This window comes from Neolamprologus brichardi, chromosome 4 (genome assembly GCF_056152115.1).
Source record: "Neolamprologus brichardi isolate AB-2024 chromosome 4, ASM5615211v1, whole genome shotgun sequence".
Taxonomy (NCBI): domain Eukaryota; kingdom Metazoa; phylum Chordata; class Actinopteri; order Cichliformes; family Cichlidae; genus Neolamprologus; species Neolamprologus brichardi.
Genome location: NC_142107.1, coordinates 8976411 through 9091039, shown reverse-complemented (window position 1 = coordinate 9091039; position 114629 = coordinate 8976411). Strand labels below are relative to the sequence as shown.

Sequence of the window (114629 nt, the reverse complement as noted above, 5' to 3'; positions counted from 1 at the left end):
TAAGGAAGAGCAAAACAATTCTATGACCTGAAAAGAATGATTGAGTCACGAGGAACAAAGACCAGTTCACTTTGGTATATTTTGTGCTTATCCAGTCTTTTCAGACTCGACTGAGGGTCACTCTAACCTGTTACCCATACAACCAAAAGAAGGCAAATTAACTTCAAAGTTTCCTTCCTTTATTTATATAACTATATTCACCCAGACTTTCACAGCCTACTGTTCCCCTGTCAGTAAATTTTTCCAAGAAAACACTAATATTAGCACAGATTTAAAACCCTGTCACTAAAGAGAATAAACAAAAATTACAAACCTAGAAGTTGATCCTGTTTTCCTGGACTTTTTCAGTGGAAGAACCATTTCAATACTCATCCAAGTGAACTCTTCACTCTCAGTTGACTGCAGGTTTCCCCAACCTTTTAAACAGTACATTTGCATAATAGGTGAAACTAACAATGTCTAACAATGGGCAGTTTCATGATTGTACCATTGATTGACCATGAGTATCATTCAGAGAGTTGGGGAATGGACGCAATCACAGCATTGTAAGTTGGAGATAGAGGTACACTTAAGGGGCCTAGATATCTTTCCCCTTTCATGTAAATGAACTGTGTTACTCTCCGTCCCTCTGTTCCTCCCTCTCCAGGACGTCCACATCCTCCTCATTAAAGAAATGGCAACTGGCCTGTTAGTGTACATAGACTGGGGAAGTATAAATATATATCTGGATCTCTTCTACAGCATGTTTTCGGTTCTGTCTTCCTTCTCTCACCCCAACCGGTCGCAGCAGACAGACGCCCCTCCCTGAGCCTGGATCTGATGGAGGTTTCTTCCTGTTAAAAGGGAGGGGTTTTTTTTCCACCAGTCGCCAGTTCTTGCCAATAGGGGTCATATGATTTTTGGGGTTTCTCTGTATGTATTATTGTAAGGTCTGCCTTAAAATAAAAAGCACCTTGAGGTGACTGCTCTTGTGATTTGGTGCTATATAAATACAATTTTTAAAAAAATGATTTTTGAAGGGGCTATATATGTGAAATAAAGATATGTTTATGATTCTGCATTTTATATTATATTATATTTTATTATATTATATTATATTATATTATATTATATTCAACCGTTTCCTTCTTAGTCACTTAAAGTATGTTTATAAAACTGTTTATTGTTATTTATTTATTTTTACAATTTCTGCTTCCCTCTTGGCCAGATCTTTCTTTTTTAAAAAAAGACATTTTTTATGTCAATGACACTTTTTACCCCGATAAATAAAGGATATGTAAAAGTCTCTGCTAAAAACTGCAAGCAGCCTCTACCTTGTGCAGCAAAGAAGCGCCAGACCATCACACTACCACCACCATGTTTGACTTCCAAAAGATGAATCTTTTTTCTCGTCAGAATATTACTTTATATATAAAATTTTAATTTAATATTTTTTTATTTAATATATTTCTTGGGCGAATGATACGAACCTTTGTGTTCTTTTTGCTCTCCCATGGACGCTATTTTTCACAGTCTTTTTATTATTGTTGAATCATGAACTTTAACATTGACTGAGGTGAGTGAGGCCTGCAGTTCTTTAAATGTTGTTCTGATTTCTTTTATGACTTTTATGCTCTTCTCCATTTGTCGATAATGGCTCTTTTGACTTTGTAACCCTTTCTAGACTGATAGATGTCAGTGACTTTATTTCTCAGCTATTTCTTTAGGCTGTGTTATTATATGTGGTGCTGTTTGAGAGCTTTTAGCCTACTTCACTTTATCAGACAGTTTCTCTTCCTTATGGTGATTTCATGATTCAACAAGTCTGGCAGTAATCAGGCCTGGGTTTGTTTAGTGAAACTGAACTAAGCTCTCACTTTGTCGTACAGGATCAGGTAGGATTGGACAACTTTCTTACCTTAATAAAATAAATAATCACTGTTGTCTTTAACCAGGTTACTTTAGCCTAATATCAACATTTATTTTACCATCTGAAACATTTAACAAATATGGAAAGAAAACAAAAACCAAGAAATGAGGAAGAGGCAAATACTTCTTCACAGCACTGTTTGCCTGAACTGATTTTAAAAAGAATATCAAAACATTTCTAAAGTAAATATTTGGTGTTTCTCTTTTAAAAAGACTTAAGAAAACAGCTTGTAGATGATCAAAACTGGTTCTTTGAGTTCTGCCTTTCCTGTTCTTTGTTTCACTTTAGTTAAACAATGGCTGATGAGCGTGCTGTTCCCAGCTCTGGTAAATATTATTCTGTTCATAAAACCTGTATATAGAAATGGAATATAAGACTGTTTTGATTTATTTGTTAACATAACAAGGAAGCACATTTTTAATCAGACTGGCCGTGTCTTTGCATACAGGGAAGTGACTCTCAGTGTCACATGTCTGATTGTGCTTAAATTCCACAGTGTTCAGTAGAGTACTCAGTGCTTAACAGAGATATCATTTACAGGTTATTCTGTATGTATAAAACATCATATTATTTCACACCTCTGTCATCTTGGCTTTTAAACTGATGGACAAGCTAAGCAAACATACCACTGCTATCTACTCACATTGTTTTTACAGTTTTATTTACTAGTACTTGCAGTTACACAAACGTGTCCATAAATTCTGTATGAAGACACTTTTCTAGTTTTACAGTTTGTAAACAATGCTGCATCTGTGTTGCAGGGCACAAGGTTGTAAACCTTGAGAAACTTGCCTATCCCAACTTGGACAAACATTTTGTTTTTCTTAACCATGAAAATAATTCTGTGATCATCCACTTTAAGCTGTCGTCCGTCATCTTTTGGACCTTTTGTGGTCAGTGAGTTGGCCAGTGCATTTCTTCTTTTTAAGAATAGATTATAGATTTGGACACTCCTAGAGTTTCTCTCTGATATTTTTAGTTTGTTTTTCAGCCTAATGATAGCTTTCTTGACTTGCACAAACATCTCTTTGAAGCTCATATTGACAGTTCTTGTTAAAATCTACCAAATACAACTTCATCATTTGGAATCAACTCCAGATTATTCATCTGCTTAATTTGTTGTGAAACGACAAGGGAATGAGCGTCACCCAGCAATGAAACTACTTATTTGTCAGTGTTTGCAATCCCCAAACAGGGATTCAACAAATTTTGAACCCCTGTTCAACAAATTACACACCTAACTGCAACCAGGACTAAAAGAAGAGAATAGCAGTTCAAAGTACATGCCACACCTTATTTTGTGAAGTTTCAAGATTATATAGTTGTCACTTCAGTCATTGCTGGAAGCAGAAATAGCTTTGTTTAAAACAATGGCTGATAAGCATGCGGTTTCTAGCCTCGGTGAGTCTTATCTCGTTATTGCAGAATATAGGTTTTATTTTTGTTACTTGTTGATTATTTGTTGATCGACTCTTTACTAACCAGCTGTGTTAAATAAAGTACGACTGTTTAGAGTGTGTCATCTCTCAGTGTGATCACACACAACAAATCTATGTCAGCAAAGCTGCTGAGATGTAACTATAGTAGTTGTGCCTAAACCTCTTATTATAGTTTGGCTTTGAATTTAAGAATAAAACAGCAAATTCAAATAGACAGGATGAAATGTTGTACCGATCCATATCACACTGAGCTGTCTGATGGAAACATGATCTGATGACTGTTTATGTGACACTTCCTGCTTGTGTTTAAGGGCACGACTCTCCAGAGTTGAGGATCGTGCTGATAGGTGGCAGAGAATTAACAGGAGAGCCCAGTAATAAGAGTCTGAGCGGTAACATCATACTGGGTCAAAATGTTTTTGACACCAGCAGAAGAACTGCCCAGAGTGTGGCGGGGCAGCAGGAGGTTCATGGCAGACGGGTCACTGTGGTGGATACTCCAGGCTGGTGGTGGCACTATCCACTAGAAAACACCCCAAAGCTGGATCAGATAGAAATCCAGAACAGCGTCCATCTGTGTCCCCCAGGACCTCACGCCTTTCTTCTGGTCTTTCATCATAGCTTTTTTATGCCCCAGATCTTCATATCATCTTTAAAAGAGCACCTTAAACTTTTCCACAAGGATGTGTTGAATCACACCATCGTACTGTTCACTGCTGAAGATCCATGGGAAAAAAAAAATATCAACTTCAAAATCAGTATGTGGTCAGAAATGCAGTGGATTCTTGAGCAATGTGGAAACAGAAAACATGTCCTCTGTATGAGTAACAGGGAGGACAGCAGTCAAGTTGAAAAGCTTTTTGAGAAAATCGAGGCAATGGTTGCTGCAAACGAAGGCCGACACTATCCCATTGATCGTGCTCATGGAAACACTCTGAGGGAGGAAATAAAAGCAATAAGTGACAGAGCATCAACGAGGTTCAATGAGGTGCAGACACACAGAAGGAAACTCAGAGCACTAATTGAAGGTGAGTCAAAGGTCCTGAAAAAAAAAATCACAATGAAGTTGAATTAAAGACTAATAAATCTCTAAAGTAAATTGCAGAAGAAAATGAGACATATTTCTCACTTCATTCACACACACATACAAGATATTTCATGTACCACCACATGAGACAAGGCAATGGATACCAGTTTCTAGTTACAGTTACATTTAGATATTCATTAGAGATATTTGCCTTCTGAATGTAGGGACTCATGGTCTGTCGCTACTTTGTAACTTAAAAACAGAAGTAATCCCTATAGAGATAAGGTCCGATCCATAGGTTCCAGTTTCAGTTCCATTGAAACTTCCATGGCAGGTTGCCCATGTCTACTTGGGTCTTTTGAACTTGGAGAAAACATCTGACTTTGTTGCTCTCACTAGTTCTTGGCCTCCTTCCTTCTGCTTAGCATACAGTGCTGGATTTTGGGTGAAATCCGCCATGCATAGTAAGGAGCTTCCAAGTCTTGTTGTCAGTAGTTTTTATCTTTTTATTTGGCCAGCTTATTATTCTGGATTATCGTATTCTTCCCATTCAGCTGACTCCTCAGGACTAGCCTTACTCTCACTAGGTATTTGGTGGTTGCAGCTTTCATGATTCCTATTTATCTTTGGAATTCCTGGGCACTTGTAGCTATCCTTAAGGTCTGTAATGCTGCTCTGACTATTTTTTTGGACTATTTTTCTTCTCTTTGTTACCATCTGACAAGACTTCTCCAGTCCAAATGACATTCCGATGTCACTGATGTAGATCGTAGTGGTATGGATCAGTATATCTATGTCTCATTCACTCTTGGCATACAGCTTGATGTCATCCACGTAGAGGAGGTGGCTAATGATTGCTCCATTCGGTATGTGTAGCAAGTCTTGTCAGCTATTTAACTGAGAGGATTCAGGACTATGACGAATGGGGACAGAGCATCTCCTTGGCACATCCCGCACTTGATGGAAACTTGTGCAGTTGGCTTGAAGTTGGCCTCTAGTGTTGTTCCCCACATCCCCATTGAATTTCTGATGAAGGCTCTGAGGGTCCTTTTAATCTTGGACAATTCTAGGCATTCCAAGATCCATGTATACGGCAATGTGTCATGGTCCTCGGTCGGTGACCCAGTGTTTTGAGTTTTTGTACTTTTATTTTGATATTATCACATTTTATGGCAGTTGTGTTTTGGGTTGCAGTTTTGTACTTCTAGCTCTCCTGTTCTCCTTGGTTTGAGATTTCTAGTGCTTATGTCACAAGTGTAGAAGGGAACCCCTTCAATAATAGGAAGAGCAGCAGGGGGTGATCACGGAAACAGAAAACGTATTACCCGGTTAAAATAGTCAAAAGATAAATACACTTTATTTACAACACTAAAAATACCCTGATTAGGGGAGAGAACAAAATAAAAACATAAACCTCAGCATAATAAAAATATGATGATGCTCAGTCCCTGAGCTAAGTCCCAAAGTTCCTGATCAGGCTCCGCCAGACTTCCTGGCTGTGAAGAATCTGCCGATTCCACCAGTGGGAGCCTGGCCGACCACGTCCTCAGTCGCCTCCTCGCTGCTCCACTCGAGGTTCCGCTAGGCACAGGAGAGCAGCGGCAGTCACTTTTCTTATCCTTATCCTTAATTTCCCGGGGTATTATATAAATCTTAATAGTCGGTACTTGTCCAGGGAGGGCAGAGCTCCAAACTCCGCCCGCCGCTGCTCCCTGCCTTAAGCGTTCACTTAAGAGAGGAAGAGGCTGCCATCCACTGACTGAAGGCCCGCTCTCCTTCTACTGCAGCCGCACCTTGCCGCTCCGTGGCTCACGCTACCTTTGGCGGTGTCCTCCCACACAACCACTTCTTGTGGCTGCGCCGCCGCTGTATTCCATGGTTTTCCTGCTGCCCTGCGTCCAGTCACACACGTCCCCTTCTCTGACCTGCCAGATCCTCTTATTGGCCGCTGCCAACAAGGGAGGCCCGATTGATTCCTGCCCCCTATGACCTCCAGGTGTATCTAATTGGGGAAGCAAGGGGGCGGAGTCTCTCCGGGAGCATTCCCAATAAATAGAATAAAAGCATGCAACACTAAAATACACTCAACATTATTATACATGTTTCGTGTAGGTTTAGTTCTGTCCTTGTGTTTGTCCTCTTGTTCCCCAGTCAGTCGCGTCTCTGTACTCGGCGTTCCCTCTGTTCAGTGTCTAGTCTGTGTCTCTGTGTCTGTCGTGTGCTTCCTGCTTTCTTGTAGTGAAATCAGGCGGTTCACAAGTTGATTAGTCTGGTCTTACAGTCAAGCCCGGTAGTTGGATGGGACCTGTCCTTTCTGGGGATCCTTGGGCATCAGGACTGTCTGGCTTTTAGTTAGCCATTCTAGATATGATTCATTTATTAGCAGCCAGTTCATTTGTGCTGCCAGATGCTCGTGGAGTGTAGTTAGCTTCTTTAACCAGTAGGCACGAATCATGTCAGGGCCTGGCACTGTCCAACTCTTTATACTGGAGACCCTTTCTTGGGTGTCTCCTACTGTGATGGTTACCCAATCCTGTTCAAGAAGGTTGCTGTGGTCTGCTCTTAGCTCCACTAGCCACTGAGCATAGCTGTTATGTGTTGTGTCCTTCTCCAAGATTTTCTTCTAGTATTGCTCTTCAGCCTCGGTGGAGCTGCTGTTCCAATATTGTTCCCCTGCTACTGAGAGTACAACTTGGATGGTTCAGTGGAGTACAACTGGTTTATATCCCTCTGGTATACCTCTTCAAGTCACTAGCCAGGACTATGAGTAATTGCTTGGCAGGTTCCAAGGCCTTAGGCATGAAGTCAGGTACTTCTTAGACATCCCTTTCTTCATAACTCCTTTCTGCAGCTCTGATAGTTGGCCTTCCCTTCCTGCTGCCTTGATCTTGGCGCCTAGTCCCACTGCTTCTTTGTTGCTGGTCAAGTTTTATCCAAACATCCTAGTGATATCACTGCTGCCATGGTGTAGATCAGCTGGTTGGTTTTGGTGATGGTATATATATATATATATATATATATATATATATATATATATATATATATATATTTATTAGGGGTACAACAATACACAAAATTCACGGTTCGGTTTGATACTTTGGTGTCACGGTTCGATATTTTTTCGATACAAAAAAAATGTTCATGCCTTTTTAATTTGTCATTTATTAAAATTATAAATATATATTTTAACTCAAAAGTACAGTTTTTAAATTTAATGTTGCTGAAACAACAAAGTAATAAAAAATCTAAACAAATCTATCTGATCGAGAAATCACTCATCTTTGGAAAAGAGAGTTTATTACAGAGAAATGCCTCTTTCCAAAATAAAAGCTATACTATACGCTTCTTCTGGGCTATATTCTCAGCAGCATATTAAACATATCAGGTCCCCATAAGGAGAATCATGTGCTAACGGCTGTCTAAATGACTCGGGTAACGTGTGTAGCATGCCTGCTTGTTGTTTTTGTCTGCTTCCACTTGTCTTTGCACTAGGATGATGTCAGAGTAAATGTGCAGTCATATTTGTTGTGTTCCCACTAGTGCTGTCAGCGTTAATCTCGTTGAAATGGCGTTAACGCCACAACACGGCAAATCTCTGTTAACGAGCTACCGCGGATCGCCCCGTGCGTGGGGCTGGACGGTGTCAACACGTTAACGAGCTAACTGCGCTAACGCAGTAGTTCCCACCAATGTAATTGAACATTGCGTGGCACATCTGACATACTGTTTTACTTTTGTCCATGACGCGCTTACCTTCAGGGTCATACGTCACATGAAAACCAAAATAGTTCCAAACGCCAGATCTGAATTAGGGTGGGGGAGGTTCAATTTGCCATGTTGCAAGGAGAGCTTAATTTCTGTCTTGCTAGCTTGCCCTGCGCTCAGTGAATCTGCGTTCGACTACTCCGCCTAGGCTGCACTGTCGAGCGCAGATCCACTGAGCGCTCGACACAGACAGCATCGTCAGAAGAAAAGTTGATAAAATAAATTTTGTATTGTTGGATACATATGCGTACCGAACCGAAAGCACTGTATCGAACAGTTCAATATCAATACGAGTATTGTTGCACCCCTAATATATATATATATCATAATTTGAATGCATGAAACTATATGCCTGATTCTTGATTAGTTTTGCTTCTGCAGGTGGTAAAACCCCACCAGCACATTTAAGACTAGTGATGGTTGGTGCTCAGTGGTCAGCCAAGAGCTCGGCTGGAAACACCATTCTGAGGAAAAAGGCTTTTGCTGTTCATCACAGAAGAACAACGATGTCCTGTGAAATTAATCACGGCATTCTGGGAGAAAGGACACTCGCAGTGGTGGATTCTCCTGGCTGGTTCTACAACCACACCCTTCAGGACACCTCTGAGACAGATAAACATGAAATAGAGAACAGTGTGTACATGTGCACTCCAGGACCCCACGCAGTGCTCCTCGTGGTAGGCCTGGCATCTGCATTTAATACATCCTATCATAGAGCAGTCCAGGAGCACATGAGGCTGTTTAGGGATGATGTCTGGAAGCACACCATTGTTCTGTTCACTAGAGGTGATTGGCTGGGACTGAAGACTGTGGAAGAACGTATAGAGAGTGAGGAAGGTCTGCAGTGGCTGATGAAGCAGTGTGGGAACAGGTACCACGTCCTGGACAACATGAAGGATGATGATGAGATGCAGGTACAAGATCTCCTGGAGAAGATTGAAGAGATGTGGGCAGGAAATGAAGACTCACATTATAAAGTTGACCCAGATCGTGAAGCACAGCTGGAGGCCAGAAAAGAGGCTGAAGGAAAATTAGCTAGATGGATCAGAAAGACCACTAAAAGACAATCAAGAATACTGGGAAAGTTATTTGAAGGTAATCAAGAAATCATCAAATAATTATGGCATTATTTTAGTCACTCTTTCAGTTTAAACTTTACTTTTTTACAGGAGAGAGACTGACAATCACTGACCTGAGGATTGTACTGCTTGGCAGAGAGGAATCTGGGAAGAGTATGGCAGGAAACAAAATCTTTTTCAAAACGATATTTGAGAGAAGTTTGTTGAAAAAGGTAGCCCAATATGCTGCCTGAATTGAAATGTGATATAGAAAGGATACAATTTAATTTAATTTATCAGATCTGTAACAATTGTTAAATTAAAAAAAATTGTGCAGGAATTCCAGGACCAGAGAAGAACAGAAAAGTGTGTAAAGCATGAAGGATATTTTGGTGGAATAAATGTTGCAGTCATTGAGACTCCAGGCTGGCCTGCAGACACGACGGCTCCTGTCTGGCTAAAAGAAGAAGTTCTCCGCAGCGTCTCCATGTGCGCTCCAGGCCCTCATGTTTTTCTCTTGGTTGTTCCCATTTCCAAAGCATTCACAGAGGAAGACCACAAAGCACTGGTTGAGCTTTTGATGCCCTTTGGAGAGAGAGTGTGGAGACATTGCATGGTGTTGTTCACCTGGGGAGACTGGCTGAATGACAGACTCATTGAGGAGCACATTGCAGGAGAGGGGAAAAGCCTCCAGTGGCTGGTGGAAAAGTGTGGATACAGATACCATGTCCTCAACTGCCATGGTTTGGGTTATCATTTTCCTGTCAAACTGCTCTTCCAAAAAATAATTGATTTGATCACACGGAACAAGGGACAATGCTTCACTGCTGAAAGCAAACAAGGGAAAAAACAGCCTGTGCTGACAGAAGAAGAGTGGAACAAGAGGGAGCAAGAGCTGATAGACCGAATGTTGACAGCTGTCGTAAATGAACCAGAAGAGCCAACACAACCATTTGTGAAGCGAGGAGCCAGCTTGGATGGAGTTTTCATTCCAAGCAGTGAGTTGATATTAATTAGAGAAAACTCTGAATTTGTTTTGTATTTTTACTTGTGGGTATGATATCAAATAGCATTCAATTTCTGTTTCAGTGAGTGGAGACGCTCCCTCCGAGTTTGGGAACATGTCAGAACTTTGGAATCAAAGGGCACGTGCCAAAGTGTCTGAATGGCTGAAGACCAGAGCTGGAAATTCTGACGTCACCTCTGGGATTGGCAGCATGAGCGCCTCAGCCAGTCATGTGGATGAAAGTCCTCTGCCTGATGAAAATGATTAACCAGCAAGTTCCCACAACGGACAAGATAGTTATTCATTAGAAGAAAAACTCTATAAAAACTCAAATGCAGGAACTTGCTAAGCAAACTAAAAAAACGGGATTGAAACAGAGGTACTAAGAGTAGATCCTGATTTTTTAAAAATGGGTTATTTTTTTTTATGTAATAAGCTATGCAACCTTGAGTTGGTTTTAATATAGTTAGCAGATTCTCGTTGTCACAACGGTTGATGCCACCCTAGCCCAAACCTTAGATTTGCCCCTGGTTCTACATTAAATGGTTCAGCGTTAAGAATTCAATAAAGATTTTATGTTTGACTGTTTTCTGTATTTTGCTTGTGATAAAAAACAACAACTTTGAAATGTAGACTGTAAGACATTTCAGAGGATTTTGACACTAAGTTATAGTAATTCAGATTTACTGCATGCTCATTTTCACCTTTATTGTAAGTTATTGTAATAATTTTGCAACCCGTACTTTCACTCTAAGAAAAGTAATTACAGCAAAATGCTGCAGTGTAAAAAACTTAGTTCCATCTGTTAATGCCCTGATTTAATTTCCATATATTTTACTGCATAAAATTATGTTTAAATAATCATTAGAATTACACATTTTGATAAACATATTTTAAAGATGCAACTAATACAATGTATATATATATATAAAAAAAACTACAAATTTACGGTGTCATTGATATGTTAGAAATCGACAAGCCATCAAAGAAATCTTCCGTGTTCCACAGCTCCACTCACAGTTACTTGAATACATGACAAAACATTTGTCCCAGTGTTGATTCAAACTCCATAAGATCCCCGAGACATATATAGCCCAAGTCTCTCAGATACTAGAAACTTGGAGTACAAGCACAGCTGATATTAGATCACATTTCATAGAAGTGCACCATAAGAATCACAGCTGATTTTAAAAAATCTGAAATGGTTGCTGAGTTTATTACGATAATTGCATTTCAAGTGTTTCATGATTTGGCTCAAACTTTACTCAGAAAACAGACTTGAAAGGTCGACTGCAGTTTTATATTTTTTAAGCAAGAGTCATCTTACTGGGAAGATGTGAGTAACTTGGGACGGAGGTGGAAAATACCTAAACCATGTTTACTGTAGTGCTGGACCAAAGTAGTTCATTTCTGCTATATTGCACCTGTATCCCACCACAATTAAAGATCGGTTACTTGTCCTTTTTATATTTTTTGTTCATAATACAAAATCTATTTTAAAAACATAAGTTATTGGGCTTTGGATAGGCTGTTAAATCGCTCAAGCACAACTATTTAAAAAAATAAATTAAAAAGTCTCTTTTACATCCTGCATATGAGCTTTGATTATGTTTTCTATGATAATAAATCAGCTACCACCAAATCAACAATAAAATTGCGAATGATCCTTCCCGGCCTCCGTCGTGTCTCCAACCGGCGCTATCCTTGCCGTCACTTTCTTGACTTCCCATCCCACTCCTGCGTAGCTCTGATCCCGGCTTTCTGCTTCTCTCTCCTCTTCGGTCTTTTCTGGATACCATGTCGGAGTACAACGCGGTACCTCCGCCCGTCCCCGGGGCTCCTCTGCCCGGACAGGCGGCTGTGGGGAACGGAGCGGGGGGCGCCAAGAAGGATGCGTTTGCGGACGCGGTGCAGCGGGCCCGGCAGGTGAGGCAGGGATGAGACAGACAGCTAAGAAGCTAGCATGTATGAAGGCGGACACACCTGAGACCAGGTTCATATTTTACATTCAAACACTTCATGGTGAATGTGTCTACAGTCAGGCACACCTCTACCGCTTCATCCATCACATGTCAGCGTTAGCTTTAACTGTCACTGAGGCCGGACAGTTTCAGCGTCCCACCAAATATCCAGTGTGACAACACTGAAAACCTTCAGAGAACATTATTACCTTCACTTCACTGCCAGCTTCTTCCTCTGCGCTGAGCTACATTATGAATGTTAGTAGTTTATATAAAGGTGTTTCAGGATAATTCAGGTGTGTGCTGCAGCCTCAAGGCCAAAGAACAGAAAACACATCAGTATCCATCACATAGCTCATTAAAATAAATGGTGGATCTGATCCATAAAATAAACTACAGTCTTGCCAGAGGCATTCCCAGGATTTCCGTGGGTGGGGTGGGTTAACCTCAAGGAGGAAGCTCGGGGGGAAATCAGAAAAATGTGTAAAAATCATTAAAAAGCAGTAATACTGTAGATCTGCTGTACTACAGCGAACTATCTGGCAAATCTTCTGCTTGTGTTTCAGATCGCAGCTAAGATCGGGGGCGACGCTGGTCCTCCTGTGAACAACAGCACTGCTCCAGATAGTTTTCCCTTCACTGCGCAGAAACGACAGCTAGAGGACACAAATACTGGTGACTGCACCTTTATTTCGCTCGCTTTGTGATTATTTCAGTTCCAGGGAGTCTCTTATGTACATTAATTTCGTTTCCTCCTCTGACAGATGAGCCAGAGATCAAGAAGCTGGCTGCTCAGAGTGACTTGGAGTCAGCCAAAGCGCTGTGTGAGTTCATTTTACTGTTGGATGCATTGTTATTTGTGACCTACAGTCAACAGTGGGTGTCTGCGTCCTCCACATTAGTCCGTTGGTAATCCTAAACCTCTCCCCTGCCTTGTTTTCTCACTCAGCTATTGGTGCACAGCTAGCTGCTCTTGCACAGCAAAGGTGAGATCTCATACCTCTCAGGTGACTGTGTATTAATCTGACTTTGCTATTGTCTGATTTATTGCTTTTTTTCCCCACCTTTGTATCCCTCCTGTACTCATGGCATCAGACCCACCTCCACCACAGAGGAGTACAGTGTTCCAGACAGTATGGTGGGACTCAGTGAGTGTAGCCCAGCTTTATTTTAACACGTACTGTATACCACACTTTTCTTTTTAAACCCCACCTTCTCTCTTCAGTTATTGGCCGTGGAGGTGAACAGATCAATAAGATTCAGCAAGAGTCGGGTTGCAAGGTTCAGATAGCTCCAGGTACTGGTTGCACTCGTCGTCTACAGATACTCATCCTGGGCGTGAATGTCAGTGTAATTTGGGGTTTTCTTTTTTCAGGGTGAAATGATTGTACAGCATGCATCTTTAATTACTTTATAAAACAAGAATTTAGTATAAAAGTTTGGGTTTATTTTGGATTTTCTCTAATCCACATAGGGTCACTCACTTAATGCTGTTCTTCACTGAAAGGCATTTAGTGAAGATCTAAGAAGGAGAATTGTAGATTTACACAAGGTGGGTGAGTCTCTTGGAGCCATTTCTAAACAACTGCAGATATCACAATTCAAACAAAAAAATATCTGAAGTAAAGTTTTTCAGATATGTCACCACTTTGCCAAGATCTGAAGAAGACCCCAGCGGTCACCCTCAGTTTAAAAGCAACTGGTTAAGATGTTTAGGAACAACCCAGGAACCACCAAGACTCGAGCCTGCCATAAAAGACTGCTGGAACACCAGTGTCACTGTCAACAGTGAAACAAGCTTTACATCATCATGAACTGAGGCTACGTCCACACTAATGCGTTTTCATTTGAAAATGCATCGTTTTCTCTCTGTTTTTGGCCTCCTGTCCACACTGAGACGGCGTGTTCCCCAAGGAAAAACGCAGCGTTTTCAAAACGCTTGCGAAAACGCATACATTTGAAAACAGAGCTGTCCCGTCGTAGTGTGGACACTCAAAAACGCAGACTTTCTAAAACGACGTTTTCAAATCTATCCGGGCTAGTGTGGACGTAGTCTGACAGTGTGCCGACTAAGAAAGAAGTCCCTGCTCCAAAGTGGACACCTTCAGGCTTTACTCAAATTTCCACACATGGACAAGCTGAATGCCTTCTGGAGAAAAGCTTTATGGTCACACTTCCCACAAGAGGCCTCTCCTTTACTACTTTGGAGGAGTAAAGGAACCTAAGAACACTGTATCTAACGCTGTAATGTCAAGCATGGTGGTGGTAGTATCATGCTTTGAGACTGTTTAGCTGCCAGTGGTACTGGTACATTGCACAAAGAAGTTGGAATAATGAGGAAGGAGGACTATCTCCAAATTCTTCAACTTCACCTCAAATCAACAGCTAGATAAGTGAAACTCCAATATAGTTGGGTGTCTCAGGGCCATGATCCTAAACACAAATCAAAACTGGATTTGGAATAGATAAAAGCAGGCTGACACTTTTGGAATGGTCTTCCCAAAGCCCTGATCTCAACCCTATTGTATGCTTAATGCTTTAAGATTAAAATCTGAGTCTGTGCTAGAAAACCAACAAGTTTAAATGAACTCTTATAAATTCTGCCAGGAAGCGTGGTCAGATATCCATCCATCCATCCATCCATCTTCATCCGCTTTATCCGGGGCCGGGTCGCGAGGGCAGCAGCCTAAGCAAAGAGGCCCAGACCTCCCTCTCCCCAGCCACCTCCTCCAGCTCATCCGGGGGGACACCAAGGCGTTCCCAGGCCAGCCGAGAGATATAATCTCTCCAGCGTGTCCTGGGTCTGCCCCGGGGCCTCCTCCCGGTGGGACATGCCTGGAACACCTCACCCAGGAGGCGCCCAGGGGGCATCCTTGTCAGATGCCCAAACCACCTCAGCTGGCTCCTTTCGATGTGGAGCAGCAGCGGCTCTACTCTGAGCCCCTCCCGGATGGCCGAACTTCTCACCCTATCTCTAAGGGAGAGGCCAGCCACCCTTCGGAGGAAGCTCATTTCCGCCGCTTGTATCCGCGATCTCGTCCTTTCGGTCACTACCCACAGCTCGTGGCCATAGGTGAGGGTAGGGACGTAGATCGACCGGTAAATTGAGAGCTTCGCTTTTACACTCAGCTCCCTCTTCACCACGACGGACCGGTGCAGCGTCTGCATTACTGCAGCTGCAGCCCCAATCCGTCTGTCGATCTCCGGCTCCCTTCTCCCATCACTTGCGAACAAGACCCCGAGATACTTGAACTCCTCCACTTGGGGCAGGACCTCATCCCCGACCCGGAGTGGGCACTCCACCCTTTTCCGGCTGAGAACCATGGCCTCAGATTTGGAGGTGCTGATCCTCATTCCCGCTGCTTCACACTTGGCTGCGAACCGCTCCAGTGCGAGCTGGAGGCCCTCACCCGATGAAGCCAACAGAACCACATCATCCGCAAAGATCAGAGATGAGATCCTGAGGCCACCAAAGCGAAAGCCCTCCGCCACTTGGCTGCGCCTAGAAATCCTGTCCATAAAAATTATGAACAGAACCGGTGACAAAGGGCAGCCCTGGCGGAGTCCATCACCCACTGGGAACGAGTCCGACTTATTGCCGGCAATGCGAACCAAGCTCTTGCAACGGTTGTATAGGGATCGAATGGCCCGTAGCAATGGGCCAGACACCCCATACTCCCGCAACACCTCCCACAGGACACCCCGAGGGACACGGTCGAATGCCTTCTCCAAGTCCACAAAACACATGTAGACTGGTTGGGCAAACTCCCATGCACCCTCAAGTATCCTCGAGAGGATGAAGAGCTGGTCCAGTGTTCCGCGACCAGGACGAAAACCGCATTGTTCCTCCTGCATCAGAGGTTCGACTAGCGGACGAACTCTCCTTTCCAGCACCCTGGCATAGACTTTCCCGGGGAGGCTGAGGAGTGTGATCCCCCTGTAGTTGGAACACACCCTCCGGTCCCCCTTCTTAAAGATGGGGACCACAACCCCGGTCTGCCAATCCACGGGTACTGCCCCTGATCTCCACGCAACATTGTAGAGGCGTGTCAACCAGGACAGCCCTACAACGTCCAGAGCCTTCAGGAACTCGGGGCGGACCTCATCAACACCAGGGGCTCTGCCACCAAGGAGTTGTTTAACTGCCTCAGTGACCTCGCCCCCGGAAATTGGCGGGTCATTCCCCTCATCCCCAGACTCTGCTTCCTCCTCGGAAGACGCGTCAGTGGGATTAAGGAGGTCCTCGAAGTATTCCTTCCACCGCCTGACAATTTTCTCAGTCGACGTCAGCAGCGCTCCGCCAGCACTATACACAGTGCAGGTAGAGCACCGCTTTCCCCTCCTGAGACGCCTGACGGTTTGCCAGAACCTCTTCGAGGCAGTCCGAAAGTCTTTTTCCATGGCCTCTCCGAACTCCTCCCACACCCGAGTTTTTGCTTCAGCCACTGCCCGAGCCGCATTCCGCTTGGCCTGTCGATACCTGTCGGCTGCCTCCGGAGTCCCACAGGCTAACCAAGCCCGATAGGACTCCTTCTTCAGCCTGGTGGCTCCCTTCACCTCTGGTGTCCACCATTTGGTTCGGGGATTACCACCACGGCAGGCACCAACCACCTTGCGGCCGCAGCTCAATGCAGCAGCTTCGGCAATGGAGGCGCTGAACATGGTCCATTCGGACTCGATGTCCCCCGCCTCCCTCGGAATGCTGTTGAAGCTCTGCCGGAGGTGTGCGTTGAAGATCTCGCGGACTGGGGCCTCTGCTAGTCGTTCCCAGCACACCCTCACTACGCGTTTAGGTGCACCAGGTCTGTCCAGCGTCCTCCCCCGCCACCTGATCCAACTCACCACCAGGTGGTGATCAGTTGACAGCTCAGCCCCTCTCTTTACCCGAGTGTCCAGAACATATGGTCGCAGGTCTGGTGATACGATTACAAAATCGATCATCGACCTACGGCCTAGAGCGTCCTGGTGCCACGTGCACTTATGGACACTCTTATGTTCGAACAAGGTGTTCATTATGGCCAAACTGTGATTAGCACAGAAGTCCAATAACAAAGCACCGCTCGGGTTCAGATCAGGGAGGCCGTTCCTCCCAATCACGCCCCTCCAGGTCTCGCTGTCGTTACCCACGTGAGCATTGAAGTCTCCCAGCAGGACAACAGAGTCTCCAGGTGGAGCACCTTCCAGCACCCCCCCCAGGGACTCTAAGAAGGCTGGGTACTCTGAACTGCCACTCGGCGCATAAGCGCAGATGACAGTCAGGACCCGTTCCCCGACCCTAAGGCGCAGGGAACAAACCCTCTCGTCCACCGGGAAAAATCCCAACGTACCGGCAGCAAGCCGAGGGGATATTAGAATACCCACCCCAGCCCGCCGCCTCTCACCAGGGGCAACTCCAGACTGAGACAGAGTCCAGCCCCTCTCCAGGAGACTGGTTCCAGAGCCCAAGCCATGCGTAGAGGTGAGCCCGACTATATCTAGCCGGTACCTCTCAACCTCACGCACTAACTCAGGCTCCTTCCCCACCAGAGAGGTGACATTCAATGTCCCTATTGCCAGTCTTGGCAGCTGGGGGTCAGTCCGCCAGGGCGGACTGACAGATATCCAGCTGTAATTTTGCCAGAAGTTTTTTGATGACTACCAAAAGCATCCGGTTAAGGTACAACTCACTAACAGACATTTAACTTTAATTAGTATTTATATACTAAAATATAGAAACTATTTTTTAAGTCATTAAAGGTGTATGCTGTACAGTCACTAACCACCCCGGATAAAGAACAGTTCAAAGAAATGATTAAAAGCCTGAAATTACCATGACATTCATGCCCAGGATGAGTGTGTGTAAACTACTTCTGATTATTTTTTTTTTATGCTCAGTTTGTTAAATATGTACATTTTCTGTTTGTCCAGACAGTGGAGGTCTTCCAGAGAGAAACGTCTCCCTCACAGGGACACAAGACTCCATACAGTGAGTTTTAGACGTCATACAAATACACTCATTGCAGTTTTATGTGGAAGCGTTTTAACGGTCTGGTGCTTAACTCTATAAACACTAGAGTGATGTGTTTCTTAAATGAAGTAACCAATCAGCTCCTCCCTTGGTTAGGAAAGCCAAGAGGCTGCTAAATGAGATAGTCTCCCGAGGAAGAGGTACTCCCCCTCTTTCTTCTTATCATGACTCCAGCAACGGGCAGAACGGCGCAGTTCATGAGATGATGATCCCAGCCGGCAAGGCCGGCCTAGTCATCGGCAAGGGAGGAGAGACCATCAAACAGCTACAGGTAAATTTCATGTTTTTGGCTTCAGCATTTGTAGAAGTCAGCATGACCCAACCAGAGTTGATTAGGCCATATCTGAACCTTTTTCTTAAAGTCAGTATTTTCACATTAAAATAGCAGCAAAGGTCTGAGTTAATTTAATCCTCCAGGAGTGTGAGGTTTTTAATTGGGTTTGTCTTACACTGGATCAGGGCAAGATCTTGAGCTTCCCTGCAGACTGAAAGCAGTCAGCCTGATGCTTTATAGCAGCAATCCATGCACCATGCAAGGGTGGGACTAAACAGCTCACAACATTCATTTTAAAGCCATTAATGTTTCTAATTTATAATAGATAGTATAATTCATATACATTAAGCTCACTGTATATAAAATAGCCAAATTAGCCTGTTAGTGTGCCAGTAAAAGCCTAAGTGGAGGCAACTCCAGTGTAGGTAAACACTTTCAAGTGCGTATGGCTGATAATTATGTCTCATTATGTGTTATTCGATGCAGGAGCGTGCAGGGGTCAAGATGATCCTAATCCAGGATGCCTCTCAGGGACCCAACGTTGACAAGCCTCTGCGCATTATTGGAGATCCATACAAAGTCCAGGTATAACTTTAAAGTCCTGTTATTGTGTCAAAGCAAATGTGGCATAGTGCTGAGCTTCCTGATCCTTAATGGTTTTTCAGCAAGCCCAGGAGATGGTGCAGGAGATTCTGAGGGACAGAGACCAAGGCGGCTACAGCGAAAGAAGCGAATTCAGCTCCCGAATGGGAGGCGGCATGGATGTAAGTTTGTGTGTCGGAGCAAGACTGGAAGTGACTGCAGACGGTTTTTAAAAACTTTTTTTTTAACCAAATCACAAACAGAGGAAGCAATAAATGTGTTTTTTGTTTTGTGTTCGTGTCATGTTAGATCCCAGTACCACGACACTCGGTGGGTGTGGTCATTGGACGCAATGGAGAGATGATCAAGAAAATTCAGAATGATGCCGGAGTCAGGATACAGTTCAAACAAGGTGGGACGCTCTGACGACGGCGTTATGGCTTCATTTATCTTTCGCATTTGCTGATGTTCTGCTTTCCTCTGTTTTGGTCTCATTTAGCTGCCACCACAGGTTTTAACTCTGCTAGATTTTACATGATTTAGTAAAATCAATATAAATGTTATTAGTACAAGAACAGATGCTGGCAGCTGACACTGCCATCCATCAGAGAGTCTTTAGGTGGCACAAATCCCCTGGAAGTACAAGCCCTAAAACACATAATTACCAGGTTTCTCCATTGCAGTGATATTTTTTGAGGGGGTAAAAGTTTGCCTACAAATGAAGCGTCACAAACTCGCTGTCTAGCCTGACAGCCTGTGCATTTGTACTTTGCCCCTTTGTATCAGGTGAATCTTTTACTCAGGCAGTGTGATTGCCTTTTGCGTAAGCTGTTGTGTAGAGCTGGTAAAATTGGCTCCTTTTCTTCTTCTATTGATTTGACTTGTATGTTGAAAAGAAAATCAGATAAAGAAGGATCCCTGCATAGATCCACTGTTACAAGAACAATGGTCACATCAGAACGTCACCTGGCATGACCCTTTAGCGTGTTTCACAAAGTCTTTTTTTGTTTGTTTTTGTTTTTTACCACTTTGCACTTTTTTTTTGAGATCCTAATTTACAGACAGCTGTTAATTCTCACTTTGACCGGTGCTGGAAGCTGACCTGATTGATTTTATTTAGTGTTAATCCCAAACGCTTAATGCACTTTTAAATCCGTTCCAGATGACGGGACCGGTCCAGATAAGATCGCACACATCAGTGGTCCGCCTGAACGCTGCGAGCACGCGGCTCAGATCATCAACGACCTGCTGCAGAGCATCCGGGTCAGAGAGGAGGGACAGGGGGTACGGATCAGCTGTCACACTCTAATCATCATAAATCAATAGATGAAGGCCTCACATCATAACGTCCATAAATATTTGGATAAATTAAGTGCTTAGCCTTGTTTTTTTGTTTCGTTTTTTTTGTTTTGTTTTTAACATAGTCAGATGAGGCAAAATCACCAGAGGCTGTGACGTACTGGGTATATGTGAAGTAATGTGGCATAATTGTCCACAGGGTCCCCCAGGTCCTCCAGGAATGCCTTCAGGCAATAGGGGGCGAGGTGGGGGACAAGGCGGTTGGGGTCCCCCCGGAGGGGAAATGACCTTCTCTATTCCCGCCCAAAAGTGTGGGCTTGTGATTGGCAGAGGAGGAGAGAACGTCAAGTCCATCAACCAGCAGACGGGGGCATTCGTGGAAATCTCTCGACAGCCACCTCCCAACGGAGACCCCAACTTTAAGCTTTTTATCATTCGTGGGTCCCCGCAGCAGATCGACCACGCCAAGCAGCTCATTGAGGAGAAGATCGAGGTGCTTGTCATTCTAGATTATCATTATTCTTAATTATTATTTCTTAAGTTACCGATCAAGAAGAACACTCGTCATGTGTCATCATGTGATGTGTTTCAGGGTCCACTGTGTCCTGTGGGCCCGGGGACAGCTGGGCCAGGTCCTGCTGGGCCAATGGTTCCTTACAACCCAAACCCCTACAACCCCGGACCGCCTGGGGCTCCTGGACCTCCACAGTGAGTGGCTGCAGCTTTAAAGCAGATTTCAGAGAACTGACGATGACCCTGAGATGTTTTTTTTTTTAAATAAGAAACCGCATCTTCTTTCCTCAGTGGTGGTCCTCCAGGTCCTCCCCAGTACAGCTCGCAGGGCTGGAGCAACACCTACCAGCAGTGGCAGCCCCAACCACCACATGACCCCAGTGAGTCACTGCTGGCTTCACCACCTCTGCTGATTTTAAGTCTTTACTGCTCAGCCCTCGCACTTATTTCTCACTATACTTGTTTTTTTTTTAATCTGAGAAGGTCAACAGGAGTTCTGATGGAAATGTTGTGATGAGATGCGGTGTCTTTATCTGTAGCAGCTCTGGCTCTAACCCTGTCTCTGTTTCCTCCCCCTGGTCTCCAAGCCCGGTCTCCAGGCCAGTAGCAGGGGCTCACCCTCACCCTATGAGGACCTCACCCCCTCCACCCTGCGTCTTTTCTAGGCAAGGCAGCAGCCAATGACCCCAATGCAGCCTGGGCGGCCTACTACGCTCAGTACTACCAGCAGCCATCGGGGGCTGCGCCAGCCCCGTACCCCGCAAACCAGGCTGGAGGTGCCCAAGCTGCAGGTGACCAGACCCAGGCTGCACAGACACCGGGGGGCCAGCCGGACTACACCAAGGCCTGGGAGGAGTACTACAAGAAGATGGGTACGAGTATGTTGCATATGTTAGGTAGTAATTTATGTAATTTTGTTGTTGTTATTTAATTTTTCATGTCTGTTTCTGTTTCTTAGCCCAGGCAGGCAGCTCTATACCCGGTACAGCAGCTGCAGCTCCAGGAGCAGCAGCAGGAGGAGGAGGAGGTTCAACATCCACAACAGGAGGCCAGCAGGACTACAGCGCAGCTTGGGCGGAGTACTACAGGCAGCAGGCTGCGTACTACGGACAAACAGGACAGCAGCCCTCCGGCCAGCCGGCCAATCCCCAGCAGGGACAGGTTGGTGCAGCGGCCTCGTCGAGGTCTTGTTTCTGTGTGTGTTAATCTACCTCCTCACGTCTCACATCTCACCTCCAAACGTCTGTATTTTAGATGCAGTGAGAGTTCGTGGCAGAAGACGGGATAAAGAAGAGGGCTCTGAAGGCCAGGATCGATCCCTTTATTCATATATATTGTATCCGTTGCAACTACAAGTGAAACGCTTCCCCACATGTGAACATCTGGATCCTTTTTTTGATAATAATGTGAACTGAACCCGATGCTCCTGTGCTTCGCTGCTGACGGGAGGGAAAAGACTGATTAAATGCGATCATTTCACAGAGCTACTCAGAGCTGCCTGAGCGTAGATTTAAATACTCACGGGAGCCCCGGAGTGCTTATTCCATTAACAGAGTTTTCAGCACATCTCAGTCATCCCGTAGCCCCATTTTAAAGTACTCACCTTCATATCCCAGTGTTGTATTAACTGACTTGCATAGAGCTTTTAGGACTATAATCATGTTGTGTGTGTGTGTGTGTGTGTGTGTGTGTGTGTGTGTGTGTGTGTGTGTGTGTGTGTGTGTGTGTGTGTGTGTGTGTGTGTGTGTGTGTGTGTGTGTGTGTGTGTGTGTGTGTGTGTGTGTGTGTGTGTGAGACACAGGAGGAGACATGCCTCATTTGATTTTCTCATATTGGTTTTTTCCTTCCTCTGCAGAGGCTTGCAGGGTGTTTCAACACGTGTATATCTGGGTGACTGTGCGCAGGTTAGATTTATGCAGTCAGATTGTGAAAAGAAGCCCCGAGCTGCAAGGTTCAGAAGCACGAATGTGAATAATGTATTAATTGCCTCTGTTCATTTTAAATCGCACCGCTCAACACCTTTTTGCCTCTTGAAACGTCCAATCTTGTGAACTGTTTGTTCCACCTGACCGCTTTAGTTTTGGGTTAGAAAAAAAGGCCGGCTTACTGTGGACTAAAAGCTAAACTGGAAAGATGGGGCTGGGTGGGGGATAGCTTTTCAGATTTGGCCAGCTTTCTGTGATTAAATCATCGTTATTTCTTATCATTTGGAAAGTTCAGAAGGGCTTTCAGCACACCTCAGAATGGTGGCATATGGAGACTTTAAAGTGTAGTTATATTCTTGTGTAGATTGCACTGCTGAGTTCTCCTACAGCAATTTATCCCTCAGTTCATTGCCGTTTGTGCAGACTCCAGGTTGCATGTTGTCTTCCTTTATTTTGTAAAGCTTTTTTACAAACGCTGCCTTTTTTTTCCTTAATTGTCCTTCCACGGTCATTGTTTGTGTGCAAAAGTTTGAACTTTAGTCTTCCAAGTGTGTCCTGCTTTAACATATATTGTATATACACAAACTGTATATTCAGCAATATAAAGCTGCTGGTTTTCACTTCCAGAGACGTATCAGGTATGATTCTTGTATTCTGAATGGCAGCTGCGAGTCTTGCCTTTGGGTTGATATTGTGTTGAGATTGTTATAAACAGACGACCACCAGCAGCACTGATCTGAAATAAATATATCAGCTACTTTGAAATCTTGAATATCGTGTCTGTGTCGCTTTTGGACCAAATGCACTCATTAGGTACACCTGTTTAACTTCTTCTTAACACATATCTAATCAGCCAATTGCATGCCAGCAACCCAACATCTAGATGTGGCCAAAAATACCTGCTGAAGTTCAAAATGAGCATCAGAACAGAGAAGAAAGGTGATTCAAGTGACTATGAACTTTGATCTGTTCAGCTTGTCCCCACACAGACATCTCTAGAGAATGAGAACATTTCTTGAGCATTACAATGAGTTCACTATACTTAAATAGCCTCCACAGTCACCAGATCTTAGTGCATTAGAACATCTTTGGGATGTGGTGAAACGGAGGATTTCATTCATGGATGTACAGCTGACAAATTTTCAGCAACTGTGTGATGCTATTATGTCAGTATGGACCAACATCTGCGAGGAATGTTTATAGCACCAGTACTAGCAAGGTGTAACTAATGAAGTGGCTGCAGAGTATATAATACATGCCCTGCTGTTGCCAGCCATAAAAGAGCACTTGAGGGAAAACACCACTGGGGGTCACTGTTAGCTTACCTGACGTGATACGTAAAGGAGGGTCTCTTGACATAAATTACATGTTTGTGTGTCTCTGAGCCTCATTAGGTGTGGCCACTCATGGTACTTTGACACTTTATGACACTTTGCAGTCATTTACTTGCGCTTTTCTGCTTTTATCTGAATATTGCTCAGCTATTTATTGCAAAACTTTCAAATCCTGTGTGTACCATGGGACCTCGCACATGCAGAAACACTGCACCAATAACATCTTTCTCTGCTCTGTACCTCTGATTCTTCCACCTCTGCTGTTCTCAGTGAACACGCTCGGGTTACCAGCTGTCAAAAGTTGCCAGCACAATTGATCCGTTTCTGCTCTGCTTAAAGCAGGCTGACTTTTGAGTTTCAGGTATTCTGCGTTTCCTGTTCCAGTATCTTATTTATACAGCAGCAGAAGTGGTAACAGACGAGTGTGTTCATGTGAGCGTGGCCCAGGAAGTCACGGTCTTGTTTTTTTTTCAGCCAAGGGTGTCAAATTGAATAAGAATGTGACTGTTTTTCAGACAGTAACCCCGCCCTTACACTGGTAATGACTACAGAGATGATAAAATCAGACTCAGAAACCCATGAGAGATATCCGGTGTAATTTTAAAAATTCTTTAATTTATATCTTTAAAATTAAAAACATCTGAATTGCATTCTACCACCTCCAAAGGCACAGTCATACTTAGAGCAGACCAAAATTCAAAAAACACTGCCACTGAACATCTTTTTTTTTCCCATTTTGTTTTGTACATAAGAAACAACGCACTATAAAAATGACGAACATTTTTTTTCCTTTTTTAGTGGGTAAACAATGGCCATTCTGCACGCTGTAGATCATTAAAAGACTGGAGTGATATGTACTCAGCTGTGGTAGCGCTAGACTTCGTATAAAGGATGATGTGCTGGTTTGAGGCTGGCAATGCCTGTGAAAAAACACGCACTGCTATTTATAGACAGTATTGACAGAAATGAAAAAGGAATATGACAACTGATCTCCATGAACAGTGTTTTAGAAGCAAAACAAAGCCATCGGGCGTGAGAGTGAGAAAAAAAAACACAGTGAGACGAGGGGAATGAGATGAGCGGTGGTGGAGGACTGAGCAGATCTCTCACCTCGGTCGATTTCTCTGAATCTCACCGAGGGGTGAGAGACATTTGCATGAAATCTGACGCCTCCATCTCACCGTTTAAAAAAAAAAAAAAAACACCTCGAAGAAAGTGAGGGGGGAAAAAACAAACAAAAAAACTTTTTAGACAATAAAGTCAACATGTGCAAAGAGGCAGGGCCTTACTTAGCCTGTGAGTGGAAAAGTCATCAGATATGAAAGAGGATCGATAACCGAACGTACAATCACAAATCAATAATGCACACGAGGGTCGCTTACAATGTGTGACAACACAGCACCGTACACTGCACAAGAGGTTCACTTAGTGACAACGAAATTCAAAATAGTGGATAAATATACAGTAGAATATAAGTATTTCACCGTTCTTACTCAGGCACAGTTCTTAAAAAAACAAAAGACAGAAAGAAAAATCAGCGAGGATCAAAGCAAACCGGTTTGGCACCCAGAAACACACAAATGTGGGGAAAAAAACAGAAACAGAATGAAATAAGGCAAAAACATAACGAGTCAAGGGCAAATGAGGGCACAGAGGAACTTAATGGGTGGACAGAATTGAAGCACTTAAACATAAACTATGGTACACGTACGGCACTTCTCTCTCTCTCTCTCGTGGGAACCAGATGTTCTTGTTTAAAAAAAAGGAAAAAAAACAGAGAATTTTTTTCTTGCAGCAACTAACAGGAGTTCCTACTTCACAGCTGGAGCTTCATCTTTACAAGTGTTTGTGGCAGCTGAGGTAGGCACTCCGAGAACACGAGAGCTTTTCTTTTTTTTTTTTTTGTCTTTTAACAGGTGAATCACACAGGAAATCTGCACACACCATCAAAAAAAAAAAAAAAAAATCAAACCATGAATGCTCTAGAAAATATCTACACAACAGTCACCACTCGGCATGAGTCACGCAAACAGACGCGCACGACCGGGTAAAAACGCGTGTTTACTTGGCCTCTACAAATAACAGCAGAGCGGTGTGACCACAGTGCTCGTACAAGCTGACACATACAAAAAAGTCGCCTGCTGTCTTTAAAAAAAAAAAGAAGCAACAACAACAAAAAACCCCTACGCTCCCACAAAGCGGTAAATGATGTAGTGATTAAATTAAACACCGCTTACGGTCCGCTCCACACACAAACACACACACACCCCGCAGTGCCTTTTAAAGACCACTTTGATACGGCAGTGACAGTGGTGGGAGGGCGAGCATTCGTTTTACAGCAATGAGAGGGAAAAACAGCGAGGCTCCGGCGCGATGAGGAGATAAACGAAAAGAAGTGCCTGGCTTTAGTTTGTTTTGTTTTTACAGATTCATACAACTGAAGGTCCACTCTGCATCAAGAGACCCCGGGTTTCTGAAGCCACGTCCTGTTACAAAACGCCACTGACTGTGGGAGTAATCAATGGTGGCGACAGGCGGTCGTGCCATCCGGGCAGCAGCAGTTACTGACTTGAGTGTGTTTTGATTGTGTGCGCCTGAGCACTGCACGCAAACAGAACCATATGCAGCGAGAGTGCACGCGGGCGCAACTCAACAAGCTCTATATACAGGTGTCAGGGGGTATAAATTACTGTTCTTTGTACATCGGCGTGTGTGTCTGTGAGATCGGCACATGTCATTTACACTGCGGCTAGTTGTCAGCTGACCCGGTGGCGAAGAGAACTCTCTGGTCAGTTCTGGCCAGCTTGGCAGGCGGCTCCAGAGACTCCTCTCCGAGCACGGCCCCGTCTGAGGGAAGGGACAGCTCCTGACCTTCTTCATCACTCTCCTCCTCCTCTTCTTCTTCCTCTTCTACAACAGACAGCATAACAGAGATGGTTACCAGCAAAGCTTAGAGCACAGGTGTCAGTTAAGACGAGCTACATCAGAATCAGTGCAGACCTTTATCCGGATCCAGCTGGTTCAGACCTCGGCCTAAGCTGGCAAACTAATGGCAAGAGGGGATTTGGTTAGTGGTGTAAATGTGGCTTACACTATTATATGAATGTATTTGCATTTCTGGATCCGTGTATGTTGATACCTCTCCCATAACAGCAATGGGGGTCTCTCCTTTAGCCTGGGCCACTCTGTGCTCGATAAGGTAGTACATGTACTCGTCGTATAGCAGACGAATCAGGTGAAAGGATCCGAAGCTGGCGGCACTCCGCAGGGTGAGGTCTCTGATTACCATGGAACTGAGGAACAGAAATGGGAAACAAGCCACTCTTCACACATGTACCACTTCTCTAACTTACAAACAGAAACTGCTTTTTTTCCTCTCTGTCTCATTGCTTTACTGGGACACGGTTGACACCACGAGTCAAGTCAGTGATTTCTCACTAATCGCAGCTTATTTACTCAATTTGAGTATTTGATAAGTTCCTTCAATAAAGCTGTGTGATGTGGGGAAGTGTAGATTTTAAATTTCAGTTCTGCTATTTATTCCAGACAGGTCTGAGAGCGACTCAGAGCCTTCGGATTTCCATCCAGTCTCCAAAGGAGGCAAATGAATGGCAACTGACTTGTAATGACCTGCTTGACTAAGACCCTGCTTATGGGATGAGCTTGGTTTTATATATATTTATATAAATAAATAAATAAAATCCCCCACTCGCCCTTTATCCTTCTTTATCTTTATCCTTCAAGCTCATGTCTCTACCAGAGGCCTAGGAGCTTGAGGGTCCTGTGCACACACACACACACACACCCACACACACACACACACACACCCACACACACACACACACACACACACACACACACACACACACACACACACACACACACACACACATATATATGCATATCCTTGTTTTTTTAATTACTATGGCATATGTGCATAGGAAGGTATATGGATGCATACTTATGATTACAGCATAGAGGTGGATGAGGATTATTGTTACTGTTATCATTTATTTAGGAATATGGTTATTATGAGTACTACACTCGTCCTTTTATCTCTACTATCCTAGTGATTGTTTTCTAGTTTGTGTTGTTATTGTAAGTACTCTATGTCCTTGTCTTGGTTATCACTTTTTAAACTGCTCTCTTGTTTTGTTAATTAAAAAAAAAATCCAGTCATTTAAGATAAAAAAAATTGGACAGTTTTGATGATTATCTTGTGATTATTACAGTCAGCAATGACTTAACAGAGTACAGAGCAGGTTTGTTTTAACTTCAGGATTAAAGCCTGCAGCCCAAACTGAATACAACACCACAAAAAATAATGCAAACTGACAAAGGCCATTTTAGCCCTGTATACTTCAGCTCTAAATTACTGGCTATTGTGCACTCGTGCACTCCTCCTTCATCATTTCTACCAGACATTTAGCTCAAAAGAGGAGAATAAAGATCCAACCAAATCAAATCTATCAACACAAATAAAAATGGACTCGGGAAAGGTCAGGAGAGGCAGAACTTGGAATTCATTCTTTCTGACTGCTCCCCACCTGTAAAAGGACCACTTGAGCAGAAAGAGCTTGGCGGCTTTAGGGAAAGCAGGGCTGTGTTGGTAGGGCTTTAGGACCTGGGAAACCACACCGTCGAGCCACGCGGCCCACTGCTCCAGTGAGTTCTGCTGCTGGAGGGTCAGCTTGAAGTCCTGCTCGAGCCGCTGGACCACACGGTCTTCGCACCGGCACACCCATGAAGCCTGCTCCTAAAAAAGCACAAACAGGGAGAAAAAGGCAGTCAAAAAAGTGTCATTATAGGGCAGCCACATCTGCATCAGTAAAAGAGGCTGGATGACCTTATATTTATAAACAGCAGCAGATGATGGAGCTTAAACTACGCACTAGTACTAAGTTTACTGTTCAGTATCTGAACATATAATCAGGCGGAAGAAGCAGTTTCTTAGAAAAAGCAAGTGAGCTTCCTGAACAGTAAAATAAAAGAGACACTATGAAGGAAGCTGGATAAACAAATAACACATGAAACCTCAGTGTAACCACAAGCTACAGAGTCAGCTGCAAAACCATAGCAGCATTCAACCACTGACAATGTCATCAGCGCGATTTAATGAGAATGCTGCTAGACACTGAACCGACCTGCACGTTGGCAAAGTCGACGCGGTTGAGGTCGGACAGCATCTGATTGATCTGAGCCGTGTTCTGGAGGACAGCACGGGCTGCCTGGGCCAGGTGGTTCAAACTGGTGTAGCGGCGCAGGGTCTGAGCAAAAGCATTGGCTGATGTGACCTGAGAGAGGAGGAAGATGACGGGTCAGAAAAAGATGCATATCAATATTTTCACAAATATCCGTATATAACAGATGTTTTCTGTGATAGCTGCTCAATCTGCTGTCATTTATTTACTTCGATGGAACCTCTTTTTTCCCTTCTTCACAAAAGCTGCACCGCAGAGCTTTTATATAAATTCAACTCTAGCTCCTGCTCACAAAAATCTAATAATGTCTGAGCTTAGAGTCCCACACAATAAGGCAATGTTTTTGTCATGCCTGAAAAGACTGTTTGCTCCATGGCTCAGAAAACAAGCGGTTCCATCAGCGCCAAGCTAATAATGGAGGGCTTTACCTTGATGCGGACCATTTCCTCAGGGATGTTCATCATGGCATTGGTTAGCCAGCTCTCCAGGCTCTTGGCAAAGTTGCGAATGGCTTGAGTTAAGGCACCTGTGGGCAGAAATGGGTCTGTCACTGCTAGAGTGGGAAAATGATTATCTAATGTCTAGACAATTAGCCAAGTTTCTGCTGGTCAAAGATTTTTCAATTTTTATTTATTTTCTTTTTGGCATTACAGCTGATTATCCAGAATTGTGTCCACGTTATGTCTATGTGGAACATTTTTTTTCTCTGGCAGCATTGTGATGGGAAAGAAAATGACGAATATACAAAAGGGAACTGTTCAAGGTCTTAAAAGTTAAACCCTGACTAAAACTATAACCGAAACCAGAAGAAATAAGTGTAGCTGCCAGTAAGGGCAGCGCAATGGGTACATGTGATGGATTCTTTCACTACACATCCAAAAGTCTGTCAGGAGGATCTTTGCTCCCTAGTTGGCTCATTTCAACAACTTTAAATTGGCACTGAGTTTTAGGAATAGCTCTTTATTTGTATAAACACACTCTGTAGGCACGGATAAGCATGCTTACATGGTTCACTACATAATTAGTCTTCCTATAGAGCCTTACTGGGGATGGGTCTGAGGACATCAGGGATGAGGATTTCCACCAGGCCCTGGTAGAGGCTGTTGTCACAGTCGCGGCTCCAGCGCAGCACTGGCTCATACTTGCACAGCAACACCAGGCAGGACTTAGGGAGACGCTTCTCTGACTCATCGTGACTGCCGAGGCGCACACACACGCACACACAGTTTGTATGGAAATAGTAATGCTACGGCAACAGACAAATGTTTTTACTATCTTAGGACACAATCTGGATCTTGAATGAATGTCTGCCTGTGGAGTACAATCACTCACACGGCCAACGTGGCATCTCCGGCCTGACTTTGGCTGAACCTCCAGAAGGTCTTCCACAGAGTCTCCACTAGGGTAAACTGCAGGTTAACCATCACATCGAGAATAGCCTGAAAGAACGGAAAGAAAAGAATCCATACATCGAAGAATCGAAGACTGAGGACAAATAGATTATTGGGGGTGGGGGTAGCGGGGCAACTGGAGCAACAAAGGAGAGGAAAACAACATTCTGCATTTCTGGATTTTGCTTTCAGTGTAGTCTTCCTAACCTTAAAACTCATCTTCACCACTACATCTATAAGAGATTTTGACATTTTGATCAAATTACAGTCAGTTTTTCCCACTAAAAGGTTATAATTGGTGTAATTTGACTTAGACTAGTCCTGCAGTGATTCAGAGAAAGGAACTACACACAAAGGAAAAACTTCAGTAAATAGTCAGTGGGTTCCAGTTTCGGTTACCTCACAATGTTCTCTGTACAGCAACTGAAAGCTCTTTATGTGCTCCAGCTCAATGCCCTCTGGCAGAGACTTCCCCTGAAGATCGATCTCTGGGAACTCTGGGAGAGCTCTGGATGCATCTGGACACAGGACAAAGGAGCAGTGGATACTCAGAGAGAAATCCCATTAACTGCACAGGGTAATCAACATTTATGTGAATGCCGCTAAATGTGCTTAGATGGACATGCCTGTTCTGGTTTAGCTCATAGTAGGAGGGATGTGGCATTTAAATGTTGGTAATGAGATTGTCTTTTTACATTATGTTCAGATTAAAAACATATAATCCGTCCATCCATTTCCATCTGCTTATCCAATTCAGGGTCTTGAATTGGATAAGCAGGTAGGTCTCGAACAAACCTGGACATATTGCCAGTCTGTCACAGGGCAAACACACAAAGAGACAACCATTTAAACTCCCATTCACACCTATGGCTAATTTAGAATCACCAGTTAACTCAGCTCCTCTAACTGCATGTGTTTGGACTGTGGGAGGAAGCCAGAGTACCCGGAGAGAACCCATGCAAACACGGGGAGAACATTCAGACTCCACAAAGAAAGGCCACAACCAAATATGCAAGATTCAAACCCAGGACCTTTTTGCTGTGAGGCAACAGTGCTAACTACCATGCTGCCTTACACATATAGAAATAGCCATCCATCCATTCTCTTCTGCTTATCCAATTCAGGGTTGAAGGGGGGGGGCTATTCCAGCTGTCTTAGGGCAAGAGGTGGAGTACACCCTGGACAGGTCGCTCGTGTGTTGCAGGGCTAACACATAGACATAGACATAGACAACCATAGACATAGACAACCATTTGCACTCACGTTCACACCTATGGGCAATTTAGACAAACACGGGGACAACCTGCAAACTCCACACAGAAAGATCCTGTCCTGGTGATGAAATTGAACCTCCTTGCTGTGAGGCTCTGAGTGTTAACCACTGCACCGCCAGCACAGCAGCATATAGAAATGTTAAACATATATCAGGTGTAAAAATCCCATCATGCTATCAAACAAAGGAACTACGCAATTCAAACGCAGTAAACACAGCAGCATAAGTATAAGCCTGTGTGCTATATGCTTACATAAATAGGAAACCATGCCTTATATACTTGTAATAAACTGTTACAGAAGATTCTGTTACTGGATTTGACAGTCTGTTAACAGGACATGGAGGTCCTTGCTGCTAATAAAAATGAAGGCTTCCCAAAAAGCCTAAAACCTAAAGATGAGGAGACACACTTTTCAGGCCAAATTAACAATTTACTTCACAGGGAAAAGCAAGTACAAAGACCAGCCACTCTAAACAACCACATAATGTAATGCAAGGTCCTCACAACAAGCCCTGAGAGCTTAGAAGAATATTTTGCTTGCTCACTCTTGTGACTCAACCAAATTAACATTTAAAAAAAAGCAGCACTCACTAACAAGTGTGTTCATTGTTTACTAAGCTCACCAAGGAACTGTTGGTACTGTTGAACCTGGGTGCTGATATCCACGTGGCCCGATCCCTGCTGCTGTTGCTGCTGCTGACCAGCTCCTGCTGCCGTTCCATTGGTCATTCCTTCCACTTTATGAACAGGCTTCAACCTGATAGGTAGGGAGCGAAAAAGCACATCAGGCATTCATGTCTAGACAAAGGTGATAAATAATGAAGTGAAATGAAATTGTAATTCAGTCTTATAATGAGAGCAGCAGATGCCCAGAGCCGCGAGAAGAATGGAAGATGTGGTGTGAGAGATGGAGAAAAAACAGGAGCCGGTGGCAAAAACCGTATGAGGTAGATAAAAGGTCAACTGTGTAATGATAGAGAAGATGCGCTTGAATGTGTAAACATTTCTGTGGATACCTCTGTTTCTGTGAGAACGGCTGTTGCCTCATAGCCAGGTGTTGTTGGTCTTCCATCAGCCGGAGAAGAGAAGAGCCCGCTTTGATTCTCAGCCCATAATAGTGGTATTTAGAATTACCCCTAACAGGAAGACAAATGTGGTTTGACTTTTATTTTTAAAAGAGCCTAACTCTATAGAGAGCATAGTGTTTATGCTGTCTGTTTAAATGTATGTTAACTCCATACAAGCCACATGTATAGTCTTACTATACACTGAATTAGAATTTCATAAAACACAAAGTATTTGCACTAACTACTTTTAAAAAGTCATTTCACTAGCTCACTCACTCACTCACTCACTCTCCCACACACATGCTGTCTGTCTTCATCGCTACCCACATGTCTTCCTACACAAGGCAAACATTTTCCAATGCTCCAGAGAGCTTTATAGATGTTCCTAGAAAAATTAAAACCAAACAACACAAAAAACTGCATTCTGCTGGAAACTAATTTAAGGTACACCAATCAAGCATAACATATGACCACCTGCCTAATACTGTGTTGGTCTCCCTTTTTCTGCTAAAACAGCCCTGATATGTCGAGGCCTGGGCTCCACTAGAGCCCTGGAGGTGTGCTGTGGTATTTGGCACCAAGAGGTTAGCAACAAATCCTTTAAGTCCTGTAAGTTGCGAGGTGCGGCCTCCATGGATCGCACTTGTTTAACTAGCACAATCCAAATTCTTGGGAATTGGGAGGCCAAGTCGACACCTCAAAATTGTTGCTGTGCTCCTCAAACCTCAAACCAACCAGAGCACGTTATTCTGCTGAAAGAGTCCACAGCCATCAGGGAGTACTGTTTCCATGAGAGGGTGTACTGTGGCTATGCAGCCCCAAACACAACGAGCTGTGATGCACAGTGCATTCTGACACCTTTCCATCAGAACCAGGATTAAGCTACAGGAACGGTACCGTGGCTGCATCAAACCACAAGGATCAGCCTTGGCCGCCCATGATACTGTCATCATAACAGTGGTTCACTATTGTTCGTTCCTTGGACCACTTTTGATAGATGCTTACCACTGGAGACTGATAACAACCCAGCTCCAACCCAGTTTTCTAGCCATTACAGTTTGGCCCTTTCAAACTCAGGGAAATGCTTATACTTCTTGCTTTTAGCACATCAACTTTGAAGACAAAATGTTCACTTGCTTCCTGATATATCCCACCCACTAACAGGTGCCACGGTGAAGAGACAATCAGTGATATTCACTTTACCTGTCAGTAGTCAAATCTTATGCCTGATTGGTGTGTGCATGCATAGCATTACGCACGTCAGTTACATGGAGACTACTGGTGTCTGGTGAAATGAACGGAGGACTACTGGGTTTGTGCTCCTGACATGCATCACTGCAGCAGAAAAGGCCACAGTGGAATGTGTGATGTGTTTGCCTGATCTCTCCTCTGTGGTCTTCCTCTTCTCCTCCTGCCTGGCAGCTCCATCTTCAACATCTTTTGTTCAATATATTCACTATCCGTCCTCTGCAGATGTTCAAACCATCTTAGCCTTGCCTTTCTAACTTTCAAAACCACTCAGCTGAAGTTGTCCCTCTTGGTCACTATCAATGAAAATCCTAGCAACTCTGCCTCCTGTCTTTTTGTCAGCATCACCATCTCAAAGCCATAAATCATAGAAGTTCCCTCTACCAACTTGTAAACATTTTCCTTCACAAACCCTTAACATTTGTCTCCACCCACTCGACCCTGTCTGTCCTGTCTTCTTCACCTCTCTCTTTACTAATGGATATAAATGGGTTGCATATATATTTTTTACCCTATGAGACCTGAGTTTGGGTGACTACACAGCTTACCGAGTGCCCAGACGCCGTGTGCGTAGCCCCATGAACACAGATCTTATGAGTTTCCCGAATGACGCAGCATTAACAGGTTCTAGCTTCTGCTCCTGGCAGTGCAGCAAGTAATGGCAGTAAAGGGTGGAACGGGGCAGACTCACTCCTTCAGCTGTCTCATAGTTGTCCAGCAACCACTGTACCTGACACACAGGCAACGAAACAAAGAAAATAGCTGGTGCAGTTAGCAAAGCCAGTATATACAGATATACAGAAAAACATAGCGCAACAGATAAATGCACAACTATTAGCACACATATCACACCCTTGAACAGATACATGTACATGACATGCACACAAACGCACACACACACAGATTTCTCTAGTATTTGTATTATACAAACGCAAATCCATTCGTATTTACAGTCCATCTGTCATTCAGGAATGAAAACACAAATACATCTGTTTGCGTGCCGTGGCATACAACTTTGGTATGCAATGAATCAATGACCTGGAGTACTGATGGGATGCCGGCCAGACATGTTTTGGTTATGGCCATTGTATGGGGGTTCAATATGATGAATTTGGGATGAACAGTATAGTGTCAAGGCATTTCAGGCAAATTAAAAATGCCCCTCATTACATGCACTGCAATGGTATGAAAATGATGAGGTCATGGTTTTGTTTTCTTCGAGGAAATCACAGCTAAAGCAAAAAAAAATAAAAAAATAAAAAAATAAAATTTCAGCTAATATTTTTTTGCTCCTAATCTCCAAATTGTTCACTTGTGTTTTCCACTTTGACAAAACTCAAACTATGACATCATCAGTGTGCGCCACCAAAAGGGGGGGTTGTGTGGATGAGAACAGAACGAGAAGAAATTCCTGCGCTTGGCGCCTCTGCATACCTTCTTGTCTGCCGACGGCACGCTACTCTCCTCGCCCTCTGTAATACTCACAGTGGCCGGAGAGGCGCGGGCGGTGTGTGAGTAGTTCTGACTGTTGCCAGCTGCCGACCCGCTGCTGCTGCTGCTGCCGCCGCTGCCCAGCATGTAACCCCCCTGGATCACATAACTGCCTGCCGCGCCGCCGTTGGTCCCTGCCCCTTCTCCGGCCCCGTTGGTCGTGCCGCCTGCCGTCACCACTGTGGCCCCTCCCCCCGCCGCAGTGGTAGGCTGGGCCACGAACATCGAGACGCCCGCTGTGGTGCCGGCTGTCACGGACACAGTCAGAGGTGTGCCGGGCGTAGAGGCCTGGGTGCCGGAAGTCGGCTGACCTTCATAATATGGAGCGGCGGTGGTCTGGGTGTACAAAGGGGTGTCGGTGTAAGGGAAGGTGCCGGAGCGACTGGATGAGAGACATGCAAAGATGGGTTACAAAACCAAGCAGCCGAAGAAAGAAGTAAGACAAAGAAAACAATAATTCTGTGTGGACAAGTGTTAGAAAATGAGTTTCATTCTAACATGGTGCTGGTGGTGTAGTTGTTGTCTTCTCCTTCAACATACTGCACTTGATTGGTGTACACATGTTGCACTGGCACTGATGTGAGCTGCTGCTGGACCTAAGGAGTGAGCGCACACACACACACACACACACACACACACACACACACACACACACACACACACCAAAATCCAATAAATCCTCAGCCATCATGTTGAACCACATCAACTCTTTCATCCTTTAGAATCTTAATATCTTTCATGTCCGGCCTTGTTTTTGCACTACAAACATTTCTTATACAGACAGCTTCTCTGTCCACTCATCTTTGTAGCAGCAGATTCCCTCGTGTCCCTGACCTACTTGGAAAGCGGCGGTTGCTGTGTGCAGAGGTGGCTGATTGGGACCTGAGCTGAGGATGGCAGGGTGGCCTATCTCACTCTCAGCGTGCACAGAGAGCATGCACATTGGCTGCCAACACTCATCCAAGGGGAGGTAGACGGGTTTGCAGCAGCAGCCATTTACGCAGTCTGCTGACACCCAGGCAAGGCAGACTGACTCCTCTGCCTCATGACGCAGCTGCCAATCTTCTAGTTTCCTATCCCTGACTAAACCGGTCACCTCCGTGCTAAGGGGAAGCTGAAAAGTTGCAGATTTGACCACAGAAACAATGAGCTGACTAATACTGAGCCAAAACACAAGGAAGTTGTAAAGTTTTGTACGCATCACAAGTCATATTGATCACACATTTAGTGAAGTGAAGCTGTGATGACTAGCTCGCATTTACACACTGGTTAGTGAAAGCATAAGTTATTTTCAGACATCACGTATATGCCATCACCACTGACAAACTCCACTGCGAGATTGGCATACCTCCTGGGTGATGTGGACAGGCTGTAGACTGGTGACGCTGAGCTGTGTGCCTGGCTCAGTTTTGGCAATCTGGGAGGTGGCCTGCACCACTGACCTCTATTGAGATGAAGAGAAGATTCAAGAGCAAAGAAAACAACATAACATAACCGGACATAACCATGTATGTGTGCAAATTTTACCTGCTGAGCTGTCTGCACCTGCTGAACAACTTGTGTGGGGACTCCAGTCTGCACCACAGCTGGAGGTGGACTGGAGTCTGACACACTGTCATTCGAGTGAAGGGAACCCTCTGAAAGATAAAGAGGGTATCTTAGTACCTGCACAAATTAGTGATATTATTTCTACTTCATTAAGCTGATCATACACTGCCTCTCATCTCTTGCTACAGCTGATTAATAATAAAGTGGTAACACTAATGGTGTAATAAAGCAGATAAAATCATGTCTTTAAACACGTAAAAGTATGCACAAATTAAAAATCTCCCCACCTACAAAAAACATTTGCACTTAATTTGTCAATTTTTTGCTTGAAAAACCTTTATGAAAACTAATGATAGGAATTAAAAAAAATATTTTAAAGACACAATTAAAATTGACCACAGAGGATAAGCCTGTGACTGTAACACAGTTTTACTTCATTCGCCACACACCCTTATACCAAACTGGGATTATCCGGTATATGAGCTGAGCGTTTTTGTCTGCCTGAGCCTTTACAAATACTTGACTGTACAAGTCGAATTCAATAAGTCGGGCAATATCAGGTATTTCTGCTGCAGCTAATTACTAGTTTACTTACCTTCCAGTCCTAGAACCTGTGCATTAAACTCCACGCCTCACCCTTTTTGATTTTGTCCTTATAAATCAAATCTGCTTTGTCAAATAAAATGATGAGTCTGAAAAACCCCTTATGATAAATTCTCATCATCCATTGTGAAACACCTCTGACTGGTTAACCTCAGGCCTTGCGCCAACAGATCTTTATTTGTGATGTGTTATATGACTGTGGGGTGGCAGATAGAGACATATTTACACAGTCTGAAGCAAGGAACTTCTAGGACACTTGTGTTATGATATAATGCATATAGTGCAGAAAGCCTTTACCTGTGACGGTAACAACGATGTACTGTGGAGTGCTCTGAGCATTTCCTGACTGCGTGGGGGAGCCCTGGATCTCTGCAGTCACATACTGCGTCTGAGCTGGCTGGGGTTGCACTGTGGACTGGGTCTGACTAGCAGTGGGCTTCTGGGTGGTGATGGAAGCGGCTTGCTCTGTGGGAGTAGTTTGGCCTGTGGGTGTGACCACAGTGGGAGCAGCCACAGTAGTCTGAATCTCAGCCAAAAATTGTGGGGCAGTTACAGGGGTGGAGCTGGCATCAGGTTGACCCGTTGTCACAGTGACAGCAGTCTCCTGAGTTTGGGCCGCTGGCTGGATCTCACCTACGTAGCCTGTAGTGGCCATTACAAGAGCAGGGAATCAGGCTGGGGAAAAAAGAAAACAAGACAACAAGTTACACATTTTCATACTAAGCTGTTTGTTTTCAAACTACAGGGTGGGCCATTTATATGGATACACCGTAATAACATGGGAATGGTTGGTGATATTAAAGTTCTGTTTGTGGCACATTAGTATATGTGAGGGGGCAAACTCCTCAAGATGGGTGGTGACCATGGTGGCCATTTAGAAGTCGGCCATCTTGGATACAACTTTTGTTTTTTCAATAGGAAGAGGGCCATGTGACATATCAAACTTATTGTTAATGTCACAAGAAAATCAATGGTGTGCTTGGTTTCAACGTAACTTTACTCTTTCATGAGTTATTTACAAGTTTCTCTTTGTTCACAGCCATTGACATGTCGAAGAGGTTAACAGGTGAGGAGCGGATTGAAATTGTGTTGATATCTGGTGAACGCAGTAACCGGGTCATTGCAGCAGATTTCAATGCAAGACACCCTACGAGACCACCCATCTCCCATGCTACAGTTAGCAAACTGCTTGCTAAGTTTCGTGAAACTGGTTCAGTGTTGGATTTGCCAAAATGTGGACGCAAGAAAACTGTCACTAATGAAGAAACATCAGTGGCTGTCCTAGCTTCACTCAGCAAGAGCCCACAGCGTAGCACTCCCCACATGTCACTGGAGAGTGGCATTAGTCGAACATCCCTTCGGTGGATATTAGCTACTCACAAATGGCACCCTTACAAACTCCAGCTACTGCAGCATCTCAATGACGATGACCCAGATCGGCTCACAGAATTTGCAGAGTAGGCAAAACAAAAATTGGAACAGGACCCTCAGTTCACGCAGAAGATTTTGATCAGTGATGAGGCAAACTTTTATGTGAATAGTGAAGTTAACAAACAAAACCACCGCTATTGGTCTGACACTAACCCACATTGGATGGATCCTTCCAAGACTGTTGGACCAACAAAAGTGATGGTTTGGTGTGGTATATGGGGTACAACGATAATGGGTCCATTCTTCATCAATGGAAACCTCAAGGCCACTGGATATTTCAAATTGCTACATGATGATGTGTTTCCCTCTTTATGCACTGAAGCTGGCACGTTCCCTGAGTTTTTCCAGCAAGATGGTGCACCACCACATTATGGGTGCCAGGTGCGAGCATTCCTAGATGAACAGTTTCCTGGAAAGTGGATTGGTCGTCGTGGGCCAGTTGAATGGCCCCCAAGGTCTCCCGATCTGACCCCCTTAGACTTTTATCTTTGGGGTCATCTGAAGGCAATTGTCTATGGTGTGAAGATACAAGATGTGCAGCACCTGAAACTACGGATACTGGATGCCTGTGCTGGCATTTCTCCTGCGGTGTTGCTATCACTGTGTGAAGAGTGGGAGAAGAGGGTTGCATTGACAAACCAACACAATGGGCAGCACATTGAACACATTTAATAAGTGGTCAGAAACTTGTAAATAACTCATGAAAGAATAAAGTTACGTTGAAACCAAGCACACCATTGATTTTCTTGTGACATTACCAATAAGTTTGATGTGTCACATGGCCCTCTTCCTATTGAAAAAACAAAACTTGTATCCAAGATGGCCGACTTCTAAATGGCCACCATGGTCACCTCCCATCTTGAGGAGTTTGCCCCCTCACATATACTAATGTGCCACCAACAGGACTTTAATATCACCAACCATTCCTATTTTATTATGGTGTATCCATATAAATGGCCCACCCTGTAGTAGACAATGCTGTGTTAAAAAAGAGGCAATGAGGCAAATTTAGTACAACCAAAATATATACATCATTGGTCCCAGTAAAGGTTACAAATATGTAAACAATCATGAATAAGGAGTCCAACTTGTCAATTGCATAGGTAACATTTAAACAGAAGGTAGGAGGTTAAACTCTATCATAGGAATCAGCATTAGATCACGTCTTTTCTAACAATATTAGCCTATAATAAGCAGCTCGTACACCACACAGATATTTTTACATGCTCATTTCTCGCCTAGATGTAAATGAATGATCGAGGGGGGTGTCTGAAAGTACTATTGTGGCCAGGGCCTCTCAGTGGTGCAACTCATGAGGGGATGCGGGGGAGGAGCATTGATGGGAACAAGCATTTTGGTGTCTCATTACCTGTAATGTGATCGCACCGCCTTTGATGTACATAGGCATGCCCGTAGAACAGCTAGGGAAAATCCCTTACCAAACTGTATTAACGCTACAGTGCCGTCTATTATTTTGCTTTATGTCATGTACACTGTCACCGTAATCCACATTTTTAATACCATAACACAGATAGTTTACTTCTGGCTGTCAATAATTCAAGTCAAATAAACACAGCAGAAAGAAACATTTGTAACTGAAAATGTGTGTTTTCTTCTTTTCAGTTAGATAGTAGGGAGCTTGTTACGAATCTGAACCTGTAAAGGTGTACACTTTGGAGTCTGCGTCAGTGAACAAAGAGGTGAAAGTGAACTGTAACCTAGAAAGCACCTGCAGAACGCCCTCCTTCGCCACGCCCCTTACGTATTAAATGTCCGCCACCTGCCACAGCTTTCTAAACTTTCCGTTAAAAGACAGAACGGCATTTTAGTCAGCCTTCAATTTATTTAATTGCTCAAAACTACCACAAAACACGTCCCTCTATTAATTTTACTATTCCAAATTGGCCTCCCTTCTATTTTGGAAGGGATGGGGGCTGTCGTTAGCTTTATGCACCCTATGTGTGTCTAGTCAGCTAACGGAGAAAAACATAAAGTGCAAACCCATCACTGACTGCACACAATTCACCGTTAACAAGATGAGTGTCCGTTTATAGTCAAACAGACGTTGGCTGCGAGCGGCGGAAAGCACGAGCCTGTCGTGACAGCCACTGATGCTAGCTGTGTAGCGAGATAGCAGGATCAGGAAGCTAACTGGTCTCTACAACAACCGCCATTTTGTACCTTTTGCATTTGACATCGCCATAACAACGGCCTGCTTGGGTATGCATCTATGGCTGCGTCGTCATGGCAGGCGAAATTCAGAGTCATACAGATGAGCAGCAAGCAGGCACAAACTATAGCACACTAGAAAGCCCGACCGGTTATCAGAAATACGGCTAGCTTGCAGGCTAACCCCCAGCTAACACTGGGAGGCAGTTGCCTGTTATGGCTACTGAAACAACAAGGGGGGAAAAGCAATAGCAGAATTCAGCTGAAGCGTTAGAGGACATAAAATGCTACAGATCATGTTAAGAGCTTCACCTCTGGTTCCACGTGTGTATTTCCCACTGGCAAAATATCTTCTTTTATTTTTATGGCGGTTTCAGTTGTTGTTGTTGTTGATTCTCGTTGCTGGGTTCTTGTCGCCAGGGCTACCGTGGCTATGGCGCTTCGTCCTCACCAGGGCAACTGTTGCTACCCACCCGCTCCCTTCCCTCCCCCTTTGCTGTTGTGATTGGCTGAGAGCTGCCAAATTGTCTTAAAGTGACAGCGCCAGGAAAATTTTACTACAAAGCCTTCCACGCCCATTTGTGGAAAATCCCAGAGGTGGAGGCTCCCAGTAAAATCCCAGTGAAAGTAATAGAATTGTTTGTAGTTTGTTTTTAAATTGGAATAAAATCAATGCACAGCCTATATGGACTGTCATTTAAATTGATCCATCTGGCTACATTCATTCAGTAACTTACCCTATGGTCCATTAGTAGCCTACCTGAAGAATGGGCTATTGATGTGTTGTTGTATTTTAATATGTTTCTTCCTTTTCTTTACTCTCATTTTACAATAATGTACATATCAGTCCATAACAAGGCATTACAAAGTGTTTTACAAATAAATGAATACAAGGAAACACAAGGCTATATAAAGACAAATTTAAAAGTTTTGAAAGCAGAATTAAAAAATAAACAGGGAATTTTCCATTTTTACCTGTCATCACAACACATTACAGGTTATTATATATGTGAATGTGGCATACGACTGCATAATAGTGGACCAAAGGCAAATTTCTTGCCCTAAATTGCATTTAGTGTTCTCATCATACAACATAATTTATACATTTTTTCCCACACACCACTGGTTTATTTAATGTGGTCTGTAGCATTTTGATATTGCTCCCTTGACCTCCACAGGTTGCCCCAGCATGACAGTGTTTTAACAAGTGTCATGGTGGATACCTTCCCAAAATGCCATTTTGTTAGCTTTGTATCATCACATTAATTACAAATTCAGCACCCCTTTTGTAATTTCCTAAATGAGCGACCTTTGGCTATGCGAATATACAGATAAGAATGTGTTTTATTTGTCTCTGACTCATAATAAGACTTCTGTGTTATCAGACTTTGGAAATGTCACTGGTCCAGTCTCTGTTCTTCAATTCACCTTTTGGCAAAGAGCTAACAGGATGAGTAATTTCCTGAAGAAAAGGTAAGTTCTACATAAAGAATTTTTATGTAGGTTAACTGTGTTGAAGGTGATGTAATGAACTAGGATTGCAAAAACCTGAATGTATGGCTGTAATATTGTTAAATGTCATCAAGACAGTTAAAGGCCACATGCGCCGGCAGAACTAACATGTTAATTCTTTAGGGACTGTATTTTTACAGTGTGTTTGCATTGTTTTTTCAATAATACAGTTTTATATGAATTAAATTGGATTTGTTTGAATATTTTTTTAACATGTAAAAGTCATTCAGCCTCCAATGGTCTGTGCAGAAAACTACAGAAATATGTGCTATACACTGATTAATAACACTATATGTATTTTTTAAGTACTAATGGAGATGTATACATGTATGTGTGCAAACCTTTGTTTACATTTGATATACAATATGTGTAGAAAATTGGTTATAATTAGTATACCAAACAGCAATCAAGTAATCTTGTTATAACAGTCTAATTGTGTTTGTCATTGTCAGTGATCTGTACACATTATGGGTTTTCTGGTCTGGTCATTTTATTATATAGAGGGACAAACATTTGCCTAAACTATTAGATTATAGATTCCTCTAACAAACTCATTAACTATGCCACCTTTGGTCTTCTTTTTGTCTCCATAAAGGTCTCCCACTGTATCTCCTGTTCAGATCTGTTATTCTCTCAGAGGAGTCCTACATGCGCAGTGTGCATCTCCTCCTTTTCAGGGGTTCAAACACCTTTATAAAGCGCGCCTGGGTCATCTAAAAAGTCATTGCTTATGCAAAGAGCGAGTTAAACCAAATATTCTCCTCCCACTTCTTGCCTCGCGACTATGTGGAAAGCTGTGGTGCTGGCTGTGTGTCTGCTTGTGGCTGGCGTTCAGCCCATGGATGACCCAGCGTATGGGGTGAAGCTCTGTGGCCGCGAGTTCATCCGGGCGGTCATCTTCACCTGCGGGGGTTCACGATGGAGACGGTCACTCAGGAGTTTAGGTAAGCCCGGTGATGTTTCACTTTATTTTTTACCTTTTGCAACCACTTTTAAAATTTCTATTTGTGAATCGAGGTGGCTGTGGCTCAGGTGATAGAGCAGGTTTTCTACCAGTTGGAAGGTCGGTGGATTGATTCCTGACTCCTCCAGTCTCAAGTATTGTTGGGCAAGATGCTGAAACTCACGTTGTCCTGATGCATCTGTCGGAGTGTGTGAATGTCAGAAAGCACTCAGGCATAGATAAAAGCTCTATATGAATGAGTGAATGACACTTGTAGTAGAAAGCGCTTTGAGTGTTCAGCTGAGCAGAGATGTGCAATGTGCCATCCATGACTATGTAAATAATTTAAACTGGTCTTATTCTGCTCATTTGTGATCATGTGGAGGTATCCAGAGAAATGATGGAAGTAAATCACCTGTAATTTTAAGTGTAGAATGACTGGCTGGCTGGTTAGAATGGCTGGTTAGCCAGCAATGATTACATATGATCAGATTACAAAAACCGAGTGACTCCTACTTAATTTTTAGCTTTTTATTATGGTAGTATTATTATAGTTGTTGTTCTTGTCTGTTTTTTTTACCTTATTAACTATAATTTTTGTGACTTTTGCATTTCTATCTATCTATCTCTACATATATATATATATATATATATATATATATATATATATATATATATATATATATATTGTTGTTTAAGATTGAATTTGAGTGTATCCACTGAATTGTGTTATTTCTTACAAAAAAATGTATGAACTGTTCAGTAAATGACTACAGCTTAAAATGTAATTGCTCTCAGCCCTGAAAGGCTGAAAATGTGATATTCTGAATCAAAGTGCCTTGGTTTTCATTTACTATAATGATGTGCGCTTATTATTCTGAGCTATGTCTATAAACCACCAAATGTACATTTAAGCATCTAACCCACCAGGCACACTTGGCAACGATCCAGTGGCATCCCACCCTCGCTCCTTCGATCGTGTCGTCTCCAGCAATAATGAAATGCAAATAATGCACATATTTTGCTTGGATGCAAGAGAAACCCATTTCTTCATACTTTATTATTTTTACTCCCACAGATGCTTCAGAGGACCCCTTCACCTCCCCTCAGGATGAACTCTCAGAGGGCTTGAATCACAATTTTGCGGTGGAGAGTCTCCTTCAGAGAAACACAGATCCAAGCTCCGCATCCAGAGACAACCAGGAGGGAGCATTCAGCCGCTCCACCCGTTCATTCATCACCGAAGAGATACTGGAGGCGCTTCGCAAAGCTGACCGCAAAGGCCGCGATGTGGTGGTGGGTCTCTCCAACGCCTGCTGCAAGTGGGGCTGCAGCAAGAGCGAGATCAGCTCCCTCTGCTGAGGGTCGATATATGCAATCTGAGCGCGCTGGCTGCCAGGCATGTTGTACACCTTAATAAACAAACAGAGACACACATTTGCACACGCACTCTTCTTTATTCACTTTTTTGTGAATTTTATATCCTGCGTGTGTCTGTTCAGTAAAGTCTGTTTAATGTCTTTGATTTTCAGTATCAAGTAAATGTTTATGTGGCCAGTATGATATATAAAGAGACACGTTTGTTTTATGACGTCTTTGCTTGTTTTCTTTTTACATTACCAGTAACTTTCTCTGCTGCAACTGATGAGAGCTCGAGGGAATAAAATGCTTTGCTAAAATCATTTGAGAACAAGTTCATTAACAAACTAACAAACACACTCGTCACATGACACGGAGGGATAAATGAATGGAAAATTCATTACAATCTGTGTTCTAACAAACATAAAGTGACAGGTAGATGTGTATTTTTACCTCAGTCCCCAATGCTTACACAGCAGCTTTGCTTCCCATGAAATATGCTGCTGTGGCCTACTTAGCTTTTGAGGCATTCCCACTTCCTTAAAAACATGCTGTAATTGGTGGAAGGGGGGAAAACATTAAAATGTAGGCTACAATACTTAAGTCACTGCAGCATAAAAACAACTTTTATTTGGGGGAAATTATATTTGCAGAGTCGGTTTCCACAGTTGATATGCTGCTTTCAGTTTAGGTTTTAATGTCTGTTTAGTTTCAGTTTACTATTTATTAGTTTCAGTATTAGATTTAGTTTAGTTTAGGGTTTTTTTTAGCTTTGATCACTGATGCTATTTATCTAGGTCAACAAGTTCACAAAGGGTCACAAAAAAGAACAATACCTCATGTCATGTAAACATCCTACCCTCTGGAAATGCATGCACGAAGAGCCTCTGATGCAGGTTAACACACGTTACTGTGATTTGTGTTTTATGTGCCACATATTTTTTTAGTTGGTCTAATGTTATATTAGCTAACAGTTTAGCTTTAGCAAACTGATAATACTAGTCTACTGCTCTATTACAAACACACTTACCATCCACGTCATGCAGATTTGTAATAAAATGGCTAGTGTAAATTTTTTTTAATTCAAATGACCATTAGGACACATAAATTTCACATGAATACGTTTAGAGAACTTTCCTATAATGACTTTTAAAGGTTGCAAACGACCTTCAGGATTTTCTTTTAAAAAGGAAACAAGCAGACACAAACGTGTTTCTTAAAACAGGTAATGGACTTTAAAACAGAGGGAATTATGGAGTGTTCAAAAGTTTATATAAGCCCAAAATGCTTTATACACTCAGGTTAGTAGCTGTCATTTTAATTAGACACTTTCATACACGTGCTCACGTTTGAGCGGCAGAAATTCAAAACAAAACTACCTCAAAGTTCAGTAACCTAAATATCTTACGCCACTATCTTACGATATCTCTCTTTCTTTTCTTGAAGTTATGAAAAGCGTTTGCGTAATTAAAAAACAAAAAAAATAAAAATACAGGGGTAGCTACGACAGACACGTTTCGGGACCTGCAGCGAGTTAGTGTGTGGGAAGAACTGACACGACTAGCTGCCAGCGAGCACGCGCGCGTGAGCTGACGTCACTGGCAATTCCAGCAACTGGGTGGAGTGAATCGGTAACTGCGGAGAGGAGAAATTTCTGAACTTCACAGCAAGTTTCTCAGTTAAAACAAAAGCTGCGTGTTCCTGCAGAGCATGGGCGGCTCACATCTCAGCGTGTCTCACCCGGAGGTAAATCATTTGTACCCTAATAACACTTAATATTTACTTAGAAAAAAAAGAGATCATAATTAAGGTTTAATAGAATTTGAGACTGAATAAAATTCCGAGTGTCTGGTAATTCGGTACTGTTTACCGTTATCACAAAGCTGCTCCCTCCTATCTGGCAATACGCCTATTTTCGTTAATCACCAAATGACTTTTCGCTCCACTGCACCCAAGAGGAAGTCTGAAACTGTCAGTCTGTCTGCAGTTGGGCTATTTATGCCAGATGTTGTATTTGTGATACGGATGTAGTTACCCCACATGTTGCAGCTACAGGTCAATGCGTGAACTCTTTCTGTAAGACCAACAGAGTTTTTGACTATGCCTTGTGACTGATTATTATTGTTGTTGTTATTTTGTATGTGAGAGTTCCTGATGAATTTGGGCTTTTCGCAGGCACTAGATGCCCTTGTCTAAATGTGATGGCCAGACCTATAACAAGGTGGCTTCTGTCCATCTTGGTGACCAGTGTCTCTGCTGCTGCAGCAGGTAGGCCTGTTCAAAAGCGCTTGTGCACAAATACTCATAAAAAGTACTTGCACCTGCATTCCAAAGGAAGTGTTGTCGCCGTGTACCCCACAACTTTAACAACTGTAATAACCACAACACTTTAACACCCTGTTACACTAACCCACTTAAATGCCATGCTATCTGCAGTGCTGTTTTCTTTCATGTTTACTGATTATTTGATTAATTCTGTACTTTGAGAGGTTTTGCTTTATCATAACCCCTAAATGATTTGTTTTTCCTGTTCTCTAATGCTTTAAAAAATTCTTTCTTTGTACTGCTTTCTTTGTTTAGTAATACTTTGGTTAAAAAAAGGTTTCAAATCTTAAACTTAAACTTGTAGACACTCACTGTGGTACCGCTGTCCTGACTTTCTCTATACATTTTAAGATTAGAATCATCACCCCATCATTCCCACTGATTTTCAGTCCAGTTCTGGTGTAATTTGGCATTCCTCAGCTTTTTCTCCCTGTTTCACCCTTATTGAGAATAAGGGGCCATTCTTCCACTGAGACCATTTCTGATTATGCTTCAGTGAACAGTAGATGAGTCAGCTTGAAGGGTCAGATGCATCTCTCAGGTCATTTTGTTTGTTCTGGTCACATTTTTTCCTGTTTTTGAGGACGTGAGTTTCTAGTAGTGTCCATCTGCTGTAGACAGTTTTTTAGGCTTGACAGTTCTTCTTTTGTAGTTTTGTAGCTGTAGCTTCCTCATATTTGTTTTAGGACACACTGCACACTATGCCTAAATATGCCATGTTTTCAGCTAAAAGCTCTTTTGGAATCACTTTACAAAAATCCTATTTTATGCCTATCAAACTGTGTTATATTTGATATTTTTTGATATGTTATAAAGAAATACAAGCAAATTATTTGTTTATTAGACAGGCTGCTTGTAAAAAAGTGGCTAAATGCAATGAAAAATGGGTTTTTGCTCAGTTCTGTGTTTTATGTAGGCACAACACTGGTTCGTCCTTTGACTTTGATCCTTTTTTATGCTTGAATGATTCTTTGGTCAGTGTTAAGTGGCCCTAAAAACAGGGTGTGGACATTCCTGAGTGAAAAAAGGAACAAACAACCAAAGAAAGAAACATGTTCCAAGAGAACTAGACCACTTTCAAAGGTTACAAAACAGTCTGGCTCCCCGGATGCAACATACAAAGAAAAGAGGGTAGCTCAAGACTTTTGCACAGTACAAGGGAATGGTTGCAGACTAACCAAGAGCGGACCAAGTATATTAAAGCTTAATTTTCACATTATTTTCCACTTTTCAACTAGGCACATACAAATGCTATCCATAAATGAATGAGTATTTTAGTTCTTAGTTAAGGACTGACCTGTACAATAACAGAAAATGTTAGCTGGGAGCTTTACGTGCATCACATTTTCCTGAAGCTGAGGACACTACATCAATCTCAACACAGTTTTGCTATTTATTCTCACTATTTATTTATTTGGTGGCCCATCTATCACACCTATCAGTCGTTCCTCATTGTTTGTGCTGTTTTTAAAGAGAAGTGGTCATAATTGACTAGACTACACTTGTTTTGGATCCAAACTGCACAAACTGCTCATTTCCTGTTCTGCAATCTGCTTTGCTGCAGTAGTCTGCATATATTGAACGGGTTACTGCTAAAAGTGTAGAGGCTTACAAGAAACGTGTAAAGGTGGCAATCTTGCGATGAGTAAAATCAAAGGTGTGCGTGTGTGTGTGCGCACAGATAGACGGATGCGCGCACATTTTTTGTCTTGTGGTTGAGAACAGTGTTAGATCTATTGCTTTCTCCCCCTTTTCTTCATCATCTCTCACTTCCTGTATCATTTTATAACAATTATAGTCACCTTTGCTAAAAGCCTTAACTTATGTAATCTTATTAAATGATAATAAATGTGGAGAATATGGTTGGAACTGACGGTAAATCAGTCGTGTTCACTCTTATTTCTTCGCTCATTACATGTGTCTGAGTTTATGAGTCATTGTAGCCTGGCAGTCTGTCACATAGGGTCAGTTTGCTTTACTGTGACTCGTGGGGATATTACCAAATATAGTTTTATTGCAGACCTTTTGTCACTTTCCTTTCTTTGTCTTTTGTTTCATTAGTTTTATTTCCTAGGAAATGAGACAAAGGAGCTGATTTAAAACACATCTGGAGCTTTTTAACAGTAAAGCTGTTATAAAAAGCTAAATTAGCCCCCACTAGCAAGACACAGAACCACATTAAAAAGTGTCTGCCATCACTCTACAAATACTCATGCTGTTAGTGTGTTTGGGTTTTAGCAGCAGTGAAGGTGACTGGTGTAGCAAGAGAGAGAGGTTTGACAGAACTGCCAGAAACTGACTAGAGAAGGGAGCTAAGGCTGGATTTTGGAGAAGGGAGAGTGCATGGTAGGAACAGTGTGTGGTTTAAGTAATGTGTGATCTTGAAGTGGATGAGTGCAGGCTGATTAGATGGACAACGAGGTGGGAACTCATTGCAGTTTTTTTTTCTGTACTTCATCTCTCCTCTGTCTTCCTGCATTCTGTGAGCTGGGAGTTTTTATATTCAGCGTGCTGCTATGTTGCATGAGCGTAGGTTTTTGGCTGAGCAGTATTGAAAGGACAAGTTGTGGAACGCATCTGGGAAAGATTTTGTGCATCACTGGCCGAATTTCCTGTACTTTGTTCGTATTTTTGCACGTTTGATACTTTTCTACATCACTTTACGTTAAAAAGATCTAGTTAAAGTAATGGAAAACACACAAATCAGGCACTGAGTGGACCTCACCTGCCACTTCGTTAAGCACACCTTGCTAGTACTGGGTTGGATCAAAGTCTGCCTTTATTCTTCTTGCAAAGATTCAACAAGTTGCCGGAAACATTCCTCACAGATTTTGTCCATATTGCCACAATGGCTGCAGATTTGTCTGTCGCACATCCAGATTCAGATCTGGTGACTGTGGAGGTCATTTGAGTGTAGTGAACTATTTGTCATGTTCAGGAAACCAATCTGAGGTTTGTGATGTGGTGTTTTATTATGCTGCAAGCAACCACCTGACTCTGGGTACACTGTAGTCATAAAGGGATGGGCAGAAACAATACTCAGGTAGGCTGGCCCAAAGACTGCTAAGAAAATTTTCCCCACATTATTACACAACCAGCAACCTGAACTGTTGATACAACCCTGGATGAATCCATGCTTTTGTATGCCAAATTCTGAGCCTGCCATCTGAATGAGGAAGCAGAAACTCCTCTATTACCCAATTCTGGTAAGCCTGTGTAAATTTTGACCTCAGTTTCCTATTCTTAGATGACAGGCTTTGCAGTTTGACAAACAGCCACACCAGCCCATCTGGCACCAACAGCCACATTGAAAGTCACTGCAATAACATTTCTCCTTCATGCTAATGCTCAGTTTGAACTGAGCATTAGCATCCGGTCATCCCAGATCAGAGGATGCTGATTTTATATGTGATTTGATGTTTGTGTTAACGAGAAGCATGTAACAGTTTAACTAATCAAGTGGCCTCTGAGTTTATACTAGAATATAATTGAAACTGACTTTTGACCTTTGTCAGCTAGTACAGCGGTCCCCAACCCTCGGGCCACGGTCGTTTGGTACCGGGCCACAAGAGTTGAGGCTCGGGTGTAAAATTTATGGTTTCCAGAGTTTTTATCGGTTTTTAGCGTTAACTCGGTTTCCCTGGGTCTTTTCCTGTGTGTTATGAATAAATCTTCTTTTTTTTGGTACCGGTGCTGGTTTTATTTTGTTGTATTTATCTAAAACACCATAAAGAATGGTCCGTGAAAATATTGTCGTACATAAACTGGTCCATGTCGCAAAAAAGATTGGGGGCCGCTGTTCTAGTATTATCCCTGACCCCGAGGGCTCAACATGGATACAAATGTATTTTATTTTCTGTCCTCTTTAGTGTTTAGTTCAGATTCGCAGAAAATCTGAGTATAAAATGCTTAAATATGTCACCCCTTCGTGTCAGGGATTAATTATGTTATTTAATATTAGAAAGATGTGTTTCTGCTCATATTCACCTCATGTTCAAGACTTTCTGCACATTCAGAACTTTTCACAAAGCCTGTGGTTATTTTTTAGAAACCACCTCAACTGTGTTACAGAGAATTTCCTTATCAGTTAGCCAAGTAGCAACAGTACTTGTAAACCTGGGGTTAAAAAGTGGATCATAATCCTTGTAAACATGACCCCTGTTTGGCAGCCCACAGTTGGCAGTCAGCTAAAGTAATCTGAAATGTAAAGTAATGTTCTCCCTGTCTTCTCGGTCTAAGCCCCCCACCCACCCCCTTACGGGTTCATGTGGACTAAGTGTGGCTTTACTGTTCCTACACCTTCCCACAGTTCACCCAGACCTGCCCACTGTGGGACTACCTGGGCCTGTCTGCTGGGACTGATGCTTTTAGCGTCTTTAGTGTAGTGGTTAAAACGTTAACAGTCCAGCCGAAGACTGGACTTGAACTCTGCCAACTCAAAACATTAGGAACTACGTGCTGTGGCAAAAAAGTCGCTGAAAGCTGCGTGAGTTAAAAAAAAAAATACTCAGACCGAACCTTCTCTTCATTTTACTTCCTGGCTCCTTCATGGGATGTGTGTGCACAACATTGACATTCACTAAATTGACACAAAAGATTTAATGTATAAACTGTACAAACTCATACCTGATATTGTTTTTTTTAATTTAAAAAAAGTCCCACTGTTGGAAAAAGACCTGCCTCTGAGGTTTATAGGAGTAATCCCTCTGCTTCTTTCATTGGGGCGATGTGTTCCCTGAGTGCCCCATGGACTCTACGCCTGTGCCTTGAAAGATCGTCTGCCCACGTGTCCCCCCTACTTTGTGTTGACAGATTTGGGAGGGTGTGGAATCATGGTTCAGTGGATGGGCGTAGGCTAATAATGCAGCAGCTGTTTTTAATGGAAAGCGGAACTTCAAATCATAATCTAATGCAAACTAGACAGCTGTCAGAAAAACCATGTATTTAGTTTATTACAGAGACACTTTCTAAATCATATATTTGTAGGTGTGTGGGCTTGATTTCACTGTAAAATGACTGTATATGAGTGAGCATGCCTTTTTCTCATCACCTTTACTTGCATCTTGGCCTGATGGAACACGAGAGGAAGACGTAGAGAAAGTAAATCAGGTTGTACAAACTAAGAACTATTTTTATTGAGCAAGAGACAAACATGAGGAAAAGTAATATGGAAAAGGAAGGAATGAGGAAAAGGAAGAGGAAAGACAGGAAACAGTAGGAGTGAGGAAGCATTAATGGGAGGAAGAGAACAGTGAGAGGTTTGCCTCTTTGGACTTCTCTTTGGAGCTCAAAGGAGGGATATCCTCCTCCTATCTCTCACGGGCAAGAACAAAAGCATCCTAAACACACAAAGGGAAGCAGGTGAAACAAAAAAGGAGATATGAACTCACGTGAAACATAAAACATAATGAAAGTGGGTCTGAAAATAAAACAGGAAGAAAAACTACAAACAAAACCCAGATTGGTAACGATGACTTGTGTTTGTCCTTTGTGTTTTTTTAGATCTGCCAGCTCCTCCCTCTGATCTTGAGTGCTTTAGACCATGTGACGAGACAAACTGCCATGTGGACATACGGTGCACCTGGGATCCAAAGTCAGACCCTAAGATCCCCACTAACTACACCCTGCGCTGGGAGCCAGCTAATAACCAGTAAATAAAACCCATTTTTTTACAGCTGTAAACAATAAGAAATGCCCCTCTCTGAATTTGTCTTGAACTTCTCCTGGTGTCGTGGCTCGTCTGGTCTTTTCTTTCAGCGACGGCCATGTGAAAGGTGGGACCAGTTTAGACGGTCGTATTCCTCGAGAGGACTTCTCCGGTGGAGGAGTACTTCGGGTTTGGGTCGAGGCCGTTAACCAGAATGGCTCCAACAAATCTCAGCCGGTCGTCTTTAACGTCGAAGATATCAGTGAGTCAGTCCCACGAATACAAACGCCACCACAAACGACAGTAATAATAATCAGTTCCTAATACCGCAGCGGAAAAATGTTTTGATGTTTATTTTCAAATGATTGATTTTCATTTAAGTAATATTAAAGATGAAACTTTTTTTTTCACTGCTAGCCAAGCCACCCCCACCTAAAGACATTACAGCCGAACAGGAACCGTTGGAGTTTATGTGGGACACTCCCTGCATAGAGTCTTCAGGAGACTGTGACATTCGATATCGGACTAAGGGAGAAACAGACTGGACAAAGGTGTAGTGCATTTAGGGGTTTTCTTCCCCATTAACAAATGAATAAATGAAATAAAGTCCTTAAAAAAGCTTATTAGGCAAGTTAAATTGTATAGTTTGAGAGAAAAAAGTGTCATCCAGTGAAATTATGCTCAAGCTTGTTTTTTTCCTCTTGCGCAGTTTGAGGATAAACTGCAAGGCAGCTACATGGTGGAGGAACCGGACCTTTTTACGGTTTATGAATTCCAAGTTCGTTGTGCCTGTAGTACAGGATTAATGAGCGACTGGAGTAAGATCCATAGCATTAGGACCTCAGAGTCAGGTGAGAGTCCTCATTTGGAGTAATAATAATGATGATAAAAATAATAATAATAATAACTTAGATCTTTATGGCGTCTTTAGTGTAACCTAAAAAATGTCACGAGGAATGCATCACTTTCTCAAGTTTAGTATTTAAGAACAATTCAAAAAAGGTTCTCGTTTCTCTGTTTTTTTTTGTTTTTTTTTTATTAATAAAAATCTCTTTAACATTCTTTCACATATTACATCAGAATTGGGAAGCCACTTGAATTGTAGCTGATTACTGTAGTTTTACCTTAAACTGTAATTGTTCTCTTAGCTGTTTTAGTGGCATGTCTTTTGTGCAGCTAGAAGGAAAATGTTGCCTTATCTCCCTGGCTTTGTCTCCTTCTTGCAATGCCACTCAGACCCTGTTGGAGAAGTGGATTTATGGAGGGACTGCGGTATTTCCCCTCTAAGCTCTGACTGTTTTCTGACTTGGAAGGTAGGCTGAGAACTAACTCGCTCACTCTGTCTCACCATGAGCCAACTCATCCCTCACTCTCCTCGCCTTTTCTCCATTCCCTCCAGAGTCTCTCTGATTCTCAGGCACGTGGGTTCATTCATGGATATAACCTCACAGTTTTCTACAGCAACGGCTCTGAATTGCAGATGTCCACGGCTGAGCCAAACAGGCCATACGTGCACGAAATTGTGCAGCAATTGTGCAGCAACGGTACCACGAAATGGTTCCTCAACGCCACTCTGAAGGATGTGTCATCAGTCAGCATAATCGCCTACAGTTCTCGAGGTGCCACAAAGGAATCGTTTCTGACTATATCAACAACAGGTAAGAGACTGTGCAGACTTTCATAAAAACTACAGGAAGCTTTGAAGCCCCTAGCGGCATCTAACCATCTCCGATAGGGGATACATTTAACCTTAAGCACTGGTCTCTTGCTAAGGTAAAGAAAAAAATGTTCTAAAAGTTGACCTGATGAATAAAGAGAACCTCAGCGTGTCCTGGGACCCACCGTCTGACGTCTCAGAGCTAAAAGAATACGTGGTGCAATATAAACAGGCAGGATCTCCACCTGGCCGACAGTTTGACTGGATAAGAGTGAACAAAAGCCAGAACAGAACATTTTTTAAAGGTCTGTAATGTGTCAAACCTCATTAATTAAAAGAGTTGTTGTTGTTATGGTAACTGTTCATTGCATTTTGAACCCTGTTGTGTGTTGTATGTCTCCACCTACAGGTCAGTTTCAGGAGTACAAAGCATACCAAGTGTCGGTGTTCAAGGTATTGAACAGCAATGAAGTCCTCCATCTCTCCTCAGAGATTGGATATTCTCGTCAGAAAGGTGGCGCTCTCTGCTTTGTTCCTTTGATGGTTTCAGGCCATTGTAGCCTCTTTTCTCTCATCATAATAAAGTTTTCTTTTTTTCTTAATCAGCTCTGTTAGCAGTGCCGTCATTTAAGGTGGAAACTCTCACTGAGACTAAGGTGACTCTTCACTGGAAAGCCATTCCTCTCTCCGAGCAGACTGCCCGGATCTGGTGCTATGAAATTGGATACAAATGGTTGGATACGCAAAAAGGTATATAGCAGCAAACTATGTTACAGTTCAGTTATTTCTGGCTGATTTTTGCAAAGCTAACTATTCATAGTTAGTAAAGAAGATAACATGCATGCTTAAAATATAAAGCACATTACATAAGAAGGGAAAAAAGACAGAAAACAGGATAAAGATTTTTCTGGGTTGTATTTATCAAACATCTCAGAATTAGTCCTATATAGCATAATATAGGACTTGGCTTTAAATGTGTTCCTGATGTATTATTTCTGCCTTAAGCTCAGGTCTTGTACCAGAGGTCTGGGATTTTGAGGGCTCCACACAGTATCTTAACTCTTCCCAGGACATTCCCCGAATCTGCTAAGGCCACTCTCTCAGTTTACACCCCCTAACGGTCCCAACAACCACTGGGTCCACTTTGGACTTCCACGCCTATTCCTTCAGCCACTAGTACATAGCAGTCGTCTTGTGCTTCTTTTCTTTTTTCTAGCATTGCTATCAGCTGGGATCACGTCATCTATCACAGCTGCAGTCCCCTGATGCTTGTCAACCACCACAGTGTCTGGTTGGTTGGCCAACAGCTGTTGCTCTCTGGAAGTCCCACAAGACCTTAGCCCTGTTGTGCCACTTTCAGAGGTGTGTCCCACTGGGACGTGTGGACTAATACTTACGTGGCCCAGATGTGCCTGCACTGTATCCCAGCCACTTGGATTGTGCTTCTGACTGTACATTGTCTTAGGGTGTGAATGGTTCAATTGACACGTACCATACTTGAGAAGAGCTTCCCTCCATTCCCTCTCCCCTGCAGGCTTGCACTCACATTGCGCTTAACTGTCTGGGCTAATTCACTGAAGTTTCCTTTAGCATCACAAATACTTTTTTACTCTTAGATAAAGCTTTTGCAGAACCCAAGGAGCTCATGATTCTGTGCATTTTGTGGCTGAACTGGGTAACAGGTGACACTCTGCTCTCTCACATACTACAGGGTGGGCGATTTATATGGATACACCGTAATAACATGGGAATGGTTGGTGATATTAAAGTCCTGTTTGTGGCACATCAGTATATGTGAGGGGGCAAACTCTTCAAGATGGGTGGTGACCATTGTGGCCATTTAGAAGTCGGCCATCTTGGCTACAACTTTTCAATAAGAAGAGGGCCATGTGACACATCAAACTTATTGGTAATATCACAAGAAAAACAATGGTGTGCTTGGTTTCAACGTAACTTTATTCTTTCATGAGTTATTTACAAGTTTCTGACCACTTATAAAATGTGTTCAATGTGCTGCCCATTGTGTTGGATTGTCAATGCAACCCTCTTCTCCCACTCTTCACACACTGATAGCAACACTGCAGGAGAAATGCCAGCACAGGCATTCAGTATCCGTAGTTTCAGGTGCTGCACATCTCGTATCTTCACACCATAGACAATTGCCTTCAGATGACCCCAAAGATAAAAGTCTAAGGGGGTCAGATCAGGAGACTTTGGGGGCCATTCAACTGGCCCATGACGACCAATCCACTTTCCAGGAAACTGTTCAAATAGGAATGCTCGCACCTGGCACCCATAATGTGGTGGTGCACCATCTTGCTGGAAAAACTCAGGGAACGTGCCAGCTTCAGTGCATAAAGAGGGAAACACATCATCATGTAGCAATTTCAAATATCCAGTGGCCTTGAGGTTTCCATTGATGAAGAATGGACCCACTATCGTTGTACCCCATATACCACACCAAACCATCACTTTTGTTTGTCTGTGCTGGCATTTCTCCTGCGGTGTTGCTATCACTGTGTGAAGAGTGGGAGAAGAGGGTTGCATTGACAATCCAACACAATGGGCAGCACATTGAACACATTTTATAAGTGGTCAGAAACTTGTAAATAACTCATGAAAGAATAAAGTTACGTTGAAACCAAGCACACCATTATTTTTCTTGTGACATTACCAATAAGTTTGATGTGTCACATGGCCCTCTTCCTATTGAAAAAACAAAAGTTGTATCCAAGATGGCCGACTTCTAAATGGCCACAATGGTCACCACCCATCTTGAGGATTTTGCCCCCTCACATATACTAATGTGCCACAAACAGGACTTTAATATCACCAACCATTCCCATGTTATTACAATGTATCCATATAAATGGCCCACCCTGTACTACTGAACCCAGTGATTTTTATGGGGGCAGGTGTGGGGTGCAGATAGGAATGCTACTAGATTTGCACTGTGCTCGAGTCCAGATGAACTGTGTCCCAGCCCACCTTTTCAAGCAAGCAAAGGCAACTTACCACTACCTCACTTCTTTTCTGCCATAGTTGCAAGAACTTTCACAGCCCAACTTTATTGACACCCGCAGCATGAACGCATGACAGGAATGTGCCGTGGTTTGTAGTGTTGGACCTTTGATTTTGTTTTTTTTGGAATATAAACTCTGGTCTAATAATTAGAATTTTCAGTTTTTGATTATAGTTTAGAGTTCTTACTTTACTTTCAGTGTTTTTCTTTATTTTTGCAATCATAGTAGCCTAATGCATTTGTGCTTTAGTCATTTCATCATAGGTGATGATTTTATAGTAGTATAATCCTACTAATTTGATCTCTCTGACATACATGCATTATTAATGATTAACACCTGATTAGTGACTTCCTGTTCTGACATATTTGATAAATAAAGACTCAATAACTTTGATTACACACGTAACCTCACTCCAGACATTTTCTCTCTTTCAGTGTTCAATGTAAGTGCTTCCCATGATCATCAGACCTTCACGCTCCGTGATCTCAGTCCAGGCGACTATGAGGTGTGGATGAGAGCTATTACTGAATTTGGACATGAAGCAAATGCCACTGAAACATTCAAAATAAACCACCAGCAAGATATGTATGGTAGGTAGGATGGGTTTGACGTTATGTTTGAAGTTGTTGTTGATTTTTCTTTATTTTTCTTGCTGGATGTAACTAACTTAGGGTGTAATGGATTGTGCAGTGTTATAAGATATGAACTATTTATTATTTCTCTGATAATGATCGCTTCTCCCTCCTTTTTTAGGGTTATTGATACCAGTTCTGTCTGTAGTTGTGATCCTTTGTGTGTGTGTTGCTTGTAGTTTACTCAGGTGAGACAATCATCTTAAACTTATCTCTGACATCATATTTGAAGCACATCACATGTGTTAGGTACTGTTAACAAATACTTTTCTATTCTGAATAAATGTTGAATAACATGAGAAATGTAGTAAGAAATCACAGTATATCAAGGACACAAAACATTAAATTCAAACTCCCTCCAGTTTTGTCTTTATGAACATAGTTACTTATACCTTTTTATGAGGTGATCTCCCAGTCTAACATATTTGCTGTTTACTGTCTTGTCTCTGGCAGCGTTTGTCCAGGACCAATCAAAGCATGTCCACTGATATCTTCGTGCGCCTATGAGAAAGTGCCTGATCCCCGCAACAGTCACATCTTTAAACAGATGAAGCATCAGGTTAGACTGAATGAAACGTAACTGCGAGGTTTCTATAGACTCCTAAAAGTCTTAATTTCTTTTACTGTATTTGTTATAGTAAAAGCCTTAAGTTATGTAAAAAAACAACTTTAATAATGGTTTCAAAAATCCTTTAAAAGATACTTTCTGGTATTGTAAGTAATTAACAAAATGGCTCTTTATAGATCTGTATTACAGAAACAACAGCAGTCATTCTGTGATGTGAAAAAGAAAGTTGTCATTGGACTGTATGCAATCCCATGGAAAACTAAGTAGACATCATCATGCAGCAGCTTGTAGAGCCACGCTTAGCAACAACTTAAACTGATTGTTTCCTGTATGACTATCAGTATCTCACAGTCTTGTGGGGGAATTTTGACCCACACTTCTTTACAACGTTGCTTCAGTTGGTTGAAGTTTGTGGGATTTTTTTTTAAACGCAGATCTCTTAAGTTCCCACCAAAGCATTTCAATCAGGTTTAGCCACTGCAACATGCTGAGTCTTTCCTTTTTTAGCCATTCGGTTGCAGATTTGCTGCTCTGCTTAGAATCATTGCCCTGTTGCATGACCCAGTTTGGAGCATAATTTACTATACAGAGGAGCTCATGGTGTCCTGGTCTGGCTCCAAAACAATCCCAAGGCTACTAATGACAAAAAATAAGCTAAATCAAGACCAATACCAGTTGATGCATACAGGTTACTGATATATAAACTTGGCTCAATGATAATCAAGAACTTGTTTTTTGTTTTTTCTGTCTCTCTGTAGTTTAATGATCCTTTGGGCTGGATATGCATTCCCGTCTGTGAGCCACAGCCCAAGATCTCTGTGCTCGAAGTTGTAAAAATAAAGTCCCCAAATTTAAACCCTGATGGATTCGTAGGACCAGTGATAGGAGACAAGTTTTCACAAGATGATCAGAGGGAGGATGCTGTCCCAGAGGAGACTGCAAGGTTGGACCGCAGATATGGAAAAGAGCCCTACAGCAAAATGATTGATTCCGATGAGGAAACGAGGGGCAGCTCATCAGAGGAAGAACAGTTCACGTCTGGTTACGAGCAACACTTCATGCCCTCTCCTTTAGAAGTAAGTTTTATCAAAGCCTCACACCTGATCAGAGACATTATTCTCATTTTTTTCTTTCTTTGTTTTTATTTATTGACTTTATTTAAAAAGAGACAATATACAAATAGTAAAGTAATACTATTTTACCTCAGACATACAGCTAAGCACTGGTCCAGGTCAGTCAGCTCACTGAAATTATTTCTTTGCGTCATCGGACGTGCTCCCAACTCTGCCAGCAAGAGCTCAAACTGCCCCGCTGATAACCTGGAATATGTACGAAAGCAGCTGTGATACAGCTTCAAGTCCTGGATTGAACCAGGAAATTCTCTCTGCTGCTTCCTTCTCGTGAGAATTGGGTGGACCCAGGATCTCAGTTTCTTACTTTTCTAGTTTAGAAACATCCTGACCAGCTCATCATCGCTTGATGTCAACTTCATTTTTTTCACTATGTGCTTTTTGAGGGCAGAAGTTCAGATCACAAAAATTCAGAATTTTGTGTGCTTGGTTTGTAACGGCCTGTAGTCTAACTCTGTCATGATTTGCAGCTTTTGTATTAGTATATGACCATATCATGTTTAGTTTTTGTTTTTTATTCCACTATGATGTCGTAATTCTGCCAGTCTTATATACACTTTGCAACTAAAGGCTCCCTTATTTATTCAAATTCTTTTTTCTCTCTCTCTGTAGTTTAATGAGTCCTTGGACTTTATCTGCATTCCTGTCAGTGAGACACAGCCCAAGAACTCTGAGGGATTAACAGGGCCAGTGGCGGGAGATGAGTCCTCAGAGATGGAGAGTCCAGATGATCAGAGGGAGGGTGGAAGAGAGGTGTACAACAAAATGGATGATTCCTATGAGGAGACAGGAGATTTCTGTAGCTCATCAGAGGAAGAACAGTTTACATCCGGCTATGAGAAACACTTCATGCCCTCTCCTTTGGAAGTACTCTAACATTGGCTATATCGCCACACCTCATCTGGCACATTGTTTGTTTGTTTGTTTAATATACGATTGTTTAAGATGGGAAAGCTCTGGATAGCCTTTTTCTTGAGATGCCTGCAGTCTGTCTGCTGAAGCTGATTTTATGTCTCTCTCTGTCACAGTTTTCAGCTTTTGCATTAGTTTGTTCCATCTAATCATATCATGTTTATTGTTTATTTTTTGGCTACTTTTTCTATTTCAGTTAAAGTCGACTCGCTCTGCGTCCCACATTTTGCCCAGCATTGAGCCTGACTATGACAACACCAACAGCAGTATTTTTAAGACGCCACCTGTTAAAACACTTTATGGTATTATAAAGTATCTCAGGAAACTCAATAAAAATAAAAGCTATCTGTACAATTATAAAACTGTGTTTTAAACAGATGTTTGTTGGTTTTTTCACATAAAGCGTCTTTAGGTAACACTGGATCTAATTTTATCATATCCATGACCTGTATGAAGTCACTGGAAATAGAGTCTGAATTTGTTGCTATTTACTCACACACATGCTCTGTAAATGCCATCCATCCACTCTATTCCAATCCAATCTGGGGTTGTGGGGTAAATGACAATCCTGAATTTGATTTTAAAATGATTTTGAGTGTGTTGGAAATATTAACATCCTTCTTAGTTTTTTACATTGTTGCACAATATACTTTATATTTTGATAAATAAAATGTCTGTCAAATACATGTACAGCCATCACATTTGATTTAAATGACTAATATTGACTGTTTAAGCAACACCATGCTGGACAAATATGGTGTAACACACAGTTTAGGTGTAATGATTAGAGATTACACTTAATAACAAAACCCAAAAGGCCATAATTGTAACACATGGTTAAGTTGGTTGTTATAGATAGATAGATCGATAGATAGATAGATAGATAGATAGATAGATAGATAGATAGATAGATAGATAGATAGATAGATAGATAGATAGAATAAAAGTATATTTTGGATTATGATTGCAGTTTTAAGATCAGAGTAGGGTGGAGAGGAGTGTCAGGGATGCTTTATGACAGAAGGATAGCAGCAAGAGCGAAAGAGAAGGTTTACAAGATGGCAGTAACCTGCTATCATGTATGGTTTGGAGATGGTAGCAACAACAAAAAGATAAGTGAAGATGGACAAGATTAGAGGGACAGCACTGGAGACAAAGTTAGAGGCACAAGGCTAAGATTTTTTGGACATGTACAGAGGAAGGATAGTGTTGAAGATGGATCTGCCAAAGAGGGTGACCACAGAAAAGATCTGTGAATGTAGTGACGGAGGAAATGCAGAGGGTTGGTGTGACAGGGGAGCTTGGAACACAGTGAGATAGTGGCAGATGTTCTGCTGTGCTGACGCCTAAAGGAAAGAAAAAAACGAACTTCTGTGCAATTAACTACATTTATTTCTACATTTAACTCCTAGTTAATGTACAATCCATCTTCTTTAATTCCATTTTTAGTTAAAAAAAAAACTTGTATGCATACAACGTTTATTAAAAAAATGCTTATTTGTTTGTTTAGTATTTAATTATAGTATTATATATTGTTATTGTATTTTTATAATAATGTATTTTTTTTTATTTATGTTTAACCAAATATGGATAGTAAAACTAGTTGCCTTCCAGTCCACGACAAATCTCGCGTAGTCGGTCAAATGTGTGACGGAAGCCGCCAAGGGTCAATTTCAATCGGCGTGCTCATTTGAACAAGAGGAACCGCTACGAAGAAGAAGAGAAGAGCGGCCCAGTACTGATTATTCAACTTTCAAGTTAATATTGTACGTACACTCCTAATAGGGTTGCACTTTAACAACGAATTCTTAATACCTCGATCACTCCTACTCATCGGGTAAGGCGTTTTACAAAATCAAAGCAAGTTTCAGTTAAATAGCATTAGCCTGGCTAGCAGTATTAGCATTAGCAGAGTGAGTCGAACTCCGATGCCTGACGATTTAGCGGCTAGCGCCTGCTTACAAAGCGTGTTCACCTACTTATTACCCAATACTGATTGACATCCTTATGTTTAACCGCTATGTTTAAAACGACCGCATGACTGTTATTGTTCGGCAAAATAATTGCTCAGCTCGGCCCTTTCTTTGGATAGCTAACGGCGGAATTTTCTTGTTTTCATGCCGACCACATTGTGAGCCTCCAGCCGGGAACTGCCCTGTCGACCAGGCCCTAGCAAGAAGGGCAGGTTGGGTATTAGTGGGGTCAGCTGTCCATAGCTCAAACAATCTACGAGCTAATCGATAATGGATCTTATAATTGGAGCAAACTAAGCGGTAAGGCTAAATGTTGTAAAGGTAAACCACATGATTATGAGCCTGGAGCCGGACATGGCGATCGTTGCTTCGTTGCTAACTCATTTCCTGACAACTTTTTTTTCCTCTTCACTCTGACCAGCCACAGCTGAGTGAGTGCGACCCTCTACCTCCCAAAACGGGCTAACCGCGCGGCTCGGGCCCACGTGTTACGGCATTGCGTTGAAATTAGAGCGAAAAAAAAATTATCGAAGCGCAACGCGGTTCCGCAACTCAGACCGGAGGACCGGGTGGGGTGGGGGTGGGGATGGGGGTAGGATTAACTTGGAGCAGTTAAGCCGGGTCACAGAGATTTTAGCTGGTCTTGTTGTCTGATGTCCTCGTTTTTGTGCCGCATGCTGCAATTAGGGTTTTAGGTGTTTGACGGGGGGTGACCAGTCCCGGTGCCGCCGGGTCGTTTCACCCTTTAACCCACTATGAAGGCGGCCAGAGAGCTCCCAACCGACACCTGCGCAGTTTTGTTTTAGAACTGATCTTTTCTCCTTCAGCTGTTTCGTGCATGCATGCATTAAGTAACTGCAGTAAACCCTCAGTGGGTTCCAATAACTTTGCATGTCATTAAGCAGAAGTATCTTGTTTTAAGTAGTGATTGATTGGATAAAAGCCCAGCAGAAGACCATCTGATGAAATGTACAACGTGATTGGCATCCCGTGGTAGTTTCAGGTCCATTGCATTACTCCTGTGTGAAGATTTGTTCTTCTATGTACAGGCATCCTTCTTTTTTTGCCTATATCAACTATATACGTGCATGTGGACTGGAAATGATGCATTAAAAACATCTGACCTGTTGCTGATGGTGTTTGTATTCATACTGTCTGATCCAGAGACCTCACCTGCTTACGTGTTTCTTAATATTTTCCTTTGAATTTAAAGAGAAATGTGTGGACATGTGGATTAATTTGTGTGTGTGTGTGTGTGTGTGTGTGTGTGTGTGTATGTATGTGTGTCTCAGGATGGAGTGGCAGCCAGATGAGCAGGGACTTCAGCAGGTCCTACAGCTGCTCAAAGACTCCCAGTCACCTAACACAGTCACACAGAGAGCTGTCCAACAAGTATCCTACTTCAGTCTGTTCTGAGTGTGCACAATAAAACTGGTTAATGGTATTTAACTAAATTTTGATCCTTTATTGCTTTTAATGTAGGATAACAATGAAAATATTTGAGGATTTTGTAGCAGCTGCGAGAGCAGAGGCGAGGTAGCAACTGTGACATGACACCTCAGTCATCTTTAAGGACTAAGTGCATCTCTACTGTCTGCTTTTCTTCACTTACAGTATATTTTTGACCAAAAATACATGATGGAATAAATGTCACATCACATCTATGCAATTAACATAAATGAGTAATCTATAAGAAGCCCTTTCAGTCTGAGCTTTACTTGGCTCAGACTGAAAGGGTGATTTGAAAGTGAAATGATCCTTAACTGCCACTTCAGAAACTCGAACAACTCAACCAGTTCCCTGACTTTAACAACTATCTCATCTTTGTCCTTACACGACTCAAAACTGAAGGTGAGTAGTCTTGCACGTGCGTCTTCTGTCTCTCAGATCATTGATCCATTATGGTGATAATTTAGTGCTTCCTGTTGCACGTAATAGCTGGATGCACTGAATGTTACTTATTGTGTTGGAGCCTCATTCCCAGCAGAGGCCTTGCATACATGTTTATACAGTGTGAGGGGGCAAAAAAATGAATTGTGTCACTTGTACTCTTCTCACAGACTGACAGCAGTGACGCATCAATTGCTTAATCAACGTAGCACTTAAACATATACCAATAAATGTAACAGGACAAGTATATAGAACCGTAAACCGTGCTGTCACCGTTGCTATGGATACAACATGTCTTAGTTTAGGGATATAGATTTGTTATATCTGGTAAAAATTTAGGAATTTGTTCATGCCTCTAGCAGAGCAGCCCTGAACTCTTCAAAGTTCAAATGAATCCTTATCGATTTTACATCGGGTTTTGCAGCAGCTCTGCATTCATCCCTTTCCCTTTAGAGTAAGTCTGCTCTCTTTGAGCGGACTTTCTTCTGATTGGCTGTCCCTCACAAATAGAAGGTCTGAATAATAATAGGTGAGTGGTGCTTCTGTGTTCAGAGTGTGTATAAATAATATTGTTCCTGGCATGAGCGAGTGCCAAGAGTAGGAAAAACCTCTGAGATCTGAGTGCTTAGAGCAGCCTGAAGCCTGTCTTTTGACCCACAGGGAATACCTTTAGATTGGCTGATCTAATGATTTGAAACTTGGAGCAGTTTGAATATGAATATCCACCTTTGCAAGAGTTTATATATGAAATAAACTGAGAAAAACTGTTGCGTCCACTTTGACTAAGAGTGATTGCTCTGAATTCTATAATGAAGGGCACACAGATTTTAAAGTAAGATGAAGAGTTGGATTACACGTCCTCAGGATTGAGTAGTGGAAAACTTTGTGCACTTTGATGTAGTATTGTAGTGATCAGACTCCAAATACACGCTGATGGCTTGGCATCTTGGTCTCTAACTGCCCTCCTTTCTTCTTCTCAGATGAGCCGACTCGCTCTCTAAGTGGTCTGATACTGAAGAACAATGTCAAAGCCCACTACCAGAACTTCCCATCAGCCGTTGCTGACTTCATCAAGCAGGAATGCCTCAACAACATCGGCGATCCCTCGCCGCTCATCCGTGCCACCATTGGTGAGTTTATTGGTTGTGTTGGTTTTATAACTTTATATACCATCTATTTACACACAGAGTAACCAGTTTAATCCCCGTGTGTCCTTATGTTACTCTCTGGAAATGATGCATAAAATCCATCTGAGTGTCTGTGAAGGTGTTTGTATTCATACTGTCTGATCCAGAGCTTCTGCATAGGTCAAAGGTTGCGGTCTTTGTCAGTGGTGAACAACTGACCTGAACTGCGTTTTCTCCTGTAGGCATCCTGATCACAACTATTGCCTCCAAAGGAGAGCTGCAAACATGGCCCGAGCTGCTGCCTCAGCTCTGCAACTTGCTCAACTCAGAGGACTACAACACGTGCGAGGTCTGCACTTCCTGTTTGGCATTTGACTCATTTAGATAGTTGCTCTGGTTTAAGTATCTGACAATTGAATGAGGCGCGTATCCTTGAAGTAGACATAAGTTTGAATTCATCCCACACAGACAGCCACAACAAGGCTAACTGGAAAGTCATAGTTTGCAAATGATTCCTGAGAAGAACCAGATATAGCTCTGCATGGACTTTGAAATGGAGCAGTAGATATCGTAATAGTAGTAGTAATAATAATAAAACAGATGAAAATCAGGCAGCTTTAGTTGTAATATCTGTGTTGGAGCAGCTAATATCTCCAGTCGTTTCTTTTATGATGATGATTTCATAGTCGCACATGTGCTTGACATGAAAAAGACGTGTTCTCAGCTGATAGGCAGAGTCTGTGCAGTGCATTCAGAACTTGTTTGCTCCGGTCTTGTTGTCTGATGCGGTCTTCGTTCTCTCCTCTGTGTCCCTGTACGTTTGCGTTTGATTTGACAGCTTCTCTGTGTATGTCCGTGTCTCAGGGCTCATTTGGCGCACTGCAGAAGATCTGCGAGGATTCGTCGGAGCTGCTGGACAGCGACGCTCTGAACAGACCCCTCAACATAATGATACCCAAATTCCTTCAGTTCTTCAAGCACTGCAGCCCCAAGATTAGGTACAAGAAAGAGAGAATCTGGGTGTGATTTATGCTAACATTTGTCTGACTGTATATGGTTAGTTAAGAGTCGTGTCGATTGGTTTCAGTGGCAAGTTTTCTTCCTCATTACAATATTTATACTACGGTAGGAACCATTGTGAGCATGTAAGCGAGTTTTAATGTGCTTATCTGATCAGATCTTTTCATAACTCCTTTTATTTATTAGCAGATTTATTGTTTTACGTTATGTAGACCTATAGCCTTTCGGTGTTTTCTGATTAAATGAAAGGCACATGTTAGTTATACAAGGTTTTTATCTGAGGCATTTTCATTTGAACCAGTTTCTTCATCACTACAATGTCTGATCATTGCTTTTGTTGCTCTGCAGATCCCATGCCATAGCCTGCGTGAACCAGTTCATCATCGGCCGAGCCCAAGCCCTGATGGACAACATTGACACTTTCATAGAGGTGAGCTTGTGTGTGCTTCGGTATCAGGCTGCTGTGTTAGTTTTGTGCCTACTTCACACTCCTTTCTTTTTGCTCCTCTTCTCCTTTGTTAGAGCCTGTTTGCGCTGGCAGCAGATGAGGACTCTGAGGTCAGGAAGAATGTGTGCCGAGCCCTGGTCATGCTACTGGAGGTCCGCATCGACCGCCTGATCCCCCACATGCACAGCATCATCCAGGTGAGTGTTAGGACAACCAGATAACCAGCTGTGGAGCACACAGTGGAAGTAAAAGAACACGTACGCCACATTTTCGTGTAAATACGTGGAACTTGAAGCCCATCTGGATGTGATGAGAAACCCAGCTCATTGAAGCACGATGATACCTCAAGTTCCTAATGTTTCTGATCCAGATTTCTCTCAAGTTTCTTCTTAGGATGGTTTTTGTTTTGTTTTTTTTCCTCCCTTCCCACTCACCTGATCACACATTCCCATTCTCAAACATCTGCTTTTCAGTACATGCTGCAGCGAACCCAGGACCCTGACGAGAACGTGGCTCTGGAGGCCTGCGAGTTTTGGCTGACTCTAGCAGAGCAACCCATCTGTAAAGAGGTGCTCTCCGGACACCTAGTGCAGTGAGTAGCTTGTTAAATATTGTTAGTATGTGTCTATTATTAGTGTGAATTTCCATCTCTGTGTTTTTTTGGGGTTTTTTTGATCAAGGATATCCTCTTTTGTCTCACTTGTTTAATATAGACTGATCCCTATCTTAGTAAATGGGATGAAGTATTCTGAGATAGACATCATACTACTGAAGGTGAGTGCCATCGTAGGTATTTGAATGCTTGGGATACCCAGCTGTACTTCTTTGCCATCAATCTGCTTTTTGACCGTTCCCCCAGGGTGACGTGGAGGAGGACGAGGCGGTACCAGACAGCGAGCAGGACATCAAACCCCGTTTCCACAAGTCGCGCACGGTCACTTTGCAGCATGAAGGAGGCGAGGGGGAGGAGGGGGAGGACATAGAGGAAGATGACGACGACGATGACGACACGCTGTCTGACTGGAATCTGCGTAAGTGGTGGAGAAACACATTATTTGCCAGAATGTGAGTGTGGTGACTTGACCGGTTGTACTTTGGTTTCCATGTATGTCGTATATCAGGTATTAATATGCCAACTGGCCCCTTCCCAAATGTAGCACAGATCTATTACCTTTTAAGCTGTGAGTGGACATGTGGATGTCATTCAGGAAGTACATGCAGTGAGTTTTTTAACTTAAAGCTGCTGTTTCAGGTGATATAAGAGAAACGGCAGGTTAGGTGTCGGGTTGTAACCAAACTTTTCTTTCTCACGTAGGGAAATGTTCTGCAGCAGCACTGGACGTGCTGGCCAACGTGTTCCGCGATGAGTTGCTACCCCACCTCCTGCCACTCCTCAAAGGCCTGCTCTTTCACCTTGACTGGGTGATCAAGGAGTCTGGTATCCTGGTGTTGGGGGCCATAGCTGAGGGTAAGATGAAAGGACACTCATTTTTCATGCAATCTACAGATTTTCTGGTTAGTAGTCAGAGCTGCAAAAACCCGAGCTACACCTTCCTGAAATGTTCCCAGTTATGCATAGACAGTTATCTGTCCCTAGTTGAGATCTAGTAATGAGGTTTAACCTTATTATATGCAGTCTGCAAAAAGCCTGTCTGCATGTTCATGCAGACATTCACTTGGTGTTCTGAAGGACACATTATAGATTTCTAATGTCATGCCTCATTAGCACAGGGTTGGTATCACCAGGACACCTGATTTGATTAAGAAATGACCCCCACAGTGCCGTCTATGCTTTATTCAAAGTTACTGGCATTATCTGCGGATGTGGTGAATCCTGATTGGAAAAGTAATTTGTGTCAAACTGTTCTTTCTGAAATTGCTAAAGCAGTCTTCATATTTCTCAATTGGGAAAGAGGCAGAAACATAGAGAGGGGACTTCTCAAATCTTTTGGATGCAGAACTGGGATTTGGTACTTTCCCATTTCAACTGATACCTAGAATTCCCTCAACGGTGCCTAATTAGGTTGCCAACCTTATGCAGAACCACAGTTGTCAAATGTAATCTGTATAAAGTGATGTCTGTGTTGGAATGTCTGAGTTATAATAACCAATCACATATTGTCAGGCTTTGCATGCAGGTAAACGGTCTGTTTCATGAGCAAAAGAGGGAATGCAAATGCAATCTTACAAACTGTTCAGCTTAATTTTTTTAAAATTTGCATGAATAAACAGTGATTTGCAAATGGATTAATGACTGCCCAGATTGGCAAGAGAGTCAGAATGAACCTGTCACAGAAAGAAGAGGTGTTGTTCAGTTTCACAGAGAGTTTGTAGGAATGAGCTCCTGAAGCGTTCTTTATTGCAGCAAGGTTGAATAAGTATGAGTTAGGCTCTGCTCCTCAGTAGTGTGGAGTGCAGTGGGCGCGATGGATTGTTCACTTGACAAGCATCAGTTAAGCTTGCGATTGAGGTTTCTGTTTACTACAAGTGACGTAGTAGATTTGTACTAAAACAGAACTGAGTCTGAGTGTTGGTTAAGAGGCATAAAGCAGAGAAACCTACATTTGTATCGTCCCCTCTGAAGCAAATCAGCTGTGCAGTCTTCTTGTGATATAACGCCTAAATTGATGCACATCGCACGTACACATTGGTGTGAGACAGAATTTCACAGGGAAGAGCTGCATTATGCCGGCGAATGAATATTAGGATCAGTAGATTTGCTCTGCTGACTGCAGAAGGTCTGGTGTCGTTCTCACTCGTGCTTTCACTCTGTGCTTAGGCTGCATGCAGGGCATGGTGCCCTACCTGCCGGAGCTCATCCCTCACCTCATCCAGTGTCTGTGTGACAAAAAGGCCCTGGTCCGCTCCATTGCCTGCTGGACCTTGAGTCGCTATGCACACTGGGTGGTTTCCCAGCCCCCCGACTCATATCTCAAACCGCTCATGACGGAGCTCCTGAAACGCATCCTGGACAGCAACAAGAAGGTGCAGGAGGCCGCCTGCAGGTGAGCCACGCTGCAATCTTTGTTCCCTTCTAACGTGGACGTGATGAAAATCCCAGCTCATTGACTTACAATGATACACTTTGTTCCCATATTGTACTCTGATCCACATCCTGCTTGTGGTATTCCTGGACCACAAGACTGTGTGTGTAGATTCAGCATTGACCTTCATCATCTTGTTTTTTCTCAGTGCATTTGCAACCTTGGAGGAAGAGGCATGCACAGAGCTGGTGCCATATCTGAGTTACATTCTGGACACTCTGGTCTTTGCTTTCGGGAAGTACCAGCACAAGAATCTGCTCATCCTGTATGATGCCATAGGAACTCTGGCAGATTCAGTGGGTCACCATCTCAATCAGCCTGTAAGTTTGAGATTTGGATCTTGTATATTTGTCTTGAATTTACTCAAGTCGATCGGGTTGCACGCTTAGCTTTGGGAGGAGACTAATAACAGGGAATCATTGATTTGTTGCAGAAATCCTGAGCTGTTACCACTGTGTTGCTTTTTCAGGAGTACATTCAGAAGCTGATGCCCCCTCTTATTGCAAAGTGGAACGAGCTGAAGGACGAAGACAAGGATCTTTTCCCTCTGCTGGAGGTGAGTAAATTTAGCGCTGCTTAGAATCAGGGTTTTCCTGTTTTCTGTTTGACATGTCCAAGTATGTCAAAGAAAAAATGCTTTACGTCATTTAGAGGAAGGAGAAGAAAATCCAAACAAAACTGTGCTGTCCGAATGTCTTTCAGTGTCTCTCGTCAGTAGCCACCGCCCTGCAAAGTGGGTTTCTGCCCTACTGCGAGCCCGTCTATCAGCGCTGTGTCACATTAGTCCAGAAGACACTAGCTCAGGCTATGGTGAGAGAGCAAGCATGAATAGAATAAATGTGGTGGAGTCTGTTTAAATCTTAAACTGGTGCTTAAAAATTCACATTTGTGTTTCTGTCTACATAGATGTACAACCAGCATCCAGACCAGTATGAAGCTCCTGACAAGGATTTCATGATTGTGGCCTTGGATCTGCTGAGCGGCCTGGCTGAAGGTCTGGGAGGACACGTGGAACAGCTTGTGGCTCGCTCTAACATCATGACGCTGCTTTTCCAGTGCATGCAGGTGTGATGGAAGTTCTCTTAATTTTTCTGCATGCAAAAACTAGTTTTTTTTCTGAGTTTTCTGTGTAACACCAAGTTATGTGGTTCTGTTGCAGGATACCATGCCCGAAGTGAGGCAGAGCTCCTTTGCTCTCCTGGGCGATCTAACAAAGGCATGCTTCCTCCACGTGAAGCCCTGTATTGGTGAGCGTGCGTTATCAGAGCAACTTTGTCACATTTTGACTGATTTACTAGCTGCCTTCTCATTTTATTACCAGGGAACACCCAGATTTAGTGATTGTTGTAGCCACTCATGAGCTCATGTCTTTAATGATGAGCTGTAAAAGATAGGAGGCTGAAATGAATATCCAGCTGTGTGTTTGTGAATCATTGTTGTAACTGGTGTCCATTTCTCTTCTCCAGCTGAGTTCATGCCCATCCTTGGGCTCAACCTGAACCCAGAGTTTATCTCCGTGTGTAACAACGCCACCTGGGCCATAGGGGAGATCTCCATGCAAATGGGTAAGTAACAGATCTTATTGTGGATGGTTTTCCTGTCGTCCCCCCCACCCCCCAGTATCTGGATATGATGAAACACCCAGCTCATTGACACAAAGTGATACATTTTGTTCCCATAATGTTTTCTGATCCAGATCCAGACAAACTTGAATTAAAGACGTGTTCAGAACCTGATTCTTAAAATGGATTTTTACTATTCACAAAACTTATTTAATAGTTTATTAAGAAACTAGTTTTTCTATTGAATTTAAGTAAGAGATGACACCAAGACTTGTTTAGGTTTTAAGGGCTTGGTAACTGCAAATGGTTTTATTGCTGTGGCTGGTAAGTGTTCAGACACTCCCTTTTTTTCTTCTTTTTTTTAAGGACCTGAAAGCTTTTCTCAGTAACTTATGACCAATGAAGCCCTGAAGAAAGTTAAATCAGTGTTGGGTATTTTTAATATTTCGGCATTTAGGTTTTTCACGTGTTCCTTTTTATTCGATTGAAGCAGGTCCGATTCTGTCTCGTGCCTGATTGGCAATGAATTCCTATCTTTAACACACTTAGAGACGTTACCATGTTGTATCCACACTGCAGGATGCTCACTGCCTCCTTCTCTTCTTTGTGGCTCTCCAGGTGCAGAAATGCAGCCGTATGTGGGTATGGTGCTGCCACACCTGGTGGAGATCATCAATAGACCCAACACTCCCAAGACTTTGTTGGAAAACACAGGTAAACAATCAGCTACAGAATGATAAGTGTGTCTCTTAAATTTGATTCTGATATTGAAGACTTAGCGGCTTCTTTTATGTCTCTCTATGCAGCTATTACGATCGGCAGGCTGGGTTTCGTGTGTCCTCAGGAAGTGGCGCCACAGCTGCAGCATTTCATTAGGCCATGGTGAGTCCCAGTATGGATATTACCATATATGATTGATTTTTTTTTTCACGTTCTACTTTCACAGCATGAGTAAAAACTCTTTAACTTGTTAGTTTAAAAAGTTGAAAGACTAAAAATAGTTGAAAATAGTTGAAAAATTGGAGCTGCTGTAAAACAAACAAAAAAAAAAAGTTGAACTCATTCTTCTGTCGCCACATTGCTCCTGTTCACAGGTGCACGTCGTTGAGGAATATAAGAGATAATGAGGAGAAGGACTCGGCTTTCCGGGGAATCTGTGTGATGATCGGCGTGAACCCTGCAGGAGTGGTGCAGGTAAGGTGATATTGCTTTAAAGGGGTTAGAGAAGTAGGGGGGGTCTACTTTGGCAAGTGCTGAGTTAACAAGTCTTCTGTGTTCAGGACTTTATTTTCTTCTGTGATGCTGTGGCCTCATGGGTGAACCCGAAGGACGACCTGAGGGACATGTTTTATAAGGTAAATGCTTCATCAGAAATCATATTTCTGTGACAGTCTGCAGGATGGACCAGCGTTTGTGATTAAAACGTTCACTCTTGTGTAGTTTTGGGTCACCGACCTATGATGATCATTAATCAGACATCGGAAATCTGACGGCATGGTGCAGATGGCTTTGAAGTCTGAGAAGTGTGGTACATCACCAAGTCAAGCTGATCAGTCAATAATGAGTACTATAATATAATAATAATCAATACTAATCAATTCTGGGTGCATTTAATACCCATGGTAGGCTTAGAAACCCCTCTTGGTAAAGCTTAAAACATTAGGCCTCTAATTTGAGCAATCCAGATCGTGGAGGGGTCTTTAAATTAGTTTTAGGTGCTCGACCCAAGGTGCAGCTGCAGTTGCAAGGTCATAGCTAGATGTACAAAAACTGTATATTGAAAATGGATGATGCCACTTTAAGGTTACACATTAATTTGTGGGTTTCCATTATGAAACTTTGCCTTTAATTTTGATTGTCGTCATGTGGTTGTTATGCTGTCCATGACTTTATTTGGACAGTAAGGAGGAGCTAAAGAGCTAGTGCTAACTAGCTGGTTTATTTGTGATATAAATGTCAAAGCTATTTTGGCTAGTGTGCTAAAAAAAACTGAACAGCTATCTCTTTAGTGTCTTTACAGTCAGAACAAGTGTGTTGTGTATTGAATAACACATGAAGCCAGCAACTGAGACCATAAACTGATGTTGCAGTGAACAGACACCCCTCCATATATTATGGTGACTTTTAACATTTTCCAGTCTGTTTGAATATGTCAGCAACACGTTATGATTTATCAAGTTATCTCGCTTCAGTTGCTGCAAACTGAGATTGTCAAGCAACCCAGTGAGAAAATCTACCATTAATGTTGCCATAAGACAGTCTGCTATCAGCCTGCGAAAGACTGACCTTCAGATTTGCACGCTTGCTGGAGAATTTATCAAGTCTCATTTGTTTTTCCAAGATCTTGCATGGCTTCAAGGACCAGGTCGGAGAGGAGAACTGGCAGCAGTTCTCTGAGCAGTTCCCTCCTCTGTTGAAGGAGCGTCTGTCAGCCTGCTACGGCGTCTAACCCGGCCACCCCTTTGGTCCACGCAGGACACTGACCTGTTAGGTATGTTCACCAAATGATGTTACCCAAATGAAATACCCCTCAGCCCTCTTCTGGAAGTGATGAAACACCCAGCTCATTGATAAACAATGATACATTTTGTTCCCAAATCATTTTTTCTGATCCAGAATCGCTTCATTATCTGCTCTGCATGCATCTTTTCACACGATGTGGTTTAAGTGTCTCCTCTGTTCTTGTGTTTGTTTGTCCCCCAGGTTAATGAAGGGGAGGGTAACAGGGGAACTCATTGCACTGCCCAGAACGTGGGGAGAAACTAGAGCTGGAGGGACGTGACTGGCCTTGACCCTCCACTCTGCGGATAGCCTCCATTTCCCCTCCCCCGTTGCCCTGTTTGTCTCTCTGAGGGAGGGTGGGAGGAGGGTGGTGGGTGTGGGGAGGGTAAACTGGGGATATACACATACCTCTCGGATAAAACGCCTCACTAAATCCAAAATGCTCAAAAGTGACTTTTCGCCAACAGCACCGCAGGGATTCTAGGTAGGTGAGGGCAAAACGGAGGCCAAGTTCGACCTCCCCCCCTCCTCGATATTTTCTTTCCTCTTTTTTTTTTTTTTATTTTAAATTAGTCTGACATAGATGACGGCTGGGAGGGGAGGGGGGGGGTGGCAGATAGGTACACTTTTAAAAACAAAACAAAAAGGAATTATCTGAAACAGCATAGGGTGCCACAGTCCCAAATACCCCACACAGGTGTTTAAACAGGCTCGTGCCAGAGGCTAAATAATAAAAACAGGCGCTTTTACTAAGTTACAATGTGCACACAGTTTGTTTTGCACCTTTCACTGCAAAAACCATCAAAGCATTTCATGTGCATACACATGGGTCTATTTCTTCTTTTCCTCTCTCCCTCCATTTCACGTTTACGCTTCCTTCTTCTTCCCTTGGTTGCTGAAAATCTTCAGGCTTGTAGCTATTTTCCTTCCTTTGTCGGAGGCAAAGAGATGCAGTACATCTGTCCTCTTAAGGTTTTACCACCGCAGTACCAAAATATTGCATGGCATACGATCACCTCTTAAGTGATGCACGTTAGAGTAAATGGGTTTTGTTTTTGTATCGTTTTGTTTTTTTCCTTCTCCATTTATCGCGTTGGTCGTCGTCCGAACGGGGAGGCTTGCCATAACTTAAAGCCGTCACGTGCGTGGTTCTTTTGTCCTCCCTTTTCATGCATATTGTCTAATCAGTGTCCATGTAGTTAAAACGGAGGCAGCGCGCACATGTGCGAAGAGCGGATTATAGGCAGGTTTAATCAACTCGTGCGCATTTTTGTTTGGGGAAAAAACCAACACTGCAACAGGAGTTTAAATACTGTAGGCAAGCTGAGAATCATATTTGCTGCTTTCTTTTTTTTCTTTTCTTTTCTTTTTTTTAAATAGAGTATTTGCGAAACAGAGCTATAAGACATCACCAAGAATGAATTGGTTCTTACTGGTATAAATGCACTTTTTTTTCTCTCTCTCTCTTTTGTAATAAATTTAGAATTTCTAATGTAAGGCATACAGTAATATACTGAACTTGAAACCTAGCGTTTTGTCTTGATAAGTGATTTTTAGGACTGTTAACGGCTTGCCGAGGTAAGCATAATGATAATGTTAAGCAATGATACGATGACTTGGTAAGACTTGAGGCCTCTTAACATAGTTTTATAATGTAGCTCCTTATAAAATGGACTGATTAGGATGTAAGTGGAGGGAGACATCTTAATTGTAGTGATTTTTTGCAGTCGTCAATCCATACCTGTGTCTGAGGATGTCGCTCCCCCCTCGCCCCCTGTAGTTTTCATTACAGCTTCCTGTTAAGTGATGGCTGTTGGAGCCGTCGAGGCTTCACCTTGTCATGAATTTTGCATGCTTTTTGACAGGTCTTGCTCCTTTCGTTTTTCTTGTTCTTCTAGTAGCTGGTCCCTTTTTAGGGACCCACCTTTATAAGTGCTTGTCAATGGCAATGCAACTCGCTGCTGGACTGATAAGGTACTTCTCCAGCTTATGATCAAACTAGTGATTGTCGTTGCCATATATTCACCCGTTGATACTGTGTAGGATATGCCTGGGATAAACAGACTGAGTCCTGATAGTACGTTCCCTCATCTTGGTTATCTTACTCTGCTTTATCTTCTCATCACTGTCCATGGTGTGGACGGTTGTAATGGAGCTGTATATGGCTGTTTGCCTGGTGTTTCCAGAAGTACTTTTTAGACATAATTTCACACCAGCCCTACTCAAAAAAAGTTATGTTTGGGAGTAAAGTTAGGCCACTTGCCTGGTGGTTAATAGCTGGACAGGGTGCACAAAAGCTTCAGAGATGATGATTACCCGCGCAGGGCAAGAGACAGATCAAGGATCTCCCCGGCAACCTCCGGTCGCTAGGGGAAAAATGTCTATTTCACGAGTGGTTTCTGGCGTTTGCCAGGTGGAAATTTGTCACAAAGGGGGTTTATACAGAGTTCTAGTGATAACCTCGAAATTGCTTTGATTACTTCCAGGTGGCTTCTGTGTCCAGTTTCTATTGAAGACTGCTCACTGCTGGTGAAACTAGCAAGTTCACCACTAACCAGAAACTGAGACTGTTCCCTTTAAAGTAAAAATAAAAAAAGACAGAAGGGGAAAAAAAGAAAGAAATTGTTGCATCAGTAAGGCTCTGCTTTTACTTTGACAGCAAATGTTTTTAGTTTCTGGTTTGAAGGTTTTTCACATTTAGCCACCGGAGGTCGCCAATCAGTCTGAGGCCTGATGGACATCTCTAACACATGCTCCTGCCTGATCAAAGTTGGATTCACATCATCTTCTGTCTGTAGATTATGTATTTTAGAATAAACCCTTTAATTCTGGTAGTTTTGTTTATTGCTAATTAATGTGGCCACTTTAAGCCGCAGCACTCCACAGTGTGAATAACTGAGGGCATCCTGTGCAGCTTTAACTGGAAGGCAGCCATTGAGAGATGAGGTGGCCCCCTGCTGGTCACAGGCTGCACCAGCATGCTTGCAGCTCCTGTGCCACAAAGAATTAGTTAAACGAAAATAAAAAGCTTTGCCACATCTCACCATGTTGTTGATGCATAAATACAAGTTGTCCACAGGTTTTTGTGTTTTTTTTCCCTTTTTAAAAAAAAAAAAAGTTTTTTTTTTTAATTTATTTTGTTTTTTATGTTATGTTTTTGTGCTGTAATGCACAAATTTTTTTTTGGACTTTAAAAGTTTTTTTTCCTCCTTTTTATTCTTTTTATTTAAAGAACAGTTTGTTTTCGTTGTTTTATAGCGGACCATCTGATGATGTTAAATTTGACACGGTTGTACTGAGGACAAGGCGGTGCTTGGTGCATACCGGAGGGAAGAATGTGGAAGACAAATTCAGAAGTTTTGTTTCAATCTGATATCAAGGCCAGCAGTTGAATTTCATGTATTACCTTTTTTTTTTTTTTTTTTTTTTTTTTTTTTTTGCTGAACTGTGGTGCAGGTTGGATGTAATCTGGTGTGTCCCTTTTTATTTAATTTTTGTGAATAGGGGAAAATAAAAGTTTTTTTCTATAAGCTTTGAGTTGACTCAGAATTTTCTGTTGTCTATGATCACATATACCACCATCTTTTCAAAGTCCCTTAAAACCCTAAAACATATTTTGAGAGAAGCTCTTGAAAGTGCTTCTAAATAAATAAACAGTGGTTATAAAAACCGAGAGAGGCTGACAGTGATCACAGAATTAGGGGCTTGTTTAGATTAAATAGAACAAGACACAAAGCAGTAAAACATGTTAAAAACACAACAGCCTTGATAATTAGTTTTAACCCGGAAGCATGCTTCATACGTCATTACTTAAAGACCGGATGTCGCACCTGCTGTAAATGTTTTAATGCAGCACAGTTATTATTATTACTTGTCATATCCTGTTTATGACAGTTAAAATAAATTATTTCATATAAGAAATAAAATTGTCATGTGTAAACTGTATATGGTGTTAAATAGGCGCATACTACTTTAATGTCGGTCATAAGAGTGGTACTTTAAGAGCCATAATTTTATATATATATATATACATACGCATATATACGTATGTATGTGCATATATACATGTATGTATGTATGTGCATATATACATGTATGTATGTATGTGCATATATACATGTACGTATATGTATATGTGTGCATGTGTATATGTATATATGTGTATGTGTGTATATATGTGTGTGTATATATATATATATATATATATATGTGTGTGTGTATATGTGTGTGTATATATGTATATGCGTGTGTGTGTATATGTATATGCGTGTGTGTGTATATATATATGTATGTGTATATGTATATTATTTTATTTCAATACATTTATTTCAGAAATAAATGTATTAACTTTTCTTTTCCTTCACGTGAAATACAAAAACTGATAATATATAGCGGGGAAAAGCTTTTAGGAAAGTCTTCCCCGTGATGGTCGCGCTGACAACGTATCCACCAATCACCGATGAGGGTGTCCCCCTCCCTCACACTGGCTACCGCAACCAATAGAATTGTAATTCTGCTGCACAGTTTGATGACGACATCGGAACTGCCGTTTGAATGTTTTTTTTTGTGTGTGTGTGTGTGTTTGTTTGATTACAGGACAGAAACAACAATTGATGCTTCTGCCTTACATTAGCCTTTAATTCGATTTATATTCCGCTTTAGTAACGTTGACTCAGGCGGTAAGTTTTAAGAAGCGGTAAACGCTTTCAGGTTTTGTTTTTAGGGAGTAGCAGCCAACACTTAGAAGATAACCGCTATCTGGGCGTTTTAAAGCCGTATTTCTATTGCAGTTAGCAGCTATCAAGGAAAGGAAAGCGTTCATTTGTGACGGCTACCTAAAGCTTTCCTCAGGCAGAGTTTCCCTGAATACGAACATCATAAATGTAGTTGAGGCTAAGCTTAGCTTAAAGAGCTCCACCTTTATTAAAACACAAAATAAAGGTAGTCTAAGGTCCATGAGTTAGCCTTCTGGAGGAGAAAGGGGATGTCTGAGGTCAGGGATAACCTGCAGGAAGGCGAGGCAGGTGTACGCGGTGAGCAGCCATTTCCTGACCAGGTGAAGAGCACTGAAGCCACCAGGCCTGACCTGCATGGGTGAGCCTCACACAGTCAGCTGGGTTTTCATGTGGCACAGTGTCATGAAGAAAATAATTAATCTGTGTTTATCTAATCTTCTTAGTCTGCTGACCACCAGCCACTCATCCTCAGCAGATATCAGCCCCTCACCTTCAGCTGAGTCCAGTGGCTTGTTGTCCTTACCATGGGAGATATTAACCCACATTGTCTCATATCTTCCTGTTCACTTTGTAGTCAACGTGCTGCCAAAGGTTTGTTTGAAAGCCTTTTTTACGCTTGGTTATTTTTGTAAAGACAACATTTGATGGGGTCCTCGGTATCTTTAAAGATGAGTTCTAACATCTCAGTATATGTCAATAAAGACCTGGTTTGACAACCATTAGAATGGGCACTGTGTTTTTCGAAGGGTATCCCTAGTAAACTGCATGGGCAGAGATCACCCTCACTAACTTCTGGAAGCAGCCCTGAAATATGACAGAAACTGCTCATGTCAACAAAGAGAAACAAAAATTACCCATAGCAGGTGTCCAAAAGGGGGGGAAAGGGTTAAAGATGAATCAGGAAAATACAGATGTTTGGCACATGACCACATTTGTCTCATGCAGATGTTTAAATGTCCTTCGATGCCTTCCCCTTCTTGTTTCAGGTCTGCCATGCGCTGAGTAATGTGGGGCAGGACAGGACCTCCTGGCAGCTCCGAGCACAGAGGTTGGTGGGATTGAGAGCTGCTTTTCCAGTGGGGCCAAGGGAGGACTTTGACTGGCCTGGTGCCTGCCTGCAGATGGAACAGCTCATAACCTGCTGGTCGGGTGAAGTTGAGCATGTAGCCAGACAAAACCAGGAGGATGAGGAGAGAAGGGAGCAAGTGATGCCTCAGGATGGGGAGCCTGGTGTGGGAGGCCAGGATGATGGTGGAGAGGTTCAGGTCGGAGTGGGAGTGGCAGTGCAGGAGGTTGCTTATGGTGTGGATGAGGCAATGGAGGTGGCAGTGGAAGGTGAAGAGGGTGAAATGCAGCACGTCTTAGGTGGGGACCAAGTAGCGAGATTGAGAGAAGAGCTTGAAGACAGACTAGAGGGTGATGCTGCAGCACTAATGGAAGAAGAAATGGACCACAGAAGGGTTTTTATTGCCAACGAGGGCCGAGACGCAGTTCTTAATCACCAAGAAGACTTGCCAGACCACAGGAATCTGGGTAATGGGCAACATGTAGAGGCAAGAAGTCCAAGCCCACCACCAGCGCTGGAATGCATTACCCTGCCTACAGGCCACATTGCCCATGTAAACTCGGTCCTCCTTCTTGGGGGAGAGGGGAAGGTCTGTGCCACAGCTTCCAGAGACTGGAACGTAAAGCTCTGGGATCTGGAGCTGGGCTCACTGCTGCAGACGATGGGACGGCAGGGTGATTTTAGCAGCCATCGAGGCTGGGTCTGGTGCCTGGCATCTCAAGGACCTCTGCTGGCCTCAGGGGGCTTTGACAGCACTGTGAGGCTGTGGGACCTGCAGGCAGGAGGTGCAGATAGGGCCCTCATCAGGACCGGGGCTGCTGTTCTCTGCTTGTCCTGTCAGCCCGACATGTTGCTGGCTGGTACTTTTGACAAGCGGGTCAGCATGTATGACACCAGAGGTGAGAGGGATTTATATGAAGCTTGTTTTGCTGTGTAGAAAGTGCACATGAGGGTCAAGAGTTTAGTAAATGCAAAGCAGTTATATAGACAAATGACTTGCTGAGGTGGGTTCTGTCTGTTTTTGTCCACAGCTGCTGCACCACTGGTGAAAATCATCCGTATGCACAGTAACGCCGTAATGTGCCTCTGTGCAGATGACAAATACATCATCTCAGGGAGCAAAGACTGCACTGTGGCTGTCTATGACCGCAGAGCGGGCAAAGGCTTGAAGAGACTTCGGGTAGATTTCTTGAAGAGCTTGTGCTTTTGTAAACATACTCATATCCACCTTTACACCAAGCCACTAACTCCACCCACCCCACCACTTTACAGCTGAGCTCCTACCTGCTGTCCATGAGCTACAGTGGCTGTGAGGTATGGGCAGGAGACAACGGCGGCAAGCTGCACTCCTTTTCCATGCAGGCGGGGACCTTAAAGCCTGTCTCTCAGTTTGATGTGGGGCACACAGCTCTGATCACCGGCATCCACAGATCCCCCGGTAGCCTCTACACCTGTTCATCTGATTGCACCGTCAAGGTGAGAGAATTCTTTGTTACCTTAAGCTGCTGGAACTTTGCTACTGAATGTCTTGAAAGTCTTGAATTGTAATTTTTCTGCCTGCGCTACAGGTTCATATACCATCCGCACCTCCGAGGACGTTAAGCACCCTGCACTATCAAACTGGAGTCCATGGGGTGAGTGCTGTGCAGTCAGTCAACACTTTTTTATATAGCAACTTTTTTATACAACTTTGTAGCTCAGAATGGTTTACAGAACACACCGTATATAATTTGTCAGGAAGCCAATGCAGAGACTTTAAAACTGGTTTTATATTTGCTCTTTCTGGTTTTGGTTAGGATCTGTCAGTTCTGCAGTAGCTGAAGGGGTTGCTATAGTTTCTTTTAGGGAGGTCATACTCTGATCAAAGACGACACATTTTGAACTGTTTTGGAGGGATTCAATGTTAGTGAGTGCAAAAGTACTGACAGTTCTCTCTCTGGGCATCAGTGATGATATTTTAACTTTATTAATGTGGGCTTCTTTTCACCGTTCATGTGTCTTCTCTCTCCCTCTCGTTTCTCTCACTGCACTGTGTGAAAACTTTCAGCTGAGCGTGGAGGCCGGAGTCCTCGCTATAGCGTCCGGTGACGTCAGGGTGCAAGTGTGGAGGCCCCGAAAATGAAGTGGAAGAAACTACATGGTAACAATGAAAACAGGAACCCTGGTCTTTGTTGTGTTGTTCTGTGTCTCTATACAAATCAACAAAGGTAAATAAAGAAGCTGCCGTTGCCTGGAAGGCTGGCTACATCAACAGTCATGTAAGTGCTGAGTAAACAGACAAACACAGAAGGGAAGAAATAACGACAGATGATGACCAATCAGGTTATTTTTAATTTTTAAGTGAACTATTGTGAAATGACTGCTTTCAGTTGTTTAATTTAGTTGTAAATATGTGGTGGAGGATATTTCAGGTATTTTAGTCTTGTCATAAACCCTCACATTATATTTTTATTATTTTTATTTCTATCTTGTTTGATCCACTAAAAAAGATGGAAAAGCAAATATTTATTTCCATTGTTTACCCCAAAAATGTTAATTTTGTGCCAATACTCACTGAATCACTCTTAAGGACACTTTAAATATGCTATGTTCAAACAGCACTGAAACCACAGACATGTAAATGTTTGTAATTATAATACATTTATTGAATCTCATATGTAAACTGGCATTATACAAGAATAATTACTTAAACATTTAATGTACAGTAAACTAATTATTGCTCTGTGACAAACTGATTGTGTTTCTATAGCTATTTAATTGAATACAGTCAGGAAAGTGTTATTATTTGTGTCCATATGCTGTGTGTTTTTAATATTGACCAAAAATCAATTTACAAACATGCTGAGAGACTGTTTCCACAGAAGACAGCATTAAAAGTTCTAAAAATCAAGTGCGTGGATTCTTTCGTGATTTTCCAGATGAGAACATGTAGTATCTTTTACACAGTACATGTTCGTGGTTGCATTCTCGGACAAAGGTTTTCCTCACAGCGCCGTCTGGGAGCTGTCAAAGAATCAAACAGGTCTTCTTATCTTTGAAGGGATTGGATGAAGTGGCTATGCCGGTAAGCAGGGGGTCGCTGCGCCTGTGCTCCTGACAGTACTGCACTAAATCTGCTGCTGTCAGAGAGATCTGCAGGGGCAGAGAGTTGACTGGATTTTAGACACAAGTATGAAAAACTGTTGGACAGTGAGCATGGGATGTTTTTTTTAAAATAAAAAATACATATATATATTCAGTAATTTTTAGCAATTAAAGTATAAAATGATAGTCCTGTGTGATACTAAAAATTAATATTGATCCAATACCAGGTAAATACAGATTCTGAATACAGAACTGTTTTTGGGAGACCTGGGATGTAAATGTGTATGTGTCTAAAGCCGCAGGCTTTAAATAAAACTGATGTGACAATAAACACAAAAAGATTAAGACATTATTACAATTAATATTTATATCAATCTGCCCACCTCTATAAAGCAAATTAACAGATGATTTAGATTCTTACCCACCTTGAATCTCTCCATGCTTGCCTCTACCCGAAGTTGATCCACCAGTTTTTGTGCCTGAATAACACTGCTGCTGCTGCTGCACATCTTTCCTGACATTGTCTTGAGAGCAAAAACACAGAAAAAAACAAAAACATACTTCTATGACACCAAAGTTAGCAGCAGGAAAATGAGCTACACAAGTGACTTACCTGATCTAAACAACTCAGGTTATACAGGAGCATCTGCTCAGAGATGCTCCTGGCTTTCCCTTTTGACCTGTACCCTCCTCTGTTTGTTGTTTTTTAATTCCCTGTTGGGCCCAGTTCAAAGACTGTGATAGAAAAGGTCAGACAACACAGTGGTGGAAATGTCACAAACATCACATCTCTTCACAGGCACTGCTGGAGGCTGTGCTTCAGAGGTGTGGTCTGCCCTTAAACCAAGATTATGTGTCTGTACTTTGACAGAAGATTTTATGTAGAAAAGTTTGAGCTTAGCTGACTCTTTTTTAAGTTCAGTGATTAGTGGGTCCTGATGAATGACAAATTTTAGGACAAGTAAAAAAAACACCAAAAAACAAGAACTGGAAATTTAGGATTTTCTCTAATCCACACAGCGTCAACAGTATACATACAGGCCCAATATGTACATACACTCATTTAAATCTTTTAATAAGTAGCGCTGAGGGTTCTATAATGTCTTATAACTTGAAATAGTCAAGGCCTGTTAATTTCCCATTAGTGATCATGATTGACTGCAACTGGTGGGTGTAGCATAAAAAGGATTTGCGATTAGCTCTCACTGGACTGACCGACACTCAAAACAATGGGAAAGTTCACGGAATCCTGTGGAGAAGGGGTGGGAAAGAAAATTCTCCTAAAATGTTACTATTTGTCTATCTGTGGAAGATGAGAAAGAAAAACACCGTGAACACCACAAAGGTAGAGTAGCTAAAAATAAGGGCAACCTGGATCACATTTGTCCCTTTTCACTTTCCGTAGAAGTAGCTCGTTTCTCACAGGCGATCCATGCGACGTTTAGGGGAATACAAATCTTCAATATTTGTTTTTTTGCGCGTAGTGACAGCCGTTTATTGCTCAGCCTTCTTCATCACCTGACGCCTCTTCAAGAACAGGTATGTCTTCATTTCTCTTTTAGATGTTAAGTCGCGATTCAAGCTAGTTTGACTCAGAGTTAGCTTCTAGCTAACGTCTATCACATGGATTTTTGTATGTTTTCATTGATGTTTTAGCACCTGCTAAACGCCGTATGCTCTTTTAATAAAGGCTAGTCCCTGCACAAAGACATTTATTCCAAAAATAAGTGGAATTTTACATCTAAACCATAGGGTTTTTAAAGTTTAGATATTTTGTGGCTGTGAAATCGATGTTATTTTTTTTTTAAAAAGCCATGTGATGGCCAGAAGTCGCATTTACATTTAAAATATTCATCTGCTTACTCTCACATTAGCATGTGTTGTAACGAAAAGTCACCAGATATGTAATCCTTAAACAAAGTATTAGAATATCCTGATAAATCAATGCCCAGTCACCTCTCACGACAGTGTTGGTACTCATAAAATCAGATAGCTGATTTTATAAGCTTGCAATATGTTTATGTGAAGTCTTAACAAGTAAAGTTACAGCATAGTTGAGTAAACTGTGCAGTATGTCTCTGTGCAGCAGATCTATAGCAATGTAACTGCAGTACAGTGCCGTGGTAATAAATATACATAGTTGTTTTTTTGTTGCACGCCTCAAAAACGTATTAAAGTAATTTTCCTCCACTTCAACTACGGTATGAAATTAAAGAGATTTTGAGCCACCAGAGACGAGAATATACAACAGACCTGCTATCTGCTCATTTCCAGCTCCATGTTTTTACTTATGGACTCTACTAGAGTATCTTTATGTAAATAACAGTTAAAATAATCATTTTTTATCTTGTACCTGGCCTCCAATGCTTCCCTAAAAACCTGCTTTCTTCTGATTGGCTGACCTCGGAAACAGAAGGTTTCTATAGCAGATGGGAGGAGCTGTTGTTCACAGAGCCAGAGCTGACCAAATTAAGAAATCCTCCCTCACTGGCATCATTCAGAGGCTCAAAAGAAATAGCAGAAACAAAGCAGTCTATAGTCTCCACTTCTGGTTCACACGGATTGCTTTTACATATGTTGACCTTACTATGAGGTTTTTAGCACTGTAATGAATGATGAATAGAAAATCAGGAAAACTTCAGGAGGTGCACTTTAAAGGAATCTGCAGGATGGACATCCACCTTAGAAACATGCTGCTAGGCTTTCCAGGAATAGAAATTTTTACTAGGAATCCACTAACTTTAGTTTCTTTATATGCAAACACTCCAGTAACCAAATGTTTCAGGAAAATGTTCTTCCCAACATTTGCACATTCAAATGAATCGCATCCTGAATAAGCTGGATCTGCAAGTGTGTGTTTTATTTATTTATTTATTTATTTTTTTACCTAAAATAGGCTGAAAACCTCCAAGAAGGCCCATCTCTGTGGAAATCTCAAAGAGCCTCTGTTTGGTGATTGTCTTTTGCAGAGAAGATGGCAGACCAGGCCCCCTCAGTTGCCATGGAGGCTGTCCTGAAGCCTAGCTGCGACCTCCCCGAGGACATGCCGAAAATCAGAGGTTACGACTTCAACCAGGGAGTCGATCTCCATGCGGTGCTGAAGTCCTACCTCACCACGGGCTTCCAGGCCAGCAGCTTAGCCCTGGCTATCCAGGAGATCAACACCATGGTGAGAGCAATGCCTTTGGGGGGGGTTATTAACTTTCAGTAAATGACTGCAAGGTGTCTGGACCCACACGTTCTCCTGTCTTATAGTAGTTTTGGTTTTGCTTGCCCAGGTTATGCTATGTGCATCTTTTGGCATTTCTTCTTCCACTGCAGTACAAGAGGAGTCCTATTGATGGGGATCATAGGGATCGTATTGATATGAATATGTCACTATTTAAAAAAACAAAACAAAGAACCCTAAAAGCTTTTAACTTCCTAGAGTCTTGCTCCACTGATACTGAGAGACTTTTACTCGCCCTCCTCATTCAAAAAACTTATCAGTCACTCCAGACTGGGCACATGTGTCACACCCACAATCCAACCTGACTTTTATCCTGCGTTCTGTTTACCTCAAAACTTGGAGATGAAGAGCAAAATTACAAATTTGTTGACTTTGATAAAGTTGACATTGAGCCAGCGGTGGTTTTGGAGCCAGCTCCTCGACGCTGTTGTGTTTGGCCTCATTTGTAAGGTGTGGTTGTTGCCACAGTGATCCAGTTGTATGTTTGCAATATCTGTTTATCTGTTGCTCAGCAATGATTTTGACCACCACAGATCGAGAAGCGTCTTGAACCAGTGGAGGAAGGGGAAGGAAATGAGTCGGAAACCCCAAAGTCAGGCTGCACCATCTTCCTGGGGTACACCTCCAACCTCATCAGCTCCGGAGTCAGAGAAAGCATCCGCTATTTGGCGCAGCACAAAATGGTACAAAATGACACGTCTTATGTAACGATCCACATAAGCTCTAAATCAGTCACCCGGTTTCTCAGAATCTGTTCCTCTGTGTCAGGTGGATGTTATTGTAACCACAGCAGGAGGCGTGGAGGAGGATTTGATCAAGTGCCTGGCTCACACCTACCTGGGAGACTTCAGCCTCCCTGGCAAGGAGCTCCGCCTGAGAGGCATCAACAGGTTTGTTAGCGCTGCTGTGGTTTATCTGTAAGCTAACATGTAAAATAAAAATATTCGTGGACAAGTTTCTTATTCTTTATGCTTTCATCACAAATGGCACATGTTGTGTTGGTGCAAGGATTTTTCAGGCAGGTGCTGATCTGTGACCTTGGCTCACATAGAAAAACCTGCTGATGTATTGATTTTGTCCTTGTCCGTCTCCCTCTGTCTTCACTGGCTGTAGAATTGGTAATCTGGTGGTGCCCAACGATAACTACTGTAAATTTGAAGACTGGCTGATGCCCATCCTGGACCAGATGTTGCTGGAGCAGAACACAGAGGTGAGTCTCTCCCTGCACCCCAAAGCCTACTGCAACAATAGTTGTTAGTCTTATGCACTTTTAGGTTTAATATGTAATATACAACTTTAAAAAGAATTAGGAATAATAAGAAGTTTCTGTGATTCCAGGGCACCCGCTGGACTCCCTCCAAAATGATCCACCGACTTGGAAAGGAGATAAATAATACAGACTCTGTCTACTACTGGGCATACAAGGTGGTTATGCACCTCCTATTCTCACTTGCTTTGCTTACTTTGCACCGTCTGTGCTGTTTGGTGGCTAAATGTGCTGTCGTGTTGCGTTTCAGAATAACATCCCGGTGTTCAGTCCCGCTCTGACAGACGGCTCTCTGGGCGACATGATCTACTTCCACTCGTATAAGAACCCCGGCTTGATTCTGGACATCGTAGAAGGTTTGTAGCGGCGCCGATGTTGCTGACTAAAACGCAGGTTTTTAGTCGTTTCGTGTTGCTAATGCGCGCTTTATTTTCAGATATTCGCAGGTTGAACAGCCAGGCGGTATTTGCCAAGAGGACTGGGATGATCATCCTGGGAGGGGGGCTGGTCAAACATCATATAGCCAACGCAAATCTTATGGTAACTAAATTCTTTTATCTTTAGCTTGAACTTTTCTCACTTCTGAAAAAGTTTGATAAATTAGGTTATACCTAAGAGTTTCTACTTGAGTACAAATCTGAGGAACGTGGGCTGTCTGAGTATTTCCACTGTAGCTGCTTTAACAGTTACAGCCTGCAGTTACTTCACAGATTCACTGTAATAGTTGTGAAATTTTCTACCTGTAAGTTACTGTGACTCTTTGTTCTTATTTCGAGAAATATTAACAAGTTTAAACGAGTAAAGCAAACTTCCTCACAAACCTAATCAGAATCCTGTTTTGACACTCTCTCTCTTTCCCGCCAGAGAAATGGAGCTGACTACGTGGTGTATGTGAACACGGGGCAGGAGTTTGATGGCTCCGACTCCGGGGCCAGACCGGATGAGGCTGTATCTTGGGGCAAGATCAGAACAGATGCCAAACCTGTGAAGGTGATGATAAATGTCAACTTTACCCCCCCCCCCCCCCCTTTTTTTTTTTTTTACGTCAGATGGTCTTTATTCACATCAGATTTTGAGATGTCTTTGGGATTTTTTTTAAATTTAAAATTTTTTTTTAAGCGCACAAGTCTAAGGGTGTCAGTTTCAGAGGTGTTTTAAGAACTGAAAACGCCTTAGTTTGATTTAAGAGTGGAGTACATAACACCCATACGCTTGCTGTACTGGACACATCAGCTCCATGCACTTATGGGATCATTCAGGCATCAAGGAGACGTTGGTTGGCTGGGTTAGGGTTGGTTGGTTAGCAGGGTTGAGATCGTATAACTGCAGGCCAGACTGATGCAAACATTTCTGTTTTCATTACTACTGAGTAATGTCTGAGAAGCTAAGCTAGTATATTAAATTACTGGGTTTTTACCTGTTAGCTGTCAAAGGTTGATGGGGTATTATCAGGGGGTTTGTGAACACAGGATTTTCAAATTCATACTGTAAGTGCGGTAAGTTTGGATCTCAGTGACCTGAACCTCAAGGTCAGAGCTCATCTTTTCTGAAAATCACCTTGAATTTTTACATTTACACCATAGGTGCTATTAAGAGGCTGGGGGGAGGTACTGGGAGCCACCTGTATTTTAATTTTTTATTATTTTTTGTCATGCTTAATATAGTCACGCACACTTTATTAGGTATGCCTTGGTTCTGCTGGTTCGGACCCCTTTTACCTTCAAAACTGTTAATTCTCCAAGGCGCTGGAAACTATCCTCACAGATTTTGATCCATATTGACAGGATAGCATCACATAGTTTCTGCAGATTTGTCGGCTTTCTGATGAGACTTTGCTGTTTCACCACATCCCAAAGCCGTTCCGCTGGTTTGAGATCTGGTGACTGTGGTCTGGTGATTTGAGTACAGTGAACTCATTGTCCTGTTCCGAAAACCAGTTTGAGATCACTCTCTTGTATGGAAATCCCAGTAGTTCAGCAGTGTATGAATAATGTGCATATTGAAGTGGCCGGTGAGTTTTTAATAACAAAGAATTTCCCTCTGTTTGATCTGAGCGACTTGCGTTTTTATTGCTTTCATTGTTCCATGTTTGGAGAGTTCCTTCATTTGCTGTCCTTCTTTTCCAGTGAAATCAGTTTTAGGGGCATTCAAAGTGTTTAGATATATTTTCATACTGGACCGGAAATGGCAGCGAGGCAACAAAGCAGAGCAACAGATTCTTCGCACGCAACGAAGGAACGAGAACAAGTCAAACAGAAGGGGGGAAAAATGGTGGCAATGGTGGTGCAACTAGGAGATGTGTTCCTCATTTTGGCCTTAAGGTGGCAGCGTCTGCACAGTGTTTGTGCTCAGAGTGCATCCAAGGCACTGAAAAGCATAACTAGGAAAACTGTCTGGTTTCACTTTAGTGAAAAACAATAATACAGCATCATTGTTTAAAAATATGATTTGTATAATAATAGAAAAGTGATCAGCGGCTCTATTCTTGGTTCTCAGGTGTACGCCGATGCGTCTCTGGTCTTCCCTCTGATTGTGGCCGAGACCTTCGCTCAACACGTCGACAAGCTGGCCGCCGGCAAGAAAACGGATTAATTGGCCGCTCTGTTTAAAAACGACTGCCTTTGCTCCTCTGGTTTACGCCTTTTGTTTGTCAAATTGAACACTTCAGCCTGATCCTGGGTCAGCTTCAAGACCGTGTACTGTCATACATACAGTGCTGTAACTGAACAACTTATTGAATGGGAAACGGTGGTGATGCTTTCCTGTTTTAATGCTTCCCAGTATTTACTTGTTTGAACAAGTACAGCATTTCTTTTTCTTACTGTTCAGAAAGCTGAAATGTCATAGATATCATGCTAATGCATGCACCAAAGAGACTATTATGTCTATAATGTAACTGGTTTTAGCTGTCGTGTGAGTGTGTGAAAGGAAGTCTAGATAGTTTTAATTTATTTCATTTTAGTTGTGGCGTCACACACATACACCGCTCGATAATTCTTATTGTCTATTATATTAAACAAACCTTTACTTTCTCGTCATGGTTACAGGATGAAAGATGTCCCTGTATGTCTTAATAAACCATGAAGTCATCAGTTCTGTTTCTGTTTTAAAATGGGTTTATTGCACTTTTACAGAGACTTTGTGCAGGAGTCCTGTGAGAAAAGGCTGCAGAGGACCTGTCATATGACACTAAATTTCACATGACTCGATCCTTGTTGCATAAAAAGTTTGCAGAAAGAGTTTGAAGTGGCTCAGGAGCATTTCATCCAGGAACACAGAGGTGGCTATTAAGCATTGACTAGAGGTCACTTTATTAGGTACTCAAGCAATAAATGAATAAAGAAGCTCTGATTGTTAAACTTTCACATTTACATCTCTGTAAAGGCACAGATCTGAATTACTTTCCTCGTGTTTACAAGATTGACTTGAAACAATTCAAACTTACATTTGCATACCTCTGAATATAAGATATTCTGATATCTGGAACCTCTGTGACCTCGGGGCTAAAACGCATAATTAAAACCTCCATTAAAGTGAGGGAAGCGAACATTAGCGGTGTCATTAAAGCTGTCTTTATGGCAGCTTTAATAGCCATTTATAGCCTGCGGGGCCAAATCGGGTATGCCATAGTGTGCCAGCTGGCCCGCAGACTATTTTCTAATTTACTTAATATTAATAATTTAAAAGGTTTTCAGCTCTGTTTGATGCACAGACTCTAAAATGTAACTATTCACACCTGAAGAACGGCTGTTTGAATGCAGTAAAATATGCAGTTATAGGCCTGGTGTCAGTGGCCTTTTATGACCTTATAGACCTTTAAATGCTTAACAATTTATTTTCCTGATAAATATGATTGGCCCCTGGCCTGCTGTAATATTCCTTAACAGTTGTGGTGGGTTGTGTGAGACTGGAGCAGTGCTTTTAATCAAATAAACCTTCAACTTATGAACCCCCCCCCCCCCCCCCCTTTTTTTTTGTAGTTATGAGATTCAAAAATCCTTCATAAAACTGTTTCCAAACTGAGCAAATAAAACAAATTCTGCGCTCTCTGTTGCTTTGGGCAGAATTTAAGGTTTCAAGGAGAGGAAAAAAAAACAAAAAACAAAGGCTCGACTTGCTCAGTGAGCGGCAAATGCTTGAATAAAGTCTGTTTAGCGAGTCTAATGGCTTTGATGCGGCTTGTGAGATCCTACCTTCAAATCCCTCAAGCGGCACATGCATGTGGGGTTGTTTTCTCACACGCATGCAGATGCAGCAGTTTTCTTCCACCCGTTGGAGGTGGGACTCCCCTTTCCTTTGTGCCGTCAGCCGAATAAGCCGCGTAATCTAGTATCAAGGATAAAGACGTTTCCCTTCGAAATACATCAGTTTACTATTGTGGGAATGGATATTTCCTGCAGCTTATCAGTGCTCTCACATCCTCTGCACAGAGCTGCTTTTACACCAGGATGTGTATAACATGTTCGCTGAAGCTATTTTAAAATTATTTATTTATATTATGGAGTTGTTAAAGTGTCAGTACTTTTAATGTGTTTGTGACCTTTTAATTTTTGGAGCTGAAGAAGTGGACTTGGACCCGGGGTAAGGTCAGCTTTCCCAAATACCTCAGCTCCATATGCTCTCAGAAACACACGCACACACATTAACTGGGTGTTCCTGTTCTGGTACAAGCTGCTTTTCCATTCAGGCCTTCTATCTTTTCCTATTGGTGGTGGCACTGTGTGTGTAAGTGTGTGTTTACCCAGGGCTTGACAGTTACAGTTTCTTTCTTTTCTTTTTTTTTAAAGGCAGCGGTGTATGGATTTTTATCCCTATAGAAACCTGTGTTTGCTCTGTGCTTAGTTGAAAGATTACAGAGTCTGAGTGGGCTGAAAAAAGAAAAAAGTGAGTAGAGACCCTGTCTGTGTGTATCTGTGTGTGTGGATGAGCTGTAGTCACGCTATGATAATATTGTGTGGCGTCTGCACAGAGCAGACAGTGTTTTCCTCCCCCTTTCTCCTCCTGCTCTGAGGAACAATCAGCATACTGTGTGATGTGCAGGACCGCAGCAGTCATAATGGCAATTATGTCTTCTTCCAGCCAGATTGGCAGCTTTTTTATGGTAAGAACCAAAGAGCCAGACTGGGAGGGAGAGAGAGAGAGAGAGGGGGCACTGACCTGCTACACAGCTGCAGGGTGGGGTGGATCAGTGAGGAGTGAAAGGGGAAAAGAAAAGTAATATGCAGCCATTTACATATTTACATTGGTTTCTGAGTAAAGTCGTGTCCAAGTGTATGCAAGAGCCAATTCCCATTGCTTTGTTTCTTTATTTTCACCGTTTTGGGTCTCTTTAAACAGTGTCCTCCCCCCCCCCCCTTTTTTTTTTTCAAGTGTCCGGTCACCATATTTCCAGATAAGAGAAGGGAAGTGCTGATAAAAATGTCTGTCTGAGTCACCTTCAGTTAGCTCAACTAGCTGCTTTGCAGACTTTTTCCACATTAATTTGCCCCGAGCTTTGCTTCTCAGGCTGAATCCAACCTGCAAAAGGTCCAAAAACCATCCCCTCTTTGGAATATAACACTTTTCCCTCGCTTTCTTTTAACCTCCGCCAAGGATGTATGCTTGCAGGATTACTCAAAGAGTTATGGAGTTTGGGCTCGGCCCAGATTAGAAGTAATTACCTTTTGATGTCTATCCGGATCTGTATGCAGGAATTTTTGAAAGGAGAGAGGAAGATTATCATCGTGTCTTCACAAGTAGATGTAAAATACAAAGATATCCTTCTGGATTCAGGGAGTTGAATAACGCATGACGCAGAGCGGGTTTTCACCTTGTTAAAGTTTTTTTTTTCTTATGTGTGACTGAATGGGGAAAATATGATATACACAAGACACTTTATACATGGAAAAACATATCATTGGATCATTTATTTAAAAAACAAAACAAAATATAAATAATTCACTTTACCACTTTACCAAATTAAATGGACTAAAATCTGATTTTATTACCAATTAATCATTAAACTAGGCTACTGAAACTTTAAGCTAGCAGTAAGGTAGCTTTAGCAGAGCAAATAACATATGTATATATTAATATAATGTTTATGTATAGCAGGCCTATAGTTCGGTTAACTTTCTAGAAAGATTTCCTCAGTTACTTTAAATCCCCGAACAGAAAAAGCTCCTCTAAAAAAAGCATGAAACCAAACCTGTGGCCTACATACGAGGGAGTATTCTGCACGTTGTTGCAAAGCCGCGGCGTCCTCGCTCCACCCATGTTTACCTGTTTGTTGTTGCCACGGGAACACCATCTCGGCAGCCTATTGGTCCACCCGGAGAGGTATCGGCAGGTGAAGGAGTGCAGCTGCGTGGGCGTGATGAGGGAGCGAGAAAGGGGCGGCTGATAGCGACGGAAAGATAAACATTGCGATAGGGAGGGCAATAAATGTATGGAAAGGGGGGTGGAGCTGTGATAAATGGACGGACAGAGGTGAAGGTGGAAGTGGTGGAGACGGAGGAGGAGGAGGGGGGCCTGCACACACCTCGCTTGCTTTCTCAGAAACAGGAAGTCGTCAGTTGAACCGCCGTCTCCTCCGGTGACGCAGCTGGCTGAGTTTGATGACGGCCATGTGTCTGCGTTGCTCTAGCAACCGCTTGGCAAGGACAAACATCCGGATGTCATGTGTCTGTTGCTGCACCGTCATCGTTCTTCATCAGATTTGTTGTAGCAAGAAAAACCGCATTATCAGCCCAGGTATCAGGACGGGCTTTGGTTTGAGCTTTCTAGTTGTCAGTTCCTTTACATCCAATACATCCATACTAATAGTGCACTATACTGCATATGTGTGTGTGTATATATATATATATGTGCTTTTTTTTTTTTTACAGCTCTTCAACTGATGAATACCTAACCTTGGGTTATTCATGTTACACAAACATAATTAAAGCTAAACAGCTAAAAAATTAAATGATAGAAAAGTTCCAGTTTTTATAGAATTTATTTGTTTGTTTTTAGAATGGGTTCATGGTAAACAAAAAATACATAAATAAAAATGTGTACTTTATAATTACAGGATAGTCTGAGCAATGTCATTTTCAGTAACTCTACACATTTATTTCTTACAGAAAGATCCATGCTCACAGATTTCTTTTGTTTTCAACAGCAGCATCTTTCTATCATGTACAAAAACCGAGACGTGTTATTGAAATCGCACATCTTTTCCTCATCTCACAGTTGTGTAGCTTAGTTTCTTTACACTGACAGAAAACAGGAGTTTCACTGATCTGACATGCTTAAGATCAAAGTAGTGAGTTTGTCATGCCTGCTCTAAATGATTACAAATTGTGTTTAATAGTATTGATGCTCTCTAAAGCTACCGCCGTGAAACTTCTTTCATGTCATATTAGTGGCTGTAGCTCAGGTGGCAGAGCATGTCAGCCACTAATCAGAAGGTCGGTGGTTTGATCCCAGGCTGCCTCCTGGCTGCATGCCAAATATCCTTGGGCAAGATACTAACCCCATGTTTGCCTACTGGTGGTGGTCAGAGGGCCCGGTGGCGCCAGTGTCCGGCAGCCTCGCCTCTGTCAGTGCACCCCAGGGCAGCTGTGGCTACAATGTAGCTTGCCATCACCAGTGTGTGAATGGGTGAATGACTGAATGTAGTGTAAAGCGCTTTGGGGTCCTTAGGGACTGAGTAAAGCGCTATACAAATGCAGGCCATTTACCATTTACCATGTCTGCGTGGAAAAATAACCCATAGTAACGTCGTGTTTTGAAAAGTGCCATATAAATAAAGTTAATATTAATAGCTGGTTAACATTTTCATTCACATTTGTTAAGTGTCTTTTTTGTTATTTAAAAAAAAAAGTATAATTTGTAAAGAAATTTGATAGGAGAGCAATAATGAATTTAACAATGTGGAAGAGTAATTAAAGGGGTACAAATTGAGAGAAACTGATATAGAAGTGAACTAATTTCTATTTAATAAAAATACTTTAGCAATACTTTAGTACTTTATTAAAAGCACCCTTTTGCTCATGTATAGTAAGACCACTTTTTATACCTTGTTTAAGGCAAAGCTCAGAAAAGGTTGAAAGCTAGCTTAAGTTAAAAATGCACAAAACAACAAACTTAACCCTGCAATACAGTCGTGTTTGTCACACTTCCTGCTGTATTTGTGTAGGCTTTCGGTGGGTGTTTTTACAAGTATTTTTATAAAATGTCTATGGGCTGAGGATGTGGTCAAAACGGTGTGAAAGAGCAACAACAAATAAATGCCTAACAGCACCGAAATAAACCTGGACTCTGCATGGAGAAGATGCATGAGGGTTTTTATATCTCTTACAGGCTCTTTTTAAAATTACCGAGGTGTAACTGCATTTAGCTAAATGAATGAATTCTGACATGTCCATGAATGAGGTAAGGGTGATGATTAAACAGTTTAAAAAAAAAAGAGAGATGTGAAACCTTTACACTCATAGCTCTCACTGTACTTTTTTCACTTTCAGGTCGCTGTGGAAACAAAAAGTACATCCTAACTAAAGCGCGAATGAAAAAATGGAAAGCAGTGTAAGATTTTCCTTTGTCCTCTTCTCATAACCATTATTTATATATATATTTTTTATTGTTTTCGTGTAGAAATGCCCTTTTTTATTTCCCCCTTCTCCACATTAGTGCTTGTTTTCTTTATAATGTGGACACGGATTGATGAATGAGTCCCCTGGAATTATGAGTGTAGTTTTGAGTTAGAATAGTGATGAATTTTGCACTTTTTCTTTATTTTGAAAGTTGAAATTGCTGCCTGTCAATTTCTTGACTTTCCCCCCCCCACACACACAGACACACACAGACACACACACCTCTGTTGTCACAAATCTTTCAGTTGTGTGGTAAGCGTGACAGACTGTGCGAAATCCGTAGGAAGTAAAAGGTTATTGTTGCGTAATGGCACAGAAAGCTCTTTGGATTTAAGCAATATGAATTTCTGTACACAATAGAAACATAGCCTACAAATTAAGTTCACCGCCACACAAAAAACAGAGCCAAGTGATTTCGTTCGCTCTCTGGTTTCACAGGCGAACGTAAGCAGGCGCGGTGTAACTTTTACCTGCTGATTGGTGGCCATTTGCCGCATATCTGATTTCCTGCTTGCGACCTCAACGTAGATAAGAAAGACAAAGAAAGTGATGGAGAGCAAGTGAGAGACGCAAAGGTTAAAGAGGTTTATTTGACAGGTGAAGGAATGAGTCACAGAACACAAATGCACAGGTTTTCTTCTTTTTTTTCCAAAACAAGTTTTATTTTTCCAAAAAAGATTAAAATATACTTAAACAAACTTAATTAATTGATATATTTTTCCATTTTCATAGATCACGGTACAAAAAACAAAGAATGAAACCTAAAAATACAGATTAAAACATTTCTAACATTTATAATACATACAGCTTTTATGGTTACATGCTTTTAAAGGTCTGTGTATGTCATGAAACAGAGCTGCATAACTAAAGAAAACACGCATGTAGAAGTCTGGTGTTAATGTTGTTATTAAACTGACATTAAAGTGTGTGTTTGTGTGTGTGTGTGAGAGAGAGAGAGTGTGGAAATGAGAACAGTCCCCTGTTCCTGCTGAACTGAGCCAGCCGACGTCACACACTGATTATCAGCACAGCAGGCACAGGAGACCGACCCAGCGGGGGGGTGAGGAGGAGGGGACAGAGGTGGTCACACACACATAAACACAGACACACAACAACGAGCCAAATATACACTGATGCTCATGCAAAAATCAACAGGTAGAAGTGAAACTAAACGTGGTTACAAACACAAACACACACACACACACACACCAGAGAGAGCCTGGCAGCCAGCAATACACCCGACAACACAAGATGACATATTGCCCGCCCAACAGGAACGGGAGCAGCCTTCGACACTAATGAGACGCCTGACATTTATCAGGCTCTGACACACTGAGACTGAACAATTTCGGCTAATTCACCAGATTAGCTGTTTTTGCCAGCCACTCGCTCATAATGGAGTGCGATACCTGTTCCCATGCATCCCACTCAGCCACATCACAGTGCCGACTCGTAACACTACTGAGTCATCCATGGAGTACTCCCGCACGCGAGTGCACACACACAGCCTCCGACACATGTTGTCAATTTAGCAACGATCAGGAAAGCTCGTAAAAATAAAGTCAAAGGATCAATCTGGCTGTTGAGGAGTAGCACGTATTTGCCTCGTTGCCGGCAACGTGATGCTTTCTAGTAGCGGTCAGTGGATCGATTCAAATATTGATAGTATCGATACCAATACTGGTGTTGGTATCAGATGGATACTAGCACAATTGGACCGATACTCTTCTATCCTTATGTTCAGTACGTAGCACATTTAAAGGACAGAAGTTGATCCAGAGTGCTTTAGAGATTAATTATTGTGGTAATTCATCTCATAAGTCATGACACACTCCCCTACATAAGCTGCATTTATCAGTTAAAAGTAGCAGCATTGATAATTCTGGCCCTGTATTTTGGTATCGGATCGATACCAAAAATTTGCAGTATGGCACAGCATTTGCTATCATTTAGGTGAAATTGGCTTTTTTGACACTTCCTTTGATGGGTGCCGGGTTTGTGTGGCAGACTTCCTGAAAAGCTTCCTTTAAGGAAAAATAGACTCACTTCCCATAAACCACTTGAAAAAGCAGGGCGGCGATGAGATAACAGAAAAAAATGGGCGATGGCGTGACAGATAAAGAGCTTTTTTGCTTTGTTGTTGTTGGGTTCAAGTGCCAAAGAAGGTCACAGGTTCTTAAGTAAATCATCGAACAGGCGGCTAGATCCTCATTTTATATAAAAAAGCAGATTTTTGTTGGGAGGATATAGTCACGGGACGAGATCATGCTCATGTGAAGCCTGGTGTTGATGTGAAGAGTGGTGTTTTTGATGCAGTGCGGCCCCTCCCTGACCTTTACTCCTGTCCCTTGTCCCCTGCAGGCTGCAGCCCTGTGGCGGCAGAACTTAACCACTGTGAACATGGCAGACACTCACTGTTCACATGTGGGTTAAGTCCTGCTGCCGCACAGCCAGGCTTCGACGGGCATCTGTTTGTGACACAGAAAGGAGACGTTTCTATGTGTGTATGCAAATGAGTGACTGCGTATGAGTTGGCAAATTGGCGCGCGTGCGACGAAGAGGCTGCTTTCTTCGTGTCAGCCATTGGAAATCCCTGGCAATGTGATTCAGTCCTCTAGTTTAAAAAAAATCACTCTGCCAGGAATTCCCCTGGCCAACAGATAGAGCTGGACGGTCTGTGGTGGAAAGAAGACTTCAAAGCATGCGCAGTAATAAATACCACAATAAGACTCGAGCATCACTGTCACCTTTTTAACAGCAGCTCCCTTCTTCTTTAACCCCCCCAATACACAGAGAGCAGTCTGGCTCTGTCACATGTTTGTCATTCGCAAGTCCGTCACTGCATTTTCTCAACCCTGTGTGCACTGTACGTGGTCCTTGTCAACTCCCAGACTTCCCGTGGCCTCTTATAAAAATAGCTTTTCAATGACAGAATGGAGAATTAGGTTAGAAGGAAGTGGCCACTCGAATGGCACTGCCTTTAACAGACGCTTACCCTGCACCCTTTATCTGTGCCCCTTGTGAACAGGGGAAAACCAAAGACAAAACAAAATGAGAAAAAGAGCACTGGAGCATGTTTCCTCTGCTGCTAAGTTACGGCAAAATCTCTTAAGAAATTGTTAGGGATTTTCATGTTGCATAGAGAACCTTTGCTTTTATACACTGTGAAAACATAAAGTCTGATCCTGCGTATTCCTTAAAAGAAAAAAATAAATAAAGACAAGCACACACAGCCATCCCACCCCGGAGCACAACATAATGCTGTGAATTCCTTTTGGTTGAATTTCACTTGTCTGGACAGGATAAACTTTATTTAATGAACACCATTCCAGTCTCCAGATCCCGGCTGAACCGCTCATTTTGCCGCCCTCCTTTGTGTTGCTCTTATTTTCAGCAGCTTGAATATTTCGCCGTGTACAAGGTATGAGTAGTGGGACGCTTTTGGGGAACTCCAGAATCTAAATAAGCTTTAGCTGGCTGTCTGTTGTCGCTTTGGGGCAGTGGCTGGGGAATGTTATCACTAAAGCGGGCACCTCTGTTTCACAAATCGAGTGTGGTGAAGATGCGGGAGTTTAGACAGAGCTTCCATAAATAGAACGCAAACTTTTTCCAGCCCAGCTGTGAGCATCGTTTTGAGCTAAAAGCAGCATCTCATGTGGAAGCTTTCCAGTTTTCACCAGGCCAAAGTGGGGTTCAGTGTTTGGGTGCTACTGGGAAGAAAACAGAATAGCATTGTCTGTCCTCGCTAACTTTCAAAATCAACTTTTTTGACTCTACAATAAACTAAAGTGTACATTTACATTGCCTTCGGGACAGGTTTTTTAATCGCTCGGTTAACAGAAAACCAAAATGTCGACATAAAAATGTACCCAGTGCTGCCCGTTTTAGATCTTCTTAATTTCCTTTCTGTTTTACGAGTTGCGCTTTTTAAAGCCTAGGCCGGTCTCCACACGGTCACAACAAGATGTTGTCAAGAAAGAAGGTAAATTAAGGTCCCGGCATCCATCAAAGACGTGACAACTGCTCCTTTTACCTCCTACCCGCCTTTAACCTTAAACTCTTTATACCGCCATCTCTTTTCATCCTGGTGTGTTATTTTCTCTGCCTTTTCATCTTTTCCATCGGTTTCTCGCTCCCCCCCCCCACTCGAACCCGCAGCCCGTTAATGTCCATGAGCTCATTCCTTCCCCTGTAATGACGGCATTCTGGTTGACGCACGCTGTCCAACACCTCACCTCAAACACTCTCTGCGAGGATCTCGACCGGCCTCGCATTCGCCTTGTTTTTTTGTTTTTTTTAGGGGGAGGATACAGGCGGCCCTCCTGCTACTGGCTTCTCATACTGGATGTTTATTCTGGTTAGAAATAACAAGTATGTGGCATATAGGCTGCAGCTTACTGGTAGCTCGCAACCGTGGCAACTTGTTGCACCTCGACAGAGGCGTAGGGTTGGAAAATGAGCATCACAGAGTGACGCCTGCCAGCAGATGTACTCTAGTGAAGTTAAAGTGTTTTTAGAGAGCATGTCTTTGTGGATTATGGCCTCATGTGTGGGTTCTTTGATGGTTTCGTGGTGCTTATGTGTGTTTATTGTTCATGCACACGACGTATGGCGGTCCAAGTGCAGACGTGGCCACTGGCTGTTTTCTCAGATCGTCGGCTCGAGTTCAGAATTGACATTGCCGTTTACACAAGGGCACACAGTTAAGTGGAAAAGCCTCTGCTGGGACAGCTGGTTCTCAAACCCTTGTTGTTTCAACACATATCTTCTCTCTGCCCGTGTCCTTGTGTGCGCATTGCACAGAAATGCACACACGCTCCGCAGGCCAAGCGCAATCTACCGATCTCTCCACACACACACGCAATATGTTCACTATCACTGAGCAAACACAGTGATGTCAGTGGCAAACGTGGGGTTCGCGTAAGCTGGTTTTCACTCTTTCTCATAAACTGTGAATAGTAAAAATACCAAGCTGACATCATTCGCACCTCCAGGCTGTGGACCGCTTAACAGAGCAAACAGTGAGCAGTACGATTCCCAGGCTCGTGCATGTCATTAAGAATTGTTTCTAAAAGCCGAGCACAAGTCATTTATGTTTCCACTGATTTTCACAGGGGGCAGATGAAGCTGTTTCCAGCCACAGCTTCATCTTTCTCTGTAAATGTTATAAGTTCAAGACATGAAGTCACAAGGGTTACAGTAACATGTTAATTCCCGTCTTACGGTGTAAATTTGCCACGTCTGCTTTCCATAATTGCTATCTTGTCTGTTGCGCCTATTAAACTCACTCCTGGGAAGAAAAGGTGGAAAAGCCTAAAAATGGTTAAATGATGAGGAGCAAGCAGCTGCCACATCAAAAGAAAAAAAAAATCTCCAGAATCAAGGCTGCATTTTTTTTATCCGCCAGAAAATCAACCACAGGATCAACAAAACTGCAGTCGAAACGGCAAAGCCCGCCAACTAAAACACAACGCAGCACCACACCTTAACTTGCTTGCTACCAGACAGGGTCTGTCTGGGTATGTGTGCGCATGTGATTGTATTTGTTTCATGTTACGTGCGAGGGTGTAATCATTGCTGAGGCTGTGACATTTAGTGACATTCAAACAAGAGCCCAGGCCTCTACTATGGGCCTCTATGTTGCAGTTTTCCCAAATTAAAGGCGACCGCTCATTGGCTGGCCTGGAATCAATGGAACGCGCCACATGTAGGACATTAGTCTGAGAAGTAAAAAAGAAGTATTTCCAGCTCCTTTTTTTTTTAAAGGGAAAAGCTCAAAGTCTCTTTGGGCTGCAAAGCTAGTCTCAGCAGTGAAGAGCCCAGCCCAAGCCCGTGGTCCACTCCCTGTAGCCCAGTGCGTGTAATCCTATCCTCAGCCTGATTCATTGCCAAACACCCTTACCACCACCACCAGCCCTGTACTTAGAGTACAGCTGCCCTGCTGCCACTGAACCACACATGCACAAGTGGATGCTGAAGCTGCACACACACACTTTTATTCCACTACGCCACGGTTTCCTGAGCCTGGGCCCATTCCTACAGATTGCTGCCGGGCACACCCACCCACTCAAACCACCCCACCAAAGCCAAGGCTTGAGGGTTAGATCCCCACATTCTCCTGCTCCTCCTCTCATCCTTTCTCACCATCCATCCATCACCCCATTTTTCCACCTTCTCAAAGCACAAGGCAAAATAACAACACATTTGACCCGTGCCTTCTCTTTCCCATGTCATTTGGCATGTAGGTTATCTGAAGTCACAGCCAGACGCATACGGAGCAAAGTGATAGACGCCACTGTCGGGGCTAAATTAATACCACCTTATCTTATCCTTCTTCTATAGGTCAACCTCACGTTTACCTCCGTCAGTTCCATTTTTGCCTTCCGCTACTCAGTTTGGTCTATACCAACACCCCCGACACACTCACACACACACACACACACACCAGACAGGACGGCAAACAGGAAGACAGAGACAGCCAGCCCTGAAATGCAGCTCAAAGTGGGTTAGCTACAGTAGCCACTGGATTCCCTTCCTTTCATGGAGGTTTGGGAGCTCGCAGACTTACAGGGCCCCTGAACAATGAGAGGAATGTTTGAGCGGCTCCGGCCTTGCTTCAACACTGCCATTACGCCTCTCAGGCTGCTTTACTATAACTTTTTATGACCTCACTTAGCGCTCCGTGCTGCCAGCAACACCCCAAGGAGAGACACACAGACCGACAGACATGACGACAGGCAGATGACACACATGGGCAGACAGATGACAAACATACTGTATAAGCAGAAAGCTGTATGGAAACAGGTGGAGGCGAAACAATTATGCCTGAAATCACTCAGACGGGGGGTTGGTACATAACCTTTAAATTAACAAGTGAGTTAGGCAGCGAGGAATGAAACCATCCCATTCAATGGCACTGTATTCATCTGACCTTTGTAATGGAGCCGGTCCACAGTGGCAGACCTCATAACGGGGCAATATTCCAGTGCCAACAACACAGTACATTTGAACAGCAGGCAGACTTTTACTCCGACTCTGTGTGAACGTCCCGTCCTGATCAACAGGTTGCAGGAACTGCTGAATTGCCCCTCTGTGGAAGACCAGAGGTTCAAAAAAATAAAAAAAAAAGTCAAAGGAAGGTACACAGTGTTCATGGATCATAAAGTCATAAAAGTAATAATCATGTCCTGAGAAGAGCCAAACCCACTGCTGTACCTACCTGAGACAACAGTTTTTACTCCTTTTCCTCTCCCTCTTGTTCTTCACGCTCTTCAATGTCACACTCTAAAAGTTGACCTTCACAGTCCCCATCCCATCTCCCGTCTCTCTCACAGCGTCTCCGCGTCTCCCACTCTTTGTCCCTTTTTCCTTGTCAGTCCGTTCCTGCTTTGGCCGTGCAGACAGGAGTGTGTGTGAACGCGAGTGTGTCTGGGAGCCAGACGGGGTGAGAGTAAGCAAGTAGGCGGGCTCAGCCTAGCAGAGGGGATTCCTTTATGACGATGTCAGAGGAGAGGAACACTCCCCTTCTCTCTCTCTCTCCTCTCCTCCCCCCTTTGCCTCCCTACCTCTCCTCCCCTGTGCATGGCCGAAGCTGCTGGTAGAACACAGGAAAGGGGGCAGGGAGATAATTGGCTGCACAGCTGCTAATAAATGAGCAAGGGCTGTTTGTGTCAGTAGCAGACAGGAAGAAGCTAAATGTACACTGAGGCGAGTTTGCTACTTTTGCCCTTTTATGTCAATTTAGGAAAAAAGAGTGCATGTCTATACTCATCCCCATATAAGCAGAAATTAACCATATTAACTGAAAAAAACAGAAATGAAATATAAAGAAATATAAGAAAGTTAAACGTGACATTAATGAGGTTAGACACACTTGTTAAAAAGTCTTTAAACTGAGTGTTTAAAAGTCAGATCAAAGCCGTGCATGTTGCGGATTTCAGATCAGAGACGTCAAAGCTGAAAAAGTGTCTGTTGAGGTCATAAAACTATTAACCCTGAGGCATTAAACAGATTTTATGGAGGATCACAGCAATCTTAGCAAATGGCAAAATATGGCTGATATTTTTCCCTCCCCTACACGCCCCATTTGGTACATAAAGATCAAACTGAGAGAGATCTTTGGATCAGCAATTACGACGCGTCAGATAATCAATAAAGCATGGAAAAACGACTTAAATCACTCATGCTGGCTTACAATCCGTTTAAAATTATTGTCTTTGTAACTTTCGGGTCTTTGGAAGTGCTTGATTTTCATCTCCACCTGTCAAGCGTAGGACCCCCACCCCACCCAACCAACCCTCCAGGCAACATTGGGGCAGTAACACGAGCTTCTGAGAGGGGCTATTAGAAGCTTTACAACTTCCCCTGAAGCCTTTGGGTGTGTGTGCGTGAGAGTAGCAAAGTCCTGTACAGAGAGCCACGCCCCTGTGCGAGATCAGACGTCACACATTCCACACACACATACGCGTCTCTAGGCAACGCATACACTCAAGCTTAGCGAAATGACTGTGCCAGTAAGACACGTGACCGCCTGCGACACATCGTTTATCTTGGGATAATGTTTTGTTTGCGGACCTCAGTTTCTATGTTGTCTTCGTAAGGGGATTTACAGCTTTGCACAAGAGCCAAAAGGTTTTAATGAGGGCCTTAACTTTTGATTGATAGCTATCAAAGATTACATACGGGTATGTGTAAACTTGTGTTGATGATGATGGAGCTCTATCTTTTTCTTCTCCTTTCCTACTCTTCTTATAAAATGATGACCTGCTTGCGTCAAGCAAGCAAAAAAAAAAAAAACTACAAAAAACCCCAAAAAAACAGCTCTCTGAGGTGGTGAACTGAGAGATGAATATTGTTAACGTGCTCTTTTAAGCAATGAGTTTCATCTTTAGTTTGTGGTCTAAACCACTATGCGTGCCGTGCACACTCCTCTCTTGCTTTGCTTCACAGGCACGGCAATGAGCGCTGCCACACGCAAACCAAATACTGTAATGACTGAAATAACACAGAATTGAAACAGAGATGTGCCACTCTTAAGTTCAGGCTGGTAGCACTTCTTTCAGTCTGTCTAAAATATGAACAGAACAGAGGAAAGATATGAAACCGATGCTCTCTCACAGCTTCTGCACACATTAATGAGAACACTCTGGTGCGTAACGTTCTCGAGCTTTTCCTGCTGACGGTGAGGATTGTGGTATTTGGAAAACGATGCGTCTTCTCCACTCCAAGGCCATACTCTGTACTTTATGGTTCTGGGAAATGTAATCCAACATTTGTACATGTTTGCATATGTCTATATTTCAACATATATCAGTCCATTTTCAAAAGATAACTGCCCGAGGTGGTGTGAATTCCCATTTCTGTTTTTTGTACAGTTGGAGATTACATGTTGCAAAAAAAACCTAACTTCACTGTGGCCTGCAGAAATCCTGTGAGGGTTGTGGGCACTTCTGTGGAGTCATGGTTGAGCTGTGTCATTTTTAGTTATAGTAGTCACTGAATAGTAGTTCATTGAAAAATATTCTCCACACTTTGGTCAGCTTTGGTGTCCCAGCTCAGGGTACAGGGACTCAAAACATGTATTTCTGTGTGTGTTCTTGGACGGCTTGTGTGTTTTTCATATTTTTTGGCGCATTCAGTACGCCTCTATAAAAATCTGTCTTTTTTTTTATTGCGGATGAACAGTGTGTACTTGTGTTGATGGGTCACAGCGGATGTTCAGCTGAGCGATCATCTTCACCGGTGAGTCAGACGACAGTAAGCGACTCTAATCTGGGGCGCGGGGTCTGGGAAAAAGAAAAAAAAAAAATCAACATCCATTTGGTTGTCATGGTGAGTTAGATCCAATTATGCAACAGGCAGCGGAAAATGGTTTTGGAGAGAGACAGATATTCAGGAGACTTGGGAGAAAAAGCCGCTTGCCGTGCCAGCTGATCTGAGAGGTATCAGCGTTACCCTTATTTAACCAGACACATTGGCTAAGGGCACATTCCTGTGAACAGCAGCAGGTTCTGCAGAAAGAGATACGCATTCACAGATTTGTTTAAGTTTTAAAACTATTCTTCTGTTCTTGGAAACTGGGCCCTGCAAATGCTTTCCCCAAGGGCATCATGACCTTGACTTTATTGCCTTTGCATGTCAAGAGCCAGCCCAAGGATTTGAAACAATCCATCCTCCCTTCACTACATGAAATAATACTTTTGTTGAGTCCTTTTTAAATCTGCCTAAACAATGCTGTCATCAAGTATAAGGCAAATGACTTTCTGCCCTCTGAACAGAGATTATAAGAAGATCATATTGATATACTTTACCATAGTGATTCGCCTCTTCCAGATATTGCTTGTTGCAACAAACATTGCAATCTGATGACTGATTTTAATGATTAGCGTACCCAAGCCTAAATGTCATTCAGCCTGCCTTATTGGTGCCAAAACCCCCCAGGCCTTTTAAATCAGTCGCTCTACCCTTGTTTTTGTTACTGCAGATCAAATAACACTGCAATGGTGCATTAAGATTTTCAAGAAAATCTTACTCCAATAAAAATGAGCGCATCTGTAAAACCTAATTGCATCAAGTGTTTTCTGCTATGTGATTAGTACTCATAGCTTTGTCCTTTCTCCTGTATGTCCTTCAATCCTCAGTCTACCTCTTCTTCTTCTCTAACTCTGCCCAGCTTGAAGAAAAGTTGTGGCGATAAAGCTGACTGGTAATATGAGCTAGCTGCTGGCACAGTTTTCCACAGCAGCTTTCTTTAAAACAGTGCCAACATTGCTAGTAGTAGGGCTTGCTAGAAGAGCAACGACGGCAAGCTTTCTCTCTCTCATGGAGCTCAGATTTTAGCCTGCTAACACGCTCTCAAACGGCATAAACACAAATATTAGATGTGCCAAACATCTGCAAATTATCACTTGAGAGCATGGTAGTGTGCTACCATTAGCAATTAAGTTAACAAGCAGAAAGGAGAAGCGGGTACTGTGAAGTAAGACTAAACCTACTCACTGAAAAAAAAAAAGGTTTCTTTACCTTCCAAAGTACCAAATCACTTGTCTTGATGCTTACATTTGCTATGTTGCTATATTCCCATTGCAAATACAGCTAGCATGAACCCCGCGGTGTATGAACAACTTTCACAAAGCTGAGTGTGGAAAACTGGTGTCTGTAGGTACACCCACCTGTACCTTTCACTACAATAATGAGTAGATGTGCCTCCCACTTTACAGTTAAAGCAATTATTATCTTTACTGTGTGCATGTGTCAGCACAACAACAACACAGCTGGCTGTTGATTGGCTACTTCTGGCTCATACAGGTAATAAAAATGATAGTTGTTTTGCAGCTCCATGCTGGATTTTTACATCTGCGGTACTGCATGTAAGTGCACAAACATCTGTATCTGAGTTATACAAGGAGTATGTGATTTTTGGAGTCGAAGAGGAGTACACAGCGGAGCGCTTTCCCCTTGCAGAGGTTAAGGGAGCGTGCACTTCAAAGACTGTTTTTAACATTTTTCCTTTCACGTCAATAAAACAGTCTGGTACACTGTGAAATGCGTATAAATAGATATATTGCTTGGATCTGCAGCAGTATTGGCGTGGTTGCTAGAGAACCAGCAACCTGTCAGCTGATAGGTGGCCTCCTTAATCAACCTGTCAACTCTTTTTTTTGCTCTCATCATCATCATCATCATCATCCCCACCCTGAATTAGCGCCATCATGCATTTTCCTCCCATTCCTGGCCTCTTTTTTTTTTCCATCCAACCCTGACCCAGTCCTGGGACATTTGAGGTCATAGCTTTTCTACACCTCATCCATGCTGGACCAATTCCCTGGAAACTGGTCCAGTACTCGGTCATAAAGTCCATGAACACACCAGCACATCTAAGCTGAGCTCAAAACAGTCAGTTAAGAGGCTCCGAATGTATCCACTTGACTTTGACTGGTCTGTCCTGATTTTCTCTTTCCTATGCTCTCTCTTTCTTTGTCTCTCTCTCTCCCTACTACCTCTCTGGTATTTATGTATTGGTAGTTGCCCTGGAGACAGGACACACAAACACTGTGGCGGTAGACAGGAAGTGCTGTGGAACCACAATGGCGTCACTGCGGCTCTGCGCTCGCTCTCCTCTCCTCCCCTCCTCTCTCTCCCTCTGTCTGCCTCAGCCAGCATGCATGCTATTATCCTTAGCAGAGCTATACACAGAGACCACACTTTCTCTTTCTCTCCCGTCTCTCTCATTTCTCTCATTATTATTAGCATTGCTTTTTCAGCTGTCTCCCGCTCTCCCTTCAACTTTATACCACATTAGCTACCTCAGTATTTGGAAAATTGCTGTCTGATTTGCGGTGTCTGGTATGCCTTGGTGTTAGTTGATGTGCTGAAAAGCTGTTGGGAATCGGCTGTTTTAAATATCTCGACCTGCCCGACTACAGGCAGGCAGGTCGAGAAACTTACTCCCGTGCTTTAAAAAACTGGGTCAAGAATGCGTGTGTTTACTGTGTGTTTTGGAGCTTGTGAGAGGACTCCAGGACGTGCGGGTTCAAGAGTGAAAAACATAAGCGAATGCCTAAAAGCGACTTACAGAGGCGGTGGCCTGCTTGCGTACTGTAAAGTGTTTCGTATACGGTGAAGAGGCAGATATGAGAAGGGCAGTGGCACAGAGAGGACAAAAGGAATGTGTGTGGTCTTATTGCAGACTCTTACATCAGGCAGGCCTTAGTGTACAGTGCACATCCCTCCTGTTCTCCCTCTGTCTTTTTACACACCCTGCCTCTAAATATACTCCTCTGGAAAAACCCCTTGAGAAGATACCGCCCTCTTCCACTCAGTGTGCTAAAAATACGCTGCCAAGACCACCTTTACAACCCCCTGCCTTCTGTGCTTGCCTTTCTTTTGCCCCCCCCCCCCCCCCCCCCCCCCCCGACTGCTGCTGTCCCTCTTGCTCGTTGTCGTCTCTTTACTCAACACCAGTTCATTAACTTACCTAACTTTCTTGTGTGATGTGATTTCTTTTTGCCCCTTTCTCTTGTTCTTTCTACTGCCCCATACTTTTCTGTGTGGCCCCCTTTCTGATAGACATCCATCCATCCATGCACCCAGCCAACAACTCTGGGTTCAGCTTCTGGTGTCGAAACTCAGTCGACAGTTGAATTTTCAGGACACATAAACAGAGAAGAAGAAACAGAGGTGGATTTTATTGAAGTAAGCTCATAGCATGGGAGTGAGCGACAGAGCAAAAGAAGTTGAAGGAAGAAGGAAAGATTAAATGCAGATATCCTTGAATGACCTATTTGTCGGTGGGGCCATGAAGATGGAAAACAATATTAGTGCTGGCCACAGCCACAATCATAGCTTTGGTTTCATTTATGATTAAAACACCATAAAGCATAGAAAGAGGAAGAAATTAATAAAAATCCCAAACAAACTGAAACTGCTGTATTAGACATTACACCAAATCACAACAGCAATCACCTGAAGGCGTTTTAAAGGCCCTACAATAATACAGAGAAAAACCCAAACTTAAAAAAACCACCCTATGAGCAAGCACTTGGGAACAGTGGGAAAGAAAAACTTTTAACAGGAAGGAAGAAACCTCTGGCAGAACCAGGCAGCCATCTGCCGTGACCGGTTGGGCGGTGAGGGCAGGGAGATAAGGCATAAGACATGCTGTGGAAGAGAGCCAGAGATTAAGAATAACTAATGATTAAATGCAGAGTGGTTCATAAACAGACAGAGTTAAAAGAGGTGAGTGGTGAAGAAACACTGAATCATGGGAAGCCCCCAGCAGCCAGGACTATTGCACCGTAACTAAGGGAGGATTCAGTGTCACACGATCCAGCTGTAACTATATGCTTATTCAAAAAGGAAAGTTTTAAGCCCAATCTTAAAAGCAGAGAGGGTTTCTGGCTCCAGAATACAAACTAGGCGCTGGTTCCACAGAACAAGGCCCTGAAAACTGAAAACTCTTCCTCCCATTCTACTTTAAAATACTAAGGAACCACAAATAAGTCAGCAGAGTGAGAACGAAATGCTATAATCGGGTTATAACATCCTATGAGTCATTTTATATGATTTCCTGATTTCTTGTTTGATCAGCTCGATCGTGTCAATATTAGCTGACAAAAACATAGACTGATAACCTGTGAAACCAAGAGGTGACCTTTGAGCAGCCTCAGAAGAGAAACCAGGGCCCCAAAAACTCACAGGGGAATTTCTGCGACTCTTACTTTGAGTGTGACTACCAGAACTTTAATCAACCGTTAGCAGGACAAGCCGCCACAGAGACTTGATTGAGAAAATCAAGACAGAAATAACGAAACGCCCACTGTGGCTGCAAAAAGGAGGAAGCCGAAACTGCTTCAAGGCAGGAATAATTATAGAGAATAAAGTAAACCTGTGAACCTTCCTCATGGATGTGCTGTTCCCTCTTTGTATGAGGAACTGATGAAATGTGGCGTACTGTATGTGTAACGCATAATTTTTCAGCGCAGGAGAGAGGAAGCCTGTCTGTAGCAATGGGGTTGTTTCTGTTCCTCTGCTCAACCGCTGACATCATCTGGAGTGACACACACGGGCCGACTGGCTTCCTCCGTCTCATTAATCACTTGTGCGTTAACAGGCGTGCACATTCTCCTGCGCCCTTTCACAGCTCCACAACACATTTTACCCTCCCTCGTTAGCTCCCAGATACCCTGCCCACTCAGCAGTGACCTCTGACCCCCACCCCTTCTACAAGTACAGCACTTACATTTTACGTTCACCACCTGCTGCTCACCTGCAGTAGAAGCACAGGAAATTAATTTTAAACATAGGTGAGAATATAATTTAGGCTTTGCTGTTTTTTGACCTTCTTGTACTCACACTATATTTCCCAAAATATTCCCCCACCTATTAAAATCATTGAATTCAGGTGTTCCAGGCTGTCTAAGTGCATTGTGCAAAGTGTAAAGCTTCGTTGAGGGAGGATTATTATGGTGTGGAGATATTTTTCAGGAGTTGGGCTCAGCCCCTTAGTTCCAGTGAAAAGAACATTTAATGCTCCAGCATACCAAGACATTTTGGACAATTTCATGCTCACAACTTTCTGGGAACAGTTTGGGGATGGCCCCTTCTTCTTCCAACATGACTGCGCACTAATGCACAAAGCAAGCTCCATAAAAACATGGACGAGCGAGTCTGGTGTAGAAGAACTTGACTGGCCTGCACAGAGTCTTGACCTCAACCCAAAAGACACCATTGGGTCGAATTAGAGCTGAGTCGATGAGCCAGCATCAGTGTCTGAACTCACAAATGTGCTTCTGAAAGAATGGTGAAAAATTCCCATAAACACACTCCTTAAATTGTTGAAAGCTTTCCCAGAAGAGTTGAAGCTGTTATAGCTCCAGAGGGCTGAAATCATATTAAACCCTATGAATTAAGAATGGGATGTCACTCAAGCTCATATGCGTGTGAAGGCAGATGAGTGAATACTTTTGACAATATTGTGTACATTGTGAAAAAATGAACAAACCCATGGCAGTTGGAGGACAGTTGAAATATCTAGTGCCTTATCTCTGCGGTTATAAAGCTGACATAACAGGTTATCAACACGAGCTCTGATAGAGTGCTATGAGCTGAACTTCAGTCAAAGACTAGAGCAGAGAGAAAGAAGGGAAAAGTTGCATTTTTTTCCCTCCCTTCACCCGGTTTGTTTTAAAGAGTTTAAATGATTACACATGTTCCGTTTAAATACTACTAAATGCAGTCATTCATTCACTATTTACACAAAAGCTCCAGTAGTATATCACACCATTAAAAGTCAGTGAACTGAACTGAGAGGACAAAAAAAGCCCCAGAAAAAAAGCCCGTGAATGGAAGATGGTAGTCAGCTTTGTGAAGCAGCTAGATCTTCCAGCGTATGAACGTTTATGACAGCTTATAAACACGCGCACACATCAGTGCAGAAAGAAGAAGAAAAAAGAGATCTGTGTGCGTTTGTGTGCAGTGGTCTACTTTCTGTTACTCAGCAGGGGTCAATAGTAGTCAAAACACACATTTTATACGGGGGTGAGCTATGCTCTGGTACTGCCTACACAAACACCTTCTTTGTGTAAATAATTTTTAGTCACGTTTACCACCCAAAGGATCATACGGCTATAAAAAATCGCAACAGGCCGTGGGAACGTCAACTGGTCGCAGAGGACAGAAGATGATGAAACACGGGCTTCATCACTCATTTTCATTACACGACGAGATCTGAAGTCAAAAGAGTCAGCTTTGGTAAACGTGTCGCTTTTTTCAGTTTGTTAGGAAAAAATAATAAAAGTGTACATTGACCTGCAGATTATGCAAAGTTTGTTGTGCATAACCAGGTGGCCTTCCTCGGTGTGTAGCCGTGAGACAATAAATGGGTGGTTTAGCAAGTTAAGCCAAGGTGTGCACAAACTGGGTGTGTCTGTATGTGTGTTTCCGCTGCCTCCGCCCATGTGAAGGGTGCTCTGGGGAGAGGTTATGTGCCTGCAGCTCATGCCCTTTGGCTTTTAGTTATTTATTTTTTTGCTTCTCTCCACTTTTGTGCACTCTTCTATCCTCGTTCTCCTCGTATTTTCTTCATTTACCTGGACCCGCTTGTAGCCTTTTATCATTTTTTTATTTCCTTTCTCTTGATTTTTTCTGGATTTGAGCAATTTGTCCGTCTCGTTCCCCTCTCTTTTTTCTTTTCTTTTTTTTCTGCCTTCTCAGTCTCCTTCTCTGTGCATGTAGCTGTCCTTATTTGGCTTCTCTCTGAGTGAGTGGGAGCGTATGAATGTGACTGTGTGTGTGTGTGTGTTTCCTCCTGACTGTGACTCACTGCTTGTCTGACTCACGAGCGCTAACAAAAACACAGTTGCCATGGGAACGCACCCCTCCACCCCTCCCCTCCATCTCTCTCTCTCTGTGCACCTCCCTGTCAGTCTCTGGTTTCTCTCTCTCCTTGCAGGCATCCCGGGCAGCCCTGGCACTGTGAAATGGTTGGCATAGTTGGGTGGGATGATTGTGGCGCTAAGGTGCATGCAAACAGGATCAAAGGACACACACACACACGCACACACACGCACACACACATGAACACACACACACTGAACAGAATATAAACTAAGGCTGGAAAAGAACAGGCTGCAAATAGGTGAAAATAACTGTTTACACTGAGGTATTACAGTGCAGGAGAACAGAAAACTAGGGTGCAAGACAGGCAATCATCTATCATCAGTAGTAGGTAAAAATGCTTGCATCGGCTAAACAGAAAGTGCCCACCTGTGGGTCTATTCTCTGCTTCTGTTCTCCTGCTTTTTTTTCCTTTCTTTTTTTTTACTGTTCTGAAATTGCAGAGTGCTTTGAACGGCGCCTGTCCTTTGATGTGCTGGCGTCACTGCTCGGCCTTGCCATAACCTCCAGGGAGTTTGATAATGTGCCCACGTGTAGCACTGCCTTTTCACAAAGATCAGGTAGGGCACTGGATGTACTAGCAGACTGAAGCAAGTAAGGTTTGGCCTACTTCCTGGATTCCTAAATCCTGGTTGTGCCCCCTAGTGGACGGCCCTTTATTTATTTTTTCTTTTTCATTATAAAGGGAATTTACATACACCCACAATAATATACAGTGACTGGACGCTTTATTACTGTTCAACTGCTTGTTAATGCAAATATCTAATTATATGGCAGCAACTCAATGCATTTATATGTGTATACATAGTCAGGAGGAACTGCTGAGGTTAAAATTGAGCTTCAGAATTAAGAAGATAGGTGATTTAAGTAACTTTGAATATTGGTGCCAGACAGGCTTTCTGAGTAGATCAGAAACTGTTGATCTACTGGGATTCCCCAA

At 42.7% G+C, this 114629-nt stretch overlaps 9 protein-coding genes and 1 non-coding gene across 20 annotated transcripts; 8 read left to right on the top strand and 2 right to left on the bottom strand.

Moving 5' to 3' along the window:
- The first annotated feature begins 2204 nt into the window (after positions 1-2204).
- Positions 2205-10727, top strand: LOC102791425 (GTPase IMAP family member 8). Its single transcript, XM_087840277.1, has 6 exons — positions 2205-2235; positions 3660-4376; positions 8522-9235; positions 9310-9431; positions 9536-10196; positions 10288-10727. The coding sequence occupies exons 1-6, from the start codon at positions 2205-2207 to the stop codon at positions 10470-10472; spliced, it is 2430 nt and encodes an 809-aa protein (XP_087696403.1). The 3' UTR covers positions 10473-10727.
- A 1124-nt stretch (positions 10728-11851) lies between these two features.
- On the top strand, positions 11852-23537 carry LOC102791702 (far upstream element-binding protein 2-like). 2 transcript variants are annotated; one of them, XM_006791576.3, is made up of 18 exons: positions 11852-12130; positions 12732-12840; positions 12930-12989; positions 13115-13151; positions 13261-13313; positions 13391-13462; positions 18073-18130; positions 18269-18443; positions 18933-19031; positions 19112-19210; positions 19338-19440; positions 20191-20312; positions 20527-20820; positions 20920-21035; positions 21132-21220; positions 21506-21712; positions 21799-22001; positions 22095-23537. In XM_006791576.3, exons 1-18 carry the CDS (start codon positions 12002-12004, stop codon positions 22101-22103), a joined length of 2034 nt encoding a protein of 677 aa, XP_006791639.1. In that variant the 5' UTR covers positions 11852-12001; the 3' UTR covers positions 22104-23537. The 2 variants fall into 2 exon arrangements, with proteins under 2 accessions (XP_006791639.1, XP_006791640.1); XM_006791577.3 differs by lacking the exons at positions 21799-22001; positions 22095-23537 and having other exon boundaries at positions 11853-12130; positions 21428-21633.
- Positions 23538-24693: 1156 nt separating this feature from the next.
- rfx1a (regulatory factor X, 1a (influences HLA class II expression)) lies at positions 24694-42004 on the bottom strand. 6 transcript variants are annotated; one of them, XM_006791580.3, is made up of 19 exons: positions 41835-42004; positions 38220-38597; positions 37299-37408; positions 37120-37215; positions 36610-36885; positions 36270-36367; positions 35715-36153; positions 34829-35010; positions 32982-33101; positions 32589-32722; positions 31091-31209; positions 30633-30739; positions 30345-30496; positions 29729-29826; positions 29244-29393; positions 28647-28855; positions 27239-27392; positions 27100-27145; positions 24694-27009 (listed from the first exon to the last, which is right to left on the bottom strand). In XM_006791580.3, exons 2-19 carry the CDS (start codon positions 38575-38577, stop codon positions 26849-26851), a joined length of 3009 nt encoding a protein of 1002 aa, XP_006791643.2. In that variant the 5' UTR covers positions 38578-38597; positions 41835-42004; the 3' UTR covers positions 24694-26848. The 6 variants fall into 6 exon arrangements, with proteins under 6 accessions (XP_006791643.2, XP_006791645.2, XP_006791646.2 ...); XM_006791582.3 differs by having other exon boundaries at positions 34829-35004; XM_006791583.3 differs by having other exon boundaries at positions 35766-36153; positions 41835-42003.
- rln3a (relaxin 3a) lies at positions 41463-45622 on the top strand. Of its 2 annotated transcripts, none has more exons than XM_006791578.3 (4): positions 41463-41573; positions 42908-42995; positions 43630-43978; positions 45056-45622. In XM_006791578.3, the coding sequence occupies exons 3-4, from the start codon at positions 43819-43821 to the stop codon at positions 45337-45339; spliced, it is 444 nt and encodes a 147-aa protein (XP_006791641.1). In that variant the 5' UTR covers positions 41463-41573; positions 42908-42995; positions 43630-43818; the 3' UTR covers positions 45340-45622. The 2 variants fall into 2 exon arrangements, with proteins under 2 accessions (XP_006791641.1, XP_006791642.1); XM_006791579.3 differs by lacking the exon at positions 41463-41573 and adding an exon at positions 41897-42119.
- Positions 45623-46944: 1322 nt separating this feature from the next.
- On the top strand, positions 46945-61592 carry il12rb2l (interleukin 12 receptor, beta 2a, like). Of its 2 annotated transcripts, XM_006791587.3 has the most exons (16): positions 46945-47082; positions 47512-47604; positions 53164-53311; positions 53419-53570; positions 53726-53859; positions 54018-54159; positions 54545-54621; positions 54708-54966; positions 55082-55270; positions 55375-55479; positions 55572-55715; positions 58423-58578; positions 58742-58808; positions 59074-59179; positions 59947-60264; positions 60931-61592. In XM_006791587.3, the coding sequence occupies exons 2-16, from the start codon at positions 47538-47540 to the stop codon at positions 61192-61194; spliced, it is 2328 nt and encodes a 775-aa protein (XP_006791650.2). In that variant the 5' UTR covers positions 46945-47082; positions 47512-47537; the 3' UTR covers positions 61195-61592. The 2 variants fall into 2 exon arrangements, with proteins under 2 accessions (XP_006791650.2, XP_087695886.1); XM_087839760.1 differs by lacking the exons at positions 46945-47082; positions 47512-47604 and having other exon boundaries at positions 53171-53311; positions 53419-53574.
- A 1301-nt stretch (positions 61593-62893) lies between these two features.
- LOC102794436 (transportin-2-like) lies at positions 62894-78298 on the top strand. 3 transcript variants are annotated; one of them, XM_087839759.1, is made up of 25 exons: positions 62894-62996; positions 64496-64595; positions 64979-65054; positions 66074-66223; positions 66463-66569; positions 67085-67218; positions 67589-67670; positions 67763-67885; positions 68162-68280; positions 68402-68462; positions 68548-68719; positions 69004-69156; positions 70468-70693; positions 70881-71052; positions 71202-71288; positions 71435-71542; positions 71639-71797; positions 71892-71979; positions 72199-72297; positions 72913-73008; positions 73101-73176; positions 73389-73488; positions 73575-73649; positions 74636-74785; positions 74998-78298. In XM_087839759.1, the coding sequence occupies exons 2-24, from the start codon at positions 64497-64499 to the stop codon at positions 74741-74743; spliced, it is 2670 nt and encodes an 889-aa protein (XP_087695885.1). In that variant the 5' UTR covers positions 62894-62996; position 64496; the 3' UTR covers positions 74744-74785; positions 74998-78298. The 3 variants fall into 3 exon arrangements, with proteins under 3 accessions (XP_087695885.1, XP_087695883.1, XP_087695884.1); XM_087839757.1 differs by having other exon boundaries at positions 62917-63067; XM_087839758.1 differs by lacking the exon at positions 62894-62996 and adding an exon at positions 63083-63503.
- LOC118454227 (small nucleolar RNA SNORD41) lies at positions 64299-64367 on the top strand. Its single transcript, XR_004843660.2, has one exon. It is a non-coding gene; the product is annotated as a small nucleolar RNA SNORD41 (small nucleolar RNA).
- A 1036-nt stretch (positions 78299-79334) lies between the features above and the next one.
- fbxw9 (F-box and WD repeat domain containing 9) lies at positions 79335-83488 on the top strand. Its single transcript, XM_006791588.2, has 7 exons — positions 79335-79890; positions 79976-80123; positions 80519-81497; positions 81630-81778; positions 81871-82074; positions 82167-82232; positions 82646-83488. The coding sequence occupies exons 1-7, from the start codon at positions 79781-79783 to the stop codon at positions 82718-82720; spliced, it is 1731 nt and encodes a 576-aa protein (XP_006791651.2). The 5' UTR covers positions 79335-79780; the 3' UTR covers positions 82721-83488.
- LOC148102946 (guanine nucleotide-binding protein G(I)/G(S)/G(O) subunit gamma-12-like) lies at positions 83228-84343 on the bottom strand. Its single transcript, XM_087839756.1, has 3 exons — positions 84296-84343; positions 84108-84206; positions 83228-83730 (listed from the first exon to the last, which is right to left on the bottom strand). Exons 1-3 carry the CDS (start codon positions 84326-84328, stop codon positions 83605-83607), a joined length of 258 nt encoding a protein of 85 aa, XP_087695882.1. The 5' UTR covers positions 84329-84343; the 3' UTR covers positions 83228-83604.
- A 719-nt stretch (positions 84344-85062) lies between these two features.
- dhps (deoxyhypusine synthase) lies at positions 85063-91270 on the top strand. The gene is made up of 10 exons (XM_006791589.3): positions 85063-85221; positions 86652-86851; positions 87445-87594; positions 87680-87801; positions 88025-88121; positions 88250-88336; positions 88429-88534; positions 88615-88718; positions 89043-89168; positions 90675-91270. The coding sequence occupies exons 2-10, from the start codon at positions 86657-86659 to the stop codon at positions 90768-90770; spliced, it is 1083 nt and encodes a 360-aa protein (XP_006791652.1). The 5' UTR covers positions 85063-85221; positions 86652-86656; the 3' UTR covers positions 90771-91270.
- The last annotated feature ends 23359 nt before the right edge of the window (positions 91271-114629 follow it).

What these genes read in the sequence shown, in the direction of transcription:
- rfx1a (XM_006791580.3), bottom strand. Translation starts at nt 38,577, where the DNA reads ATGGCCACTACAGGCTACGTAGGTGAGATCCAGCCAGCGGCCCAAACT. An exon ending in CATCGTTGTTACCGTCACAG is followed by an intron (nt 37,409 to 38,219) that starts GTAAAGGCTTTC and finishes TTTATCTTTCAG; the next exon opens with AGGGTTCCCTTCACTCGAAT. An exon ending in AACTACACCACCAGCACCAT is followed by an intron (nt 36,154 to 36,269) that starts GTTAGAATGAAA and finishes TCTCTCATCCAG; the next exon opens with TCGCTCCGGCACCTTCCCTT.
- LOC102794436 (XM_087839759.1), top strand. Translation starts at nt 64,497, where the DNA reads ATGGAGTGGCAGCCAGATGAGCAGGGACTTCAGCAGGTCCTACAGCTG. An exon ending in CACAGAGAGCTGTCCAACAA is followed by an intron (nt 64,596 to 64,978) that starts GTATCCTACTTC and finishes CTGCCACTTCAG; the next exon opens with AAACTCGAACAACTCAACCA. An exon ending in CTCTCCGGACACCTAGTGCA is followed by an intron (nt 68,281 to 68,401) that starts GTGAGTAGCTTG and finishes TGTTTAATATAG; the next exon opens with ACTGATCCCTATCTTAGTAA.
- dhps (XM_006791589.3), top strand. Translation starts at nt 86,657, where the DNA reads ATGGCAGACCAGGCCCCCTCAGTTGCCATGGAGGCTGTCCTGAAGCCT. An exon ending in ATTTGGCGCAGCACAAAATG is followed by an intron (nt 87,595 to 87,679) that starts GTACAAAATGAC and finishes CCTCTGTGTCAG; the next exon opens with GTGGATGTTATTGTAACCAC. An exon ending in TAGCCAACGCAAATCTTATG is followed by an intron (nt 88,719 to 89,042) that starts GTAACTAAATTC and finishes CTTTCCCGCCAG; the next exon opens with AGAAATGGAGCTGACTACGT.
- LOC102791425 (XM_087840277.1), top strand. Translation starts at nt 2,205, where the DNA reads ATGGCTGATGAGCGTGCTGTTCCCAGCTCTG. An exon ending in ACTGGGAAAGTTATTTGAAG is followed by an intron (nt 9,236 to 9,309) that starts GTAATCAAGAAA and finishes ACTTTTTTACAG; the next exon opens with GAGAGAGACTGACAATCACT. An exon ending in AGAGAAGTTTGTTGAAAAAG is followed by an intron (nt 9,432 to 9,535) that starts GTAGCCCAATAT and finishes AAAATTGTGCAG; the next exon opens with GAATTCCAGGACCAGAGAAG.
- LOC148102946 (XM_087839756.1), bottom strand. Translation starts at nt 84,328, where the DNA reads ATGCTCCTGTATAACCTGAGTTGTTTAGATCAG. An exon ending in ACCTGAGTTGTTTAGATCAG is followed by an intron (nt 84,207 to 84,295) that starts GTAAGTCACTTG and finishes TTTGCTCTCAAG; the next exon opens with ACAATGTCAGGAAAGATGTG. An exon ending in CAAGCATGGAGAGATTCAAG is followed by an intron (nt 83,731 to 84,107) that starts GTGGGTAAGAAT and finishes CTGCCCCTGCAG; the next exon opens with ATCTCTCTGACAGCAGCAGA.
- il12rb2l (XM_006791587.3), top strand. Translation starts at nt 47,538, where the DNA reads ATGGCCAGACCTATAACAAGGTGGCTTCTGTCCATCTTGGTGACCAGT. An exon ending in TGTCTCTGCTGCTGCAGCAG is followed by an intron (nt 47,605 to 53,163) that starts GTAGGCCTGTTC and finishes GTGTTTTTTTAG; the next exon opens with ATCTGCCAGCTCCTCCCTCT. An exon ending in GAGAAACAGACTGGACAAAG is followed by an intron (nt 53,860 to 54,017) that starts GTGTAGTGCATT and finishes CCTCTTGCGCAG; the next exon opens with TTTGAGGATAAACTGCAAGG.
- LOC102791702 (XM_006791576.3), top strand. Translation starts at nt 12,002, where the DNA reads ATGTCGGAGTACAACGCGGTACCTCCGCCCGTCCCCGGGGCTCCTCTG. An exon ending in AGACAGTATGGTGGGACTCA is followed by an intron (nt 13,314 to 13,390) that starts GTGAGTGTAGCC and finishes TTCTCTCTTCAG; the next exon opens with TTATTGGCCGTGGAGGTGAA. An exon ending in CAAGGTTCAGATAGCTCCAG is followed by an intron (nt 13,463 to 18,072) that starts GTACTGGTTGCA and finishes CTGTTTGTCCAG; the next exon opens with ACAGTGGAGGTCTTCCAGAG.
- rln3a (XM_006791578.3), top strand. Translation starts at nt 43,819, where the DNA reads ATGTGGAAAGCTGTGGTGCTGGCTGTGTGTCTGCTTGTGGCTGGCGTT. An exon ending in ACGGTCACTCAGGAGTTTAG is followed by an intron (nt 43,979 to 45,055) that starts GTAAGCCCGGTG and finishes TTACTCCCACAG; the next exon opens with ATGCTTCAGAGGACCCCTTC.
- fbxw9 (XM_006791588.2), top strand. Translation starts at nt 79,781, where the DNA reads ATGTCTGAGGTCAGGGATAACCTGCAGGAAGGCGAGGCAGGTGTACGC. An exon ending in ACCAGGCCTGACCTGCATGG is followed by an intron (nt 79,891 to 79,975) that starts GTGAGCCTCACA and finishes TAATCTTCTTAG; the next exon opens with TCTGCTGACCACCAGCCACT. An exon ending in AAGGCTTGAAGAGACTTCGG is followed by an intron (nt 81,779 to 81,870) that starts GTAGATTTCTTG and finishes ACCACTTTACAG; the next exon opens with CTGAGCTCCTACCTGCTGTC.